The sequence below is a fragment of the Mobula hypostoma genome, chromosome 11 (assembly GCF_963921235.1).
Source record: "Mobula hypostoma chromosome 11, sMobHyp1.1, whole genome shotgun sequence".
NCBI lineage: Eukaryota > Metazoa > Chordata > Chondrichthyes > Myliobatiformes > Myliobatidae > Mobula > Mobula hypostoma.
The window spans coordinates 116,133,478-116,242,413 of NC_086107.1; the positions used below are offsets into that span (position 1 = coordinate 116,133,478).

A 108,936-nucleotide genomic window follows, 5' to 3' on the forward strand; every position below is an offset into this window, starting at 1 on the left:
ATTATTTTGTTCTCAGTTGCATGTGCTCAGGAAATGACATGAAACGATCTTCAATCACCTACTTTGAAACAAACAAGTAAAGTGTGCCATTTCTGTTAACAGCCAACGCAACGAAGGCTGTGCTGGGGGCAGCCCGCAAGTGTCACCACACAATCTGCTGCCAACCGAGCAGTGCCAACACATTCAGCACGGAACACAAGACACAACAAACAGCGAAGCATCCTCAGCAAAATACATCCTCTCCCCCTCCCACCCACCACAAACATACTCATTCCTTAAGACCATAAGACAAAGGAGCAGAAGTAGGCCATTCGGCCCATCAAGTCTGCTCCGCCATTTTATCATGAGCTGATCCATTCTCCCATTTAGTCCCACTCCCCCGCCTTCTCACTATAACCTTTGATGCCCTGGCTACTCAGATACCTATCAATCTCTGCCTTAAATACACCCAATGACTTGGCCTCCACTGCTGCCCGTGGCAACAAATTCCATAGATTCACCACCCTCTGGGGTTAGAGGAATTCTTCAGCCTTCAGTGCACTGTGAACTCACAGATACTGGGTTTTGACTACCCCAGCGGGCTCGGAGACACTTTCCCAAGGGGCTCGGACACACTTCCCCGGCGAACTCGGACAGATTTCCACAGTGGATTCCAACAGATTTTCCTAGTGGACTTGGACAGATTTCCACAGTGGATTCCGACAGATTTTCCTAGTGGACTTGGACAGATTTCCACAGTGGATTCCGACAGATTTTCCTGGTGGACTTGGGACAGATTTCCACAGTGGATTCAGACAGAATTTCCTGGTGGACTTGGGACAGATTTCCACAGTGGATTCCGACAGATTTTCCTGGTGGACTTGGGACAGATTTCCACAGTGGATTCAGACAGATTTTCCTGGTGGACTTGGGACAGATTTCCACAGTGGATTCAGACAGAATTTCTTGGTGGACTTGGGACAGATTTCCACAGTGGATTCAGACAGAATTTCCTGGTGGACTTGGAGACACTCTCAGATTTGCACTCCAGCCATTGAACCTCTGATAACCTGCTTTGATCTTCCCAGTAGCCAAGACTCATAGACGTTGACGAATGAGGGCCAAATGCATGACTTATGAGACTGAAGGCATTAGAAATGATCTTTCAAAGATCATTGTACTCTGGTATGGTGCCAGAGGACTGGAAAATTGCAAATGTCACTCACTCTTTAGAAAAGGAGGAAGGCAGCAGAAAGGAAATTATAGACCAGTTAGCCTGACCTCGGTTTCTGGGGAGATGCTGGAGTCAATTGTTACGGACAAGGTGATGGAGTACTTGGTGACACAGGACAAGATAGGCCAAAGTCAGCATGGTTTCCTTCAGGGAAAATCCTGCCTGACGAACCTGTTGGAATTCTTTGAGGAGATTACAAGTAGGCTAGATAAAGGGGATGTAGTGGATGTTGTGTATTTTGACTTTCAGAAGGCCTTTGAGAAGGTGCCACACATGAAGCTGCTTACCAAGTTAAGTATTACAGGAAAGTTACTAACATGGTTAGAGCATTGGCTGATTGGGAGGAGACAGCAAGTAGGAATAAAAGGATCCTTTTCTGGTTGGCTGCCAGTGACTGGTGGTGTTCCACAGGGGTCTGTGTTGGGACTGCTTCTTTTTATGCTGTATATAGATGATTGAGATGGAATAGATGGCTTTGTTGCCAAGTTTGCAAATGATATAAAGATTGCTGGAGGAGCAGGTAGTGTTGAGGAACCCAATAGGCTGCAAAAGGACTTAGACAGATCAGGAGAATGGGCAAGAAAGTGGCAAATTAAATACAATGTTGGAAAATGCATGGTCATGCACTTTGGTAGAAGAAATAAATACAAAGACTATTTTCTAAATGGGGAGAAAATCCAAAAATGTGAGTTGCAAATTGACTTGGGAGTCTTTGTGCAGAACTTCCTGAAAGTTAACTTGCAGTTAGAGTCAGTGGTGAGGAAGGCAGTGCAATGTTGGCATTGATTTCGAGAACAGGGATGTGATGCTGAGGATTTATAAGGCACTGGTGAGTCCACATCTAAGGAAAGCTGTGCTGGCATTGGAGAGGGTCCACAGGAGGCTCACAAGGATGATTCTGGGAACGAAAGGGTGATCATACAAGCAACATTTTATTACTCTGGGTCTGTACATGCTGGAACTTAGAAGGAAGATGAACAAAATGGTCTAATTCCACTCCTTTGTCATAGGGTTTAACTCCAGGACTTGAATAATGACCCAAAAGCTAGCCCTCTAACTCTGGGTACGCCCTTGCCACTGGCCTTCCAAAGCAGAGTGGAGGTTTACAGTTGGACTTAGGATTCAGTTTACTGTTTAAGGATGGGGATGTGCCATAATTGTCGGACAGGCCAGATTCTTAACTCACATCTCTGTCCCCAAAACCATCCCTATGAACCAAAAAAGCCCTAAGCAGTGATCTCGACAAAGACCACAACGTGATGCCATTTTGAAATGTCTGTCATCCTGCCGCTGTCTCTAAGGGTTTGTACGTTCTTGATGGCCATGTTGCCACTGTCAGTAAGGAGTTTGCACATTCTCCTGTGACCATGTGGGTTTCCTCCGGGTGCAACTGTCTCCTCCCAGTCCAAACACGTCCCAACTGGTAGGTGAGTTGGTCGTTGTAAATTGTTCTGTGATTAGGCCAGGATTAAATCGGGGCTTGCTGGGTGCTGCGGCTCCAAAGGGCAGAAAGGGCTGTCCCACGCTGTATTTTAATTTTTTTTAATTTCTCAAAATGTTATGAAAATAGACAAAATGCTGAAGACAAATATTGAGGTCGTTTTCACGCTCCAAGGACCATTCAAAAATCTGGTAGCAGAACAGAAAAAGCTTTTCCAGAATCATTCAGTGTGGGTCTGATGGGGACAATGCAAAGAGGGCATGTCCTGGGTACTGGGGGTCCTCTGCGTGAGGCACCACCTCTGGAAGATTCCTGGTGCCTGAGATGGCTGAGTCTACAACAACCCCTGCAGCATTTTGTGATGCAGTGGCATTACAGCCTCGACAGCAGACGGTGAGAATGCTCTCCTCTGCACTAATCCCCTAATGAGGAAAGACATCCTTGCCATAGAGGGAGTACAAATAAGGTTCACCAGATTGATTCCTGGGATGGCAGGACTTTCATATGAAGAAAGACTGGATGAACTGGGCTTGTACTCGTTGGAATTTAGAAGATTGAAGGGGGATCTGATTGAAACGTATAAGATCATAAAGGGATTGGACAGGCTGGATGCAGGAAGATTGTTCCCGATGTTGGGGAAGTCCAGAACGAGGGGTCACAGTTTGAGGATAGAGGGGAAGCCTTTTAGGATTGAGATGAGGAAAAACTTCTTCACACAGAGAGTGGTGAATCTGTGGAATTCTCCGCCACAGGAAACTGTTGAGGCCAGTTCATTGGCTATATTTAAGAGGGAGTTAGATATGGCCCTTGTGGCTACAGGGGTCAGGGGGTATGGAGGGAAGGCTGGGGCGGGGTTCTGAGTTGGATGATCAGCCATGATCATAATAAATGGCGGTGCAGGCTCGAAGGGCCGAATGGCCTACTCCTGCACCTATTTTCTATGTTTCTATGTTTCTATCTATAGAAATTACATTTTTGCTGATGTACCAAATTACAAGAAATGCCTAATCAAGTGGAGCAGCTGACAGACTTTCTTGGTGACGGCATCAATGTGTTGGGTCCACGATAGATCCTCAGAGATGTTGACACCCAGGATTTTGAAAATGCTCAACCTTACCTCCACTGACCAATCGAGGAGAATTGACATGTACTTTCTCAACTTCCCCTTTCTTAATTCATGCAGATAGCGAGTACATGGGAGTGTGTGATGGTTCGGTGTGGTGGGAGATTCACTCTGTGTCTGACCCCGGGAGTGTGTGATGGGACGGTGTGGAGGGAGATTCACTCTGTGTCTGACCCCGGGAGTGTGTGATGGGACGGTGTGGAGGGAGTTTCACTCTGTGTCTGACCCCGGGAGTGTGTGATGGGACGGTGTGGAGGGAGTTTCACTCTGTGTCTGACCCCGGGAGTGTGTGATGGGACGGTGTGGAGGGAACTTCACTCTGTGTCTGATCCCGGGAGTGTGTGATGGGACGGTGTGGAGGGAGATTCACTCTGTGTCTGACCCCGGGAGTGTGTGATGGGACGGTGTGGAGTGAGATTCACTCTGTGTCTGACCCCGGGAGTGTCTGATGGGACAGTGCAGAGGGAGCTTCACTCTGTGTCTGACCCCGGGAGGGTGTGATAGGTCGGTGTGGAGTGAGATTCACTCTGTGTCTGACCCCGGGAGTGTGTGATGGGACGGTGTGGAGGGAGATTCACTCTGTGTCTGACCCCGCGAGTGTGTGATGGGACGGTGTGGAGGGAGTTTCACTCTCTGTCTGACCCCGGGAGTGTGTGATGGGACGGTGTGGAGGGAGATTCACTCTGTGTCTGACCCCGGGAGTGTGTGATGGGACGGTGTGGAGGGAGATTCACTCTGTGTCTGACCCCGGGAGAGTGTGATGGGACGGCGTGGAGGGAGTTTCACTCTGTGTCTGACCCCGGGAGTGTGTGATGGGACGGTGTGGAGGGAGATTCACTCTGTGTCTGACCCCGAGAGTGTGTGATGGGACGGTGTGGAGGGAGATGCACTCTGTGTCTGACCCCGGGAGTGTGTGATGGGACGGTGTAGAGGGAGTTTAACTCTCTGTCTGACCCCGGGAGTGTGTGATGGGACGGTGTGGAGGGAGATGCACTCTGTGTCTGACCCCGGGAGTGTCTGATGGGACAGTGCGGAGGGAGATTCACTCTGTCTGACCCCGGGAGTGTGTGATGGGACGGTGTGGAGGGAGATTCACTCTGTGTCTGACTCCGGGAGTGTGTGATGGGGGGTGTGGAGGGAGATTCACTCTGTGTCTGACTCCGGGAGTGTGTGAAGGGACGGTGTGGAGGGACATTCACTCTGTGTCTGACCCTGGGAGTGTGTGATCGGACGGTGTGGAGGGAGCTTCACTCTGTGACTGACCCCGGGAGTGTGTGATGGGACGGTGTGGAGGGAACTTCACTCTCTGTCTGATCCCGGGAGTGTGTGATGGGACGGTGTGGAGGGAGATTCACTCTGTGTCTGACCCCGGGAGTGTCTGATAGACGGTGCGGGGGGAGATTCACTCAGTGTCTGACCCCGGGAGTGTGTGATGGGACGGTGTGGAGGGAGTTTCAGTCTGTTTCTGAACCTGGAATTGTGTGATGGGACGGTGTGGCGTGAGCTTCAGTCTGTGTCTGACCCCGGGAGTGTGTGATGGGTCGGTGTGGAGGGAGATTCACTCTGTGTCTCACTCCGGGAGTGTGTGATGGGGGGTGGAGAGGGAGTTTCACTCTGTGTCTGACCCCGGGAGTGTCTGATGGGACGGTGTGGAGGGAGATTCACTGTGTGTCTGACTCCTGGAGTGTGTGATGGGACGGTGTGGAGGGAGTTTCACTCTGTGTCTGACCCCGGGAGTGTGTGATGGGACGGTGTGGAGGGAGTTTCACTCTGTGTCTGACCCCGGGAGTGTGTGATGGGACGGTGTGGAGGGAACTTCACTCTGTGTCTGATCCCGGGAGTGTGTGATGGGACGGTGTGGAGGGAGATTCACTCTGTGTCTGACCCCGGGAGTGTGTGATGGGACGGTGTGGAGTGAGATTCACTCTGTGTCTGACCCCGGGAGTGTCTGATGGGACTGTGCAGAGGGAGCTTCACTCTGTGTCTGACCCCGGGAGGGTGTGATAGGTCGGTGTGGAGTGAGATTCACTCTGTGTCTGACCCCGGGAGTGTGTGATGGGACGGTGTGGAGGGAGATTCACTCTGTGTCTGACCCCGCGAGTGTGTGATGGGACGGTGTGGAGGGAGTTTCACTCTCTGTCTGACCCCGGGAGTGTGTGATGGGACGGTGTGGAGGGAGATTCACTCTGTGTCTGACCCCGGGAGTGTGTGATGGGACGGTGTGGAGGGAGATTCACTCTGTGTCTGACCCCGGGAGAGTGTGATGGGACGGCGTGGAGGGAGTTTCACTCTGTGTCTGACCCCGGGAGTGTGTGATGGGACGGTGTGGAGGGAGATTCACTCTGTGTCTGACCCCGAGAGTGTGTGATGGGACGGTGTGGAGGGAGATGCACTCTGTGTCTGACCCCGGGAGTGTGTGATGGGACGGTGTAGAGGGAGTTTAACTCTCTGTCTGACCCCGGGAGTGTGTGATGGGACGGTGTGGAGGGAGATGCACTCTGTGTCTGACCCCGGGAGTGTCTGATGGGACAGTGCGGAGGGAGATTCACTCTGTCTGACCCCGGGAGTGTGTGATGGGACGGTGTGGAGGGAGATTCACTCTGTGTCTGACTCCGGGAGTGTGTGATGGGGGGTGTGGAGGGAGATTCACTCTGTGTCTGACTCCGGGAGTGTGTGAAGGGACGGTGTGGAGGGACATTCACTCTGTGTCTGACCCTGGGAGTGTGTGATCGGACGGTGTGGAGGGAGCTTCACTCTGTGACTGACCCCGGGAGTGTGTGATGGGACGGTGTGGAGGGAACTTCACTCTCTGTCTGATCCCGGGAGTGTGTGATGGGACGGTGTGGAGGGAGATTCACTCTGTGTCTGACCCCGGGAGTGTCTGATAGACGGTGCGGGGGGAGATTCACTCAGTGTCTGACCCCGGGAGTGTGTGATGGGACGGTGTGGAGGGAGTTTCAGTCTGTTTCTGAACCTGGAATTGTGTGATGGGACGGTGTGGCGTGAGCTTCAGTCTGTGTCTGACCCCGGGAGTGTGTGATGGGTCGGTGTGGAGGGAGATTCACTCTGTGTCTCACTCCGGGAGTGTGTGATGGGGGGTGGAGAGGGAGTTTCACTCTGTGTCTGACCCCGGGAGTGTCTGATGGGACGGTGTGGAGGGAGATTCACTGTGTGTCTGACTCCTGGAGTGTGTGATGGGACGGTGTGGAGGGAGATTCACTCTGTGTCTGACCCCGGGAGTGTGTGATGGGATGGTGTGGAGGGAGATTCACTCTGTGCCTGACCCTGGGAGTGTGTGATGGGACAGTGTGGAGGGAGATTCACTCTGTGTCTGACTCCGGGAGTGTGTGATGGGGCAGTGTGGAGGGAGATTCACTCTGTGTCTGACTCCGGGAGTGTGTGATGGGTCGGTGTGGAGGGAGATTCACTCTGTCTGACCCCGGGAGTGTGTGATGGGACGGTGTGGAGGGAGATTCACTCTGTGTCTGACTCCGGGAGTGTGTGATGGGGGGTGTGGAGGGAGATTCACTCTGTGTCTGACTCCGGGAGTGTGTGAAGGGACGGTGTGGAGGGAGATTCACTCTGTGTCTGACCCCGGGAGAGTGTGATGGGACGGCGTGGAGGGAGTTTCACTCTGTGTCTGACCCCGGGAGTGTGTGATGGGACGGTGTGGAGGGAGATTCACTCTCTGTCTGACCCCGGGAGTGTGTGATGGGACGGTGTGGAGGGAGATTCACTCTGTGTCTGACCCCGGGTGTGTGTGATGGGACGGTGTGGAGGGAGATTCACTCTGTGTCTGACCCCGGGAGAGTGTGATGGGACGGCGTGGAGGGAGTTTCACTCTGTGTCTGACCCCGGGAGTGTGTGATGGGACGGTGTGGAGGGAGATTCACTCTGTGTCTGACCCCGAGAGTGTGTGATGGGACGGTGTGGAGGGAGATGCACTCTGTGTCTGACCCCGCGAGTGTGTGATGGGACGGTGTAGAGGGAGTTTAACTCTCTGTCTGACCCCGGGAGTGTGTGATGGGACGGTGTGGAGGGAGATGCACTCTGTGTCTGACCCCGGGAGTGTCTGATGGGACAGTGCGGAGGGAGATTCACTCTGTCTGACCCCGGGAGTGTGTGATGGGACGGTGTGGAGGGAGATTCACTCTGTGTCTGACTCCGGGAGTGTGTGATGGGGGGGGGGAGGGAGATTCACTCTGTGTCTGACTCCGGGAGTGTGTGAAGGGACGGTGTGGAGGGACATTCACTCTGTGTCTGACCCAGGGAGTGTGTGATGGGACGGTGTGGAGGGAGCTTCACTCTGTGACTGACCCCGGGAGTGTGTGATGGGACGGTGTGGAGGGAACTTCACTCTCTGTCTGATCCCGGGAGTGTGTGATGGGACGGTGTGGAGGGAGATTCACTCTGTGTCTGACCCCGGGAGTGTCTGATAGACGGTGCGGGGGGAGATTCACTCAGTGTCTGACCCCGGGAGTGTGTGATGGGACGGTGTGGAGGGAGTTTCAGTCTGTTTCTGAACCTGGAATTGTGTGATGGGACGGTGTGGCGTGAGCTTCAGTCTGTGTCTGACCCCGGGAGTGTGTGATGGGTCGGTGTGGAGGGAGATTCACTCTGTGTCTCACTCCGGGAGTGTGTGATGGGGGGTGGAGAGGGAGTTTCACTCTGTGTCTGACCCCAGGAGTGTCTGATGGGACAGTGTGGAGGGAGATTCACTGTGTGTCTGACTCCTGGAGTGTGTGATGGGACGGTGTGGAGGGAGATTCACTCTGTGTCTGACACCGGGAGTGTGTGATGGGACGGTGTGGAGGGAGATTCACTCTGTGCCTGACCCTGGGAGTGTGTGATGGGACAGTGTGGAGGGAGATTCACTCTGTGTCTGACTCCGGGAGTGTGTGATGGGGCAGTGTGGAGGGAGATTCACTCTGTGTCTGACCCCGGGAGTGTGTGATGGGACGGTGTGGAGGGAGTTTCACTCTGTGTCTGACCCTGGGAGTGTGTGATGGGACGGTGTGGAGGGAGCTTCACTCTGTGTCTGACCCCAGGAGTGTCTGATGGGACGGTGCAGAGGGAGCTTCACTCTGTGTCTGACCCCGGGAGTGTGTGATGGGTCGGTGTGGAGTGAGATTCACTCTGTGTCTGACCCCGGGAGTGTGTGATGGGACGGTGTGGAGGGAGATTCACTCTGTGTCTGACCCTGGGAGTGTGTGATGGGACGGTGTGGAGGGAGTTTCACTCTCTGTCTGACCCTGGGAGTGTGTGATGGGACGGTGTGGAGGGAGATTCACTCTGTGTCTGACCCCGGGAGTGTGTGATGGGACGGTGTGGAGGGAGATTCACTCTGTGTCTGACCCCGGGAGAGTGTGATGGGACGGCGTGGAGGGAGTTTAACTCTGTGTCTGACCCCGGGAGTGTGTGATGGGACGGTGTGGAGGGAGATGCACTCTGTGTCTGACCCCGGGAGTGTCTGATGGGACGGTGCGGAGGGAGATTCACTCTGTCTGATCCCGGGAGTGTGTGATGGGACGGTGTGGAGGGAGATTCACTCTGTGTCTGACTCCGGGAGTGTGTGATGCGGGGTGTGGAGGGAGATTCACTCTGTGTCTGACTCCAGGAGTGTGTGAAGGGACGGTGTGGAGGGACATTCACTCTGTGTCTGACCCTGGGAGTGTGTGATGGGACGGTGTGGAGGGAGCTTCACTCTGTGTCTGACCCCGGGAGTGTGTGATGGGACGGTGTGGAGGGAGCTTCACTCTGTGTCTGACCCCGGGAGTGTGTGATGGGACGGTGTGGAGGGAGATTCACTCTGTGTCTGAGCCCGGGAGTGTGTGATGGGACGGTGTGGAGAGATTAACTCTGTGTCTGACCAAGGGAGAGTGTGACGTGACGGTGTGGAGGGAGATTCACTCTGTGTCTGACCCCGGGAGAGTGTGATGGGACGGCGTGGAGGGAGTTTCACTCTGTGTCTGACCCCGGGAGTGTGTGATGGGACGGTGTGGAGGGAGATTCACTCTGTGTCTGACCCCGGGAGTGTGTGATGGGACGGTGTGGAGGGAGATGCACTCTGTGTCTGACCCCGGGAGTGTGTGATGGGACGGTGTGGAGGGAGTTTAACTCTGTGTCTGACCCCGGGAGTGTGTGATGGGACGGTGTGGAGGGAGATGCACTCTGTGTCTGACCCCGGGAGTGTCTGATGGGACGGTGCGGAGGGAGATTCACTCTGTCTGACCCCGGGAGTGTGTGATGGGACGGTGTGGAGGGAGATTCACTCTGTGTCTGACTCCGGGAGTGTGTGATGGGGGGTGTGGAGGGAGATTCACTCTGTGTCTGACTCCAGGAGTGTGTGAAGGGACGGTGTGGAGGGACATTCACTCTGTGTCTGACCCTGAGAGTGTGTGATGGGACGGTGTGGAGGGAGCTTCACTCTGTGTCTGACCCCGGGAGTGTGTGATGGGACGGTGTGGAGGGAGCTTCACTCTGTGTCTGACCCCGGGAGTGTGTGATGGGACGGTGTGGAGGGAGATTCACTCTGTGTCTGACCCCGGGAGTGTGTGATGGGACGGTGTGGAGGGAGTTTAACTCTGTGTCTGACCCCGGGAGTGTGTGATGGGACGATGTGGAGGGAACTTCACTCTGTGTCTGATCCCGGGAGTGTGTGATGGGACTGTGTGGAGGGAGATTCACTCTGTGTCTGACCCCGGGAGTGTCTGATAGACGGTGCGGAGGGAGATTCACTCAGTGTCTGACCCCGGGAGTGTGTGATGGGACGGTGTGGAGGGAACTTCACTCCGTGTCTGATCCCAGGAGTGTGTGATGTGACTGTGTGGAGGGAGATTCACTCTGTGTCTGACCCCGGGAGTGTCTGATAGACGGTGCGGAGGGAGATTCACTCTGTGTCTGACCCCGGGAGTGTGTGATGGGACGGTGTGGAGGGAGTTTCAGTCTGTTTCTGAACCTGGAATTGTGTGATGGGACGGTGTGGCGGGAGCTTCAGTCTGTGTCTGACCCCAGGAGTGTGTGATGGGTCGGTGTGGAGGGAGATTCACTCTGTGTCTGACTCCGGGAGTGTGTGATGGGGGGTGTGGAGGGAGTTTCACTCTGTGTCTGACCCCGGGAGTGTCTGATGGGACGGTGTGGAGGGAGATTCACTCTGTGTCTGACTCCTGGAGTGTGTGATGGGACGGTGTGGAGGGAGATTCACTCTGTGTCTGACCCCGGGAGTGTGTGATGGGACGGTGTGGAGGGAGATTCACTCTGTGCCTGACCCTGGGTGTGTGTGATGGGACAGTGTGGAGGGAGATTCACTCTGTGTCTGACTCCGGGAGTGTGTGATGGGGCAGTGTGGAGCGAGATTCACTCTGTGTCTGACCCCGGGAGTGTGTGATGGGACGGTGTGGAGGGATTTTCACTCGTGTCTGACCCCGGGAGTGTGTGATGGGACGGTGTGGAGGGAGTTTCACTCTGTGTCTGACCCCGGGAGTGTGTGATGGGACAGTGTGGAGGGAGATTCACTCTGTGTCTGACCCCGGGAGTGTGTGATGGGACGGTGTGGAGGGAGCTTCACTCTGTGTCTGACCCCGGGAGTGTGTGATGGGACGGTGTGGAGTGACATTATCCTGCTGGATGATAATCATGACAATAGAGGGAAGGTATCTGATCATTCATTTATTGGTAGATTATTCAGCAGTAACAGCAATGGGAGAACAGGGTGATCACTACTCACTGGGACTGTGCCCTCCTGCCTCCCTGGTGGACAGCTCCTGGGCGCATGTCAGAGCGTCTTGGTGCAACCCCTCCTTGTAGCATCCGGTGTTTGCGCCTGGGGCTGTGGGTCAGGGTGACAGTGAGGTGTGGAGTCCAACCCACTCTCTTGCTGCTGGCCGTCCATTTGTGCTCCCGCTCTGCTCCCTTGTTTCCCCTGGATGGGCAGTGTGTCCCTGCCCTCCGTCTGCAACAAGAAGGGGAGACCCATCAGGGAGGTGGCTGCCTCCCTCCCCCCGGGATCCAAAGGGCACAGGTTTTTTAAGGTGAGAAGGGAGAAAGAAGCTTAATAGAGACCAAATGGGCAACATTCTCAGGCAGAGGGTGGCTCACTGGGAGCACCTGTTATGTGAGAAACGGAGGGTGGGTCCAGTGAAATATTCAGACAGACGGACAGAAACAACCCCTCTGATCCACACTGACCCAGTCCAGATCAGTCCCCTCAGCCTTCAGTTGGACGACATCCCACTGAACCTTCCCTCTGCATGTATCTCTCCCGGTGTTGTACAATCCACCAACCTCCAGCACTTACACTTCCCCGGAGCCTCATTCCAGTGATGGACCACCCTTACCTCTGCATGAAAAAGCTGCCCTCGAGTCTCCATTAAACTTCCTCCCTCTCACCGTGAACACCAGTGCCCTTTGGTTCTGGATTCCCCAAACTGTCCAGTCTCTCCTTGTAACAAAAGGCCTCGGGTTCCGGGCAATCTTCTCTGCACCCTCCCAGCTTAAACACACACTTCCTGTAGCTGGGCGAGCAGAACTGCCCACAGCACTCAGACTCCCGTCTCACCAACACCCTGACAGCACCCAGACTCCCGTCTCACCAACACCCTGACAGCACCCAGACTCCCGTCTCACCAACACCCTGACAGCACTCAGACTCCCGTCTCACCAACACCCTGACAGCACCCAGACTCCCGTCTCACCAACACCCTGACAGCACTCAGACTCCCGTCTCACCAACACCCTGACAGCACTCAGACTCCCGTCTCACCAACACCCTGACAGCACCCAGACTCCCGTCTCACCAACACCCTGACAGTACTCACACTCCCGTCTCACGAACACCCTGACAGCACCCAGACTCCAGTCTCACCAACACCCTGACAGCACTCAGACTCCGGTCTCACCAACACCCTGACAGCACCCAGACTCCCGTCTCACCAACACCCTGACAGCACTCAGACTCCAGTCTCACCAACACCCTGACAGCACACAGACTCCCGTCTCACCAACACCCTGACAGCACTCAGACTCCAGTCTCACCAACACCCTGACAGCACCCAGACTCCAGTCTCACCAACACCCTGACAGCACCCAGACTCCAGTCTCACCAACACCCTGACAGCACCCAGACTCCAGTCTCACCAACACCCTGACAGCACCCAGACTCCCGTCTCACCAACACCCTGACAGCACTCAGACTCCCGTCTCACCAACACCCTGACAGCACTCAGACTCCAGTCTCACCAACACCCTGACAGCACCCAGACTCCAGTCTCACCAACACCCTGACAGCACCCAGACTCCAGTCTCACCAACACCCTGACAGCACTCAGGCTCCCGTCTCACCAACACCCTGACAGCACCCAGACTCCAGTCTCACCAACACCCTGACAGCACTCAGACTCCCGTCTCACCAACACCCTGACAGTACTCACACTCCCGTCTCACCAACACCCTGACAGCACTCACACTCCCGTCTCACGAACACCCTGACAGCACCCAGACTCCAGTCTCACCAACACCCTGACAGCACCCAGACTCCAGTCTCACCAACACCCTGACAGCACTCAGACTCCCGTCTCACCAACACCCTGACAGCACCCAGACTCCAGTCTCACCAACACCCTGACAGCACTCAGACTCCCGTCTCACCAACACCCTGACAGTACTCACACTCCCGTCTCACCAACACCCTGACAGCACTCAGACTCCCGTCTCACCAACACCCTGACAGCACCCAGACTCCCGTCTCACCAACACCCTGACAGCACTCAGACTCCCGTCTCACCAACACCCTGACAGCACTCAGACTCTCGTCTCACCAACACACTGACAGCACTCAGACTCCCGTCTCACCAACACCCTGACAGCACTCAGACTCCAGTCTCACCAACACCCTGACAGCACTCAGACTCCGGTCTCACCAACACCCTGACAGCACTGAGACTCTCGTCACACCAACACCCTGACAGCACCCAGACTCCAGTCTCACCAACACCCTGACAGCACCCAGACTCCCGTCTCACCAACACCCTGACAGCACCCAGACTCCCGTCTCACCAACACCCTGACAGCACTCAGACTCCCGTCTCACCAACACCCTGACAGCACTCAGACTCCCGTCTCACCAACACCCTGACAGCACTCAGACTCCCGTCTCACCAAAACCCTGACAGCACTCAGACTCCCGTCTCACCAACACCCTGACAGCACTCAGACTCCCGTCTCACCAACACCCTGACAGCACCCAGACTCCCGTCTCACCAACACCCTGACAGCACCCAGACTCCAGTCTCACCAACACCGTCACAGCACTCAGACTCCCGTCTCACCAACACCCTGACAGCACCCAGACTCCCGTCTCACCAACACCCTGACAGCACCCAGACTCCCGTCTCACCAACACCCTGACAGCACTCAGACTCCAGTCTCACCAACACCGTCACAGCACTCAGACTCCCGTCTCACCAACACCCTGACAGCACTCAGACTCCCGTCTCACCAACACCCTGACAGCACCCAGACTCCAGTCTCACCAACACCCTGACAGCACTCAGACTCCCGTGTCACCAACACCGTCACAGCACCCAGACTCCAGTCTCACCAACACCCTGACAGCACTCGGACTCCCGTCTCACCAACACCCTGACAGCACCCAGACTCCAGTCTCACCAACACCCTGACAGCACTCGGACTCCCGTCTCACCAACACCCTGACAGCACTCAGACTCCCGTCTCACCAACACCGTCACAGCACCCAGACTCCAGTCTCACCAACACCCTGACAGCACTCAGACTCCAGTCTCACCAACACCCTGACAGCACTCAGACTCCAGTCTCACCAACACCCTGACAGCACCCAGACTCCAGTCTCACCAACACCCTGACAGCACTCAGACTCCCGTCTCACCAACACCCTGACAGCACTCAGACTCCCGTCTCACCAACACCCTGACAGCACCCAGACTCCAGTCTCACCAACACCCTGACAGCACCCAGACTCCCGTCTCACCAACACCCTGACAGCACCCAGACTCCAGTCTCACCAACACCCTGACAGCACCCAGACTCCCGTCTCACCAACACCCTGACAGCACTCAGACTCCCGTCTCACCAACACCCTGACAGCACCCAGACTCCCGTCTCACCAACACCCTGACAGCACCCAGACTCCAGTCTCACCAACACCGTCACAGCACTCAGACTCCCGTCTCACCAACACCCTGACAGCACCCAGACTCCCGTCTCACCAACACCCTGACAGCACCCAGACTCCCGTCTCACCAACACCCTGACAGCACTCAGACTCCCGTCTCACCAACACCGTCACAGCACTCAGACTCCCGTCTCACCAACACCCTGACAGCACTCAGACTCCCGTCTCACCAACACCCTGACAGCACCCAGACTCCAGTCTCACCAACACCCTGACAGCACTCAGACTCCCGTCTCACCAACACCGTCACAGCACTCAGACTCCAGTCTCACCAACACCCTGACAGCACTCAGACTCCCGTCTCACCAACACCCTGACAGCACCCAGACTCCAGTCTCACCAACACCCTGACAGCACTCGGACTCCCGTCTCACCAACACCCTGACAGCACCCAGACTCCCGTCTCACCAACACCGTCACAGCACTCAGACTCCAGTCTCACCAACACCCTGACAGCACTCAGACTCCAGTCTCACCAACACCCTGACAGCACTCAGACTCCAGTCTCACCAACACCCTGACAGCACCCAGACTCCAGTCTCACCAACACCCTGACAGCACTCAGACTCCCGTCTCACCAACACCCTGACAGCACTCAGACTCCCGTCTCACCAACACCCTGACAGCACCCAGACTCCAGTCTCACCAACACCCTGACAGCACCCAGACTCCCGTCTCACCAACACCCTGACAGCACCCAGACTCCAGTCTCACCAACACCCTGACAGCACCCAGACTCCAGTCTCACCAACACCCTGACAGCACCCAGACTCCAGTCTCACCAACACCCTGACAGCACCCAGACTCCCGTCTCACCAACACCCTGACAGCACTCAGACTCCCATCTCACCAACACCCTGACAGCACCCAGACTGCCATCTCACCAACACCCTGACAGCACCCAGACTCCGGTCTCACCAACACCCTGACAGAACTCGGACTCCAGTCTCACCAACACCGTCACAGCACTCAGACTCTTGTCTCACCAACATCCTGACAGCACTCAGACTCCCGTCTCACCAACACCCTGACAGCACTGAGACTCCCGTCTCACCAACACCCTGACAGAACTCAGACTCTGGTCTCACCAACACCGTCACAGCACTCAGACTCCCGTCTCACCAACACCGTCACAGCACTCAAACTCCCATCTCACCAACACCCTGACAGCACTCAGACTCTCGTCTCACCAACACCGTCACAGCACCCAGACTCCGGTCTCACCAACACCCTGACAGCACTCAGACTCCAGTCTCACCAACACCCTGACAGCACTCAGACTCCGGTCTCACCAACACCCTGACAGCACTCAGACTCCCGTCTCACCAACACCCTGACAGCACCCAGACTCCGGTCTCACCAACACCCTGACAGCACCCAGACTCCCGTCTCACCAACACCCTGACAGCACTCAGACTCTCGTCTCACCAACACCGTCACAGCACTCAGACTCCGGTCTCACCAACACCCTGACAGCACTGAGACTCCTGTCTCACCAACACCCTGACAGCACCCAGACTCCGGTCTCACCAACACCCTGACAGCACCCAGACTCCGGTCTCACCAACACCCTGACAGCACTCAGACTCCCGTCTCACCAACACCCTGACAGCACTCAGACTCCGGTCTCACCAACACCGTCACAGCACTCAGACTCCGGTCTCACCAACACCCTGACAGCACTCAGACTCCCGTCTCACCAACACCCTGACAGCACCCAGACTCCAGTCTCACCAACACCCTGACAGCACTCAGACTCCGGTCTCACCAACACCCTGACAGCACTGAGACTCCAGTCTCACCAACACCCTGACAGCACCCAGACTCCAGTCTCACCAACACCCTGACAGCACCCAGACTCCAGTCTCACCAACACCGTCACAGCACTCAAACTCCCGTCTCACCAACACCCTGACAGCACCCAGACTCCAGTCTCACCAACACCCTGACAGCACTCAGACTCTCGTCTCACCAACACCCTGACAGCACCCAGACTCCCATCTCACCAACACCCTGACAGCACTCAGACTCCAGTCTCACCAACACCCTGACAGCACCCAGACTCCAGTCTCACCAACACCCTGACAGCACTCAGACTCCCATCTCACCAACACCCTGACAGCACTCAGACTCCGGTCTCACCAACACCCTGACAGCACTCAAACTCCCATCTCACCAACACCCTGACAGCACCCAGACTCCAGTCTCACCAACACCCTGACAGCACTCAGACTCCAGTCTCACCAACACCCTGACAGCACCCAGACTCCAGTCTCACCAACACCCTGACAGCACCCAGACTCCCGTCTCACCAACACCGTCACAGCACTCAAACTCCCGTCTCACCAACACCCTGACAGCACCCAGACTCCAGTCTCACCAACACCCTGACAGCACTCAGACTCCCGTCTCACCAACACCCTGACAGCACCCAGACTCCCATCTCACCAACACCCTGACAGCACTCAGACTCCAGTCTCACCAACACCCTGACAGCACCCAGACTCCAGTCTCACCAACACCCTGACAGCACTCAGACTCTCGTCTCACCAACACCCTGACAGCACCCAGACTCCCATCTCACCAACACCCTGACAGCACTCAGACTCCAGTCTCACCAACACCCTGACAGCACTCAGACTCCAGTCTCACCAACACCCTGACAGCACTCAGACTCCCGTCTCACCAACACCCTGACAGCACTCAGACTCCCGTCTCACCAACACCCTGACAGCACTCAGACTCCAGTCTCACCAACACCCTGACAGCACTCAGACTCCCGTCTCACCAACACCCTGACAGCACTCAGACTCCAGTCTCACCAACACCCTGACAGCACTCAGACTCCCGTCTCACCAACACCCTGACAGCACTCAGACTCCCGTCTCACCAACACCCTGACAGCACTCAGACTCCCGTCTCACCAACACCCTGACAGCACTCAGACTCCCGTCTCACCAACACCCTGACAGCACCCAGACTCCAGTCTCACCAACACCCTGACAGCACTCAGACTCCGGTCTCACCAACACCCTGACAGCACTCAGACTCCAGTCTCACCAACACCCTGACAGCACTCAGACTCCCGTCTCACCAACACCCTGACAGCACTCAGACTCCCGTCTCACCAACACCCTGACAGCACTCAGACTCCCGTCTCACCAACACCCTGACAGCACTCAGACTCCAGTCTCACCAACACCCTGACAGCACTCAGACTCCCGTCTCACCAACACCCTGACAGCACTCAGACTCCAGTCTCACCAACACCCTGACAGCACTCAGACTCCAGTCTCACCAACACCCTGACAGCACTCAGACTCCAGTCTCACCAACACCCTGACAGCACTCAGACTCCCGTCTCACCAACACCGTCACAGCACTCAGACTCCGGTCTCACCAACACCCTGACAGCACTCAAACTCCCATCTCACCAACACCCTGACAGCACTCAGACTCCCGTCTCACCAACACCCTGACAGCACTCAGACTCCCGTCTCACCAACACCCTGACAGCACTCAGACTCCCGTCTCACCAACACCCTGACAGCACTCAGACTCCCGTCTCACCAACACCCTGACAGCACTCAGACTCCCGTCTCACCAACACCCTGACAGCACTCAGACTCCAGTCTCACCAACACCCTGACAGCACTCAGACTCCAGTCTCACCAACACCCTGACAGCACTCAGACTCCCGTCTCACCAACACCCTGACAGCACTCAGACTCCGTTCTCACCAACACCCTGACAGCACTCAGACTCCCGTCTCACCAACACCCTGACAGCACTCAGACTCCCGTCTCACCAACACCCTGACAGCACCCAGACTCCAGTCTCACCAACACCCTGACAGCACTCAGACTCCCGTCTCACCAACACCCTGACAGCACTCAGACTCCAGTCTCACCAACACCCTGACAGCACTCAGACTCCCGTCTCACCAACACCCTGACAGCACTCAGACTCCCGTCTCACCAACACCCTGACAGCACTCAGACTCCCGTCTCACCAACACCCTGACAGCACTCAGACTCCCGTCTCACCAACACCCTGACAGCACTCAGACTCCCGTCTCACCAACACCCTGACAGCACCCAGACTCCAGTCTCACCAACACCCTGACAGCACTCAGACTCCAGTCTCACCAACACCCTGACAGCACTCAGACTCCCGTCTCACCAACACCCTGACAGCACTCAGACTCCCGTCTCACCAACACCCTGACAGCACTCAGACTCCGGTCTCACCAACACCCTGACAGCACTCAGACTCCCGTCTCACCAACACCCTGACAGCACTCAGACTCCCGTCTCACCAACACCCTGACAGCACTCAGACTCCCGTCTCACCAACACCCTGACAGCACTCAGACTCCAGTCTCACCAACACCCTGACAGCACTCAGACTCCCGTCTCACCAACACCCTGACAGCACTCAGACTCCCGTCTCACCAACACCCTGACAGCACCAGACTCCAGTCTCACCAACACCCTGACAGCACTCAGACTCCCGTCTCACCAACACCCTGACAGCACTCAGACTCCCGTCTCACCAACACCCTGACAGCACTCAGACTCTCGTCTCACCAACACCCTGACAGCACCCAGACTCCAGTCTCACCAACACCCTGACAGCACTCAGACTCCCGTCTCACCAACACCCTGACAGCACTCAGACTCCAGTCTCACCAACACCCTGACAGCACTCAGACTCCCGTCTCACCAACACCCTGACAGCACTCAGACTCCGTCTCACCAACACCCTGACAGCACTCAGACTCCAGTCTCACCAACACCCTGACAGCACTCAGACTCCGTCTCACCAACACCCTGACAGCACTCAGACTCCCGTCTCACCAACACCCTGACAGCACTCAGACTCCAGTCTCACCAACACCCTGACAGCACTCAGACTCCAGTCTCACCAACACCCTGACAGCACTCAGACTCCCGTCTCACCAACACCCTGACAGCACCCAGACTCCCGTCTCACCAACACCCTGACAGCACTCAGACTCCAGTCTCACCAACACCCTGACAGCACTCAGACTCCCGTCTCACCAACACCCTGACAGCACTCAGACTCCGTCTCACCAACACCCTGACAGCACTCAGACTCCGTCTCACCAACACCCTGACAGCACTCAGACTCCGTCTCACCAACACCCTGACAGCACTCAGACTCCGTCTCACCAACACCCTGACAGCACTCAGACTCCCGTCTCACCAACACCCTGACAGCACTCAGACTCCCGTCTCACCAACACCCTGACAGCACTCAGACTCCGTCTCACCAACAGACTCCCTGACAGCACTCAGACTCCCGTCTCACCAACACCCTGACAGCACTCAGACTCCCGTCTCACCAACACCCTGACAGCACTCAGACTCCGTCTCACCAACACCCTGACAGCACTCAGACTCCCGTCTCACCAACACCCTGACAGCACTCAGACTCCCGTCTCACCAACACCCTGACAGCACTCAGACTCCCGTCTCACCAACACCCTGACAGCACTCAGACTCCGGTCTCACCAACACCCTGACAGCACTCAGACTCCGGTCTCACCAACACCCTGACAGCACTCAGACTCCCGTCTCACCAACACCCTGACAGCACTCAGACTCCAGTCTCACCAACACCCTGACAGCACTCAGACTCCAGTCTCACCAACACCCTGACAGCACTCAGACTCCCGTCTCACCAACACCCTGACAGCACTCAGACTCCAGTCTCACCAACACCCTGACAGCACTCAGACTCCCGTCTCACCAACACCCTGACAGCACTCAGACTCCCGTCTCACCAACACCCTGACAGCACTCAGACTCCAGTCTCACCAACACCCTGACAGCACTCAGACTCCCGTCTCACCAACACCCTGACAGCACTCAGACTCCCGTCTCACCAACACCCTGACAGCACTCAGACTCCCGTCTCACCAACACCCTGACAGCACTCAGACTCCCGTCTCACCAACACCCTGACAGCACTCAGACTCCCGTCTCACCAACACCCTGACAGCACTCAGACTCCCGTCTCACCAACACCCTGACAGCACTCAGACTCCCGTCTCACCAACACCCTGACAGCACTCAGACTCCCGTCTCACCAACACCCTGACAGCACTCAGACTCCCGTCTCACCAACACCCTGACAGCACTCAGACTCCCGTCTCACCAACACCCTGACAGCACTGAGACTCCCGTCTCACCAACACCCTGACAGCACTCAGACTCCCGTCTCACCAACACCCTGACAGCACTCAGACTCCCGTCTCACCAACACCCTGACAGCACTCAGACTCCCGTCTCACCAACACCCTGACAGCACTCAGACTCCCGTCTCACACCAACACCCTGACAGCACTCAGACTCCGTCTCACCAACACCCTGACAGCACTCAGACTCCCGTCTCACCAACACCCTGACAGCACTCAGACTCCGTCTCACCAACACCCTGACAGCACTCAGACTCCCGTCTCACCAACACCCTGACAGCACTCAGACTCCCGTCTCACCAACACCCTGACAGCACCCAGACTCCAGTCTCACCAACACCCTGACAGCACTCAGACTCCAGTCTCACCAACACCCTGACAGCACTCAGACTCCCGTCTCACCAACACACTGACAGCACTCAGACTCCCGTCTCACCAACACCCTGACAGCACTCAGACTCCCGTCTCACCAACACCCTGACAGCACCCAGACTCCAGTCTCACCAACACCCTGACAGCACTCAGACTCCCGTCTCACCAACACCCTGACAGCACTCAGACTCCAGTCTCACCAACACCCTGACAGCACTCAGACTCCAGTCTCACCAACACCCTGACAGCACTCAGACTCCCGTCTCACCAACACCCTGACAGCACTCAGACTCCCGTCTCACCAACACCCTGACAGCACTCAGACTCCCGTCTCACCAACACCCTGACAGCACTCAGACTCCCGTCTCACCAACACCCTGACAGCACTCAGACTCCCGTCTCACCAACACCCTGACAGCACTCAGACTCCCGTCTCACCAACACCCTGACAGCACTCAGACTCCCGTCTCACCAACACCCTGACAGCACTCAGACTCCCGTCTCACCAACACCCTGACAGCACTCAGACTCCCGTCTCACCAACACCCTGACAGCACTCAGACTCCCGTCTCACCAACACCCTGACAGCACTCAGACTCCCGTCTCACCAACACCCTGACAGCACTCAGACTCCAGTCTCACCAACACCCTGACAGCACTCAGACTCCAGTCTCACCAACACCCTGACAGCACTCAGACTCCCGTCTCACCAACACCCTGACAGCACTCAGACTCCGGTCTCACCAACACCCTGACAGCACTCAGACTCCCGTCTCACCAACACCCTGACAGCACTCAGACTCCCGTCTCACCAACACCCTGACAGCACTCAGACTCCCGTCTCACCAACACCCTGACAGCACTCAGACTCCCGTCTCACCAACACCCTGACAGCACTCAGACTCCGGTCTCACCAACACCCTGACAGCACTCAGACTCCCGTCTCACCAACACCCTGACAGCACTCAGACTCCCGTCTCACCAACACCCTGACAGCACTCGGACTTCCATCTCACCGACAGCACTGCTGTCTGTCATAAATGGAAATGACCTGGCTGACAATGTAGGGAGGTGGATTTGTATGCTTGCACACAACACTGGCGTTGTAATGGGGACTGGTGGAGGTGTGGACAGTGTTGAGTGTTGCCAAAGGACACAGTGGGATAGAGATCAGTGACAGATACAGGTGGAGAAAAGGCCGATGTGGTGTTTAATCCGGGCAAGTGTGAGGGGTTGCACTTTGAGAGGTCAAAGGTAAAGGGACAGGACAGAGTTATCGGCAGGACCTTTAACAGTATTGATCTACCGAGGGATCCTGGGGTCCCTGTCTACAGCTCCCTGAAGGTGACGACACAGGCTGACAGGGTGGTAAGGGAGGCGAACAGCGTGTTTGGCTTTATCAGACGGGGCACTGAGTTCAAGAGTCAGGACGTTATGTTGCAGCTTCATAAACCTCTGGACCGGCTGCATCTGGGTATTACATTTAGTTCTGGGTGCCCCACGACAGGAAGCGTGTCGGGGCTTTGGAGAGGGTGTGGGGGATTTGGAGAGGGTAGGGGGTTTTGGAGAGGGTGTGGGGGCTTTGGAGAGGGTGTGGGGGATTTGGAGAGGGTAGGGGGCTTTGGAGAGGGTGTGGGGGCTTTGGAGAGGGTAGGGGGCTTTGGAGAGGGTGTAGGGGCTTTGGAGAGGGTAGGGGGCTTTGGAGAGGGTGTGGGGGCTTTGGAGAGGGTGTGGGGGTTTGGAGAGGATGTAGAAGATGTTCACCAGGATGCTGCCTGGGTTTGAGGGCCAGAGCTGGAAGGAGAGGTGGGAGAAATTTGGGTTGTTTTTCTCTGGAGTGGTGGAGACGAGGGGAGATGTGATCAAGATTTATAAGATCATGAGGGGTAAAGACAGAGCAGACAGGGGGATAGCTGGTATCTTCATCCCCAGAGTGGAAATGTCAACAGCAGAGGGTTTGCATTTGAGGTGAGCGGGGAACAGTTCAGAGGAGATGTGTACTGCAGATTGTTTTCACATGCAGTGCTCGGAATGTGCTGTCAGGGGTGGGGATGGAGGCAGATTCCATAGAGGCTGTTAGACAGACACATGAACGTTCAGGGAGTGGAGGGAGATGGACATAGTGTAGGCAGAAATTAGTAGTTTACCTTGTCAACAGAGAGAGAGAGCTGGACAGTGTCCCTCATCTGCCACCCAGCTCCCCATCCCTTTACAGACAGCCATGGGGAGGGGGGGGGTCACCACAACTCCCACCAATTCTGTTCCCCCTCCCACTCCCAGCACAGACAGCCGGGGTCAGCTGTCCTTCACTCTGAGTCCACCACCCACACAGAGACCTAGGGTGAGCTGGAGCTCCCTTGCTCAAAATGGCAGCCAAGGGTCCTGTCTCAGGGGAGGGGTGAGTTTGGGCAGACATAAAGAACGAGCCACAGTGGTGGGAGGGGAGCCAGAATGATCGAGTGGAACAGAGGGGGAGAGAGCAAGGGAGCGAGGCAAACAGGGAGGGAGAGAATGAGTTTCAGGCAGGGAAGGAGGTGGGAAGGGAGGGGATGGGAGAGGGAGGGCATGATGGAGGGAGGCAGGGGGCGGGGGGTAGAGTCAGAGCCGCAGGCTGAGTACCTGAATCAGGCTTCGTTCTGAGGTCCCGGCCGTGGTGGGCTGCTGCTTGAGTTCATCAATCATTTCCTGCATCAGGTCGAAGCTGTGGGGGAACAGGAGGCCGGAGAAGTGAGTTGAGGGGCAGGCAGGGTAGGTAGAGGGACAAGGCAGGGTGAGGGAGAAGGTCAAGATGAGGTAGAAGGGAAGGGCAGGGTGAGGCTGAGGGACAGGGAGAAGCGGGGGGTGCAGGGTGAGGCAGAGGGACTGGGGTGAGGCAGAATGAGGTAGAGAGGAAGGGCAGGGTGAGGCTGAGGGCTAAGAGGAGGGAGGCAGAACTCAGCAACCAGGGCACAATCCCAGTCAGAATCAACACTGGTAACCCTGGTCAAGAGGATGTGAGATTCTGCAGACGCTGGATATCCTGAGCAACACATACAAAATGCTGGAGGAACTCAGCAAATCAGGCAGCATCTGTGCAGGAGGATAAAGCAGCTGATGATTCTGACCATCTGAGCTGAAAAGGTCGGTGTGGAGCAGAAGCCAGAGTAAAGGGTGTGGGGAGAGGATGTGACATTTCGTCGTGGCAGTTTGGTGCAAGGAGATAAAATTACTACAATGTACAACAAGGTTTTCTCACTCCTGTGCAACTCCTTGTAGCCATTGGAGATTCTGACGACAGCAGTTCATTGGTAAATTTATAGATGCTGTTTGAGCTGTGCTTAGCTGGACAGTCATGAGTGTTGAGGGAGAGCAGCAGAGTAGAAATGCATTCTTGAGGTGCATTTGTGTCAATCATCAGCAACGAGGAGACTGCTTCTCCCTGAAGTTGGCCGCACCGGCTGACAGGAGGTAAAGATTTGAATGTGGCAAGTTGCCCACACCGGCTGACAGGGAGGTAAAGAAGGTGTTGCCTTTATTACTCGAGGGACAGTTCAAGAGTCGGGAAGTTATGCTGAAAAGCTTTCTAAACCTCTGGTCAGGCTGCATCCGGAATATTTCACATAATCCTGGTTACCCCATCACAAGAAAGGGTGAGGGGCGCTGGAGAGGATGCAGACGAGGTTCACCAGGGTGTTGCCTGGATTAGAGGGCGTGGGCTAAAATGAGAAGGTTGGACAAACTTGGGTTGTTTCCTCTGGAGCAGCGGAGGCCAACGGGAAATCTGATAGAGGCTTATAAGGTCCTTCAAGAACTTGTAGGGGATTTGAAGGTGGGATGTGGAGGACAGTGACAGGTGGCACAGACACGTCCTGTACCCCAGGTGGGAGGGCAGACTCACCCTGGCTGCCAACGATCACTGGAGGGTGAGGACGCAGTGCAGTGGCGGAGATTCCAGCGTTCCAGCAGGGCCAAGGCGCTCAAAGCCAAAGGGGTCGTCTGCAATGGGAAACAGAGCAGGGTGAGGAGGGATAGGGAGCTGCAGACACCAACACATCCACAGAGCCCCGACACTGAGACCGAGCAGGGGCGCGCACAGGAGGATCCCAGGAGGAGAGGCGAGACGGTCGAGAAACCATGAGGGGACAGCTGGTAGGGGAGAAGTGAGTGCATAGGGATGGAGAAGGCAGGGGGAGAGAGCCTACACAGATGTGGGGGGGGCGAGGAGGGGTAGAGAAAGAACTTATGGCACTCAGGCCCAGGGAATCAGTGTGGACACCGGGATGTGGCCCAGTACCTGGGTGGTTTCTTTCTGGGAACTGCTCTGAGACTCGCCATCTCCTGTTGCCACCAGCGCCCCATCCTCAGGAATGCTCGACAAACCATCTGTATTGTCTGCACTTGGTTGAGATTCCACAGAGCTTGTTCTCTCATGAGTTCCTGTGTGATCCAAACACAAGGGTATCGCATGTCAGAAATCCACGTGGGAATAACGACAGGCTGGTGCCGACAGAACTTCACTGTGTCTGACCCCGGGAGTGTGTGATGGGATGGTGTGGAGGGAGATTCACTCTGTGTCTGACCCCGGGAGTGTGTGATGGGATGGTGTAGAGGGAGATTCACTCTGTGTCTGACCCCGGGAGTGTGTGATGGGACGGTGTGGAGGGAGTCTCACTCTGTGTCTGACCCCGGGAGTGTGTGATGGGATGGTGTGGAGGGAGATTCACTCTGTGTCTGACCCCGGGAGTGTGTGATGGGATGGTGTAGAGGGAGATTCACTCTGTGTCTGACCCCGGGAGTGTGTGATGGGACGGTGTGGAGGGAGATTCACTCTGTGTCTGACCCCGGGAGTGTGTGATGGGACGGTGTGGAGGGAGATTCACTCTGTGTCTGACCCCGGGAGTGTGTGATGGGACGGTGTGGAGGGAGATTCACTCTGTGTCTGACCCCAGGAGTGTGTGATGGGACGGTGTGGAGCGAGTTTCACTCTGTGTCTGACCCCGGGACTGTGTGATGGGACGGTGTGGAGGGAGATTCACTCTGTGTCTGACCCCGGGAGTGTGTGATGGGACGGTGTGGAGGGAGATTCACTCTGTGTCTGACCCCGGGAGTGTGTGATGGGACGGTGTGGAGGGAGATTCACTCTGTGTCTGACCCCGGGAGTGTGTGATGGGACGGTGTGGAGGGAGATTCACTCTGTGTGTGACCCCGGGAGTGTGTGATGGGACGGTGTGGAGGGAGTTTCACTCTGTGTCTGACCCCGGGAGTGTGTGATGGGACGGTGTGGGGGGAGTTTCACTCTGTGTCTGACCCCGGGAGTGTGTGATGGGACGGTGTGGAGGGAGTTTCACTCTGTGTCTGACCCCGGGAGTGTGTGATGGGACGGTGTGGAGGGAGATTCACTCTGTGTCTGACCCCGGATGTGTGTGATGGGACGGTGTGGAGGGAGATTCAGTCTGTGTCTGACCCCGGGAGTGTGTGATGGGACGGTGTGGAGGGAGATTCACTCTGTGTCTGACCCCGGGAGTGTGTGATGGGACGGTGTGGAGGGAGTTTCACTCTGTGTGTGACCCCGGGACTGTGTGATGGGACGGTGTGGAGGGAGATTCACTCTGTGTCTGACCCCGGGAGTGTGTGATGGGATGGTGTGGAGGGAGATTCACTCTGTGTGTGACCCCGGGAGTCTGTGATGGGACGGTGTGGAGGGAGTTTCACTCTGTGTCTGACCCCGGGAGTGTGTGATGGGACGGTGTGGGGGGAGTTTCACTCTGTGTCTGACCCCGGGAGTGTGTGATGGGACGGTGTGGAGGGAGTTTCACTCTGTGTCTGACCCCGGGAGTGTGTGATGGGATGGTGTGGAGGGAGATTCACTCTGTGTCTGACCCCGGGAGTGTGTGATGGGACGGTGTGGAGGGAGATTCACTCTGTGTCTGACCCCGGGAGTGTGTGATGGGACGGTGTGGAGGGAGATTCACTCTGTGTCTGACCCCAGGAGTGTGTGATGGGACGGTGTGGAGCGAGTTTCACTCTGTGTCTGACCCCGGGACTGTGTGATGGGACGGTGTGGAGGGAGATTCACTCTGTGTCTGACCCCGGGAGTGTGTGATGGGACGGTGTGGAGGGAGATTCACTCTGTGTCTGACCCCGGGAGTGTGTGATTGGACGGTGTGGGGGGAGTTTCACTCTGTGTCTGACCCCGGGAGTGTGTGATGGGACGGTGTGGAGGGAGTTTCACTCTGTGTCTGACCCCGGGAGTGTGTGATGGGACGGTGTGGAGGGAGATTCACTCTGTGTCTGACCCCGGATGTGTGTGATGGGACGGTGTGGAGGGAGATTCACTCTGTGTCTGACCCCGGGAGTGTGCGATGGGACAGTGTGGAGGGAGATTCACTCTGTGTGTGACCCCGGGAGTGTGTGATGGGACGATGTGGAGGGAGTTTCACTCTGTGTCTGACCCCGGGAGTGTGTGATGGGACGGTGTGGAGGGAGTTTCACTCTGTGTCTGACCCCGGGAGTGTGTGATGGGACGGTGTGGAGGGAGTTTCACTCTGTGTCTGACCCCGGGAGTGTGTGATGGGACGGTGTGGAGGGAGTTTCACTCTGTGTCTGACCCCGGGAGTGTGTGATGGGACGGTGTGGAGGGAGATTCACTCTGTGTCTGACCCCGGATGTGTGTGATGGGACGGTGTGGAGGGAGATTCACTCTGTGTCTGACCCCGGGAGCGTGTGATGGGACGGTGTGGAGGGAGATTCACTCTGTGTCTGACCCCGGGAGTGTGTGATGGGACGGTGTGGAGGGAGTTTCACTCTGTGTCTGACCCCGGGACTGTGTGATGGGACGGTGTGGAGGGAGATTCACTCTGTGTCTGACCCCGGGAGTGTGTGATGGGACGGTGTGGAGGGAGATTCACTCTGTGTCTGACCCCGGGAGTGTGTGATGGGACGGTGTGGAGGGAGTTTCACTCTGTGTCTGACCCCGGGAGTGTGTGATGGGACAGTGTGGAGGGAGATTCACTCTGTGTCTGACCCCGGATGTGTGTGATGGGACGGTGTGGAGGGGGATTCACTCTGTGTCTGACCCCGGGAGTGTGTGATGGGACGGTGTGGAGGGAGATTCACTCTGTGTCTGACCCCAGATGTGTGTGATGGGACGGTGTGGAGGGAGATTCACTCTGTGTCTGACCGCGGGAGTGTGTGATGGGACGGTGTGGAGGGAGATTCACTCTGTGTCTGACCCCGGGAGTGTGTGATGGGACGGTGTGGAGGGAGATTCACTCTGTGTCTGACCCCGGGAGTGTGTGATGGGACGGTGTGGAGGGAGATTCACTCTGTGTCTGACCCCGGGAGTGTGTGATGGGACGGTGTGGAGGGAAGTTCACTCTGTGTCTGACCCCGGGAGTGTGTGATGGGACGGTGTGGAGGGAGATTCACTCTGTGTCTGATCCCGGGAGTGTGTGATGGGACGGTGTGGAGGGAGGTTCACTCTGTGTCTCACCCCGGGAGTGTGTGATGGGACGGTGTGGAGTGAGATTCTGTGTCTGACCCCGGGAGTGGGTGATGGGACGGTGTGGAGGGAGATTCACTCTGTGTCTGACCCCGGGAGTGTGTGATGGGACGGTGTGGAGTGAGATTCTGTGTCTGACCCCGGGAGTGTGTGATGGGACGGTGTGGAGGGAGATTCACTCTGTGTCTGACCCCGGGAGTGTGTGATGGGACGGTGTGGAGGGAGTTTCACTCTGTGTCTGACCCCGGGAGTGTGTGATGGGACGGTGTGGAGGGAGATTCACTCTGTGTCTGACCCCGGATGTGTGTGTTGGGACGGTGTGGAGGGAGATTCACTCTGTGTCTGACCCCGGGAGTGTGCGATGGGACAGTGTGGAGGGAAATTCACTCTGTGTGTGACCCCGGGAGTGTGTGATGGGACGGTGTGGAGGGAGTTTCACTCTGTGTCTGACCCCGGGAGTGTGTGATGGGACGGTGTGGAGGGAGGTTCACTCTGTGTCTCACCCCGGGAGTGTGTGATGGGACGGTGTGGAGTGAGATTCTGTGTCTGACCCCGGGAGTGTGTGATGGGACGGTGTGGAGGGAGATTCACTCTGTGTCTGACCCCGGGAGTGTGTGATGGGACGGTGTGGAGTGAGATTCTGTGTCTGACCCCGGGAGTGTGTGATGGGACGGTGTGGAGGGAGATTCACTCTGTGTCTGACCCCGGGAGTGTGTGATGGGACGGTGTGGAGGGAGATTCACTCTGTGTCTGACCCCGGGAGTGTGTGATGGGACGGTGTGGAGGGAGATTCACTCTGTGTGTGACCCCGGGAGTGTGTGATGGGACGGTGTGGAGGGAGTTTCACTCTGTGTCTGACCCCGGGAGTGTGTGATGGGACGGTGTGGAGGGAGATTCTGTGTCTGAGCCCGGGAGTGTGTGATGGGACAGTGTGGAGGGAGATTCACTCTGTGTCTGACCCCGGGAGTGTGTGATGGGACGGTGTGGAGGGAGATTCACTCTGTGTCTGACCCCGGGAGTGTGTGATGGGACGGTGTGGAGTGAGATTCTGTGTCTGACCCCGGGAGTGTGTGATGGGACGGTGTGGAGGGATATTTACTCTGTGTCTTACCGCGGGAGTGCGTGATGGGACGGTGAGGAGGGAGATTCACTCTGTGTCTGACCCCGGGAATGTGTGATGGGACGGTGTGGAGGGAGTTTCACTCTCTGTCTGACCCCGGGAGTGTGTGATGGGACGGTGTGGAGGGAGATTCACTCTGTGTCTGACCCCGGGAGTGTGCGATGGGACAGTGTGGAGGGAAATTCACTCTGTGTGTGACCCCGGGAGTGTGTGATGGGACGGTGTGGAGGGAGTTTCACTCTGTGTCTGACCCCGGGAGTGTGTGATGGGACGGTGTGGAGGGAGGTTCACTCTGTGTCTCACCCCGGGAGTGTGTGATGGGACGGTGTGGAGTGAGATTCTGTGTCTGACCCCGGGAGTGTGTGATGGGACGGTGTGGAGGGAGCTTCACTCTGTGTCTGACTCCTGGAGTGTGTGATGGGACGGTGTGGAGGGAGATTCACTCTGTGTCTGACCCCGGGAGTGTGTGATGGGACGGTGTGGAGTGAGATTCTGTGTCTGACCCCGGGAGTGTGTGATGGGACGGTGTGGAGGGAGATTCACTCTGTGTCTGACCCCGGGAGTGTGTGATGGGACGGTGTGGAGGGAGATTCACTCTGTGTCTGACCCCGGGAGTGTGTGATGGGACGGTGTGGAGGGAGATTCACTCTGTGTGTGACCCCGGGAGTGTGTGATGGGACGGTGTGGAGGGAGTTTCACTCTGTGTCTGACCCCGGGAGTGTGTGATGGGACGGTGTGGAGGGAGATTCTGTGTCTGAGCCCGGGAGTGTGTGATGGGACGGTGTGGAGGGAGATTCACTCTGTGTCTGACCCCGGGAGTGTGTGATGGGACGGTGTGGAGGGAGATTCACTCTGTGTCTGACCCCGGGAGTGTGTGATGGGACGGTGTGGAGTGAGATTCTGTGTCTGACCCCGGGAGTGTGTGATGGGACGGTGTGGAGGGATATTTACTCTGTGTCTTACCCCGGGAGTGCGTGATGGGACGGTGTGGAGGGAGCTTCACTCTGTGTCTGACGCCTGGAGTGTGTGATGGGACGGTGTGGAGGGAGATTCACTCTGTGTCTGACCCCGGGAATGTGTGATGGGACGGTGTGGAGGGAGTTTCACTCTGTGTCTGACCCCGGGAGTGTGTGATGGGACGGTGTGGAGGGAGATTCACTCTGTGTCTGACCCCGGGAGTGTGTGATGGGACGGTGTGGAGGGAGATTCACTCTGTGTCTGACCCCGGGAGTGTGTGATGGGACGGTGTGGAGGGAGATTCACTCCGTGTCTGACCCCGGGAGTGTGTGATGGGACGGTGTGGAGGGAGATTCACTCTGTGTCTGACCCCGGGAGTGAGTGATGGGACGGTGTGGAGGGAGATTCACTCTGTGTCTGACCCCGGGAGTGTGTGATGGGACGGTGTGGAGGGAGATTCTGTGTCTGACCCCGGGAGTGTGTGATGGGACGGTGTGGAGGGATATTTACTCTGTGTCTGACCCCGGGAGTGCGTGATGGGACGGTGTGGAGGGAGCTTCACTCTGTGTCTGACTCCTGGAGTGTGTGATGGGACGGTGTGGAGGGAGATTCACTCTGTGTCTGACCCCGGGAGTGTGTGATGGGACGGTGTGGAGGGAGCTTCACTCTGTGTCTGACTCCTGGAGTGTATGATGGGACGGTGTGGAGGGAGATTCACTCTGTGTCTGACCCCGGGAGTGTGTGATGGGACGGTGTGGAGGGAGCTTCACTCTGTGTCTGACCCCGGGAGTGTGTGATGGGACGGTGTGGAGGGAGATTCACTCTTTGTCTGACCCCGGGAGTGTGTGATGGGACGGTGTGGAGGGATATTTACTCTGTGTCTGACCCCGGGAGTGCGTGATGGGACGGTGTGGAGGGAGCTTCACTCTGTGTCTGACTCCTGGAGTGTATGATGGGACGGTGTGGAGGGAGATTCACTCTGTGTCTGACCCCGGGAGTGTGTGATGGGACGGTGTGGAGGGAGCTTCACTCTGTGTCTGACCCCGGGAGTGTGTGATGGGACGGTGTGGAGGGAGATTCACTCTTTGTCTGACCCCGGGAGTGTGTGATGGGACGGTGTGGAGGGAGTTTCACTCTGTGTCTGACCCCGGGAGTGTGTGATGGGACGGTGTGGAGGGAGATTCACTCTGTGTCTGACCCCGGGAGTGTGTGATGGGACGGTGTGGAGGGAGATTCACTCTGTGTCTGACCCCGGGAGTGTGTGATGGGACGGTGTGGAGGGAGATTCACTCTGTGTCTGACCCCGGGAGTGTGTGATGGGACGGTGTGGAGGGAGCTTCACTCTGTGTCTGACCCCGGGAGTGTGTGATGGGACGGTGTGGAGGGAACGTATTTTCAGCTGCATTACCTGTGCGGGGTTGGATATGATGTTCGTCCTCCCAGTGCTGCCTGGAGACCTGCTCCAGCGCCTGGATCCCACTGAGGAACCGCTGCTCGAGACGCTCAAGGGATGAGTTGAAACAACCGAGCAGACCAGCCGACTCGCGGATGCTGCTCGCACAGCTGAGGAGCCTGATGTCCCGCAGGTGGATGGGTACAGGGTGAGGTGAGTCTTGACTGATGGGAGGCTGCGGGACTCGATGTACACCAGCTGGGTCAGTACTGAAGTCCAATCTGCAAACATCTCCCCCACCATCCCCCTCCTTCCCTCTCCCTCTCCACCCTCTCATCCCACAATCCCTCTCTCTCCCTCTCTGCACTACCTGATCACCTCCCTCCCTCCCGCCTCACCTGCTGTGCGTATCCTGGAGGCGGGGATTGCTCAGGATGCGCTGTCTCCGTCTCTGACGGGGATGGAGAGCTCTCGCTATCCGGGAGGAGGGGCAGGCTGCCGTCGGTGTCTGGGTCCAGCTCCCGTCCCCAGCGCACACTGTACACCCTCATCCCAGACCACTGGCTCTGCGCAGGACGGGAGGGGCTGGGCCAGTGATCCAGATGCAGGTGGCCACGGCTGGCAGTGTCCTCCAAATGGAACTGGGGGGGTGGGGGAAGCAGAGATCAGTTTTATCTGTATGGAAGACAGGGAGTCTGTCTAACTCACCCACTCCCCTTGATATCTGACAGACACCCACACTCCGCAAGCCCATCTCTCAGGGTCACTGACACCCTCCCACTCCCTCCTATCCATCCATCCCGTCTCTTTACCCCTTCCAGGATCCTTGCCTCATCACTCCCCCTCCCCTTCCCTGTCTCCACCCTCCTCGACTCCCTCTCCTTCCCCCGACTCCACCCTCCTCGATTCCCTCTCCTTCCCCGTCTCCACTCTCGACTCCCTCTCCTTCCCCCGACTACACCCTCCTCGACTCCCTCTCCTTCCCCGTCTCCACCCTCGACTCCCTCTCCTTCCCCGTCTCCACCCTCCTCGACTCCCTCTCCTTCCCCGTCTCCACCCTCGACTCCCTCTCCTTCCCCGTCTCCACCCTCCTCGACTCCCTCTCCTTCCCCGTCTCCACCCTCGACTCCCTCTCCCTTTGCCCCCCCATCTTCCTCCCCAATTCCACCCTCCCTCTTCCTCACAATCTCTCCTTCTCTCTCCCCTCCCTCCCCTCTCCCATTCCCCCTTCCCTGGTGTTCCCCAGCCTCCTCGGACTCTCTCTCTCACTCTCGCTCCTCTCCATGACGTGCATCATACAACTGCTCACCTTTAGCAATCCCTCCTCCCGCACTGTGCTTCCTCGCCCCTTCAGTGGGTGGCCTGGCTCTCCACCCTCGGCTCCCAGTCCCCGGTCGTAGGGGCGGCTCTTGGTCTGGCCGCTGGTGTCTCGCTCCACCTCGTAATGGGACAGGCCTGGAGGGAGGGACAGCACTCATGTCCGAGGGCAAGTGGGGTTTGAGGAGGCAAGATCAGTGAGTGGGGAGGAATCCTTTCCTCCATCTCATCCCATCACTGGCCTTCCCCCTGCGTCAGGTCTCTCCCCTCCCTGAGGGATGGCCCCTCCCCCATCGCGTCCCTGCTCCCCCTCTCTGAGGGAGGTTTCTCTCCGTCACATTAAGAAAGAGGATGTTGGAACCTCTGAAACCACTAGGATAGATAAGTTCCTGGGACCGGATGGGATATACCCCAGCTTATTACTGGAAGCGAGGTCAGAGATTGCTGCACCTTTGACGACGATTTTTGCATCTTCAGTGGACACAAGATGAGGAGCAGATGACTGGGAGGTGACAAATGTTAGTGCTTTGTTGAGGGACGTCAGTAGGGATAACCTCGGAATTATAAACCAGCGAGAATACCTCAGTGGTGAGCAAATTACTGGAAAGGATTCTTGGAGACATGATTGATGGGAATTTGGAGAAGCATGGTCTGATTAGGGATCATCAGCATGGCTTTGTTATCAGCAGGTCATGGTCACGAAACTTGAATGAATTCTCTTGAGGATGTGACAAAGCACATTGACGAACTAGAGCAGTGGATGGGACGTACATGGATTTTAGTAAAGTGTTTGATAAGGTTCCTCATGGTGGGGGCAGGGGGTCTCATTCAGAACGTCAGGAGGCTTGGGATCCAGGGAAACCTGACTGTGTGGATTCAGATTGAAGCCAGAGGCTGGTAGTAGATGGAGAATGTTCTGCCTGGTGGTTACTGACCAGTGGTGGGCTACAGGGGTCTGCTCTTTGTGATTTTTATCAATGGCTTGGATGAGGAAGGGCAGGGGTGAGTTAGGAAGTTTGCAGCCGACACAACTTTGGTGGTGTTGTGGAGAGAGACTGACAGGATGCAGAGCTGGGAATTAGAATCACGTTTATCATCACTGACATATCTTGTGAAAGTTGTTATTTTGCAGTAGACAATGGACAATAGGTGCAGGAGTAGGCCATTCAGCCCTTCGAGCCAGCACCGCCATTCACTGTGATCATGGCTGATCATCCACAATCAGTATCCAGTTCCTGCCTTCTCCCCATATCCCTTCACTCCGCTATCTTTAAGAGCTCTATCTAACTCTTTCTTGAAAGAATCCAGAGAATTGGCCTCCACTGCCTTCTGAGGGAGAGCATTCCACAGATCCACAACTCTGTGTGAAAAAGTTTTTCCTCAACTCCATTCTAAATGGCCTACCCCTTATTCTAAAACTGGCCTCTGGTTCTGGAGTACAGAAGGTACAGTGAAATACTACACTATAAATTACACACACACACAAACACAGACACACACACACATACCCACCGATACACACACACACACACACACACACACACACACATACCCACCGATACACACACACACACACACACACACACACACACCTACACACACACACACCTACACACACACACACACACACACCGATACACACACACACACCGATACACACACCTACACACACACACACACACACACACACACCGATACACACACCTACACACACACACACACACACACACACCGATACACAGATACACTCACATGTACACACACACACACGGTTCCAGTTAATTGGGACGCATCAGGACCAGTACATTTTGCCCCATTTAAGTTCATGTCCCAATGACCTGAAGTTTAATGGATGCCATTTGAGCTGTGCCTAGCCACACAGTGTTGTGAGAGTAGAACAGAGGGCTAAGCACACATCCTTGAGGTGCACCAGACCAGTGTTGATCGTCAGTGAGGAGGAGATGTTATTTCCAACCCGCACAGACTGTGGTCTCCCGGTGAGGCAGTCAAGGATCCAGTTGCAGAGGGAGGTACAGAGGCTCAGGTTTTGGAGATTGATGATTAGTACTGAGGGGATGATGATCTGTAATCAATAAACAGCAGCCTGATGTAGTTATTGCTGTTGTCCAGGAGATCCAAGGCCAAGTGGAGAGCAAGTGAGATTGCATCCTCTGGAGACCTACTGTGGCCAGAGGCAAATTGCAGTGCATCCAGGTGCTTGATCAGGAAGGAGCTGACTTCGGCCATGACTAATTTCTCAAAACACTTCATCACAGTAGATGTAAGTGCCACTGGGAGATAGTCACTGGGGCAGCTCGTCCTGCACTTCTTGGGCACTAGTATGACTGTCACCTTTTAGAAGCAGGTGGGAACGTCTGTCTGCATCAGTGAGAGGTTGAAGATGTCTATACACTCTCACCAGTTGGTTTTCAGTGCTCTGCCAGGTACACCACCAGGGCCTGACGCCTTGCAAGGGTTCACCCTCTGGAAAGATGTTCTGACACGAGCCTCTGAGATAGATATTACAAGGTTGCTGGATGTTGCAGGGATTCGCTTGTAGTTTGATTCTCCCTTCATGCACATGTAGAAGGGTTGAATTTGAAGGCCGGATTCTCAGCAGTGTGAATAAACAGGGATCTGGGTCCACATCCATAGATCCGTCAGTCGTTAAGATGGCGTATCACACATTGGCCTTCATTAGTCAGTGGATTTAGCTGAAGAGCTGTGAGGCAACATTCGGGATCTGGACAGACTACGCCTGACGTAGAGTGCTCAGTTCTGGTCGCCTCGTTAAAAGAAGGACGTAGAAGCTTCGAAGTGGGTTATAGGAGCAGCTATCATTTTAAGGTGACTAGGGAAAGTACAGGGGGAATGTGAGAGATAAGTTTTGTTTTTACACAGAGAGTGGTGAATGTGCCAGGGCTGGTAGAGGCAGATATATCAGAGACAATTAACAAACTCTGAGATAGGCTCATGGACGAAAGAAACTTGGAGTTATGTGGGCGGGAAGGGTTAGCTTGATCTGGGAATAGACCAAAAGGCTGGCACAAGATTGTACCACCTGAACTGTGCCATTGTGCTCTATGTTCTTTCTCCATCTCTGAGGGGAGTTTCCCTCCATCCATCCCATCCCTGCTCCTCCCCCTGTCCCATCCCTCCTCACTCTGAGGACCTTTTAGCCAACCTGTCCTGCAGTAGTGAGGGGGCTACAACTACACCCAGTACTGGGAATAGATTCTGGGCACCTCTAGGTGAAGCAATACCAGGCCCTCCTGCCCTGACACTGGGTGCTGTGTCTGACGCTGACCAGTATCTTAGTCAGTACACTGGGATCCCACCACAACCTCCCCTCACCCGACTCCACCCCAGTTATCACCGAAGGCTCACCGTTCACGTCCCTGCACAGACTGCCAGCAGTTACAGGTGGGCGTAGAGGGTGTGAGGAGGAGCACTGGGGAAAGGAGCTGTTAGGAGCGGTGGGGAGGAGAGGGGCGCGAGAGGGGGAGGATAGAGGTTGGGGCAAGAGAGAAGGAGGGGTGGGGGAAGAGGGGAAGGATGGACTGGGCCGGAGCTATGGACCTGCCCCACTCACCTCCCTCGCTTTGCGCCCTCCAAGATCTCACCGGTTCCCATTCTGCTCCATCCTGGGCTTCCAGCTTCCCCCAAGCGTCCCGGCAGTCCCACCGCTCGCCCTGGCCTTTCTGAGCTTCAGGAGAGGGTCTTCCTTCCTGGCAGAGGAGGGAAGGAAGGAGGTGAGATGAAGCAGGGGGCGTATTCTGACAGCAGAGAGAAGGGAAGTGAGGGTGGGGTCCTACCTGGAGTTCCCGGTGCAGAATATGGTGCACATCCCGGAGGGTGAGGGTCCGGTGTCGGGGCTTTGGCAAGGTGCCCAGACTCAGGGCAAAGCGGAGGGATGGGGAGAGGCGGGGGTCCAGGGAGAGGGAGCGACCGCTGGACATCATCTGCCTCACCGTCTCACCTCCCGCCCCGGCCCAGGGAACCACGCCTGCAAAAGAGTTCAGGGTCACTGACCGTCCCATGTCCTCATTGACTCTCTACCCTCCTCACCGTCTCATACCCATCCACATCAACCCTCCCACCTCCTCCCCCTCTTCTTCACCCTCCCTACCTTCCCCAAAACCCTCCCCTCCTCCCCCCAACAACCCACCAACATTCCCAAGAACAAAATGATCACATTACAGCACTTTTCCCCACAATAACTTATTTCCCCCAATCAAAGACTCTCTCCCCACCCCACCCCACCCTGTCGCACTCTCTCTCTGCACCCCCCCACCCCCCGGCCAGGAGACCTACACACAATCTGTTAGTTCACTGTTCTTGCCCTGTCAGAGGGTCCCAGACCAGAACCGTCACTCCCATCTCTCCCCGTACACTGAGGGGCTTGGCACCCACTTCCCTGGTTTTATTCCAGATCAGAACAACTGATCCTGTCTCCCATTCTCAGCCACTGCTCGACCTGGTGTGTCTTCCAGCCTCTCACTGCAGGTTTCACATCTCCCCAAACCCTGCGCCTAGAAACTCCAGTGTTGCATTGTCAGCTCCAACACTCCCCTTTCTTTCCCTCTCCCTCACTCCCACACTCCCCTCCTCATCCCCTCCCCTCCGCTCCACTCCCAGACGGGGCCCCACCTGTGAACACCTCCTGGGTCAGGGCACAGAAGCTGTAGAGGTCAGAGCGCTCGGAACCCACCAGGCCGCTGATGATCTCGGGGGGCAGCCAGTTGTAGAGCTGGTGCGGTGCGGGGGGTGCCGTGGCACACCGGCTCCCGTCCCCATGTTCGTCCTCAGCCCTGCGGGGTGTTGCAGACAGTCAGAGTCAGAGCAGTCTCTCCCCAGCACGCAGATCACCGAGACCCACCCAGGGGGAACCATCCTCCTCCCCCCAACCCCACTGAAGATTACCGAGACCCCCCCCCCAGGAGAACCATCCCCCTTCCCCCAACCCCAGTGAAGATCACCGAGACCCACCCAGGGGAACCATCCCCCTCCCCCAACCCCACTGAAGATCACCGAGACCCACCCAGGGGGAACCATCCCCCTCCCCCCAATCCCACTGAAGATCACCGAGACCCACCCAGGGGAACCATCCCCCTCCCCCCAACCCCACTGAAGATCACCGAGACCCACCCAGGGGAAGTATCCCCTCCCCCCAACCCCACTGAAGATCACCGAGACCCACCCAGGGGAAGTATCCCCTCCCCCCAACCCCACTGAAGATCAACTGCAGATCGCTGAGACCCACGCAGGGAACTATCTCCATCCTCCTCAACCCCATTCCTGGCCTCCTCAATCTGAGGGTCATCCCCTCTGACCCCTATCCTCCAACTTCTCCCCATTCTGACCCCACTGTCCTCCAACCCCCTCCCCCTAGAATCCTCCCCTCCCAATCCCTCCACAACACTCTCCACCCTCATTCTGTCCTCTTCATCACGCAACACCTCTGCCCCTCCAACCACTCTCAGCCCTTCTAAGCATCTGCCCTCATGACCCCTAACCTTCAATTCCTCTCCTCCACCTCTCACCCTCAACCCCCTCCCACACTCGGAGTATAGTGTTCAGCTCCGACTGCCTCATAATAGGAAGGATGTGGAAGCTTTAGAGAGGGTGTAGAGGAGATTTACTAGGATGCGGCCTGGATTAGACAGCATGTGCTATAGGCTGAGCGAGCTAGGCCATTTCTCTTTGGAGTGAAGGAGGATGAGAGATGACTTGACAGAGGTGTACAAGATGATAAGAGGCATTGTCAGAGTGGATAGCCAGGGACTTGTTCCCAGGGTGACAGTGTTGTAACACACACAAAATGTTGGAGATACTCAGCAAGTCAGGCAGCATCTATGGAATAAACAGTCAATGTCTCAGGTTCAGACTCTTCTTCAGAACTGGAAAGGAAGGGGGAAGATGGCAGAGTAAAAAGGTGGGGAAGGGGAAAGAGGACAGCTGAGGGTTAGGTGAAGCCAGGTGGGTGGGAAAGGTGAGGAAGGAATCTGATAGGAGAGGAGAGAGGGAAGGAGGAGGGACTCCAGGGACAGGTGGTAGGCAGCTGAGAAGAGGTAAGAGTGGAGAACAGAAGAGAGGAGGGAAAAATCTCTACTGGAAGGAGAAACTAATATTCACGCCATCAGGTTGGAGGCTACCCAGACGGAATATAAAGTGTTGCTCCTTCACCCTGAAGGTGGTCTCATTGTGGTACAAGAGGAGGCCGTGAACCCACGTGTCAGAATGGGAATGGGAATTAAAACGTTTGGCCACCGGGAGGTACTGCTTTGGTGGATGGAGCGGATGTGCTGGACAAAGCTGCTCCCCAGTTTACAACAGGCATCACCAATGTAAAGGCCACATCAGGAGCAACAGACACAACAGACGACTCAAACAGATTCACAGGTGAAGTGTTGCCTCACCTGGAAGGACTGTTTGAGACCCTGAACGGAGGTCAGAGGTGAGGGAGGAGGTGAATAGGCAGGTGTTAACTCTTTGGTCACTTGCAGGGACAAGTCACAGTCATAGTCATACTTTATTGATCCCGGGGGAAATTGGTTTTCGTTACAGTTGCATCATAAATAATTAAATAGTAATAAAACCATAAATAGTTAAATAGTAATATGTAAATTATGCCAGGAAATAAGTCCAGGACCAGCCTATTGGCTCAAGGTGTCTGACCCTCCAAGGGAGGAGTTGTAAAGTTTGATGGCCACAGGCAGGAATGACTTCCTATGACGCTCTGTGTTGCATCTCGGTGGAATGAGTCTCTGGCTGAATGTACTCCTGTGCCCAACCAGTACATTATGTAGCGGATGGGAGACATTGTCCAAGATGGCATGCAACTTGGACAACATCCTCTTTTCAGACACCACCGCCAAAGAGTCCAGTTCCATCCCCACAACATCACTGGCCTTACGAATGAGTTTGCTGATTCTGTTGGTGTCTGCTACCCTCAGCCTGCTGTCCCAGCACACAACAGCAAACATGATCGCACTGGCCACCACAGACTCGTAGAACATCCTCAGCATCGTCCGGCAGATGTTAAAGGACCTCAGTCTCCTCAGGAAATAGAGACGGCTCTGACCCTTCTTGTAGACAGCCTCAGTGTTCTTTGACCAGTCCAGTTTATTGTCAATTCGTATCCCCAGGTATTTGTAATCCTCCACCATGTCCACACTGACCCCCTGGATGGAAACAGGGATCACCGGTACCTTAGCTCTCCTCAGGTCTACCACCAGCTCCTTAGTCTTGTGTGGGGAGGGACTAAGTACTTGGGGTGGGGGAAACAAATGGACAAGGGAATCACGGAGAGACCAATCTGTGTGGAGGGGTGGGGGGTGTGGTAGAGATAAAGATATGTTTGGTGGTAGTATCACTGAATTTTAAGGTGACTGGAGGAAAGTATATGAATCAGAATCAGGTTTAATATCACTATCATATGCCGTGAAATTTACTCTTTGCGGCAGCAGTACAAGTAATACGTAATAATAGAAGACAAAATATGTGGATTGCAATAAAGATATTGATATTAAATAGTTAAATTAAATAAATAGTGCAAAAATAAAAATTTAAAAAAGTATTGTTCATTTAGAAATCTGATGGTAGAGGGGAAGAAGCTGTTCCTGAATTGCTGAGTGTGCGGTTTCAGGCTTCTGTACGTCCTTCCTGATGGCAACAATGAGAAAAAGGCTTATCCTGGGTGATGGGGGGTTCTTCATGACGGATGCCACCTTTTTGAGGCATCGCTCCTTGAAGATGTCCTGGATACAAGACTACAGAATGCAGACCGTTCTATTTACCTCAGGAGTTCCCATCCATGATCCTGACCACAGTTTATAAAGTAGCCGTGGCCGAATATAAGCAAACACTCACAAATCTGCACAACATCGTCTGTAGGAAAGAAACAGCCCATCCGAAGACTTTTTAAATTATAGTGGGTGACTTCAACCAGACCTGTTTGAAGAAAGCCCTACCCAATTATCACCAGCATGTAGCCTGTTGCACCAGAGGTCCCAACACACTAGACTGCTACGCTGCAATCAGGAAAGCCTATTGTTCCTTTCCGAGACTGCATTTTGGCAAATCAGACCATTTGGCTGTACCCCTACTGACTGCATACAGACAGACAGATAGATCCATACTTTACTGATCCCAAAGGAAACTACAGTGTCACAGTAGCATTACAAGTGCACGGATATAAACATTAGAAGAGAAGTAGAAAGGATAAAAAATAAATTACCACTAACGGGGGGGGGGGGGGTGGTATAGGTTATGGAGCCTAATGGCCGAGGGTAAGAATGACCTCATATAGCAGTCTTTGGAGCAGCACAATTGTCTTAGTCTATGACTAAAAGTGTTCACCTGTTCAGCCACTGGTGTGCTGGGGAGGGGGCAACAGGAGGGCAATTGTCAAACTCATTAGCCCATTCACAGCTGCATTCCAAGGCTCTACAGCTGGACTGACTGGTCTTCATGCTTCTCCATACCCCACCGTGTGCTACTCTACCCCAGCTTGTTCTTCAGCTCTCTCCTGTACTCCAGAGATGAAGCTCCAGAAATCAAGACGACTCAGAGGTGGTCACGGGAGGCAGAGGAATGGTTACAGGATTGCATTGAGTCGGTGGACTGGGTCGTGTTCAGGAACTCCTCTGAGGACCTGAATGACTGCACCAGGGTCATTACGGACCTTATTAAAACAGCTGTGCATGAGTGTCCCCCCACAAAATCGTTCAGGCCTTTCCCCATCATGGATGAGGATAAACGGTGAGATCTGGATCCTGGAGAGAGCCGGATCAGAGGCATTGAAGTCTGGAGATGGAGAATGCAGGTGTGATCTCTGGAAAGCCATCTCAGAGGACGAGACTGGAATCAGCCAGGGATGCACAGTAGCTGTGGCAGGGTTTCAATGCATAACCCCCTAGAAAGTTAAACCTTCCGACATAGAGTTTCCTTTCCACATGAGCCGAACGCCTTCTATGCTCACTTTAACCACCAGAACAGGGAGGAACCATCGCTCACCCAGTTGTCTCCAACTGATCTTTTGCTCATTATTAGAAGATGACGTGCGGGCTGCCTTCAAGAGAGTGAATCTAAGGAAACATCCAGTCCAGGCAGAGTACTTGTGATGATCAGCTGGCTGGTGCATTCACAAATATCTCATCCCAGCAGTGTGTGGTACCCACCTACTTCAAGCAGGCCTCAATCATACCAGTGCCTGAGAAGATGATGGCAACCTCATCCAGAGGCATTTACATCCACAATGAAGAAGTGTTTTGAGAGGCTGGTGTTGAGACATATCAGCTCCTGTCTGGGTGGCCACTTGGAGTTGTTCCCATTTGTCTACCGGAGCAACAGGTCCACAGCAGTTGCCATTTCACTGGCTCTTCACTCAACCCTGGAACAGCTGGACAGCAAAGGTGCATAGATCAGGATGCTCTTTATCAACTACAGCTCAGTCTTTAAAACCATCACCCCTCAAAACTAATGAGTAAACTCCAAGAAACACACAAAATGCTGGTGGAACGCAGCAGGCCAGGCAGCATCTATAGGAAGAAGCACAATCAACGTTTTGGGCCGAGACCCTTCGTCAGAGGGATTTAGGAGTTGATGTGCCTGTTCCATTTTTGTTTGTTTTTTTTTATGGCTTTGGGTGATATGATTGTGCTACCCTTCTTTTCTTTCTTGGTTTCATGGTTACCCAGGGAATTGAAGTATTTCAGGCTTGTATACTTTGATAATAAATGAATCTTTGAACGTTGATTAGTAAGAGCATCAAAGATTATCAGAATCAGACTCAGGTTTATTATCATCAGCATGTGACGTGAAATTTGAATACGGGGAGAAGGCAAGAGAAAGGAGTGGAGAGGGTTAATAAATCAGCCATAATGGAATGACAGAGCAGACTCAAAAGGCCAGATAGTGTGGTTCTGCTCCTGTGTCTTATGGGGAATGGATTTGAGCTGGTAGGGAGAATGGTTCTCAAACAACAGAGAACATTGATGGTCGTGGTGTGCAGGCTGTGTTCCCAGGAGGGAGAAAGGTGAGGGGACTGACACTGGAATCAAAGATTAGAGGGCACAGGTCTTATATCAGGAGGAATATCTAAAGGGTATGTTTTTCACCTGACTGGTGTGCCACAGGGAGCGGTGGTGAGTCCTGTTGTGAACCAAAGGACCGAAAGTCTTCTTATCTTACAGCCACCAGCTCCCCGACTGTCTCCCGCCCTCCCTCTTCAATAGAGTCTCCAGCTCCCGCACCCAATGTTCCCTCTAATTTGTAATGACCAGTGTGCACAAAAATCTTGTGCTGTGCAATTTTTTGCCGAGTGATATCAAATTGTGCTCTCTGAATTTTAAACATAGAGGTTTTCATTTTAACAGCCAGCAAAACACTGTCAATAAGAACTTTGGTCTCCTTTGGGTTTGATCATTTTTGTTCTCGCTCATCTGCACTCTCGCAAAACATATGTAGCAGGTAATGAAGGGTTTTGTCACCAGAGCTTTTACACACCGTCGATTTGTGATTTGCTTACTAAATGACACTTTAAAAAGTAAATTTCCAAACATCACTCCATTCTTCCCACTTGCAAATTCTCCAGCAACTTTAGCATCACGACAATACACGCAGGTCACAGCAGTTTCTGTGTTGTACACAAATATTTCTTGAAGCAGCACATTCCTGACCTCATGAGCTTTCAGTGTAGCAATGTCTGCTGTTTCATTGAGCCATTCCGCTTCAAATGAACTGGCAGTTCTTCTGAACTTCATGCCCTTTGTTTCTTTGGAATTCAACATAGTGTATCAATAATTTCTTCAGTAAAAACTGTATCAATAAGCCAGTTCTAAAATCTGCAGACCTAAAATTGCAACCTCAAGCAAGGATGTAATGTTGAAACTGATGAGGCCTCACAGAGCATTGTGAGCAGTTTTGGGCCCCTTATCTCAGAAAGGATATGCTGAAGCTGGAGAGGGTTCAAAGGAGGTTTGCGAAAATGACTGAATGGCTTGTCATATGAAGAGTATCTGATGGCTCTGGGCCTGTATTCATAAGAATGAGGGGTGACCTCATTGAAACCTATGGAAGGGTGAAAGGCCTTGACAGAGTGGATGTGGAGAGGATGTTTCCTATCGTGGGAGAGTCTAAGTTCAGAGGACACAGCCTTAGAATAGAGGGGTGTCCTTTTAGAACACAGATGAGGAGGAATTTCTCTAGCCAGAGCAGTGAATCTGTGGAGGCCAAGACTTTATGTATATTTAAGGCAGAGGTTGCACGATTCTTGAGTGGTCAGGGAATGAAGGGGAATGAGGAGAAGGCAGGAGACTGGGGCTGAGAGGGAAACTGGATCTGCCATGATGAAGTGGGCAAATGGCCCAATTCTGCTACATCTTATGGACTTAACTCCACGTTGTCAACACAGTCTGCAGCAGAAACCAGGAAAGGAAATGTGATCGTGAAATATACTTATATACCAACGAGGTAGAGGGTGACAAGCTGCCGTATCCAGTTTAAATTCCTCCATGCACCGACAAAAGATGTGTGTGCACGTGTGGAGGTAATATTGTCCCACCCTGTCTCCCCTCCCCCCTCCTGTATCTCCTCCTCAGGGACCCACTGTCCCACCCTGTCTCCCCTCCCCCCTCCTGTATCTCCTCCCCGGGGACCCACTATCCCACCCTGTCTCCCCTCCCCCTCTCCTGTATCTCCTCCCCGGGGACCCACTGTCCCACCCTGTCTCCCGTCCCCCCTCCTGTATCTCCTCCTCGGGGACCCACTGTCCCACCCTGTCTCCCCTCCCCCTCTCCTGTATCTCCTCCCCGGGGACCCACTGTCCCACCCTGTCTCCCCTCCCCCTCTCCTGTATCTCCTCCCCGGGGACCCACTGTCCCACCCTGTCTCCCGTCCCCCCTCCTGTATCTCCTCCCCGGGGACCCACTGTCCCACCCTGTCTCCCCTCCCCCCTCCTGTATCTCCTCCCCGGGGACCCACTGTCCCACCCTGTCTCCCCTCCCCCCTCCTGTATCTCCTCCCCGGGGACCCACTGTCCCACCCTGTCTCCCCTCCCCCTCTCCTGTATCTCCTCCCCGGGGACCCACTGTCCCACCCTGTCTCCCCTCCCCCCTCCTGTATCTCCTCCCCGGGGACCCACTGTCCCACCCTGTCTCCCGTCCCCCCTCCTGTATCTCCTCCCCGGGGACCCACTGTCCCACCCTGTCTCCCCTCCCCCTCTCCTGTATCTCCTCCCCGGGGACCCACTGTCCCACCCTGTCTCCCCTCCCCCTCTCCTGTATCTCCTCCCCGGGGACCCACTGTCCCACCCTGTCTCCCCTCCCCCTCTCCTGTATCTCCTCCTCGGGGACCCACTGTCCCACCCTGTCTCCCCTCCCCCTCTCCTGTATCTCCTCCCCGGGGACCCACTGTCCCACCCTGTCTCCCCTCCCCCTCTCCTGTATCTCCTCCCCGGGGACCCACTGTCCCACCCTGTCTCCCCTCCCCCTCTCCTGTATCTCCTCCTCGGGGACCCACTGTCCCACCCTGTCTCCCCTCCCCCTCTCCTGTATCTCCTCCCCCGGGACCCACTGTCCCACCCTGTCTCCCCTCCCCCTCTCCTGTATCTCCTCCCCGGGGACCCACTGTCCCACCCTGTCTCCCCTCCCCCTCTCCTGTATCTCCTCCCCGGGGACCCACTGTCCCACCCTGTCTCCCCACTAGCCACCTCCCCCATCGTACCTTTCCTGCAGATACTCGAGGTTGCCCAGCTTGGCCTGGCCCAGTCCCACCAGCTGCACGGCATGGGAGGTGAGAGATCGGTGAAGGTATCCTCGGGAGTGCAGGAAGAGCAAAGCTTCACATACCTGGGAGAGGAGGGGGATGGCCTCCCGCACAGCCAGCCCATCCGTCGCCGCCCACTGTACAGGACACAGAGCACAGGTCAGTGCAGTACAGGAACAGGCCCCCCAGCAAGTGCCTGTGCCCAACACAGCCGCAAATTAAACATCAGCTTTACTTGTCACATGCACGTCGAAACACTGAAAAGCCCCATCTGCATCGACAAACAACACACCCGAGGGTGAGCTGGGGGCAGCCTGCAAGAGCTGCCACGCTTCTGGTGCCCACAGCTCACTAACTCCAACCACTACGTCCTTGGAATGTGGGAGGAAACCCACCCATCACGGGAGAACGTGCAGACTGCTTACAGACAGCAGCGGCAACTGAACCCCTATCAGCAACTGCTGGTGCAGTCTAATTATTCTACTCTTAAATCTGGACTCTATACCTGATCTTGCACAAAATACTCTGCAGATGCTGGGGTCAGAGCAACACTCACAACACGCTGGAGGAACTCAGCAGGTCGGGCAGCATCCGTGGAAACGATCGGTCGATGTTTCAGGCCGGACCCTTCGTCCTGACCTTGCACTCTACGTCAGTAAGAGTAACGAATTGATTGTGGGATCCCCTACAGAAGGGGGATGTCAAGGGAACAGAGACCAGTTCTCATCGAGGGGTCAGCACCGGAAAGTCAAGTCACTTTTTATTGTCATTTCGACCATAACTGCTGGTGCAGTACACAGTAAAAATGAGACAACGTTTTTCAGGACCATGGTGCTACATGAAACAACACAAAACTACACTAGACTACAGACCTACCCAGGACTGCATAAAGTGCACAAAACAGTGCAGGTATTACAATAAAAAATAAACAAGACAGTAGGCACAGTAGAGGGCAGTAGGTTGGTGTCAGTCCAGGCTCTGGGTATTGAGGAGTCTGATGGTCTGGGGGAAGAAACTGTTGCACAGTCTGGTCGTGAGAGCCCGAATGCTTCGGTGCCTTTTGCCAGATGGCAGGAGGGAGAAGAGTTTGTATGAGGGGTGTGTGGGGTCCTTCATAATGCTGTTTGCTTTACGGGTGCAGCGTGTGATGTAAATGTCTGTGATGGCAGGAAGAGAGACCCCGATGATCTTCTCAGCTGACCTCACTATCCGCTGCAGGGTCTTGCGATCCGAGATGGTGCAATTTCCGAACCAGGCCGTGATGCTGCTGCTCAGGATGCTCTCGATACAACCTCTGTAGAATGTGGTGAGGATGGGGGGTGGGAGATGGACTTTTCTCAGCCTTCGCAGAAAGTAGAGACGCTGCTGGGCTTTCTTTGCTATGGAGCTGGTGTTGAGGGACCAGGTGAGATTCTTCGCCAGGTGAACACCAAGAACTTTGGTCTCTTAACGATCTGTATGGAGGAGTCGTCGATGTTCAGCGGAGAGTGGTCGCTCCGTGTCTTCCTGAAGTCAACAACCATCTCTTTTGTTTTGTTCACATTCAGAGACAGGTTGTTGGCTCTGCACCGGTCCGTTAGCCGCAGCACCTCCTCTCTGTATGCTGACTCATCTTTCTTGCTGATGAGACCCACCACGGTCGTGTCATCGGCGAACTTGATGATGTGGTTCGAGCTGTGTGTTGCAGCACAGTCGTGGGTCAGCAGAGTGAACAGCAGCGGACTGAGCACACAGCCCTGGGGGGCCCCCGTGCTCAGTGTGAGGGTGTTGGAGATGCTGCTCCTGATCCGGACTGACTGAGGTCTCCCAGTCAGGAAGTCTAGGATCCAGTTGCAGAGGGAGGTGTTCAGGCCCAGTAGGCTCAGCTTTCCAATCAGTTTCTGAGGAATGATTGTGTTGAATGCTGAACTGAAGTCTATGAACAGCATTCAAACATACATGTCTTTTTTGTCCAGGTGGGTTAGGGCCAGATGGAGGGTGATGGCAATGGCGTCCTCTGTTGAACGGTTGGGACGGTACACAAACTGCAGGGGGTCCAGTGAGGGGGGGGCAGCAGAGTCTTGATGTGCCTCATGACGAGCCTCTCAAAACATTTCATGATGATGAATGTGAGTGCAACGGGATGGTAGTCGCTGAGGCAGGACACTGAAGACTTCTTCAGCATGGGGACGATGGTGGCAGCCTTGAAGCACATTGGAATGACAGCGCTGCTCACGGCGATGTTGAAGGTGCCAGTGAGAACATCTGCCAGCTGGTCTGCACATCCTCTGAGCACTCTGCCAGGAATATTGTCTGGTCCAGCAGCCTTCCGTGGGTTGACCCTGCACAGGGTTCTCCTCACATTGGCCACGGTAAGACACAGCACCTGGTCATTTGGAGGAGGGGTGGTCTTCCTTGCTGCCACGTCATTTTCCACTTCAAACCGAGTGTAGAAATCGTTCAACACATCTGGGAGGGAGGCATCACCAGCACAGGCAGGTGATGTTGTCTTGTAGTTGGTGATGTCCTGAATGCCCTTCCACATGCGCCACATGTCTCCGCTGTCCTGGAAGTGGCTGTGGATCCGCTGGGCGTGTGCATGCTTTGCCTCTTTGACGGCCCGGGAGAGTTTGGCCCTCGCTGTTGTTAGGGCTGCCTTGTCACCTGCTCTGAAGGCAGAGTCACGGGTCCTCAGCACCTCCGCGGTCATCCATGGCTTCTGGTTAGCGCGTGTAGTGATGGTCTTAGCCACAGTGACATCATCGATGCACTTGCTGATGTAGCTAGTCACTGATGTCGTGTACTCCTCTAAGCTGGTGGAGTTGCCATCGGTTGCAGCCTCCCTGAACATGTGCCCGTCAGTCTGCTCAAAGCAGTCTTGCAGATCAGAGATGGCTCCTGCTGGCCAGGTTTTCACCTGCTTCTGAACTGGTCTGGAGCGTCTGACGAGCGGTCTGTATGCTGGGATTAGCATAACAGAGATGTGGTCCGAGTAGCCGAGCTGGGGGTGGGGCTCCACCTGGTACGCGTCAGGGATGTTTACGTAAATAAGGTCCAATGCATTCTCCCCTTTTGTTGCATAGTCCACATACTAATGGAACTTGGGGAGCACTGACTTAAAGTTTACGTGGTTAACATGAGGTTCACATGAGTCATCTGTTGTCGGCCCCCAACCAACTCATATTCCACTCTCCCCTCCTACCCCTCCTCACAGTCCCCCACCCTGCTCTCATGACTATGCCCCTTCCCCACATGAAACCACCACGGGGAGCTTCACAGCTGAACAGGTGAGAAGACAGCTGAAACGTCTCAACCCAAGTAAGGCTGCAGGACCGGATGGTGTCAGTACCAGGGTGCTCAAAGCCTGTGCCCCTCAGCTATGTGGAGTACTTCGCCATGTATTCAACCTGAGCCTGAGGCTCCGGAGGGTTCCTGTGCTGTGGAAGACGTCCTGCCTCGTCCCTGTGCCGAAGACGCCGCGCCCCAGCGGCCTCAATGACTACAGACCGGTGGCATTGACCTCCCACATCATGAAGACCCTGGAGAGACTTGTTCTGGAGCTGCTCCGGCCTATGGTCAGGCCACACTTAGATCCCCTCCAGTTCGCCTACCAGCCCCGACTAGGAGTTGAGGATGCCATCGTCTACCTGCTGAACCGTGTCTACGCCCACCTGGACAAGCCAGCGAGCGCTGTGAGGGTCATGTTTTTTGACTTCTCCAGTGCATTCAACACCATCCGCCCTGCTCTGCTGGGGGAGAAGCTGACAGCGATGCAGGTGGATGCTTTCCTGGTATCATGGATTCTTGATTACCTGACTGGCAGACCACAGTACCTGTGTTTGCAATACTATGTGTCCGACAGAGTGATCAGCAGCACTGGGGCTCCACAGGGGACTGTCTTGTCTCCCTTTCTCTTCACCATTTACACCTGGACTTCAACTACTGCACAGAGTCTTGTCATCTTCAGACGTTTTCTGATGACTCTGCCATAGTTGGATGCATCAGCAAGGGAGATGAGGCTGAGTACAGGGCTATGGTAGGAAACTTTGTCACATGGTGTGAGCAGAATTATCTGCAGTTTAATGTGAAAAAGACTAAGGAGCTGGTGGTAGACCTGAGGAGAGCTAAGGTACCGGTGACCCCTGTTTCCATCCAGGAGGTCAGTGTGGACATGGTGGAGGATTACAAATACCTGGGGATACGAATTGACAATAAACTGGACTGGTCAAAGAACACTGAGGCTGTCTACAAGAAGGGTCAGAGCCGTCTCTATTTCCTGAGGAGACTGAGATCCTTTAACATCTGCCGGACGATGCTGAGGATGTTCTACGAGTTTGTGGTGGCCAGTGCGATCATGTTTGCTGTTGTGTGCTGGGGCAGCAGGCTGAGGGTAGCAGCCACCAACAGAATCAACAAACTCATTCGTAAGGCCAGTGATGTTGTGGGGATGGAACTGGACTCTCTCACGGTGGTATCTGAAAAGAGGATGCTGTCTAAGTTGCATGCCATCTTGGACAATGTCTCCCATCCACTACATAATGTACTGGGTGGGCACAGGAGTACATTCAGCCAGAGACTCATTCCACCAAGATGCAGCACAGAGCGTCATAGGAAGTCATTCCTGCCTGTGGCCATCAAACTTTACAACTCAAACAACAGGAATTCTGCAGATGCTGGAAATTCAAGCAACATACATCAAAGTTGCTGGTGAACGCAGCAGGCCAAGCAGCATCTATAGGAAGAGGCGCAGTCGACGTTTCAGGCCGAGACCCTTCGTCAGGACTAACTGAAGGAAGAGTGAGTAAGGGATTTGAAAGCTGGAGGGGGAGGGGGAGATGCAAAATGATAGGAGAAGACAGGAGGGGGAGGGATAGAGCCGAGAGCTGGACAGGTGATAGGCAAAAGGGGATACGAGAGGATCATGGGACAGGAGGTCCGGGAAGAAAGACAGGGGGGGGGGGTGGTTGACCCAGAGGATGGGCAAGAGGTATATTCAGAGGGACAGAGGGAGAAAAAGGAGAGTGAAAGAATGTGTGCATAAAAATGAGTAACAGATGGGGTACGAGGGGGAGGTGGGGCATTAGCGGAAGTTAGAGAAGTCGATGTTCATGCCATCAGGTTGGAGGCTATCCAGACGGAATATAAGGTGTTGAAAAACTTTACAACTCCTCCCTTGGAGGGTCAGACACCTTGAGCCAATAGGCTGGTCCTGGACTTATTTCATAATTTACTGGCATAATTTACATATTACTATTTAACTATTTATGGTTCTATTACTATTTATTATTTATGGTGCAACTGTGACAAAAACCAATTTCCCCCGGGATCAATAAAGTGTGACTATGACTATGACTATTGAATATGGCGGGGCCACTGGAGTTGATCGAAAAAGTTGCAGAACGTTGCAAATCCAACCAGCTCCATCATAGGTACTAGTATCCTCTTCCAAAGGTGATGCTTCAAAAAAGTATCATTCATCACCCAGGACATGCCCTCTTCTCATTACTACCATCAGAAGACGTCCTGGTCATCCACTGTGCCTAGTCCCATCTCCAGCCGTCTAGACTCTGTCTTGCCACTGGATCCAGATGGGAATTGGGAAGAGAGAGTGAGGCTGACACTGTGCAACTCTCCCTCACTTCAATCCAAATCACGCGCTAGTCTCGACACCATCATAATGGTGTCGAGGTCCTCATCGACGTCAATGATGGACGAACAACAACCATCAGGGAGGAGATCCAGGAGTCAAACACCCCTCTTCTCTTTACTACCATCAGGGAGGAGGTACAGGAGTCAAAAACCCCTCTTCTCTTTACTACCATCAGGGAGAGGTACAGGAGCCTAAAGACTCACACTCAACGACTGAGAAACAGCTTCTTCCCCTCTTCCATCAGATTTCTGAACTGTCCATGAACCCATCAACACTACCTCATTATTTTACTCATTTTTGCACCATTTTTTAAAACTTTCTTTTTGTAACTTATAGTAATTTTTTTGTACATTGCTACCACAAAACAACAAATTTCACAACACATGCCAATTATTAAAAATCTGAATTTGATTCCAATTCTGATTCAAGGCTACGTTCGAATCAACATTGGCTAACGTCCAGACCAGCCCTCACCTGTGGCTAATGAGGGTACACAGATCTCGAACGCACATATCCCGGGAACACGCAGGGGAGAAAGTGCGGCACCCACCTGCTGATGAAGGACGGTGTGGAGGGAACCCAGCCCCACTCGCTGGTACACCAGCCGCACCTGGGTCAAACTCTCTGACAGACATACCGCCATCAGCAGCAGGAGGTTGGGGTGACGTAGGTGGCTGGAAAACAACAGCACACCTCAGCTCAGTGACCAGACGGGGTGTTGGGGGGTGATGGGATGAGAGCGAGGTTAGGGAGAGGAGGAGAGGTGTCAGGAAGGGGGAGAGGGGAGGGGTGGTCAGCGAGGTAAGGGGAGGGGTCATTAGCAAGGTGAGGGCAGTGGAGGTAGGAGGAGAGGGAGAGCGGTCATTAGCAACGGGAGGGGAGTGGGGTAGGAGGGGAGGGAGATGGTTATTGGCAAGGGGAGGGTAGTGGGGTAGGAGGAGAGGGAGAGCGGTCATTAGCAACGGGAGGGGAGTGGGGTAGGAGGGGAGGGAGATGGTTATTGGCAAGGGGAGGGTAGTGGGGTAGGAGGAGAGGGAGAGCGGTCATTAGCAACGGGAGGGGAGTGGGGTAGGAGGGGAGGGAGATGGTTATTGGCAAGGGGAGGGTAGTGGGGTAGGAGGAGAGGGAGAGCGGTCATTAGCAACGGGAGGGGAGTGGGGTAGGAGGGGAGGGAGATGGTTATTGGCAAGGGGAGGGTAGTGGGGTAGGAGGGGAGGGAGAGGGGTCATTAGCAAGGGGAGGGGAGTGGGGTAGGAGGGGAAGGAGAGGGGTCATTAGCAAGGGGAGGGGAGTGGGGTAGGAGGGGAGGGAGAGGGGTCATTAGCAAGGGGAGGGGAGTGGGGTAGGAGGGGAGGGAGAGGGGTCATTAGCAAGGGGAGGGGAGTGGGGTAGGAGGGGAGGGAGATGGTTATTAGCAAGGGGAGGGGAGTGGGGTAGGAGGGGAGGGAGCGGGGTCATCGGCAAGGGGAGGGGAGTGGGGTAGGAGGAGAAGGAGAGGGGTCATTAGCAAGGGGAGGGGAGTGGGGTAGGAGGGGAGGGAGAGGGGTCATTAGCAAGGGGAGGGGAGTGGGGTAGGAGGGGAGGAAGATGGTTATTGGCAAGGGGAGGGGAGTGGGGTAGGAGGGGAGGGAGAGGGGTCATTAGGAAGGGGAGGGGAGTGGGGTTGGAGGGGAGAGGAGGGGAGGGGGAGGGGTCATCGGCAAGGGAGGGGAGTGGGGTAGGAGGGGAGGGAGAGGGGTCATTAGCAAGGGGAGGGGAGTGGGGTTGGAGGGGAGGGAGAGGGGTCATTAGCAAGGGGAGGGGAGTGAGGTAGGAGGGGAGGGAGAGGGTTCATTAGGAAGTGAAGGGAAGTGGGGTAGGAGGGCAGGGAGAGGGGTAATTGGCAAGGGCAGGGGAGTGGGGGTAGGAGGGGAGGGGTCAAGGGGAGGGGAGTGGGGTAGGAGGGAAGGGGAAGGGAGTGGGGTAGGAGGGGAGGGAGAGGGGTCATTAGCAAGGGGAGGGGAGTGGGGTAGCAGGGGAGGGACAGGGGTAATTGGCAAGGGCAGGGGTGTGGGGGTAGGAGGGGAGGGGTCATTGGCAAGGGGAGGGGAGGGAGAGGGGTCATTGGCAAGGGGAGGGGAGTGGGGTAGGAGGGGAGGGAGAGGCGTCATCGGCAAGGGGAGGGGAGTGGGGTAGGAGGGGAGGGAGAGGCGTCATCGGCAAGGGGAGGGGAGTGGGGTAGGAGGGGAGGGAGAGGGGTCATCGGCAAGGGGAGGGGAGTGGGGTAGGAGGGGAGGGAGAGGGGTCATCGGCAAGGGGAGGGGAGTGGGGTAGGAGGGGAGGGAGAGGGGTCATCGGCAAGGGGAGGGGAGTGGGGTAGGAGGGGAGGGGGGGCAGACAAGGTCCTGGTTCCGTACCTGCAGTGCTCCAGTTCAGTGACGAGGAGGTCGGAGGTGCACAGTCCCTTTTGGGAGTGGGAGTGGGAGAGTCGGGGAGGCTTCAACTCCCTCACCGTCACTCGCTGCCCCCCCCACATCCGGCTGTGGGACAGTATAGTTTGTCAGTACCACCTACACCACCCCTCCCGTAGGAGCTCCTCCACAAACCCTCCCAGCTCCCACAGCCTGTATGCACTCTCACCCCCAGAGTCACCCTAGACCCTTTCCCTTCAACCCTCCCTCCTCCCCTCACTGCTCCCTCATCTGATTTCCCTCCCTCCTCACACTCTGCTCCCTCATTTGATTCCCCCTCCTCCCCTCACTGCTCCCTCGTCTGATTTCCCTCCCTCCTCACACTCTGCTCCCTCATTTGATTCCCCCTCCACCCCTCACTGCTCCCTCGTCTGATTTCCCCCTCCCCTCACACTCTGCTCCCTCATTTGATTCCCCCTCCTCCCCTCACTGCTCCCTCGTCTGATTCCCCTCCCTCCTCACACTCTGCTCCCTCATTTGATTCCCCCTCCTCCCCTCACTGCTCCCTCGTCTGATTTCCCCCTCCCCTCACACTCTGCTCCCTCATTTGATTCCCTCTCCTCCCCTCACTGCTCCGTCGTCTGATTTCCCTCCCTCCTCACACTCTGCTCCCTCATTTGATTCCCCCTCCACCCCTCACTGCTCCCTCGTCTGATTTCCCCCTCCCCTCACACTCTGCTCCCTCATTTGATTCCCCCTCCTCCCCTCACTGCTCCCTCGTGATTCCCCTCCCTCCTCACACTCTGCTCCCTCATTTGATTCCCCCTCCACCCCTCACTGCTCCCTCGTCTGATTTCCCCCTCCCCTCACACTCTGCTCCCTCATTTGATTCCCCCTCCTCCCCTCACTGCTCCCTCGACTGATTCTCCTTCCCTCCTCCCTTCCCTGCTTCCACCCCGCCCTCCCCATCCCCCTGTGCCACCCCGCCCCGTCCCAGCTCCCCCTCAGTGCCACCCCGCCCTCCCCATCCCCCTCAGTGCCACCCCGCCCGTCCCATCCCCGAAGACGGTGTGCTTGCACACCAGCAGTACCCACTTGCACATGCGGGTGAGGGGCCCATTGGGGTAGCTGGTATCAGGCTCACTGTCTGTGTGGTGCAGGTCCCTGTCGCCCAGAACTGGCACCGATCCCAACAACCCGACACCTCGACTACCACACTGGCACAGCTACAGACCGGGGAGGGAGGGGGAGAGAAACAGACAGATCGAAACATGTTCCAGAATCACACTGCGGACAGGGTCCCGCGGATGTGGAGAACACCGAGAGAGTGTGAGGGAAGTCCCAGGGTGGCAGGACCCTGTGAGGAGTCCGCAGGGCAGGGTGGCAGTGTGCAGGGAGGAGGGGAAGTTCCCCGGGTGTGTGGGACCCCACAGGGGTGATCCTGCAGAGTGTGAGATCCCACGGGGGTGATCCCCGGGAGTGTGGGATCTCACAGGGGTGATCCTGCAGAGTGTGGGATCTCATGGGGGTGATCCCCGGGAGTGTGGGACCCCACAGGGGTGATCCTGCAGAGTGTGAGATCCCACGGGGGTGATCCCCGGGAGTGTGGGATCTCACAGGGGTGATCCTGCAGAGTGTGAGATCTCACGGGGGTGATCCCCAGGAGTGTAGGACCCCACAGGGGTGATCCTGCAGAGTGTGAGATCTCACGGGGGTGATCCCCAGGAGTGTAGGACCCCACAGGGGTGATCCTGCGGAGTGTGAGATCCCACGGGGGTGATCCCCGGGAGTGTGGGATCTCACGGGGGTGATCCTGCAGAGTGTGGGATCCCACGGGGGTGATCCTGCGGATTGTGGGATCCCACGGGGGTGATCCCTGGGAGTGTGAGATCCCACGGGGGTGATCCCTGGGAGAGTGGGATCTCACGGGGGTGATCCTGCAGAGTGTGGGATCCCACGGGGGTGATCCCCGGGAGAGTGGGATCTCACGGGGGTGATCCTGCGGAGTGTGGGATCCCACGGGGGTGATCCCTGGGAGTGTGAGATCCCACGGGGGTGATATCTGGGAGAGTGGGATCTCACGGGGGTGATCCCCAGGAGTGTAGGACCCCACAGGGGTGATCCTGCAGAGTGTGAGATCCCACGGGGGTGATCCCCGGGAGTGTGGGATCTCACGGGGGTGATCCTGCAGAGTGTGGGATCCCACGGGGGTGATCCTGCGGATTGTGGGATCCCACGGGGGTGATCCCTGGGAGTGTGAGATCCCACGGGGGTGATCCCTGGGAGAGTGGGATCTCACGGGGGTGATCCTGCAGAGTGTGGGATCCCACGGGGGTGATCCCCGGGAGAGTGGGATCTCACGGGGGTGATCCTGCGGAGTGTGGGATCCCACGGGGGTGATCCCTGGGAGTGTGAGATCCCACGGGGGTGATATCTGGGAGAGTGGGATCTCACGGGGGTGATCCTCAGGAGTGTGGGATCTCACGGGGGTGATCCTGCAGAGTATGGGATCCCACGGGGGTGATCCCCGGGAGAGTGGGATCCCACGGGGGTGATCCCCGGGAGTGTGAGATCCCACGGGGGTGATCCTGCAGAGTGTGGGATCTCACGGGGGTGATCCCTGGGAGAGTGGGATCCCACAGGGGTGATCCTGCAGTGTGGGATCCCACGGGGGTGATCCTGCAGAGTGTGGGATCCCCATGGGGGTTGTTCCCTGGGATGGTTTGGAGATCATGGGGATCCACAACACACTTACCTTCCCAAAGCCGAAGCTGTGTGTCCCACCCAAACTGCCGACGTCAGACCGGGATGTCCTGAAGAGGAAGCAGTGGGTAGTGACTGTCTGACAGAGAATTCTCCCGAATGTTATCACCCAGCAGCCCCACTATCCAAAACTTCTCATCAATTGCCCCCCACTATAGACAGGCGCGCGCGCGCACACACACACACACACACACACACAGAAACACACACAGACACACACACACTAAACCTGTGAGCTGTTTGACTGGGGTGGGGCCATCATGGTCTTGCAGAGAGTTGGGTCTGCACAAACCCCTTTCCTGGGGGGAGGTGAAGGGGGATCCCTCGCTGTCAGGTCAGCTGGGTTGAGAAATGGCAGGTGGAGTTCAAGCCAGAAATGTGTCAAGTGATTCACTTTAGAAGGTCGAACTTCAAGGCAGAATACAGGGTTAATGGCAGGATACAACAGCGTGGAGGAACAGAGGGACCCTGGGGTTCACAACCACAGACGCCTCATGCAAATTGACAGGATTGTTGAGAAGGTGTACAGTGTGTTGGTCTTCTTTAGTCAGGGGATTGAGTTGAAAAGCTGCGAGGTCTATAAAACCCTGGTCAGAACACACTCTGTCGTGTCACCACAGAGGGCTGATTTGACAGATGATGAGAGGATAGATCGAGTGGACAGCCAGAGGTATTTTCCCAGGGTGGCAAAAGCCAACACCACAGGACAATCCTTTGAAGGTGACAGGAGAAAAGTTTGGGGGGGGGTATTCAGAGGTAGATTTTTTTTGAAACAAGGAAGTGCTGGTTGTGTGGAATGTAGTAGTGGCAGATAAATTACAAACATTTAAGACCCTGAGATAGGCAGAGGATGGACAGAAAAATGGAGGGCCATGTGGCAGGGAAGAGTCAGATTGCTGGTGGAGTACGTTATTAGTTCACAGTTCAAAGTACACAGACCATATATAGTACAATTTTCAGATTCATCTTCTCGCAGAAAACCACAGAACAAAGAAACACAATGAATTCACAAAATAAAAGCACAAACCACAAAGACAGTCATACATCCACAGCCATGAAGAAAGGTTCAGTACAGAGGTGAGTAAACCCTCCAGAGTAGTGAGCTGAACACTGTTTGCCCTCCACCCTCAGTCTTAACGCCTTAATCTCTTTAAATCTGGCTCAGTGTTTAAATTGGTGAAACACCTCTTCGTTATCTGCTCTCAGGCTGGGCTCCACAAGTCAGTCCAGCCACAAGTCCACTCTAGCAGTGGCTATACCTGTACATTTCAGAGTCCAGCTCGTCCAGTATTTCAGGATACCACAAAATCGCACGGTCATACAGAAAATTCAAAAGTGGGAAATTACACGCCTTGCATTTCAGTGATCGTTGTTCCAAAAGAGTAGATTTAGCAGAATTGTTAGTAGTTATCTTTGCAACCTGCTGGTGCGGACAGGGAGACCACACTCTCTGCTGGTGCGGACAGGGAGACCACACTCTCTGCTGGTGCGGACAGGGAGACCAGACTAACTCTGCTGGTGCGGACAGGAAGACCACACTAACTCTGCTGGTGCAGACAGGCAGACCACACTAACTCTGCTGGTGTGGTGGACAGGGAGACCAATTTAACTCTGCTGGTGTGGACGGGAGACCACACTAACTCTGCTGGTGTGGACGGGAGACCACACTAACTCTGCTGGTGCGGAGGGGGAGGCCTCACTAACTCTGCTGGTGTGGACAGGGAGACCACACTAACTTTGCTGGTGCGGACAGGGAGACCACACTAACTCTGCTGGTGCGGACATGAAGACCACACTAACTCTGCTGGTGCAGACAGGGAGACCACAGTAACTCTGCTGGTGCGGACAGGGAGACCACACTAACTCTGCTGGTGCGGACGGGAGACCACACTAACTCTGCTGGTGCGGACAGGGAGACCAAACTAACTCTGCTGGTGCGGACAGGGAGACCAAACTAACTCTGCTGGTGCGGACAGAGAGACCAAACTAACTCTGCTGGTGTGTTGTATAGGGAGACCACACTAACTCTGCTGGTGTGTTGTACAGGGAGACCACACTAACTCTGCTGGTGTGGACGGGAGACCACACTAACTCTGCTGGTGCGGACAGGGAGACCACACTAACTCTGCTGGTGCGGACAGGGAGACCACACTAACTCTGCTGGTGGGTTGTACAGGGAGACTACACTAACTCTGCTGGTGTACGAGAGGGAGACCACACTAACTCTGCTGGTGCGGACAGGGAGACCACACTAACTCTGCTGCTGTGGACGGGAGACCACACTAACTCTGCTGGTGTGGACGGGAGACCACACTAACTCTGCTGGTGTGGACAGGGAGACCACACTAACTCTGCTGGTGTGGACGGGAGACCACACTAACTCTGCTGGTGTGGAGAGGAAGACCACACTAACTCTGCTGGTGTGGTGGACAAGGAGACCACACTAACTCTGCTGGTGTGGACAGGGAGACCACACTAACTCTGCTGGTGTGGACGGGAGACCACACTAACTCTGCTGGTGTGGTGGACGGGGAGACCACACTAACTCTGCTGGTGTGTTGTATAGGGAGACCACACTAACTCTGCTGGCGTGGAGAGGGGGACCACACTAACTCTGCTGGTGCAGACAGGAGACCACACTAACTCTGCCGGTCGGACAGGGAGACCACACTAACTCTGCTGGTGTGGACAGGGAGACCACACTAACTCTGCTGGTGTGGTGGACAGGGAGACCACACTAACTCTGCTGGTGTGTTGTACAGGCAGACCACACTAACTCTGCTGGTGTGGACGGGAGACCACAATAACACTGCTGGTGCGGACAGAGAGACCACACTAACTCTGCTGGTGTGGACAGGGAGACCATACTAACTGCTGGTGTGTTGTACAGGGAGACTACGCTAACTCTGCTGGTGTGGACGGGAGACCACACTAACTCTGCTGGTGTAGAGAGGGAGACCACACTAACTCTGCTGGTGCAGACAAGGAGACCACACTAACTCTGCTGGTGTGGACAGGGAGACCACACTAACTCTGCTGGTATGGACAGGAGACCACACTAACTCTGCTGGTGCGGACAGGGAGACCATACTAACTGCTGGTGTGTTGTACAGGGAGACTACGCTAACTCTGCTGGTGTGGACGGGAGACCACACTAACTCTGCTGGTGTGGTGGACAGGGAGACCACACTAACTCTGCTGGTGCAGACAGGGAGACCACACTAACTCTGCTGGTGCGGACAGGGAGACCACACTAACTCTGCTGGTGCGGAGGGGGAGGCCTCACTAACTCTGCTGGTGTGGACAGGGAGACCACACTAACTTTGCTGGTGCGGACAGGGAGACCACACTAACTCTGCTGGTGCGGACATGAAGACCACACTAACTCTGCTGGTGCAGACAGGGAGACCACAGTAACTCTGCTGGTGCGGACAGGGAGACCACACTAACTCTGCTGGTGCAGACGGGAGACCACACTAACTCTGCTGGTGCGGACAGGGAGACCAAACTAACTCTGCTGGTGCGGACAGAGAGACCAAACTAACTCTGCTGGTGTGTTGTATAGGGAGACCACACTAACTCTGCTGGTGTGTTGTACAGGGAGACCACACTAACTCTGCTGGTGTGGACGGGAGACCACACTAACTCTGCTGGTGCGGACAGGGAGACCACACTAACTCTGCTGGTGCGGACAGGGAGACCACACTAACTCTGCTGGTGTGTTGTACAGGGAGACTACACTAACTTTGCTGGTGTAGAGAGGGAGACCACACTAACTCTGCTGGTGCGGACAGGGAGACCACACTAACTCTGCTGCTGTGGACGGGAGACCACACTAACTCTGCTGGTGTGGACGGGAGACCACACTAACTCTGCTGGTGTGGACAGGGAGACCACACTAACTCTGCTGGTGTGGACGGGAGACCACACTAACTCTGCTGGTGTGGAGAGGAAGACCACACTAACTCTGCTGGTGTGGTGGACAAGGAGACCACACTAACTCTGCTGGTGTGGACAGGGAGACCACACTAACTCTGCTGGTGTGGACGGGAGACCACACTAACTCTGCTGGTGTGGTGGACGGGGAGACCACACTAACTCTGCTGGTGTGTTGTATAGGGAGACCACACTAACTCTGCTGGCGTGGAGAGGGGGACCACACTAACTCTGCTGGTGCAGACAGGAGACCACACTAACTCTGCCGGTCGGACAGGGAGACCACACTAACTCTGCTGGTGTGGACAGGGAGACCACACTAACTCTGCTGGTGTGGTGGACAGGGAGACCACACTAACTCTGCTGGTGTGTTGTACAGGCAGACCACACTAACTCTGCTGGTGTGGACGGGAGACCACAATAACACTGCTGGTGCGGACAGAGAGACCACACTAACTCTGCTGGTGTGGACAGGGAGACCATACTAACTGCTGGTGTGTTGTACAGGGAGACTACGCTAACTCTGCTGGTGTGGACGGGAGACCACACTAACTCTGCTGGTGTAGAGAGGGAGACCACACTAACTCTGCTGGTGCAGACAAGGAGACCACACTAACTCTGCTGGTGTGGACAGGGAGACCACACTAACTCTGCTGGTATGGACAGGAGACCACACTAACTCTGCTGGTGCGGACAGGGAGACCATACTAACTGCTGGTGTGTTGTACAGGGAGACTACGCTAACTCTGCTGGTGTGGACGGGAGACCACACTAACTCTGCTGGTGTGGTGGACAGGGAGACCACACTAACTCTGCTGGTGCAGACAGGGAGACCACACTAACTCTGCTGGTGCGGACAGGGAGACCACACTAACTCTGCTGGTGCGGACGGGAGACCACACTAACTCTGCTGGTGTGGAGTGGAAGACCACACTAACTCTGCTGGTGCGGACGGGAGACCACACTAACTCTGCTGGTGTGGAGTGGAAGACCACACTAACTCTGCTGGTGTGGAGTGGAAGACCACACTAACTCTGCTGATGCGGACAGGGAGACCACACTAACTCTGCTGCTGTGGTGGACAGGGAGACCACACTAACTCTACTGTTGTGGAGAGGAAGACCACACTAACTCTACTGGTGCAGACAGGGAGACCACAGTAACTCTGCTGGTGTGTTGTACAGGGAAACTACACTAACTCTGCTGGTGTGGACGGAGACTGCAATAACTCTGCTGGTGTAGTGGCATGGGAGAACACACTAACTCTGCTGGTGCGGACAGGGAGACCACACTAACTCTGCTGGTGCAGACAGGGAGACCATACTAACTGCTGGTGTGTTGTACAGGGAGACTACGCTAACTCTGCTGGTGTGGACGGGAGACCACACTAACTCTGCTGGTGTGGACAGGAAGACCACACTAACTCTGCTGGTGTGGACGGAGACCACACTAACTCTGCTGGTGTGGTGGACAGGGAGAACACACTAACTCTGCTGGTGCGGACAGGGAGACCACACTAACTCTGCTGGTGCGGACGGGAGACCACACTAACTCTGCTGGTGTGTTGTACAGGGAGACCACACTAACTCTGCTGGTGTGGACGGGAGACCACACTAACTCTGCTGGTGTGGAGAGGAAGACCACACTAACTCTGCTGGTGTGGTGGACGAGGAGACCACACTAACTCTGCTGGTGTGGACAGGGAGACCACACTAACTCTGCTGGTGTGGACGGGAGACCACACTAACTCTGCTGGTGCGGACAGGGAGACCACACTAACTCTGCTGGTGTGTTGTACAGGGAGACTACACTAACTTTGCTGGTGTAGAGAGGGAGACCACACTAACTCTGCTGGTGCGGACAGGGAGACCACACTAACTCTGCTGCTGTGGACGGGAGACCACACTAACTCTGCTGGTGTGGACGGGAGACCACACTAACTCTGCTGGTGTGGACAGGGAGACCACACTAACTCTGCTGGTGTGGACGGGAGACCACACTAACTCTGCTGGTGTGGAGAGGAAGACCACACTAACTCTGCTGGTGTGGTGGACAAGGAGACCACACTAACTCTGCTGGTGTGGACAGGGAGACCACACTAACTCTGCTGGTGTGGACGGGAGACCACACTAACTCTGCTGGTGTGGTGGACGGGGAGACCACACTAACTCTGCTGGTGTGTTGTATAGGGAGACCACACTAACTCTGCTGGTGCGGACAGGGAGACCACACTAACTCTGCTGGTGTGGTGGACAGGGAAACCACACTAACTCTGCTGGTGCGGACGGGAGACCACACTAACTCAGCTGGTGCGGACAGGGAGACAACACTAACTCTGCTGGTTGGACAGGGAAACCACTCTAACTCTGCTGGTGCGGACAGGGAGACCACACTAACTCTGCTGGTGCGGACGGGAGACCACACTAACTCTGCCGGTCGGACAGGGAGACCACACTAACTCTGCTGGTGTGGACGGGGGACCACACTAACTCTGCTGGTGTGGACAGGGAGACCACACTAACTCTGCTGGTGTGGACAGGGAGACCACACTAACTCTGCTGGTGTGGACAGGGAGACCACACTAACTCTGCTGGTGCGGACGGGAGACCACACTAACTCTGCTGTTGTGGAGAGGGAGACCACACTAACTCTGCTGGTGCGGACGGGAGACCACACTAACTCTGCTGGCGTGGAGAGGGGGACCACACTAACTCTGCTGGTGCAGACAGGAGACCACACTAACTCTGCCGGTCGGACAGGGAGACCACACTAACTCTGCTGGTGTGGACAGGGAGACCACACTAACTCTGCTGGTGTGGTGGACAGGGAGACCACACTAACTCTGCTGGTGTGTTGTACAGGCAGACCACACTAACTCTGCTGGTGTGGACGGGAGACCACAATAACACTGCTGGTGCGGACAGAGAGACCACACTAACTCTGCTGGTGTGGACAGGGAGACCATACTAACTGCTGGTGTGTTGTACAGGGAGACTACGCTAACTCTGCTGGTGTGGACGGGAGACCACACTAACTCTGCTGGTGTAGAGAGGGAGACCACACTAACTCTGCTGGTGCAGACAAGGAGACCACACTAACTCTGCTGGTGTGGACAGGGAGACCACACTAACTCTGCTGGTATGGACAGGAGACCACACTAACTCTGCTGGTGCGGACAGGGAGACCATACTAACTGCTGGTGTGTTGTACAGGGAGACTACGCTAACTCTGCTGGTGTGGACGGGAGACCACACTAACTCTGCTGGTGTGGTGGACAGGGAGACCACACTAACTCTGCTGGTGTGGACGGGAGAACACATTAACTCTGCTGGTGCAGACAGGGAGACCACACTAACTCTGCTGGTGCGGACAGGGAGACCACACTAACTCTGCTGGTGCGGACGGGAGACCACACTAACTCTGCTGGTGTGGAGTGGAAGACCACACTAACTCTGCTGGTGCGGACGGGAGACCACACTAACTCTGCTGGTGTGGAGTGGAAGACCACACTAACTCTGCTGATGCGGACAGGGAGACCACACTAACTCTGCTGCTGTGGTGGACAGGGAGACCACACTAACTCTACTGTTGTGGAGAGGAAGACCACACTAACTCTACTGGTGCAGACAGGGAGACCACAGTAACTCTGCTGGTGTGTTGTACAGGGAAACTACACTAACTCTGCTGGTGTGGACGGGAGACCACACTAACTCTGCTGGTGTGGACGGAGACTGCAATAACTCTGCTGGTGTAGTGGCATGGGAGAACACACTAACTCTGCTGGTGCGGACAGGGAGACCACACTAACTCTGCTGGTGCAGACAGGGAGACCATACTAACTGCTGGTGTGTTGTACAGGGAGACTACGCTAACTCTGCTGGTGTGGACGGGAGACCACACTAACTCTGCTGGTGTGGACAGGAAGACCACACTAACTCTGCTGGTGTGGACGGAGACCACACTAACTCTGCTGGTGTGGTGGACAGGGAGAACACACTAACTCTGCTGGTGCGGACAGGGAGACCACACTAACTCTGCTGGTGCGGACAGGGAGACCACACTAACTCTGCTGGTGTGTTGTACAGGGAGACCACACTAACTCTGCTGGTGTGGACGGGAGACCACACTAACTCTGCTGGTGTGGAGAGGAAGACCACACTAACTCTGCTGGTGTGGTGGACGAGGAGACCACACTAACTCTGCTGGTGTGGACAGGGAGACCACACTAACTCTGCTGGTGTGGACGGGAGACCACACTAACACTACTGGTGTGGAGAGGAAGACCACACTAACTCTGCTGGTGTGGTGGACGGGGAGACCACACTAACTCTGCTGGTGTGGAGAGGGAGACCACACTAACTCTGCTGGTGCGGATGGGAGACCACACTAACTCTGCTGGCGTGGAGAGGGAGACCACACTAACTCTGCTGGTGTGGACGGGAGACCACACTAACTCTGCTGGTCGGACAGGGAGACAACACTAACTCTGCTGGTGCGGACGGGAGACCACACTAACTCTGCTGGTCGGACAGGGAGACCACACTAACTCTGTCGAGAAGGTTGAGAAGGGTATGGGCCGAACGTGAGTAATTGAGACTGGCTCAGATGGGAATCTGGCTGGCATGGACTGGATGAGGCGCAAGGGCTAATTTCTGAGTGTGTGGGGGGGAATGGAATACCACAAGGGGAGGGGCTGGGAATGGATCTGACCTTGCAGGGAGAATGGTTCTCAAACAATAGATGGTGGTGTGCAGGCTGTGTTCCCAAGTGGGGGCACTAACACCAGAAGCAAGGATTAGAAGGCACACTTTTACACGAGGGGAGATAGTTAGAGGCTGTTTTCCACCTGGAAAGTGGCCTATGTATGGAATGAATCATGGAGATCGTTGGGCTTCATTCCCTGCAGCGTAGGAGACTGAGGGGTGACCTTACAGACGTCTATAAACCCACGAGAGGCACAGATAGGGTGAATGTACAGAGTCTTTTTCCCCAGCGGTGGGGAATCAAGACCCAGAGTGCACAGCGTTAAGTTGAGAGGGGAGAGATTTAAAAGGAACCCAAAAAAAAACATTTTTTTTTCCCAGAAGATGGTGCGTATATGAACGAGCTGCCAGAAGAAGCAATTGAAGCAGGTACATTAACAACATTTGAAGGATAGGTACATGGAGAGGAAAGCTATGGGCCAAAGGCAAACAGAGGGGCAGGCTCGGCTGGGAATAGAGGCCGGTGTGAACCTACCTGAGATGGGGCAGAGGCAGCCGTGGGCAGCTGGGGTACCGGGGGAGAGAGGCTGAACTGCGGGAGCGTAGCAGCCTCAGTCCCCTGACCGACTCGCTCTGCCATATCAGCTGACTCATTCGCACCCGATAGTGGCTCAGTAGCTCCAGCACCTGGGGGGCGGGGGGGAGAGGACAGTCAGTTCGAGTGGCAGCCTGCGCTGGCTATGGGAGGTAGAGGGAGGAGGAGAGGAAGAGTAAGGGGGGGGGAAGAGGGAAGGAAGGTAGTACGCAAGGGAGGGATGGGGGTGGAGGACACAAGGAGGAGGATGGTTGATTGGGGGCAGCATCCTTGTCTGAGAGACGGGGACGGCATGGGGGATGGGTAACGGACACGGTCAGGGAGCACAGGTGGGGGGAGGAGGATGGATGGGGGGATCTGGACGGGGGGGCTTTCTTGACGGGGAGGGTAGGGTAGGGGTATGAGGGTGGGTGGTAAGGGTAGAGGAATTGGGTTTGGGGTGGAAAACAGGAAGGGGAGGGGGGAAAGTACAGAGAGAGCTAGTGAGTGACAGAAATAGTAAAGGATAGAGAAGGTGGATTCAGAGAGATGGGTTGAGAGTTAGACAGATAGAACATTAGACAGAGCAGCAGGAGTCGGCCATCATTAAGGCCATGGACTCAGCTCCACTGACCTACCTTTTCCCCATAATCCTTAATTTCCCTACTATGCAAAAAGGGTGGGAATCAGTGAGGGGTTGGGGGTCAAGGAGAGGGGAGAGAGAGTCGAGGAGTGAGGGGCTCAGACTGGTGTGAGCTGGAGAGGGGAGAGAGTGAGTGGCAGGTGAGAGGAAGAGTCCATGGGGGTGGGAAGCAACGGGGGACACAGATGGGTCCAGTGTTCAGAGAGACGACAGACCGTTCCTTCCTCACTCCCTCACCCTACCTTGCGGTTTTTCGGAGAGCCAGCGGCACGAGCCCAGTCCTCGGGTGATCGCCCCAGGCTGTCGTGTAACCGGAGATCTCCCCCGGTGTCCAGGAGAGTGGCCAACGCATCCGGGAGGCAGGAGAGGGTGGCAGCGTGGACAGGCGTGCTCCCGCGGTGGCAGCGGCTAGAGGAGTGGTAGTGCGGAAGGGGGAGATGGATCAGCAGGACACGGTGGAGAGGACCACCCACCCCACCAAACACAAACCCAGCACGCTGTGCTAAGCTGCAGGTTCAAACCTGAGCATCAGTTTATCACAGCCTGCCCTGCTCCAACCACGGACACCAAAGTCTCTACTTCCTCAAGTGGCTGAAAAAACCTGGCACATCCCCGGCGGCCTTCCTTCCTTTCTATCAATGCACCATAGAACGCATCACGGTTCGGTCCGGCAGCTGCTCCGTCCATGAACGCAAGAAACCGCAGAGCTGTGGACATGGCTCAGCCCAGCACAGAACCTACCTGACCCTCCATGGACCGTCTGCCTCAGTAAAGCAGCCTCACCCACCCGACATTCTCTCTTCTCCCCACTGCCATCCGGCAGAGAACACAAAAGCCTGGAAGTACGTACCATCAGCTTTACCCCACTGTTCCCTACATCTCACAATCTCCCTCGTCATGGCCCTGGTACAGTACTCTCTGCCTGCACAGCCCTTTCTCTGTAAATGTAACACTTCATTCTGAATCCTGTTACTGTTTTACTCTGTTCTTCCTCACTGCACTGTGTAACCATCTGTCTGAACAGTAAGTACCTTGGTACCTGTGACAATGATGAACCAACTGATATTCCACCTGAAGTAGTTCTTTCTGCCTACGCAATACAGTCATAGAGTGCAGCAACAGGCCCTTCAGCCCATCTAGTCCATTCCAACCTGGTCTTCTGCCTACTCCCACCGACCTCAGCCTCCATACCCCTGCCATCCATGTCCCTATTCAAACTTCTCTTAATCGAGCTCAATCCACTATTTCTGCTGGCAGCTCGTTCCACACTCTCAGCACCCTCTGTCTGAAGAAGATTCCCCTCAAACATTATGTTCTAATCTCACCCAACGTCAATGGAAAGAGCCTTTATATATTTACCTACTCTACCTCTCTCATTATTTTGTTTACCTCTGTCTAATCTCTGTCAGTCTCCTGTGCCTCGGTGAATCAAGCTTTCACCTATTAAACTTTTGCCTAGCTCAGGTTGTCAAGTTCCAGCACCATCCTTGTACATTTTCTCTGCATTCTTTCAATCTTCCTCTAAGTCAGTAACCAGGACTGCACACAATCCTCCAAATGTGGTCCCACTATCTTATACAACTTCAACATAACATCCCATCTCCTGTACTCAATACATTGAGGCCAATGTGCCAAAACCTTTCCTTACAACCCTGTCTAGCTGTGATGCCACTTTCAATGAATTATGCGCCTGTATTCCCAGATCCCTTGGTTCCACCACACTCCTCAATGCCCCACCGTTCAACCTGTAAGACCTATGCTGCCTGGTCCTACCAAGGTGCTAAACCTCGCACTTGTCTGCGGTAAATTCCATCTGCTGTTTTTCCAGCTGAAGCAGAGCCCTCTGCAAACCACGACAGTCTTCCTCGCTGTCCACTACACCCCCAGTCTTGGTGTCATCCGCAAATTTGCTGATCCAGTTCACCACATTATCATCCAGATCGCTGATATAAATAACAAACAACAGACGCCCCCACCAAGGCTGCGGCACTCCACTAGTCACAGGCCTCCAGTCAGAAGCAAACATCTACTACCACTCTCTGGCTTCTCCCACAGAGCCAATGCCTAATCCAATTTACCACCTCCTCCTGAACACCGAGCGACTGAACCTTCTTGACCAACCTCCCTTGTCGAATGCCTTGCTGAAGTCCTGCAGAAGCCACTGCCTTGCCTTCGTCACCTCTCATGGTAACTCCCTCAAAGAACTCTGTAAGATTGGTTAGACACGATCTATCACACACAAAGCCATGTTGACAATCCCTAACCAGTCTGTGCCTATCCAAATATTTATAAGCATATCCGGTCCTTTAGACTATCTCTGCCTTGAAGCTCAGGATGATTTCAATCTCTCTGTTGGCGCTCCTGCGATAGCACTTGCCTCCCACAGCAACAGGCCCTTCAGCCCATCTAGTCCATTCCAACCTGGTCTTCGCCTACTCCCATCGAACACCTCGTCAGGGGACTTATCCACCCTGATTTGCCTCAAGACAACACTCCACCCCAGCAGAGCGAGGCCACTCACAGGTTGGGATCAGCCCCGTTACTCAGCAGCAGATGGACCAGGTCCGAATGCCCCTGAGTGGCAGCGACGTAGAGGGGCGATTCGCCGGCGCTGTTCCTCACGTCCGGTGGACAACCTGCAACACCAGAGCAGCCAGTCACCAGGTGACGGGAGAGATCAGTGCCCAGGGTCAGGGGTCAGTGACAGGAGAGAGGTCCCTGGGGTCAGGGGTCAGGGGTACGGACCATGTCAATGACTGGGATCAGGGGGTGGGAAAAGGTCAGTCTTGGGTCAAGGAGAGGGGTCAGGGGTCGGTGGAGGCGAGAGGTCAGTGCCCGTGATCAGGGATAGGTGGGGGTGAAGTCAGTGTGATAGTTCACATATCGGGGAGGGGAAGGTGGGGGTGAAGTCAGTGTGATAGTTCACGGATCAGGGGAGGGGAACAGTCAGTGCCTGGGCTCGGGGGTGAGGGAAGAGTTCAGAGGGCAGGGGGCAGGGTTCAGGGTAAGGAGGGATGCTAAAAGCCCATCAGGACCTTGGGCCAGCAGCCTCTCCATCTGCCGCCGCCTGCCCCGCTGGGCGCAGAGATGCAGGAGGGCTTCATCCACCTCCAGATCCTGGGTCGAACCTAACCGCTCCAGGCAGCCCTGTGACAGCGTCATGGTGGATCGCACGGTTGCCGGGATGGGATGGGAAGGGAGGAGCACGGGGTGTGGGGGGGGGAGGGCTGTCAGCAGAGAGCACAGGAAGATTCCACAGTGGGGTGGGTAGCAGAGAGCTTGGGAAGATCCCACAGTGAGGAGTGGGTAATGGAGAGCACAGGAAGATCCCACAGTGAGGAATGGGTAGTCAGCAGAGAGCACAGGAAGATCCCACAGTGAGGAATGGGTAGTCAGCAGAGAGCACGGGAAGATCCCACAGTGGGGAGTGGGTAACGGAGAGCACAGGAAGATCCCACAGAGAGGAATGGGTAGTCAGCAGAGAGCACGGGAAGATCCCACACTGGGGAGTGGGTAACGGAGAGCACAGGAAGATCCCACAGTGAGGAATGGGTAGTCAGCAGAGAGCACGGGAAGATCCCACAGTGGGGAGTGGGTAACGGAGAGCACAGGAAGATCCCACAGTGAGGAATGGGTAGTCAGCAGAGAGCACGGGAAGATCCCACAGTGGGGAGTGGGTAACGGAGAGCACAGAAAGATCCCACAGTGAGGAATGGGTAGTCAGCAGAGAGCACGGGAAGATCCCACAGTGGGGAGTGGGTGAGTAGCCGGAGGGCAGTGTCCCCCCCCACCCCGGGGCGCCGTTTGGCCGAGGTTTTTCCTCAGTGAGACGTCAGTCCCGTCGCGTTTCCACTCCGCTCCCGCCCGGATGACGTCGATGCCCCGCCCCCTCCAAACGGCTCCCCTGATGACATCAGATCCAGCAGCTCCCCGTGACGTCACGCCGACCCCTCCCTTCTCCGTGACCTCAGATATTGCTTCCTAGGTAACGATGATGTCATCGCGTCCAAATTACTCCGTGACACGTGACGTCTTCCCCCTCATCCAACCGATCAACAGCCCTCGCCTACTCCAAATATATCCCCGTGACGGCATATCAGTCCCTAAACCGCTTTTGTGCCTTATTTTCGACAGACTCTCGGTTCTCTCGACGTCGTCGCCTTTCGCTGGCGCTCATTCTGGAGTGAGAGAAACTTTGTGGAGATTGGGGTGGGTGAGCGCGTCACCTCAGGGAGCAGGCGCAGTTGGAGCCAACCGGGGCGGGAAGGGAAGACGTATGCGCACTTGCTCGACAGCCGGCGTCGGAGCGAAAAGCGCGCGGAGACATCAGTCTGCATCGCTGATTGGTGGATATGGGAGGCGGCCAAGAATTATTTGCTGATTAGTGGACAGTGTGGCGCGTCTTCAGTGATTGGACGAGGCCACCCAGCCCTCTTCAGTGATTGGACAAACTCTCTCGTCGTCCGTCAGCCGCTGATCAGTAGAGACTATTAGTCCCCCGGATAGGTCAACTCGAAACCATTCAGCCCGTCCACTCTGCTAGCCCATTCCCACAAGCTCTTCGGCGCTCAGTATTCCAGAACCAAAGGATCTACTGTTTCTCTCCTAAAGGACACTGTCGAGACCCCCTGCGCGACACTCCAACCAGGTTGCACAGAAACAAATATTCGGCCCATCCATTCAATGCCAGCCCAGATTTCCACCTGAGCCAGTCCCATTTGCCCTCATATGTACCTTCATAAGTGTCACTTATATTTTGATGAGGAGGCATACAGGATTGAGATAACTCAACAACCTTGCACTTGACGCCTGTGAGACCAAGGAACTGATTGTGGCCTTCAGGAAGGGGAAGTCAGAGGAGAACACACACCAGTCGTCATCAAGGGGTCAGCAGTGGGAAGGGTGGGCAGCCTGAAGTTCCTTCAGAGAGAGAGCTTCTGACAGGTCGGAAAGAAGAGATTAAAAAAGGAGCGTTTCACGGGGCTAGGCGCATTCCCAGCGGGCCAGCCGATTGGGAGAGAGAGTGAGCTTCGCACAGGTCGGGAAGAAATGTGCAGACGCAGTATCTTGTCATCGTGCAAGGACGCTGAGAAAACTCCGAAATAAAAGAGAGGCACTGTCTAGCGGTGCAGTCGTCGAAGGAGCCGTCGTCGGAGTAGTGTAAGTCAGAGAAGTAAGGCTTTGGCTCATCGGGACTTCGGCATGGATGGGCTGAGACGAGGTAAGTTACTTTGCCCCCGCCCCTACCCCTAACAATAATAGTGGGTATGACTGTGAGGCCAGTTTTCTGTTCTGGGTGCCAGATGTGGAATGTCCAGGAGACTTCCAGCCTCCCTGATGGCCACATCTGCACCAGGTGCATCAAGATAGGGAACTGGAGCTGCAGCTCGATGACCTTTGGGATAGTGAGGATGTGATAGACAGAAACTACAGGCAGGTGGGTAGTCACCCCGTGTCTGTGAATATCGTGTCACTGACCCTCTGTGTCTGTGAATATTGTGTCACTCACACTCTGTACACACAGACTTACACATCTGACAAGAAACTTCACTTTGACTTCGAGTTTTCTTTTTCCTTCCCTCTCTCCTCACCTTGTCCCCCTTTGCCTTTCCCTCCCACTCCTCCCTCACTCATCATATTTGATGTGTTTCCTGTCAATGTTATCATGTCGGATGATCTGTACTGGAACCAGCTTGCAAGTTCCATCGTAAAGAAAGCGTCTCTACTTTCTGAGAAGTTTATATAAATTCAGCAAGTCACCACAAGCTTTGACAAACTTCTGCAGCTGCACAGGGGAGCATATCCTGAGTGGTTGCTGCACAGCAATGGAAAAGCCGACACAAAGTGGTTGTCTGAGCAGATGTACAGTGGTATGCAAAAGTTTGGGCACCCCTGGTCAAAATTTATGTCACTGTGAATAGTTAAGTGGGTAGAAGATGAACTGATCTCCAAAAGTCATAAACTTAAAGATCAAACATTCTTTTCAACATTTTAAACAAGATTACATAGAACATAGAATAGTACAGCACAGTACAGGCCCTTCGGCCCACAATGTTGTGCCGACCCTCAAACCCTGCCTCCCATATAAGCCCCCACCTTAGATTTCTCCATATACCTGTCTAGTAGTCTCTTAAATTTCACCAGTGTATCTGCCTCCACCACTGACTCAGGCAGTGTATTCCACGCACCAACCACTCTCCGAGTAAAAGACCTTCCTCTAATATCCCCCTTGAACTTCCCACCCCTTACCTTAAAGCCGTGTCCTCTTGTATTGAGCAGTGGTGCCCTGGGGAAGAGGTGCTGGCTATCCACTCTATCTATTCCTCTTATTATCTTGTACACCTCTATCATGTCTCTTCTCATCCTCCCTCTCTCCAGAGAGTAAAGCCCTAGCTCCCTTAATCTCTGATCGTAATCCACACTCTCTAAACCAGGCAGCATCGTGGTAAATCTCCTCTGTACCCTTTCCAACGCTTCCACATCCTTCCTATAGTGAGGGGACCAGAACTGGACACAGTACTCCAAGTGTGGCCTAACCAGAGTTTTATAGAGCTGAATCATTACATCGCGACTCTTAAACTCTATCCCTCGACTTCTGAAACCTAACACCCCATAAGCTTTCTTAACTACCCTATCTACCTGTGAGGCAACTTTCAGGGATCTGTGGACATGTACCCCGAGATCCCTCTCCTCCTCCACACTACCAAGTATCCTGCCATTTACTTTGTACTCTGCCTTGCAGTTTGTCCTTCCAAAGTGTACCACCTCACACTTCTCCAGGTTAAACTTCATCTGCCACTTCTCAGCCCACTTCTGCATCCTATCATTGTCTCTCTGCAATCTTCAACAATCCTCTACACTATCTACAACACCACCAACCTTTGTGTCATCTGCAAACTTGCCAACCCACCCTTCTATCCCCACATCCAGGTTGTTAATAAAAATCACGAAAAGTGGAGGTCCCAGAACAGATCCTTGTGGGACACCACTAGTCACAATTCTCCAGTCTGAATGTACTCCCTCCACCACCACCCTCTGCCTTCTGCAGGCAAGCCAATTCTGAATCCACCTGGCCAAACTTCCCTGGATCCCATGCCTTCTGATTTTAGTGTGGAACCTTGTCAAATGCCTTACTAAGATCCATATAGATCACATCCACTGCACTACCCTCATCTATATGCCTGGTCACCTCCTCAAAGAACTCTATCAGGCTTGTCAGACATGATCTGCCCTTCACAAAGCCATGCTGACTGTCCCTAATCAGACCATGATTCTCTAAATGCCCATAGATCCTATCTCTAAGAATCTTTTCCAACAGCTTTCCCACCACAGACGTAAGGCTCACTGGTCTATAATTACCCTGACTATCCCTACTACCTTTTTTGAAAATGGGGACAACATTTGCCTCCCTCCAATCCTCCGGTACCATTCCCATGGACAATGAGGACATAAAGATCCTAGCCAGAGGCTCAGCAATCTCTTCTCTCGCCTCATGGAGCAGCCTGGGGAATATTCCGTCAGGCCCTGGGGACTTATCTGTCCTAATGTATTTTAACAACCCCAACACCTCCTCTCCCTTAATATCAGCATGCTCCAGAACATCAACCTCACTCATATTGTCCTCACCATCATCAAGTTCCCTCTCATTGGTGAATACCGAAGAGAAGTATTCATTGAGGACCTCGCTCACTTCCACAGCCTCCAGGCACATCTTCCCACCTTTATCTATAATCAGTCCTACCTTCACTCCTGTCATCCTTTTTTTCTTTACATAATTGAAGAATGCCTTGGGGTTTTCCTTTACCCTACTCGCCAAGGCCTTCTCGTGCCCCCTTCTTGCTCTCCTCAGTCCCTTCTTAAGCTCCTTTCTTGTTTCCCTATATTCCTCAATAGACCCATCTGATCCTTGCTTCCTAAACCTCATGTATGCTGCCTTCTTCCACCTGACTAGATTTTCCACCTCACTTGTCCCCCATGGTTCCTTCACCCTACCATTCTTTATCTTCCTCACCGGGACAAATTTATCCCTAACATCCTGCAAGAGATCTCTAAACATCGACCACATGTCCATAATACATTTCCCTGCAGAAACATCATCTCAATTCACACCCGCAAGTTCTAGCCTTATAGCCTCATAATTTGCTCTTCCCCAATTAAAAATTTTCCTGTCCTCTCTGATTCTATCCTTTTCCATGATAATGCTAAAGGCCAGGGAGCGGTGGTCACTGTCCCCCAGATGCTCACCCACTGAGAGGTCTGTGACCTGACCCGGTTCATTACCTAGTACTAGATCTAGAATGGCATTCCCCCTGGTCGACCTGTCAACATACTGTGACAGGAATCCGTCCTGGACACACTTAACAAACTCTGCCCCGTCTAAACCGTTGGATCTAATCAGGTGCCAATCAATATTAGGGAAGTTAAAGTCACCCATGATAACAACCCTATTATTTTTGCACCTTTCCAAAATCTGCCTTCCAATCTGCTCCTCTGTATCTCTGCTGCTACCAGGGGGCCTATAGAATACCCCCAGTAGAGTAACTGCTCCCTTCCTGTTCCTGACTTCCACCCATATTGACTCAAAAGAGGATCCTGCTACATTACCCACCCTTTCTGTAGCTGTAATAGTATCCCTGACCAGAAATGCCACCCCTCCTCCCCTTTTGCCCCCTCTCTATCCCTTTTAAAACACTGAAATCCAGGAATATTGAGAATCCATTCCTGCCCTGGTGCCAGCCAAGTCTCTGTAATGGCCACTACATCATAATTCCATGTATGTATCCAGGCTCTCAGTTCATCACCTTTGTTCCTGATGCTTCTTGCATTGAGGTACACACATTTCAGCCCTTCTACCTTACTGTCTTTACACCTTTTATTCTGCTTCTCTTTCCTCGAAGCCTCTCTGTATGTTAGATCTGGCTTTACTCCATGCACTTCTTTCACTGCTCTACAGCTCTGGGTCCCACCGCCCTCGCAAATTAGTTTAAACCCTCCCGAACCATGCTAGCAAACCTACCTGCAAGGATATTGCTCCCCCTCGAGTTCAGGTGCAACCCATCCAATCTGTACAGGTCCCACCTTCCCCAGAAGAGATCCCAATGATCCAAAAATCTAAAACCCTGCTCCCTGCACCAACTCCTCAGCCACGCATTCAACTGCCATCTCCTCCAATTCTTACCATCACTGTCACGTAGCACTGTCAGCAATCCTGAGAACGTCACCCTTGAGGTCCTGTTCTTCAGCCTTCTGCCTAGTTCCCGAAACTCACATTTCAGGACCTCATCCCTCTTCCTGCCTATGTCGTTGGTACCAACATGTATCACGACTTCTGGCTGCTTTCCCTCTCGTACCAGGATGTCGTGCACCTGGTCGGAGACATCCCGGATCCTGGCACCCGGGAGGCAACAAACCAGGCGGGTGTCCTTCTCATGTCCACAAAATCTCCTGTCTGCTCCCCTGACTATAGAGTCTCCAATGACGACAGCTCTCCTCTTCTCCGTCCCACCCTTCTGCACCACAGGGTCAGACTCAGTGCCGGAGGCCCTGCCACCGTGGCTCACACCTGGTCGGTCGTCCCCGCCAACAGTATCCAGGACGGTAAACTGGATTCAGGGCAATGGCTACGGGGGTGCTCTGCACTGAATAATTGTCCCAACAATCAGCAACCATGGGCTCCTCTAAGCAGCTGCCTTGCACTCTGAAAATTAAAAGAGATGATGCCCACAAAGCAGGAGAAGGCTATAAGAAGATAGCAAAGCGTTTACAGGTAGCCGTTTCCTCAGTTCATAACGTAATTAGGAAATGGCAGTTAACAGGAACGGTGGAGGTCAAGTTGAGGTCTGGAAGATCAAGAAAATTTTCTGTGAGAACTGCTCGTAGGACTGCTAGAAAGGCAAATCAAAACCTCCGTTTGACTGCAAAAGACCTTCAAGAAGATTTAGCAGACTTTGGAGTGGTGGTGCACTGTTCTACTGTGCAACGACACTGAACAAATATGATCTTCGTGGAAGAGTCATCAGAAGAAAACCTTTCCTGCGTCCTCACCACAAAATTCAGCGTCAGAAGTTTGCAAAGGAATATCTAACCAAGCCTGATGCATTTTGGAAACAAGTCCTAGGGACTGATGAAGTTAAAATAGAACTTTTTGGCCACAATGAGTAAGGTATGTTTGGAGAAAAAAGGGTGCAGAATTTCACGAAAAGAACACTTTTCCAACCATTAAGCACGGGGGTGGATCAAACATGCTTTGGGCTTGTGTTGAAGCCAGTGGCACGGGGAACGTTTTACTGGTAGAAGGAGAGAATGAATTCAATTAAATACCAGCAAATTCTGGAAACAATCCGGGTCACTTTACGATCGAGGAACGTGTTTGTAGACCGGATATTGAACTGTTTGCTGTTGGACTCCGGCCATATTGCACTGAAATACAACACTGGGCGGCACGGGAGGTCGTTCCTGCCTGCGGCCATCAAATGTGCAGCTCCTCCCATGGAGGGTCAGACACCCTGAGCCAATAGACTGGTCCTGGACTTATTTTCCATCTGGCATAGTTTGCATTTTGTTGTTTGATTGTTTGTGGTTTTTGTATTGCTATATTTATACTCTATTCTTGGTTGGTGCGGCTGTAACGAAACCCAATTTCCCTCGGGATCAATAAAGTATATCTATCTATCAAACTTCACACCGTCTGTAAAAAAGCTGAAGATGAAAAGACGATGGCTTCTACAACAGGATAATGATCCTAAACACACCTCAAAATCCACAATGGATTACCTCAAGAGACGTAAGCTGAAGGTTTTGCCATGGCCCTCACAGTCCCCTGACCTAAACATCATTGAATATCTGTTGTTACGTACCCCGTAACTGGGTTGCCAAACCAGCAGAAATGGACCACTCAGTTGGAGTCTGGATTACTGGAACTAAGGAAGTTTTATTAGAGAAATAAGCAACACAGTACTCTAATAGAAAGGATATAAATGCAACAGGTTAGCAATGAATAAACACACATGTACACAGAACTAGGATAATAGGGTCAATCAAGCTCTATCGCAGTCTAGGGGTAAGATGATCAATCACAAGTGACAGAGTTCAGTTTAGTTCAGTTCGCAGTAATCACCGTCGTGCTGTTGGAGAGAGAGAAAGAACGAATGAATACGCAAATGGGATTCCAAACAGACCTTCGATATTCCTCGCAGTTAGCTTTTGGGTGAGCCCTTTGTAATGTCTTCTGAGGTCACCAACTGTGACCCCTCCATTCCAGACACGATTGTTCTTCAGCGGTGAACCTGGCACCCAGGCAAGGGTGGACACACACACCAGGTTCCCGCCGACCGTATCTGTCCACCCTGTGCGTCTATGGCTGGTCCCGCGACCAGACCTCCAAAACACTCACCAACTTGTGGGGGCGCACCGCTTCCAGGGTCTCGTTACCTCGTGGTGTCGTGTGTCGTGGTGTCTGTTGCCTTAGCGAACCTGTCCCTTTTTATCCCCCTGCTGGGGTATCGCCTGTCCATCACACTTCAAACAGTTCAGGGTTCAAAAGGAGCCGGTCTTGACAACACTCAGACCAGTGTCTCCTTCCGTTAAACTCTCTCATCTCTTCATTAACATTTCCAAATGCTGCTCCATTGTCTTACTTATCTCTCTTTCTCCTGAAGACAGGTGGCAGATCAACTGCTGATCCCACTGGTGCCAGCACAGGACAGCTAACATCTTAGTCTATGTGTACTTTTGTAACCCTCTTTTGTCACACCCCTTCCCTTTAAGGATTTTTACCGGGGTAAAAACTATAAGCATGAATATATTATTAGATACACACAAATATACATCTTCATCAGCTATTTGGCTAATACAGAGAATTTTAAGTTGTCAACACCTGACAGACAGTCAGCAATCACACTTTCCGTTCCTTTTATATGTGTTATTTTAATAATCCTCTAAACCAGGCTCCAACTTAGCAAACTTCATAGTGGCTGAAAACACTGATGAATTGTGATCAATGTAACCTCTCATTGGGTTTCGTCCCGGACCACGATGACAAGGGTCGTCCCATCCCGACTTAGTTTTCTTTCGCAAGGGCTTTGTAGGAGGGGGAGGGGTAATACCTGCAAAGTTATTGCAAAACTTCCTACAGTACCCCACCATCTCCAAGAGCCTTCTGAGGGCCCTCTTGTCTGTCGGGGTTGGAATGTCAGAGATAGCCCGCACCTTAGCTTGCATCGCTGCCAGCTGCCCCTGTGTTACCACAATTCCCAGATAAGTGACCTTCGTGTGGCCAAACTCATTTTTTTCAAGGTTCACTATCAAGCTGGCTTCAGACAGCCGTATTACATCGCCAATATACACTTCTGTGTTCTTTAGTCCTTTTGTCACTGAATTACTCATTCTATAGGGTTGTTGCTCACTAGGCTGACCTAGCGTGACAAACACCACCCAACGTCCCAGTTCTTTGCATCACCTCGGGACAATCAAACACACGTGTGCGAGCCGTTTAATTAGCTCTCCTAAAGGGTCGCTTTGTTCAGGGATTAAGGGAGAGGCCTTATCAGCAGAGCTGGCCAAAACAATAGCCTTCTCCCATCTGGTCGGTACCATACTCATCTTTTCAAAATGGTTTTTCCCCTTATTAGGGGGACCCTAGCTTCATTGATTTCCGCGCTAACACCGACTAGGTTTGTTAGCATATCAAAAGCTTGTGACCGTCTCAGTTTGCATCTGCAATAATCAATAATATCCCTCCTCCTGTGCAGAGTAAAACTCTTTCATGATTCCGCTGACTGTTTCCCTCCCCCAAGATGTCCACCAAGGGGTATCTTGTGGGCCAGGTTAAAAATCTCATCCCCATAACTCTTTTGCACCACCCCCCATTCCTCATCGGCGGTACTTGCTCTCCCTTCCTTCCTTAGCACCTCCCCCTTCACACCATAATTCACTGGCTCCCTTCCTAATTCTGATTCACAGAGAGCTGTTTCCTCGTCTCGCTCCTGTGCCTGTATAAAGTCCTTCTTTTCTAATGATAAATCTACCTTAATTTCCCCACTTCCTCCTGTTTCATTACACTCCTTCTTTTCACTTTCTACCCCCTCCTCGTACAAAGCTGGCAGAAACGTCTCAGCAGTCTCTCTGGACATACAGCGAGTCACTGTGCAAATAGGACGAACCTGTGAGTCCATGGGCAGGGCCTCAATGCTGGCAGGCTGACCTGTCAATCTCACTGCCGAGAACACAATTCTCCCGGCGAGGTCATTACCGAGCAAGACTTCCACGCCTTTCATCGGTAATTCGGGCCTCACCCCGATCGTGACTAGTCCAGAGACCAAGTGGCTCTGTAGGTGTATCTGGTGCAAAGGGACTGACTCAGTCTCTTTTCCAATGCCTTTTATGACCCTGACTTTCCCAGTCTCGGTCTCTGAACTAAAGTCTAACACACCCTTTAATATCAATGACTGACACGCTCCCGTGTCTCTCCAGATCCGTACTGGAACTGGGTTTAACCCCTCCTTCACTGACACTAATCCAGCTGAGATAAACCTCTCGCGCCCTTCCTGAACTTTGGCAAACCTTTCCTCTCCTAGCGGTTTGTTTACCAGCTCAATAAAGCCAGTCAAAATCGCCGTTTTTCCTTTTCCCGTCTCCTTCTTTGGGGCAAAGCACCTGGACGCAAACTGTCCGGCTTTCCCACAATTATAACATACGACCCCAGGAGACTTCCTACCAAACTGCTCCCGGTCTACCTTATCCTTCTCACTAGTCCCCGGCTTATTTTCTGACTTTTCCGGCGGACTCTCCCCGCCGTCCTGACTACCCTTCTGGTAGCCTTTACTCAGGGCAAACTTCATTTTATGCATCAACGCGTACTCATCCGCTAACTTAGCAGTTGCGGCTAACGTGGCTGCCTCTTACTCATCTAGGTAGGGTCTCATACCCTCAGGGACACAACCTTTAAACTGCTCAATCAGGATCAGCTGTAGCAGTCTGTCATAATCCCCATTTACCCCTTTCGAGGCGCACCAACGCTCACATTCTGCATCTCATGGGCAAACTCCAAATACGTGCGGTCCCACTGCTTCCTCGCATTCCAGAACCTCTGCCGGTATGCCTCCGGGACCAACTCATAAATCCTGAGGATGGCCTCTTTCACCACCTCATACCTCTGGGCATCTTCCGCTGACAAAGCCGAGTAAGCTTGTTGGGCTTTCCCTTTCAGTACACTCTGAAGCAAAACAGCCCACTTATCCCTCGGCCAGTCCTGACTTGCAGCAACTTTTTCGAAATGGAGAAAGTACCGATCCACATCGGTATCGTCAAATGGGAGAACCAGCCTAACCTCCTGGGTCGCCCTGAACCCTCCACCTTGGTTCGGCATGGGCCCCTGCTCTGCCCTTATCTTTAACTTCTCCAGCTCGAATTCCCTTTCCCTCTGTTTCTCTTCGTGTTCTAGCTGCCGTACCCGGAACTCGTGCTCGAGTCTCAGTTTTTCAAGCTGCACCTGTACTGCGTCTCCACCAGGTTTTCCAACAGATATCACTTCCATCTCCCCTTGGGGAAACACACCTTTAGATACATAGTGCTCTACGATAGCTCTGTGTATCTCCTCTCTCCTCATTGTTGACTTCCCCTTAACAAGATTCAACCGTTTGGCCACAGCTGCCAATTCCGCTTTCCTGGCATCCTCAAATGCCTCCAAGGTCGGCGCCTTTAGAAATTCCTCAATCTCCATTTCTGCTGTTTGCCTTTTCTTTCTTTCGGGAATTTTAACCCAATCAATTTACCCCATCCCAAATTTAGTGTTCGAAATCGCGGACGAGAACCCCACTTATGTTACGTACCCCGTAACTGGGTTGCCAAACCAGCAGAAATGGACCACTCAGTTGGAGTCTGGATTACTGGAACTAAGGAAGTTTTATTAGAGAAATAAGCAACACAGTACTCTAATAGAAAGGATATAAATGCAACAGGTTAGCAATGAATAAACACACATGTACACAGAACTAGGATAATAGGGTCAATCAAGCTCTATCACAGTCTAGGGGTAAGATGATCAATCACAAGTAACAGAGTTCAGTTTAGTTCAGTTCGCGGTAATCACCGTCGTGCCATTGGAGAGAGAGAAACGAATGAATATGCAAATCAGATTCCAAACAGACCTTCGATATTCCTTGCAGTTAGCTTTTGGGTGAGCCCTTTGTAATGTCTTTTGAGGTCACCAACTGTGACCCCTCCATTCCAGACACGATCGTTCTTCAGCGGTGAACCCGGCACCCAGGCAAGGGCGGACACACACCAGGTTCCCGCCGACTGTATCTGTCCACCCTGTGCATCTATGGCTGGTCCAGCGACCAGACCTCCAAAACTCCCACCGACTTGTGGGGGCGCACCACTTCCAGGGTCTCGTTACCTCGTGGTGTCTTAGCGAACCTGCCCCTTTTTATCCCCCTGCTGGGGTATCGCCTGTCCATCACACTTCAAGCAGTTCAGGGTTCAACAGGAGCCGGTCTTGACAATACTCAGACTGGTGTTTCCTTCCATTAAACTCTCTCGTCTCTTCATTAACATTTCCAAATGCTGCTCCATTGTCTTACTTATCTCTCTTTCTCCTGAAGACAGGTGGCAGATCAACTGCTGTTCCCACTGGTGCCAGCAGAGGACAGTTAACATCTTAGTCTATGTGTACTTTTGTAACCCTCTTTTGTCACACTGTGGATAGACCTCAAAAGAGCAGTGCATGCAAGACGGGCCAAGAATCTCACAGAACTAGAAGAATGGGCAAAAATCCCCCAAACAAGAATTAAAAGAGTCTTAGCTGGCTACAGAAAACGTTTACAAGCTGTGATACTTGCCAAAGGGGGTGTTACTAAGTACTGACCATGCAGGGTGCCCAAACTTTTGTTTTGGGCCCTTTTCCTTTTTTATTATTTTGAAACTGTAAAAGATGGAAATAAAAAAGTAACCTTGCTTAAAATATTAAAGAAATGTGCCATCTTTAACTTTATGCCTTTTGGAAATCAGGTCATCTTTAACTCGCTTAGCTATTCACAGTAACAGAAATTTTGACTGGGGTGCCCAAACTTTTGCATGCCACTGTATGTCCAAAACTATAATTCATGATCCATAAGTTCTACATCCACTGCAGTTTGCCTACAGATGATGCACTTAACAATAATCTGGACTTCATACCACAACACCTCAGGGTATTTTTTAAGAGCAAAAAGAATTGCAAGGGACAAAATTGGTCCTCTGGAAGGTCGGAGTGGTAATCCATGTGTGGAGCTGAAAGAGCTGGGAAGATCTTTAATGGACTTTTTGCATCTGTATTTCCTCAGGAGACGGACACAGTGTCTATAGAAGTGAGGCAAAGCAGCACAAGGTCATGGGCCCCTGTACAGATCACAGAGGAGGAGGTGTTTGCTGTCCTGAGGCAAATCCCCAGGGCCTGACAAGCTGTTCCCTCGGACCCCACGGGAGACAAGTGTAATAATTGCCAGGGCTCTAGCAGAGATATTTAAACTTCCTTAGCGACAGGAGATGTACCGGAGGATTGGAGGATAGACAACGTTGTTCCATGGTTTTAAAAAAAAGGCTGCAGACATAAACCAGGAAACTATAGGCTGGTCAGTGTGACACCAGTTGTGGGAAAGCAGAAAGTGTTGGAAGGGTCTGGATATAGAACATAGAATAATACAGGACAGTACAGGCCCTTCGGCCCACAATGTTGTGCCGACCCTCAAACCCTGCCTCCCATATAAGCCCCCACCTTAAATTCCTCCATATACCTGTCCAGTAGTCTCTTAAACTTCACTAGTGTATCTGCCTCCACCACTGACTCAGACAGTGCATTCCACGCACCAACCACTCTCTGAGTAAAAAACCTTCCTCTAATATCCCCCTTGAACTTCCCACCCCTTACCTTAAAGCCATGTCCCCTTGTATTGAGCAGTGGTGCCCTGGGGAAGAGGCGCTGGCTATCCACTCTATCTATTCCTCTTATTATCTTGTACACCTCTATCATGTCTCCTCTCATCCTCCTTCACTTCAAAGACTAAAGTCCTAGCTCCCTTAATCTCTGATCATAATGCATACTCTCTGAACCAGGCAGCATCCTGGTAAATCTCCTCTGTACCCTTTCCAATGCTTCCACATCCTTCCTATAGTGAGGTGACCAGAACTGGACACAGTACTCCAAGTGTGGCCTAACCAGAGTTTTATAGAGCTGCATCATTACATCGCGACTCTTAAACTCTATCCCTCGACTTATGAAAGCTAACACCCCATAAGCTTTCTTAACTACCCTATCCACCTGTGAAGCAACTTTCAGGGATCTGTGGACATGTACCCCCAGCTCCCTCTGCTCCTCCACACTATATAATTATTTGGATGGATATGGACTGATTAAGGATAGTCAGCATGCTTTGTGGTGGTAGATCATGTCTCTGGAAGCCTGTGACTAGTGGTGTACCGCAGGGATCAGTGCTGGGCCCTTTGTTGTTTGTCATCTCTAGCACTGATCTGGATGATAATGTGGATAACTGGATCAGCAAATTTGTGGATGACACCAAGATTGGGGGTGTAGTGGACAATGAGGAAGATTATCACAGCTTGTAGTGGGATATGGACCAGCTTGAAAAATGGGCTAAAAAATGGCAGATGAAATTTAATGCAGACAAGTGTGAGGTTTTGCACTTCAGTAGGACCGGCCAGGGTAGGTTTTGAGCAGTGAATGGTAGGGCACTGAGGAGTGTGGTAGAGCAGAGGGATCTGGGAATGGAGGTCCATAAGTGACATCACAGGTAGGTAGGGTCATAAAGAAAGGTTTGGGCACATTGGCCTTCATAAATCAAAGTATTGAGTACAGGAGATGGGATGTTATGTAGAGGTTGTATAAGACATTGGTGAGGCCTAATTTGGAGTGTTGTGTGGAGTTTTGGCATTTACCTACAGGAAAGATGTAAACAATCAGAATCAGGTTTATTATCACCGGCATGTGACATGAAATTTGTTACTTAGCAGCAGCAGTTCAATGCAATACATAATCTAGCAGAGAAAAAATAATTTAAAAAGTAAATCAATTACAGTGTATACGTATAATGAATATATTAAAAAGTGAGGTAGTGTCCAAAGCTTCAGTGTCCATTTAGGAATCGGATGGCAGAGGGGAAGAAGCTGTTCCTGAATCGCTGAGTGTGTGCCTTCAGGCTTCTGTATCTCCTACCTGATGGTAACAGTGAGAAAAGGGCATGCCCTGGGTGCTGGAGGTCCTTAATAATGGACGCTGCCTTTCTGAGACACCGCTCCCTGACGATGTCCAGGGTACTTTGTAGGCTAGTGCCCAAGATGGAGCTGACTAAATTTACAACCTTCTGCTGCTTCTTTCGGTCCTGTGCAGTACCCTCCCCATACCAGACAGTGATGCAGCCTGTCAGAATGCTCTCCACAGTACAACTATAGACGTTTTTGAGTGTATTTGTTGACATGCCAAATCTCTTCAAACTCCTAATAAAGTATAGACACTGTCTTGCCTTCTTTATAACCAACCAGGTTAGGTCCTCAGAGATCATCTCACCCAGGAACTTGAAACTGCTCACTCTCTCCACTTCGGATCCCTCTGTGAGGATGGGTATGTGTTCCTCCGTCTTACCCTTCCTGAAGTCCACAATCAGCTCTTTCGACTTTCTGACGTTGAGTGCCAGGTTGTTTCTGTGACACCACTCCACTAGTTGGCATATCTCACTCCTCTACGCCCTCTCGTCACCACCTGAGATTCTACCAACAATGGTTGTATCATCAGCAAATGTATAGATGGTATTTAAGCTATGCCTAGCCACACAGTCATGGGTATAGAGAGAGTAGAGCAGTGGGCTAAGCACACATCCCATGAGGTGCACCAGTGTTGATTGTCAGCAAGGAGGAGATATTATCACCAATCCACACAGATTGTGGTCTTCCGGCTAGGAAGTCGAGGATCCAGTCGCAGAGGGAGGTACAGAGGCTCAGGTTCTGTAACTTCTGTAAATAACAATGAAAGAGTAAAAAGAAAATTTACAAGGATGTTGCTGAGTCTGGGGGACCTGAGTTAGAAGGAAAGATTGAATAGGTTAGGACTTTATTCCTTGGAATGCAGAAGATTGGGAGGAGATTTGACAGGGGTATGCAGAATAATAAGATGTATAGACAGGGTAAATGCAAGCAGGCTTTTTCCACTGAAGTTGGGTGGGACAACAACCAGAGGTCATGGGTTAAGGGTGAAAGGTGAAAAGTTTAAGGGGAACAAATTAGCCAGAGAAAGTACAAATTAGCCAGAGAAAGTGGCTCACCTGAGGACTGGGAGAAATTCAGAGTTCAGCAGAGGAGGACAAAGGGCTTAATTAGGAAGGGGAAAAAAGATTATGAGAGAAAACTGGCAGAGAACATAAAAACGGACTGTAAAAGCTTTTATAGATATGTAAAAAGGAAAAGACTGATAAAGACAAATGTAGGTCCCCTGCAAACAGAAACAGGTGAATTGATTATGGGGAGCAAGGACATGGCAGACCAATTGAATAATTACTTTGGTTCTGTCTTCACTAAGGAGGACATAAATAATCTTCCAGAAATAGTAAGGGACAGAGGGTCCAGTGAGATGGAGGAACTGAGCGAAATACATGTTAGTAGGGAAGTGGTGTTAGGTAAATTGAAGGGATTGAAGGCAGATAAATCCCCAGGGCCAGATGGTCTGCATCCCAGAGTGCTTAAGGAAGTGGCCCAAGAAATAGTGGATGCATTAGTGATAATTTTTCAAAACTCGTTAGATTCTGGACTAGTTCCTGAGGATTGGAGGGTGGCTAATGTAACCCCACTTTTTAAAAAAGGAGGGAGAGAGAAACCGGGGAATTATAGGCCGGTTAGCCTAACGTCGGTGGTGGGGAAACTGCTGGAGTCAGTTATCAAGGATGTGATAACAGCACATTTGGAAAGCGGTGAAATGATCGGACAAAGTCAGCATGGATTTGTGAAAGGAAAATCATGTCTGACGAATCTCATAGAATTTTTTGAGGATGTAACTAGTAGAGTGGATAGGGGAGAATCAGTGGATGTGGTATATTTGGATTTTCAAAAGGCTTTTGACAAGGTCCCACACAGGAGATTAGTGTGCAAACTTAAAGCACATGGTATTGGGGGTAAGGTATTGGTGTGGGTGGAGAATTGGTTAGCAGACAGGAAGCAAAGAGTGGGAATAAACGGGACCTTTTCAGAATGGCAGGCGGTGACTAGTGGGGTACCGCAAGGCTCAGTGCTGGGACCCCAGTTGTTTACAATATATATTAATGACTTGGATGAGGGAATTAAATGCAGCATCTCCAAGTTTGCGGATGACACGAAGCTGGGCGGCAGTGTTAGCAGTGAGGAGGATGCTAAGAGGATGCAGGGTGACTTGGATAGGTTGGGTGAGTGGGCAAACTCATGGCAGATGCAATTTAATGTGGATAAATGTGAAGTTATCCACTTTGGTGGCAAAAATAGGAAAACAGATTATTATCTGAATGGTGGCCGATTAGGAAAAGGGGAGGTGCAACGAGACCTGGGTGTCATTATACACCAGTCATTGAAAGTGGGCATGCAGGTACAGCAGGCGGTGAAAAAGGCGAACGGTATGCTGGCATTTATAGCGAGAGGATTCGAGTACAGGAGCAGGGAGGTACTACTGCAGTTGTACAAGGCCTTGGTGAGACCACACCTGGAGTATTGTGTGCAGTTTTGGTCCCCTAATCTGAGGAAAGACATCCTTGCCATAGAGGGAGTACAAAGAAGGTTCACCAGATTGATTCCTGGGATGGCAGGTCTTTCATATGAAGAAAGACTGGATGAACTGGGCTTGTACTCGTTGGAATTTAGAAGATTGAGGGGGGATCTGATTGAAACGTATAAGATCCTAAAGGGATTGGACAGGCTAGATGCGGGAAGATTGTTCCCGATGTTGGGGAGGTCTAGAACGAGGGGTCACAGTTTGAGGATAGAGGGGAAGCCTTTTAGGACCGAGATTAGGAAAAACTTCTTCACACAGAGAGTGGTGAATCTGTGGAATTCTCTGCCACAGCAAACTGTTGAGGCCAGTTCATTAGCTATGTTTAAAAGGAAGTTAGATATGGCCCTTGTGGCTACAGGGGTCACGGGGTATGGAGGGAAGGCTGGGTTCTGAGTTGGATGATCAGCCATGATCATAATAAATGGCGGTGCAGGCTCGAAGGGCCGAATGGCCTACTCCTGCACCTATTTTCTATGTTTCTATGTTTCTATGAGGGGACACTTATTCAGTCAGGGGGTCGGGGACCGTGAGAGTGTGGAATGAGCTGCCAGCACAAGTGGTGCTTGCAAAGTTCAATTCCAACATTTAAGAGAAGTTTGGATAGGTAAATGAATGCTAGGGGTTGGGAGCGCAATGGTCAATAGGATTAGCACACAAGAGCTTGACTTCAATGTTTAAGAGAAGTTTGGATAGGTAAATGAATGCTAGGGGTATGGAAAGCTGTGGTTCCGTGCAGGTCGATAAGAGTAGGCTGTTTAAGTAGTATGGCATGGATTAGATGGGCCAAACAGCCTGCTTCTGTGCTGTAGTTTTCTATGATTCTACACCAGTGACTGCATCTCCAGTGATCATTGGTTAAACTGATAATGAGGGCGGACGTCACCACTGTCGTCGGACTAATGGCCAGAGAAGACGAATCCAATATCAGCAGGAAGTGAAGAAATCACAACAGCTCGGAGATGAAGGCCCTGCAAACGGTAGAGACACAAACCGACTTCAGGGGGAATGTGTCTCCTCCCCACCCACTCAGCATCTACAGTTTCAATGCTCAGTAACATTGTTCCCACTGGGAGGAAGAACTACATATCCTCAGTAACAAAAAGGCTCGGCAGAGGATGTACTTCCTACAGCAGTAGGTAAAACTCCATCTTCCCCAGAATGTACCAGTGTAATTCTTCACTGCCATCACAGAGAGTATCCTCACGTCAGCCATTACCTTCGCCTTTGGTTCAACACCCTCTCACAGCACACAGAAACTACAGAGAGTCAGCAGGTCAGCAGAAAAGATCATTGTCCGCAGTCCACCATCATGGCCGGCCCAGTGTGTGTGTGTGTCCAGGACAAAGGGGGCAGGAAAATCCTTGCAGGCACTTCCCACCCACACAGCAAACTTCCCTTTCCAAAAGCTCCCTTCTGGAAAGTGCTATAGGGTTAAATAAATATCAAAATCTTTCCACCATTTTAAAAACTCCTTCCTCCAGGCAACTAATCTGAACAACCATTCCAGTTAGCCCCACCTCCATTATCTATTACCCGGCACTGCACTGCCTCTCAAAGTGTTAAACCACTTTTTAGAATGCTTGGGTTGTACTGTAAACACAGGCTGCTGTTTATGCATATTTTATTCCATACCTGTAACCTCCAACTTTATTTTGATGTAGTTATTTATTCTTTATACCTCTTTTGTTGCAAGATGCACCAACAAACCACAGCAAATTCCTAAAGCATGCAGTGGTATATAGAAAATGTTTGATTCTTGTTAAAAGCATATTAGCAAGGTAACCCCCCTCCTTCACTCTCTCCTCTCTTCCCTTCTCATTCTCTCTCTCTCTCTGTCTCTTCCTCACTTCCTCACTCACTCTACATCTCTCTCCTCTCTCTGCCTCCTTCCTCTCTCTCTACCTGTCTGTCTCTTTCTTTATCCCCTCTCTCCCTCTATTCCCTCTCCCTGTCTGTCTCTCTCTTTAACTCTGCTCTGTCTTTCTCTCCCCCTCTCTCTCTCTATCCCTTCTCTCCCCCCTCTCTCTTTAACCCCTCTCCCTCTGTCCCCTCAGTCACTACGCAGAGAGCAGGGAGAGAACGGTGCCATGGGAACCTAGAGTTTGGCTCTGCAGAGACCTGGACAGCCTGTCCTTTCATTTGCTGACAACAGGTACAGAGTCCACACTGACCCACCCAGTCACACCCCACCTCCTCCAACCCCCGCCTAAGGGAGCCAAGCTGAGCCAGCAGTAGGCTGGAATGTGCCTGGACAGGCTCGAATGAGACCGGGACAGAACTGATCTGACAAGGGGGCAGAGGTTGGTGCTGGAGTAGTGAGAGGGAACCCGGGCAGGAAGAGCGGTACGATGTTTCCACTGCTGCTAGCTTTCATCGCTCTGGCTGGATACACACTGGCCTCCGCCTGGTTTCTCCGACACCCATGGGTGCTCCACAGGAGGAAGAGACTGGCGTTCCAAGCCCGGCACATCTCCCACCGCGGAGGTCAGTGAGGGACGGCAGGCAGGGGGAAAGGAAAAGAGAGTGGGGGTAGAGGAGGGAAGGGGATTTGAGAGGGGAGAGGGTAAGGAGGGATAGGATAGAGGAAAGGGAGGAAGATGGGTGGGGGGAGGAGAGGGAGGACTCCTGCTCCCCGGTTGGATCTGCCTCTCCATGGGGTTGCTCCCATGTTGGAGAGGGAAGGATGTGTGTGTGGGTGGGGGAGTTCACGGTGACATTTTGTGTCTGATTTACCCTGCTAAACCAACAGGAGCTGGAGAGCGGATCGAGAACACGATGGAAGCCTTCCAACAGTGAGTGTCCTTCCCCCCTCATCGTCTCCCTCTCCTTCCATATCCCACTCTGCCTTCTCGCCCTCTCTGAAGCACAGTATGATCCCACAGTGCTGTGCAATTGGCTCTGCCTGTGTCCGTGCCACCTGCCACCTTGGGCCGTGAGCGCACAGCGCCATCCTACCATGTGTTCTCATTGGCTCCTGGTCTCAGGCAGCCCGTACAAGATACAATCCCACAGATCGGCTCTCCCTATGGGCTACGGGCTGTGCAGAGAGGCAACCCACTCCCTGCGCTAGCTGGCTTCCCACACCGAGCTTTATCCCCATGGGCAGCAGATGCACAGTGCAATCCCAGGAACTGCCCTGATTGGCCCTCCCCTGTCTCTGTCTCCCTGAGGTAAGACCGTCAGATACAGGAGCAGAATTAGGCCATTCAAGCCCATCGAGTTGCTCTTTTTGTCTTTTCCAATCTTTTTATTGATATCAAAATGTTAAACACAACATAATATTAATACAAAGCTATTGTGATTACATTATTAATAATTAGCATGTAAAAATATAAACTCAGTTAACGCATGGATATTAACCTCCCAAAGTCGTGCAAATTACAAATACAAATATAATATAAGTTAAAAAATGTTAAAAATAGCATAGAAAAAGAAAAAAAAAACAAAATACCCCCCCCAAAAAAACTAAACTAAACAATACTAAACAACTAAACTAATAAAATTAAAAGACCTAGGCTGTTATGTTACGTCAAATAGGACCATTAGTGTCATTAACCCTGCTGCTCTCTCCATATATTAAAAAGAAATAGAGTGGGTTTGGAAAATGTCAAATTATATCATACAGAAGTGTTGAATAAATGGCCTCCAAGTCTTTTCAAATTTAATAGAAGGGTCATAAATAACACTTCTATTTTTTTTCCAAATTTAAACACAACATAGTTTGAGAGAACCAATGAAATGTGGTGGAAGGATTAATCTCTTTCCAATTCAGCAAAATGGATCTTCTGGCCATTAATGTAAGAAATGCAATCATCCGATGAGCTGAACAGGTCAGATGAATTGGTTCTATCATTGGTAAACCAAAAATAGCAGTGATTGGGTGAGGTTGTAAATCAATACTCAAAACAGTTGAAATAATATCAAAGATATCTTTCCAATATTTTTTTCAAAAAAGGACATGACCAAAACATATGAGTTAAAGAAGCTATCTCAGAGTGATATCTGTCACATACAGGATTTATATGAGAATAATAACGAGCTAATTTATCCTTAGACATATGGGCCCTATGTACTACTTTAAACAGTATCAACACGTGTTTAGCACATATAGAGGATGAATTAACTAATTGAAGAATTTGATCCCATTTTTCAATAAAGTAAGCTTAAGTTCTGTTTCCCAATCATTCTTAATTTTATTAGAGAAATTTGGATGTATTTTCATAATTATATTATAAATAGTTGCTATTACACCTTTCTGAAAAGGATTTAAATCTAAATTTTTTCCAAAATATCCATTGGATATACAAGGTAGATTCAGAAAGGTAGGAACAACAGTATTTTAAAAGTTTCTAATCTCTAAATATTTAAAGAGATGGGATCTAGGCAAATTATATTTATTAGATAATTGTTCGAAGGACATGAAACAGTTATCCCTAAAATAGATCACAAAATCGTAATACACCTTTGCTTTTCCAAACCAAATAGGCTCGATCCATGATAGAGGGTTGAAAAAAAATTTGATAAAATAGGGCTTGCTAGAATAAATTGATTCAGCCCAAAAGATTTTCGAAATTGAAACCATATCCGTAAAGTATATTTAACTATTGGATTATCCATTTGTTTATGCAATTTAGAAAGAGCAAAGGGAAGCAAAGTCCCTGAAATAGAACCCAGTGAAAACCCTTGTACAGACTTACATTCAAGATTGACCCAATGTGGACTTGAAGTTATGTCCAAGTCCCATGTCCAAAAATTTTAAATATCAAATATTAATTGCCCAATAGTAAAATCTAAAGTTTGGCAGTGCCAGACCACCCTCCTTTTTAGACTTCTGTAGATATCTTTTACCTAACCTAGGATTTTTATTCTGCCATATATATGAAGAAATTTTAGAATCAACATTATCAAAAAAGGATTTCACAATAAAAATTGGCACTGCTTGAAATAAATATAAGAATTTAGGTAAAACCACCGAGTTTGTCTACCCTTCCATTATGGCTGATTTATTAGCCCTCTCGACCAATTTACCATCCCATCCTGAATGCTGAGCAACCAAACCTTCTTGACCAATCTCCCACGCAAGACCTTGTCAAAGGCCTTGCTGAAGTCCATGTAGAAACATCAGCTGCCTTTCACTTTCCCTTTCATTCACTTTTCCGGATTCCCAAGAACCTCCCCAGGTCTCTGGACTCTGACTAGTGCCTTCTAAAGCCTCAGTGTTACATCCTTGATTTTATATTCTAGTCCTCTCAAAATTAATGCTAAACACTACATTTACCTTCCTCACCACAGACTCAACCTGCAAATTAACCTTTAGGGAATCCTGCACAAGCACTCCCAAATCGTTTTGCACCTCAGATTTTTGAATTCTCTCCCCATTTAAGAAAAATAGTCTTTGCCTTTATTCCTTCTACCAAAATGCACGACCTTACTCTTCCAAACACTGTATTCCATCTGCCACTTCTTTGCCCATTCGCCTAATCTGTCCAAGTCCTTCTGTAGTCTCTCAACTTCCTCAAAACTACCTGTCCCTCCACCTATCTTCATATTGTCTGAAAACTTGACCACCAACCTATCAATTCCATCATCCAAATCATTAACATACAATGTAAAAAGAATCGGTCCCAACACAGACCCTGTGGAACACCACTAGCCACCAGCAGCCAGTCAGAAAGAGCTCACTTTTATCCCACTCTTTGCCCCCTGCCAATCAGCCACTGCTTTATCCTGCTAGAATCTTTCCTGTAATACCACGGCCTTTTAGCTTGTTAAGCAGCCTCATGTGTGACAGCTTGTCAGAGGTCTTCTGAAAATCCATTTACACAACATCGACCAATTCTCCTTTGTCTATCCTGCTTATTATTTCTTCAAAGAATTCCAACAGATTTGTCAGAAAAGATTTTCCCTTGAGGAAACTATGCTGACTATGGCCTACTTTACCATGTGCCTCCAAGGTGGAAGCGCAGTATGATTCCACAATCCTCTCTGACTGGCTATCTCCGCACCCCCTCCCAGTGCTGCCGAGTGTGGGACAGACATGCTGGAGTTGGATTGCTGCCTTACTCGGGACGGGGAGGTGGTTGTGTCCCATGACACCACCCTCGAGAGGCAGGCCGGCCTCGAGATCAGAATCCGGGATGTCGACTACAAGGTCAGTCTCTCGATGAGGGGTGGGGGAGGGAGACGGAGGGATAGGGTGGGGGAGAGACCCTCTAGGTATAAGGGGAAACCCTCGGATGGGGGTGAGACCCCTGGGTAGAAGGAGGGACCCTCAGTGAGGTAGGAGACCATCGCTGAGGGCAAGTGACTATCAAGGAGGAGTAGAATTCTTGGTGATAGAGGAGGGACCCTTGGTGATAAGACCATAAGGTATAAGTGCAGAATTAGGCCATTTGGCCCATCAAGTCTGCTCTGCCATTTCATCATGGCAGATCCAATTTTCCTCTCAGCCCCAATCTCCTGCCTTCTGAGGAGTGAGGGAGGGAGCCATTCAGTGAGGGAGGAGGGACCCTCCATGATGGAGGGAGGGCCTCAGGGAGGGGAGGGACCTTGGAGTGTTGGCCCTCACTACTCCTCTCCTCCCCCAGGATCTGCCCCCCTACCAGGAGCGGTTGGAAGTTACTTTCTACTCAGGTGAGTCTGTGGGATGGGGGAAACATCTCTGAGGGTCGAGGTTCACAGTGCTGGGGAGTGGCGGAACCAGGGGTCACAGGGGCGGTAGGTGTCAGATTTGAGCTCGAAGGGCCGTTGGGGTTAGGGAGGTATGTGGAGAGAGGAGGTCAGGTGTAACAGGGATCTGGGTCCAGGGTTGTCATGACAGTCAAGGGTCGTGGGGTCACGGTCATCAAGATTCATGGGAGTCAAAGGTCCGGAGGAGTTCCAGGGTCTTAGGGACTCAGGGGTCACAGTAAGTCAGGCTCAAGGCAGTTCTGGGGATGTAAAAGGTCACAGAGGTAAGGGCTCTTGGGGTCGTCGAGGTCAAAAGGTCAGATGTCATGGTGCATCCAGATTGGTTCAGGTGGTGGGTCAGGGGTCACCGGGGTCAGGAGTGTTTATGTCAAGTCACCTGCGCTGTCTCCACCTCAGGACAACTCAGCACAGGGACAGATCGACAGATCCCACGGTTGGAGGAGGTTTTCCAGAACTTTCCAACACTCCCGATCAATGTCGAGATAAAAGAGAATGACCCACAGCTGATCCGCAAGGTGAGCTGGCCTGACCCCTCACCCTTCACCCTTCACCAGGGTCAGAAAGCACTTTGACCCAACCAGTCTGTGCTGAGCCAGTCCCATTTGCCTACGACTCTCCTGTATCCCTCTGCGTGTAGTTTGAGCAAAGTGCAGGCTCTTTGGCCTACACTGTTTGACTGAAATTTTAACCCACATAGCCCTCCACTTTTCTCTCATCCATCAGCCTTCCTAAAAGTTTCTTAAATGCCTCTACCACCACCCTGGCAAGGTGTTCCACACACCCATCACTCTCTCTGCAAAAACCTACCTCAGATGTCCCACCCCCCACCCCCCCATACTTTCCTCTGATCGTCTTAGAAACAAAGAAACATAGAAAATAGTTGCAGGGGTAGGCCACTCTCTGTGTGAAGAAGTTTTTCCTCATCTCGGTCCTAAAAGGCTTCCCCTTTATCCTTAAACTGTGACCCCTCGTTCTGGACTTCCCCAACATCGGGAACAATCTTCCTGCATCTAGCCTGTCCAATCCCTTTAGGATTTTATACGTTTCAATCAGATCCCCCCTCAGTCTTCTAAATTCCAACGAGTACAAGCCCAGTTCATCCAGTCTTTCTTCATATGAAAGTCCTGCCATCCCAGGAATCAATCTGGTGAACCTTCTTTGTACTCCCTCTATGGCAAAGATGTCTTTCCTCAGATTAGGGGACCAAAACTGCACACAATTCTCCAGGTGTGGTCTCACCAAGGCCTTGTACAACTGCAGTAGTACCTCCCTGCTCCTGTACTCGAATCCTCTCGCTATAAATGCCAGCATACCATTCACCTTTTTCACCACCTGCTGTACCTGCATGCCCATTTTCAATGACTGGTGTATAATGATACCCAGGTCTCGTTGCACCTGCCCTTGAAATGATGCCCCCTTCTATTCACCATTTCCACCCTGGGAAAAAAGTATCTGACTGTCCACTCGATCTCTGCCTCTTAACAAGTCACCTCTCATCCTCCTTCACTTCAAAAAGAAAAGCTCAAACTTGCTCAAGCTTTCCTCATCAGACATGTTCTCTAATCCAGGCAGCATCCTGGTAAATCTCCTCTGCACCCACTCTAAATCTTCCTTGTCCTTCCTATAATGAGGCAACCAGAACTAAACACAATATTTAAAATGTGGTCCAATTTCCCATTCTCATTCCGATATGTCTCTCCATGGTCTCCCCTACTGTTGTGATGAGGCCACACTCATCTGAGAAGCCTCCAACCTGATGGCATGAACATTGATTTCTCAAACTTCTGCGTATGGCCCACCCCCCTTCACCATTCTCCTCTCTCACCTCATCTCCCGCTGGTGCTCCCCCCACTTCTCTTTCTTCCACGGCCTTCTGGTCTCTCCTATCAGATCCCCCTTCTCCAGCCCTTTATCTCTTTCACCAATCAACTTCCCAGCTCTTTACTTCACCCCCCCCCAGTTTCACCTGTCACCTTCCACCTTGTACTTCTTCCTCCCTCCCCACCTCTGTCTCTGACTTCTCCCCTTCCTTTCCAGTCCAAATGAAGGGTCTCGGCTCGAAATGTTAATGGTTTTCTCATTTCCATAGATGCTACCTGACCTGCTGAGTTCCTCCAGTATGTTGTGTGTGTTACTCTGGATTTCCAGCAACTCATGTTCAGCTAACTAAGCTCATCTCTTTTCCAAACACAATGTCCATATCCCACCATTTTCCTCACATTCACATGCTGATCTAAACATCTCTTAAAGTCCCTAATGTTTCTGCCTGTACCACCACCCCAGGCACCCACCACTCTCTGGGTAAAAAAACTTGCCTCTCACATCTCCTTTGAACCTCCACTCCCTCTCACCTTAACTCCACGTCCGCTGGCTTTAGACATTTCAACCCTGGGAAAATGACACTGTCTGTCCACTCTATCTGTGCCTCTTAATCTTATAAACCTCTACCAGATCCCCCCTCAGCCTCTGCTACCCCAGAGAAAACAACTCAACTTTGTCCAATATCTCCTTCCAGCTCAGGCCCTCTAATCCAGGCAGCTTCCTGGTGAGCTTCTTCTGCCCTCTCTCCAAAGCCCCCACGCCCTCTCCGAAGCTCCCCTACCCTCTCCAAAGCCCCCACGCCCTCTCCGAAGCTCCCCTACCCTCTCCAAAGCCCCCACGCCCTCTCCGAAGCTCCCCTACCCTCTCCAAAGCCCCCACACCCTCTCCAAAGCCCCCCTAACCTCTCCAAAGCCCCCACATCCTCTCCAAAGCCCCCACACCCTCTCCAAATCCCCCACACCCTCTCCAAAGCCCCCACACCCTCTCCAAATCCCCCATACCCTCTCCAAAGCCCCCACACCCTCTCCAAAGTCCCCCTACCCTCTCCAAAGCCCCCCTACCCTCTCCAAAGCCCCACACCCTCACTGTAATCAACCAGTCATTAAGCTATACTACACAATCTACAGCCTGAGGGAACCTCAATTGTCTGACAGTTTTCAACTGTCAGTCTCCCTCTTCCCTCTCTCCCCTCACTCCCTCCCCTCCCCTCTCTCTCTCTCTCCACCCTCCCCCCTCTCTTGCCCCCTCCCCATCTCTCGCACCCCCCTCCTCTCCCAAGGACCTACCTTCCTCCACTTGAAATATACCCAGTGACTTGTCCTCCACAGCTGTCTGTGGCAATGAACTTAACAGATTCACTGTCCTCTGGCTAAAGAAAATCCTCCTCATCTCTTTTCTAAATGGACATTCTTCCACTCTTCTGTTCTGAGATTGTGCCGTCTGCTCCTCGACTCCCTCACTGTAGGAAACACCCTCTTCACATCCACTCTATCAAAGCCTTTCAATATTCGAAAGGTTTCAGTGAGATCCCCCCTCATTCTTTTAAACTCCAGCAGGTACAAGCCCGGAGTCATCAAACACTCCTCATATGTTAACCCTTTAATTCCTGGGACAGCTGCATGACCCTCCTCTGTTCCATCTCCAGTACCAGCACACCCTTTCTTTGGATAAAAGGCCCCGAGCTGCTCACAATGCCCCGTGTGCTCTGACCAATGCCTTATAAAGCCTCAGTTTTGATCTCACCCTCACCTGCCAGTCTAGTTTTGTTTCTCTGAGAATGCCGGTGTCTCGTGCTCTCTCTCTCGGCCTCAGGTGTCGGAGCTGGTGAAGAGGTACAAGCGGGAACAGATCACAGTGTGGGCCACTGAGAGCGATGACATCATGCGGCAGTGTCACAGGGAGGTGAGGCATTTAACCTTCTCAGAGAAAGGGCAACACAGGTAGATGAAAGGTTTCTGGACCAGGTAGATTGTCAGGTTCAGAGTTCATATTTTACAGAGAATAGCAGGTAAGCCTGACTGTTTTGTAAGACCATAAGAGACAGGAGCAGATTTTTGTACCTTCTGTCTGATGGCAAGTGGAGAACAGAGACAATGAAAAGGTCAAAGTCAGGTTTAATGTCTGACCCCGGGTGTAATGTCTGATCTCCAGATTTAACACCCGACCCTGGGGTTTAACGCCCGACCCTGGGGTTTAATGCCCGACACCAGGGTTTAACGTCCAACCCGGGTTTAACGTCTGATCCCTGGGGATTAACACCCGATACCCGGGGTTTAACGTCTGATCCCTGGGGATTAACACCCAATCCTTGTGGTTTAACCTCCGACCCTGGGTTTAACCTCCGACCCTGGGTTTAACATCCGATCCCTGGGTTTAACATCCGATCCCCGGGTTTAACATCCGATCCTCGGGTTTAACGTCCGATCCCCGGGTTTAACGTCCGATCCCCGGGTTTAACATCCGATCCTCGGGTTTAACATCCGATCCCCGGGTTTAACGTCCGATCCCCGGGTTTAACATCCGATCCTCGGGTTTAACATCCGATCCCCGGGTTTAACGTCCAACCCGGTTTAAAGCCTGACCCTGGGTTTGATTTTCAATCCCGAGTTTAACATGAGCACAGTGAAGAACTGACCTTCAACAACATCACAGGCACAGAGAATCAGAGACATAACATTCACAAGAAAACATCAATTCAACATGAATTATCTGAAACTTTTACATGGAAAAACACAATGAAAACAACAAGTGTGAATGTCGTCAGAGTGGGAACAGGGTTGCTGTGAGGAGGGAGCAGGGATGTGTTGAGCAAGGAGTTATTTGGGAGGGGGTAGGGACAGAAAGGGGGAGGTGATATTGAGGAGGGAGGGAGGGTTGTTGAGTATGGAGGAGTGTTGGGAAGATACTGACCCTCTCTCCCCCAGAACGCGTTGATGCCGTGGTCATTCACCATGCACCGGGTGCTCTGCCTCCTGCTGGCCTACTGTACCGGGATCCTCCCATTCCTGCCCCTCGGTGAGACCTGTCTCGAGTGCCCCATGTCATCCATCGTTGGCAGGTAACATCCCCCTTCCCTTCTGTCCTACTCCTCTCTCTCCCCTTCCCTCAAACCCCTCGTCTCCTTCATCTCTCCTCCTCCTCACCCTCTCCTCATCTCCCTCACATCACCCTCCCCTCTTCTCCCCACCCTGCTGTCTCTCCCTCCCCACCAACTCCTCCCTACCCTGCTCCCTGCCCTCCCCTCCCCACCCTCTCCCTCCCCTCCCCTCCAACTCCTCCCCACCCTCTCTCTCCCCTCCTCTCTGCACCCTCTCCCTCCCTTCCCCACCCTCTCCCTCCCCTCCCACTCCTCCCCACCCTCTCTCTCCCCTCCCCTCTGCACCCTCTCCCTCCCCTCCCCTCCCTGCTCCCTGCCCTCCCCTCCCCTCCCTCCCCTACTCCCTCCCCTCCCCACACTCTCCCTCCCCTCCCCTCCAACTCCTCCCCACCCTCTCTCTCCCCTCCCCTCCGCACCCTCTCCCTCCCCTCCCCTCCCTGCTGTCTCTCCCTCTCCCTCCCTTCCCCTCCCTGCTCCCTCCCCTCCAACTCCTCCCGAACCTCTTGCTCCCTCCTCTCCCTTATCCCCCCCGATCCTCTCCTCACTCCCCACCATTCCTTTCCATCCCTGCCCTCTCCCTCACATTATTCTCCCCCCATCCCCTAGCTGAGGCCCCTCACCTCACTCGTTCTCCCTCCTCCCTCAGGTACTACATGCCCAGGACCGGGCCCCTCAGCTTCCCTCTGCTCCCTCAGATCCTCGACTGGTGAGTGGGGGGGAGGGCAGCGTGGGAGGGAAAGAATGGACGCAGAGAATGAGGGAGGCGGGAGGGACGGTCGAGGGGAGTGTAGAAGGAGGGAGGTGTGGGGGAGATGGAAGGGGTGTGTCTGAGGGAGGGACAGAGGGATTGGGCTGTGGGGGAGGGAGGGGGTAGGGACGCAGGGGGATTGAGAGAGTGAGAGTAGAGGGGGAGGAGGGTGAGGGGGTAGAGGAGGTGGGAGGAGCTGATGAGGGCTACAGGATGGTGGGGAGGGGAAATCTCTCACGTCCCCATCGTCATCACGACGGCTGCGCTCAGGAATGATGCATCCACCCACCCAACCCCCTAAGGAAAGGGGAGCGGAGCAGGAGAGATCCTCAAAGAGTTGCAAGGGTGGAGGACAGGAGGGAACGAGGCAGCATCAGGCAGAGTGGAGTGTCCCAGGACAGGAAGCCGGAGGCTGGAGGAGAATCTGCAGGGAAGGTGGGAGAGGGAAAAGAGAGAGGGGGGTGAGGTGCAGGGTGTCGAGAGTGAGAGGGAGGGAGGGAAGCAAATGAGAGGTGGTGAGATTGAAGACATGATTTGAACTACAACCGAGTAACTCTCACCCCACCTGCCCCTGCTTCCCCTCCCCCCCTCTCCCTCTTGCACATTCGCTCCATCCATCTTCCTCCCCACTGCACATTACTGCATCTCCCGCTCCGCTTTCCCTCCGCACCCCGCTCTTTCTCCTCTGCCCCCTCTCCCTCTCGGCAGGTTACTGACCCGAAGGAGCCTCATTAAACACCTGGTGGAAAGAGGGATTCAGGTAATGGGACGTGGGAGATGTTCACATACTGTGGTAGGCAGAAAACGTCCCCACTCTGTACGCGGTGTGGGCATCGAGAGCCCCCTGGGGTAGGCACCTCCCCTCAAACACACGCTGTCAGTGGTGGGGAGAGTCGAGGGACGGTGGGACCTCAGTGTACGAGGGTAGGGGACACAGTGTGAACGGTGGGGAGTGTCGAGGGACGGTGGGACCTCGGTGTACGAGGGTAGGGGACACAGTGTGAACGGTGGGGAGAGTCGAGGGATGGTGGGACCTTGGTGTACGAGGGTAGGGGACACAGTGTGAACGGTGGGGAGTGTCAAGGGACGGTGGGACCTCGGTGTACGAGGGTAGGGGACACAGTGTGAACGGTGGGGAGAGTCGAGGGACGGTGGGACCTCGGTGTACGAGGGTAGGGGACACACACTCAGAGGTGGGTGTGCTCCAGGGTCCGGAATAATACACATGCAATTTCCTCTCCTTCCCTCGCTCTCACCCCCCGACCCTCCACCCCGGATCAGGTTTACTTCTGGACACTCAACGAGGAATCAGACTATCGAAGGGCATTCCTTATTGGAGCCACTGGAGTGATGACGGATTTTCCCAGCAAACTCCGGACATTTCTGGACCAGAACCCTGACCTCGGTCCCCGTCAGGAAAATTCTGGATGAGTTCTGTTCCCCCCTCATCCATTCAGAGTCTCAGGCTGGACCCCTCACCTAGTGGTGTGTGGATAGAATAAGGCATGTTTTCCCTCCGTTCCCAACCTCCCTCCCCTCCCCTCCATTCCCAACTTCCCCTCCCCTCCATTCCCAACCTCCCTCCCCTCTGTTCCCAACTTCCCTCCCCTCCCCTCCATTCCCAACCTCCCTCTCCTCCCCTCCATTCCCAACTTCCCCTCCCCTCCGTTCCCAACCTCCCTCCCCTCTGTTCCCAACTTCCCTCCCCTCCCCTCCATTACCAACCTCCCTCCCCTCTGTTCCCAACTTCCCTCCTCTCCCCTCCATTCCCAACCTCCCTCCCCTCCCCTCCATTCCCAACCTCCCTCCCCTCCGTTCCCAACTTCCCTCCTCTCCCCTCCATTCCCAACCTCCCTCCCCTCCCCTCCATTCCCAACTTCCCCTCCCCTACCTCTCCCTCCTCCCCTGTCACTGACCCTTTGCCCACCTCTGCCCCCTTCCACCCTCTCCCCCTCCTCTCCACACTCAGCCCACTTCCCTCCTCCATTCTCCCCACTCCCTCTGCTTCTGTCACCACTTCCCCTTGTCCTACGTGCTTAGTAAAGTTCAGCGGCCTATCCTTGTGTTGTGTACAATCATTTATTTCCCCAAAGCACTGGGGTCATGGAGATGAGAGGGGACGGGGAGGGCTTTGATGATTGTCGATCACTCAAACACAGACCTTGAATTGAACAGTACAGGCCCTTCACTGCACAAGGTGCTGCTTATCCTTTAAACTACTCTAAAATCATCCCTCCATTTTTCCATCATCCATCTTAGAGTCTTTTAATTGTCCCTAAGTATTTGCCTCTATCACCACCCCTGGGAGTGCATTCCACACACTCTGTGTTAAAAAAACCACCTATATCAGACATCCCACCTCTCCCGGAAGTTCCGGGAGTCTCCCGCATATTAATAGCAGCTCCCTGACGCCTGCAAATTATATACAATATCCCAGAAATGAGAGGGAGAGCGGGAGCAAGAGTGAGCATCCTGATTGGTCTACTTAGCACAAAGAGAGACCAATCAGTCTTCTCTGTGGGCGGCCTTTACAGTTGACCTCTCTCTCCATCAGTTCAGTTTCGTGTCCTGCACCGCCATGGCAGAGTGTTTCAAAAAAAGAAAATATAAAGCGTACATCACCCCAGACTACCCTAAAGTGTACCCCTGCCTAATAGGGGTCAAAAATAATGACAGTGTTGCTCGCTGCACTGTTTGCAACAGTGACTTTTCTATTGCCCTTGGTGGGTTAAGACTGTAACAGACATGTTGAGGTGAGTTTAACAGGTGTCATTCGTTCATTAGCATAGCTAACGTTATTTAAACTAGCTGCCTAGCTGCTAAGGAGCTACTCTACTGATGTCCTACGTGATGAGGCCAAACTCCCTGGAGACGTGCTTAAAGTTGTAATAGAATTAAAAATGACTCCATGATAATATATAAGTACATACTGTATTTTAATGTCACATTTTCTGCAAATACCCAGTTTACAGATTACAGATTGGTTTACAGATTAGACAAAATCACTGAACAAAGTATTACATAAGACAATATAATAAGGATACACCTTGTGCTTTTATTTCTTTTAGGGACCACAACATATTAGGGAGGCTAATTGCAGGGAAGACTGCTCAAGTATTTCACAGTCCTTTTCAGCAGAGCCACATCACAGTACAAGGAAAGTTTGCAAAAGAAATAGAAAAGCTGTTTGCATTAGAAACATAGAAAATAGGTGCAGGAGTAGGCCATTCGGCCCTTCGAGCCTGCACCGCCATTTATTATGATCATGGCTGATCATCCAACTCAGAACCCCACCCCAGCCTTCCCTCCATACCCCCTGACCCCTGTAGCCACAAGGGCCATATCTAACTCCCTCTTAAATATAGCCAATGAACTGGCCTCAACTGTTTCCTGTGGCAGAGAATTCCACAGATTCACCACTCTCTGTGTGAAGAAGTTTTTCCTAATCTCGGTCCTAAAAGGCTTCCCCTTTATTCTCAATCTGTGACCCCTCGTTCTGGACTTCCCCAACATTGGGAACAATCTTCCTGCATCTAGCCTGTCCAATCCCTTTAGGATTTTATACGTTTCAATCAGATCCCCCCCTCAATCTTCTAAATTCCAACGAGTACAAGCCTAGTCAATCCAGTCTTTCGTCATATGAAAGTCCTGCCATCCCAGGAATCAATCTGCTGAACCTTCTTTGTACTCCCTCTATGGCAAGAATGTCTTTCCTCAGATTAGGGGACCAAAACTGCACACAATACTCCAGGTGTGCTCTCACCAAGGCCTTGTACAACTGCAGTAGTACCTCCCTGCTCCTGTACTCGAATCCTCTCGCTATAAATGCCAGCATACCATTCGCCTTTTTCACCGCCTGCTGTACCTGCATGCCCACTTTCAATGACTGGTGTATAATGACACCCAGGTCTCGTTGCACCTCCCCTTTTCCTAATCAGCCACCATCTAGTTAATAATCTGTTTTCCTGTTTTTGCCACCAAAGTGGATAATCTCACATTTATCTACATTAAATTGCATCTGCCATGAATTTGCCCACTCACCCAACCTATTCAAGTCACCCTGTATCCTCTTAGCATCGTCCTCACAGCTAACACTGCCGCCCAGCTTTGTGTCATCCGCAAACTTGGAGATGCTGCATTTAATTCCCTCATCTAAATCATTAATATATATTGTAAACAACTGGGGTCCCAGCACTGAGCCTTGCGGTACCCCACTAGTCACTGCCTGCCATTCTGAAAAGGTCCCATTTATTCCCACTCTTGGCTTCCTGTCTGCCAACTAATTCTCTATCCACATCAATACCTTACTCCCAATACCGTGTGCTTTAAGTTTGCACACTAATCTCCTGTGTGGGACCTTGTCAAAAGCCTTTTGAAAATCCAAATATACCACATCCACTGGTTCTCCCCTATCCACTCTACTAGTTACATCCTCAAAAAATTCTATGAAATTCGTCAGACATGATTTTCCTTTCACAAATCCATGCTGACTTTGTCTGATGATTTCACCCCTTTCCAAATGTGCTGTTATCACATCTTTGATAATTGACTCCAGCAGTTTCCCCACCACCGATGTTAGGCTAACCGGTCTATAATTCCCCGGTTTCTCTCTCCCTCCTTTTTTAAAAAGTGGGGTTACATTAGCCACCCTCCAATCCTCAGGAACTAGTCCAGAATTAGTATTGAGATTGTCAACAAAATACTCAACAAGGAATATATATATTGGTGTGTGTGTGTGTGTGTAAATAGTTTAAATATGTGTCAAATAAATTGTTGTGTTCTTTCATAATCAAATGTCTCGTATACATGCGCCCTTGGAGGTCGACCGGGGGCGGGTGGGGGAATATGAGGTTGTGGGAGGCAGGGGTGCTACCTCCCCGAAATGAGTTTTTGCAGGGTGGGATGTCTGCCATATCCAATCACTTTAAAAGTATGCCCCTTGTGTTAACCTTTTCTAGCCTGGGTAAAAGCCAGTGGTTGTTCTGTCTTTCAATATCTCTATGGACGTGGACCCCGAAATTCCTCTGTTCCTCCACACTAACAATCCAACCATTAAACCAATATTCTGTGTTCAGGCTTCCTGGGAATATGGGCCAAAGGCGAGTAAAAGGGGCCGTTCAGATAGGAATATGTGTCAGTATATACAAATAGGGCCGAAAGGCCTGCTTCTGTCCCGGGCAGCACTGAAGGAAGGAAAGAAATGTAGTTATTCGTGCTCATTTCAGTCTTGTAGGGGCTGCTGCCCGCAACAAAGATGGTGGGGCCAACATGATTTCCCCATTCTCCCAGGGCAGAGCTGCCCGCGAGAAATATGGAACGTGATCTGCCAACAACGAATATGGCGCCGCCAGCTCAGTTGAACATCGACTTCTCTAACTTCCGCTAAGGCCCCACCTCCCCCTCGTACCCCATCTGTTATTTATTTTTATGCACACATTCTTTCTCTCACTCTCCTTTTTTCTCCCTCTGTCCCTCTGAATATACCCCGTGCCCATCCTCTGGGTTTCCCCCCTCCCCCCCCGTCTTTCTCCCTGGGCCTCCTGTCCCATGATCCTCTCGTATCCCCTTTGCCAATCACCTGTCCAGCTCTCGGCTCTATCCCTCCCCCTCCTGTCTTCTCCTATCATTTTGCATCTCCCCCTCCCCCTCCAGCTTTCAAATCCCTTACTCACTCTTCCTTCAGTTAGTCCTGACGAAGGGTCTCGGCCTGAAACGTCGACTGTACCTCTTCCTAGAGATGCTGCCTGACCAGCAACTTTGATGTGTGTTGCTTGCCCAGTTGACGCCAATTTCTTGACCGCACGGAACATGGCATCCTGTCCGCGGGTGAAGATGACGTCTGGCAGCTGCCCACAATAAATATGGCGGCAGCAGTACATTCAAGTTGGCAAGGACTCCGGGGATCTTCCCCGCGCTTACATGGTGGATGCAGGCTGCGGTAGCGATTTCCCTTTATCGGACAGCTGGACATGGTCGTGTGCCGATATTTGCAGACGTTCGGCCTGTGTTGCGGCTGGGGGTGGATTGTGAGCTGGCGTTGGGGAGTTACGGGACTGCTTGCCCCTCACCAAGGTGGCGGTAGCTAGAGGCCGCCATCTCGCTACGGGGATGGGCCCGGCCGCCATTTTGTGAGTCCGGGCAGAGAGGCTGCCGGGAATCGGCGGGACTGTGAAGGGAAAGCGGGCGGGGGTGTCCCCGCCAATGGAGAATCTGCAGGAAAAGGGGAATTCTCCCCGAAATCTGCAGGGAAAGGGAATTTCTCCCCCAAAATCAGTGAAAATATCGAGGGAAAGGAGAATTTCTCCTCAAAATCAGGGGCAATATGCAGAGAAATTTGGAGGGGATACGAGGGCCCGGTATTCACCAGAGGAGGAACTCTGACCCCTCACAAAATGGAAATCGCTGGGAGATTAGAAATTCCAGAATTGGGAATATTAAGTTCCGTTTAATTGTCATTCAACCATACATGACTACACCAAAGGAAAGTATTCCTCTGGGGTCCAGGTGCAAAGCACGTTGCCAACAGAATGCTGCATGTGGTGCAGATGGTTACCATTTCAGGAAACGTGTGGTTGCAAAGAAAGGAAAAGAGAGGCAAGTCCCAGAGTGGTGTGACTGCAGGTTCCTGGTCCAGCTTGTTCTTCCACGGAGTGAACACCTGGGAGAGGGGCCAGCGTGCCCAGCAGAGGCCCCTGGGCAGCTGCAACAGGCCACCCCATGCCTGAGACCTCGTCCTTGCTACAACCAACGCAATGCAACTTCCCTGCCGTCAGTCTCGCTAATGAAAAATCTTGCTGTACTCTACGGTACCAATGTCCAACAGGGTCTTGCAATCCCAATATAAACACTACCATCTGTCCTGAGAGGGGACATTTGCCCCACCACCATGTGAGGTTTGCAGGAAGCCAGGAAAAAAATGCTTGGAATTGAAGAATCAGTCCCACAAACTTGGAAAGTGGACATTCATTGCAGTCAACACACATAAAAGTTGCTGGTGAACTCAGCAGGCCAGGCAGCATCTCTGGGAAGAGGTACAGTCGACGTTTCAGGTCGAGACCCTTTCTCAGAAAGAAAGATGGATGGTAAGAAGATTGGGGACAGAGGGACCCTGGGGAGTGTTGTAGGACTGAGGAGTACAGGTACATGGTTCCCTGGAAGTGGCATTACAAGTAGTCAGTCAGGGCACTGAGTACAGGAGTTGGGATGTCATGTTGCACAAGACGCTGGCAAGACCACACTTGGAGTATCTCAGTTCTGGTCACCCTGCTCTAGGAAAGATGTCATTGAGTTGGAAAGAATGCAAAGGAGATGGAAGAGGATGTCTGTTTGTTTATCTAGTGATACAGTGTGAAGTTGGTCCTTCAAACCAAACCACACCACCCCAGAAACCCCACGTTAATGGGACAATTTTACAATGATAAATTAACCAGCCGGGTTGATCTTTGGACTGTGGGAGGGAATTGGAGCGCCCAGGCATTCCATGGTGAGGACGTGTAGAGACACCTTACAGAATGGCACCAGAATTGAACTCTGAACTCTGAGCTGCTACGCTACTGTGTTGCCCATAGCATGGGACTCGGGGGACTGAGGTATGGAGAGCGTGGACAGGTTGAGACCTTTTTATTTATTAGAGTGCAGGAGACTGAGGGGTGACCTTACAGGGGTATGAAACCACGAGGGGCACAGAGAGGGTGAATGTGCACAGTCTTTCCTCCCAGGGTTGGGGATCAAGAGGTGGGGGGAACAGGTTTAAGGTGAGAGGGAAGAGATTTAATAGGGATCCAAAAGGCAAGTTTTTCATCCAGAGGGTGGTCATATATGGAACGAGCTGCCAGAGGAAGTGGCTGAGGCAGGGACATTAACAACATTTAAAAGACAATTGGACAGATACACTAAGAAATGTTCAGACCAGGAGTTGCCAAGCTTTTTCATGTCCTGATATTAAACAAGGAGTCTGTGGATCTCAAGTTGCTTTAGAGGGATGTGGGCCAAATGCAGGGAAATGGGCCTGGATTTGATGCATATCGGGGGGGGGGGGAGGACTTCCTGCTGAACCTCTTTTGCACCTTTTCCAAAGTCCCCACACCAGCGTAATCAATTACGTCACTCAGCCCGGAATTCTCTCTTCCCTCTTTCATCAGGCAGAAGATAGAAAAGCCTGAAAGCATATCCCACCAGACTCGAGGACAGCTTCTACCCCACTGAATGGACTTGTACAATAAGGTGGACTCACATCTACCTTGTTATGATCTTGCACGTTATCATTGACCTGCACTGCACTCTCTGTAACTGTGGCACCTTATTCTACATTCAGTTGTTCCGCCTCAGTGCACTGTGTAACTATCTGGTCTGTGTGAACAGCGTGTGAGACAAGTTTTTCACTATCTCCGTACATGTGACAATAATAAACCAATTCCAGTACAAAGAGTAAAAGATAGAATCAGAATGACGTACATTATCTCTGATATGTGTTGTGAAATTTGTTGTGTTTGTGGTAGCAGTACAATGCAAGACATAAAAATAATTACAATATTAGAATAAGGAATC

General features: G+C 52.9%; 2 protein-coding genes across 2 annotated transcripts; one reads left to right on the forward strand and one right to left on the reverse strand.

Moving 5' to 3' along the window:
• Positions 1 to 11,441: 11,441 nt before the first annotated feature.
• LOC134354422 (inactive serine/threonine-protein kinase TEX14-like) lies at positions 11,442 to 71,106 on the reverse strand. The gene is made up of 19 exons (XM_063063427.1): positions 70,290 to 71,106; positions 69,776 to 69,890; positions 67,497 to 67,662; positions 66,573 to 66,724; positions 57,391 to 57,448; positions 55,731 to 55,861; positions 54,642 to 54,764; positions 52,796 to 52,919; positions 46,575 to 46,753; positions 38,499 to 38,659; positions 37,664 to 37,854; positions 37,441 to 37,576; positions 33,841 to 33,986; positions 32,930 to 33,172; positions 32,547 to 32,766; positions 25,855 to 25,997; positions 25,459 to 25,556; positions 24,201 to 24,282; positions 11,442 to 11,728 (listed from the first exon to the last, which is right to left on the reverse strand). Exons 1-19 carry the CDS (start codon positions 70,414 to 70,416, stop codon positions 11,552 to 11,554), a joined length of 2,772 nt encoding a protein of 923 aa, XP_062919497.1. The 5' UTR covers positions 70,417 to 71,106; the 3' UTR covers positions 11,442 to 11,551.
• Positions 71,107 to 90,231: 19,125 nt separating this feature from the next.
• Positions 90,232 to 105,210, forward strand: gdpd3b (glycerophosphodiester phosphodiesterase domain containing 3b). Its single transcript, XM_063063042.1, has 10 exons — positions 90,232 to 90,517; positions 90,783 to 90,825; positions 94,049 to 94,184; positions 94,621 to 94,666; positions 95,120 to 95,238; positions 98,357 to 98,446; positions 99,469 to 99,602; positions 100,288 to 100,347; positions 101,098 to 101,149; positions 101,671 to 105,210. Exons 1-10 carry the CDS (start codon positions 90,382 to 90,384, stop codon positions 101,818 to 101,820), a joined length of 966 nt encoding a protein of 321 aa, XP_062919112.1. The 5' UTR covers positions 90,232 to 90,381; the 3' UTR covers positions 101,821 to 105,210.
• The last annotated feature ends 3,726 nt before the right edge of the window (positions 105,211 to 108,936 follow it).

Excerpts from the sequence above, each read along its gene's own strand:
- LOC134354422 (XM_063063427.1), bottom strand. The coding sequence starts at position 70,416 with ATGACGCTGTCACAGGGCTGCCTGGAGCGGTTAGGTTCGACCCAGGAT. Across the intron at positions 38,660-46,574 it reads CTCGAGTATCTGCAGGAAAG|GGCTGAGGACGAACATGGGG; the intron begins GTACGATGGGGG and ends AACACCCCGCAG. Across the intron at positions 32,767-32,929 it reads CTCCAGGATACGCACAGCAG|CCTCCCATCAGTCAAGACTC; the intron begins GTGAGGCGGGAG and ends CGAGTCCCGCAG.
- gdpd3b (XM_063063042.1), top strand. The coding sequence starts at position 90,382 with ATGTTTCCACTGCTGCTAGCTTTCATCGCTCTGGCTGGATACACACTG. Across the intron at positions 94,667-95,119 it reads GGAAGTTACTTTCTACTCAG|GACAACTCAGCACAGGGACA; the intron begins GTGAGTCTGTGG and ends TCTCCACCTCAG. Across the intron at positions 101,150-101,670 it reads TGGTGGAAAGAGGGATTCAG|GTTTACTTCTGGACACTCAA; the intron begins GTAATGGGACGT and ends ACCCCGGATCAG.